Source organism: Solanum dulcamara, chromosome 11 (assembly GCF_947179165.1).
Source record: "Solanum dulcamara chromosome 11, daSolDulc1.2, whole genome shotgun sequence".
Classification (NCBI taxonomy): Eukaryota; Viridiplantae; Streptophyta; class Magnoliopsida; order Solanales; family Solanaceae; genus Solanum; species Solanum dulcamara.
The window spans coordinates 54,814,123-54,937,440 of record NC_077247.1 but is presented as its reverse complement, the minus strand read 5'-3'; the positions used below and the strand labels follow the sequence as shown (position 1 = coordinate 54,937,440).

Below are 123,318 nucleotides of genomic sequence, written 5' to 3'. Positions count from 1 at the left end.
CCTTCTTCTCTTGTATTATCATGGGGTCTCTTCGTAACGACGGCAGTGTTGAGGAGGTTAAAGTAGACATAGAAAATGTTGAAGAAGAAATGAAGAGAAAATTGGAAAAAAGTACTTCAGTTGGAAAATCTGGGGAGGAAATTCCGCCCTTAGATGTTAAAGATTATGAAGAACTCGGATTAATAATCGATTTAGGGGAATTAGAAGAACCTTTTTATGAAAATGCTGGCATTGATTTTAATGCTATGTTTTCTGACTTTTTCCCTGAAGATGAAGAGAAGTTGATGGAAATTACTCCTTATAATGAGAAGGAAATTATTGATCCTCAAGTTGTGATGCCTTCAAATGTTCCATCACTCATGGAATTAGAAAAGTTGATGGAAATTCCTCCTCCAGATGGTGAGGGATCATCATTGACTACTACAGCTTATTGGGATTTTGAGTTCATGGAGTGGATTTGGTCACCTTGCGGTTATGATGAGTACCTTAACTATTATTATCAAGGATAGATAAAATCCCCCCAGCTTGTGTATGTGTGTTTTTATTTCTTTTTATTAGTCTCACATCATCGCTGGGCAATTAGGACGTTCTTGATATTGTTATATGGTTTTGGACAATCTTACTTTCATAAGTTGGGTGCAAAGTCCATTTTTTTTATTTTTGTCTACCGATTTTGTTTTTCTCTTTTCTGTGTGTGATGTACAATTTAAACGTTTCTTTATCTGAGACTTTACCATGCCAAAAGAATTGTGCAGTTACTTAATTAATGTTATGTGCATCTACAATGTCAAAAAATTGTGTAGTTATTTAAAAGCGTTGCTGAATTAATTTTTTTTGCATCAATGTGAAAAAAATTGTATAGTTAATTAAAAGAATTGTTTAATTAACTTTTATGCATCAATAGTGCCAAAAAGAATTGTGTATAGTTACTTTAAAATGGTGCTTAATTAACGTTTATGCACCAATATTGTGATTTTTTTTTGTGTAATTACATAAAAGAGGTGATTTAATTAACTTTTGTGCATCAATATGGTAAAAAAAACTGGTGAAGTTACTTAAAAGTGGCCCTAAATTAACTCTTGTGCACCAACAGTGCCAAAACAATTGTGTAGTTACTTAAAAGCGATGCTTAATTAACTTATGCGCACAAACAACATCAGAAAAATGTCATGCCCCGGGGTACCCTAGACGTGGCCGGCACTCAGAAATCATTACTGGCTCCCAAGCAAATCACTTTACCTGATTACACATCCGTTCATTCATTCAATCAGCGGAAGACTTAAAATAAAGAGTTAATTAAGTGGCAATTCCAATCAACAATCTAGCTCGAGGAAGAAAGGCCATGGGACAACAAATCAAGCTACAATCTATGTCATTAAATAGTCTGACAAGAACAATTCAAGAAAATAAAATACTCAATTGATTCATCACTATCTAGTCTATGAAGCCTCTATCACTACTATCTAATTGGTGCCAATGACAGGTTCATGGCTACTTCAAATCAGAATGAAAAGACTAAACTCAACGCAAGAATAACATAAGTGGTATCCTCCGATTGTAGGGGAGGACTCACCAATAAGCTGAGTGTGAACAGATCCTCAACAATGCACCTATTGATGATCTCTTAAACATGTCTCTGCCTCATGAAATGATGCAGGTCTAAATGGACGTCAGTACGTGATATGTACGAGTATGTAATATGGTAGAATGAAACATACATCAAGGTAGAATAATATAAGTCCAAATATCTCAAATCAGAAAGATAAGAAAGACTCAATCAAGGTGTCATAAGTCTAAAGTAAGAATGCAGTTTAGACAGAGACCAATCATATACAATCCAATCCAATCATGTACAATTCGATCCAATCCAATCATATACAATTCGATCCAATCCAATCATATACAATCCGATTCAATCAATTCATATACAATTCGATCCAATCCAATCATATACAATTCGATCCAATCCAATCATATACAATCCGATTCAATCCGATCACATACCATCCAATCCAATCCAATCATATACTCAACGAATAAAGTCAAAGGACTCAACTCAATAAACACGTGAATTAGAATTTAGAAATGTTTTACAAATCGACTCAATCATCTATAATAGTATTCAATCAACTTAATAATAAACTCAAAGGGCTCAACTCAACAAATATGCAAATTAGAATTTAGCAATGTTTTGCAATTCGACTCAATCATTTACAATCTCAATCAAGCCAATCATATCATGCACAATCCACTTAATTTGGGAGTTTCTCTAACCGACAACCATCACCTATGAGCCAGTGATGTACAACAAGCTGACGTTGTTGCCACGTCCGTCCATACTTTGCCAGGGTATGGACGAATCAATCAATCATGGATCCAATAATCAATCAAGTCCTATCATGTCAGGACAATGAAATAAGAAACATCCGATTTTAATGGTTCAATCCTTTCCTACGTTGGCTACGTAATTTATGAGATTCGAGTAGGGGATATACTCTTACCTAATTCGGTGCTCAATACTCCTCCCAAGACTCAATATGCTCATATCTATCAGGTGAGTAAAATACTCAAAATACTCATTTAGTCATTTTTGGACTTAGTTCAAATCAACTCATTTAGTTTTATTGGACTCTTTTCAAAACTCAATCAATCTGGTCTCATTGGACCTTCTTTCAAAACTCAATTAATTTTAATAATCACTTTATTTAATTAGGCAATCCTTTCAAGACTTATTTATGACTCATCAGGACTCCAAATCAACAATCGTTAGTGTTTTCATTTAAGACATGCTTTCAACTCAATCATGCAGTAGATATTAAATGTATTTAAAATATAATTTTCACTCCTCAAGTCAAATTCAAAATAGACGTTTTATTGTAAAAATACTCAAATCGTTTATACTCAAAATACTCATGCTCAAACTCTTTCTAAATCAAAGATGAAAATAACTATTCTTTAAACTCAAAATAGTGCATAAATAATTTATGCAAAAACGTTCACAAATCATTACTAAAACTCCTTCTCAAATAATCATTTATACTCAAAGTGCTCACAAGACTCCAATCAAATCAAATTATGCAAACCATAACATGTAGTCACATTAGACTCCAATTCATTACATCTCAAAACATCATCATCAACATTACATCTTCATCAACCATTTCACTTTTTTAAAGATGAACATCATTTACATCATCATCAAACATCTTGCTCTAAAATCCTCATTTAACTCTATGTTCAATTTCATCAAACTCATTAAAACATGCATCACCTCACTTTGAAAGCGATATTTTAGTTATACATGAAAAACCATCAATCTCAACCTCAAGACAAATTATGACAAAAATGAAATCTCATTTTGGGTTCATGTGAATGAATACATGAATCCATACTCTCAACAAAACTCAACTCAAGAACATCATTAATACATATGAATTTATATACAAAACTCAATAGAAATTATAGATAACTCAAGAACTCAACTCATGGAACCTCAAACTCAACTCAACTCAAATCAATGAAGATGTAGGGCACGTGGATGAACTCAGTCCAATGTTATGAGTAGCCTTACATACCTGGAATGAAGATTATCTCACCAAAAATCAAAAACATGGCTTGAAGATCTTGAATCTTTGCTCTTCTTCTCCTTTCTACTCTCTTTTCTCAAATCTCCTAAGGTGAAGGAGAGGAAAACTCTTTGGATATTATGAGGGAACTGATTTTTTTGGTCCCAAAACGGCTAGGGTTAAGCTTTGGGAAAGGTGGGGAAAAGACCAAAAAGTCCCTCCCAAAAATATGAAAACTGGCAGAATTTGAACAAAGTTGGAACAGGTTCGCGTTGCGGACTTGTTCCCCCATAGTTCAATTTTTGCCGAAATTTCAAGTTGAAGCAAAAACTGGCGGACTTGGCGCTGACCCTTCTGGTTAAGAGAACCTAACTTTTTACCTCGAACTCCAAAAATTGCAATCTTGGTGGCGTTGGAAAGAAGACTCAAAGACCTTTAATTTGATAGGTCATGGGACATCCAATTCGTTATATTTTTGGAGATATGATCGTTTGAAGTTGACCCTTCTACGGTCTCATACGAAAACTTAGTCAATATAAATTCTTTGAGCTTGACTTGATTTTAGAGATCCCTTATGACCCTAAACCACATCTAATACTCTTCAAATACTTAGGAATTGATCCTAACTCATATATACAATTAAAAGTCATTTAGTTCGAGTCTATACACATATGAAGAATGATTCAAGTCTTGGCGGAAAAGATTTGGGGTGTTACAAAAAAATGTGCAATTGCTTAATCGCAGTGCTTACTTAACTTTTGTGCACCAACAGTATTAAAAGAATGTTGTTATTTAAAATTGGTGTTTAAAAAATTATCTTTTCACTATTGCCTTTTGATAATGCTCAAACTATTATACTAGAGAATGTAAAGTAGCTAAGAACTTCATTAAATAAAAGGTAAATATATATGAAAAGAAGTCTCGACAATTTTCTTGAATTTTGAATAATCTACTTATTTTTGAACTAAGAAAATAATTCCAACAATTCCGTCAACCATGGACCGTTGTATTTTCCGTGCTACCGATTCAATCGATTTTTCAGCCGGTTAATTTCTAACGATGAATTGTGGCACTAATCCTACGTCTCAAGTTGCTTGTTCCAAACCTCGTCGAGTAAATTGCAACTCTAAAAGGGTTATGAAGATATAGTGGCAAAAAAAAGAAAGTAAGGCATGAATAATAGAGAACATCACTGAGATTAGGGGTGTTACGTTTGTGCAACAATCGTGTCAAAAAAGTTAATGTAGGTATTTAAAAGCAGTATTTAATTAATTTTTGTGCACCAATAATATCAAATAAAATTGATTTGCCACTTGATCAAGTTGAAAGGAGCCTTTAGAGGTTCTGTGCAAATCAAAATAGGACTATATAACTTGATTTTGATCGATAGGCTACTTGATTGCACTCTCGGTAGCAGTGCTTCAAGTTGGAGAATTGTTTGTGTTTCTTTCTTCTGCAAATTGAATCGATTTTTCAGCTGATTAATTTTTGACAATGAATTGTGACATTAATCCTGCGTCGCAAATTGTTTGTCCTAAATCTCGTCGAGTAAATTGCAACTCTAAATGGATTATGACGATTGAGAGGTAACAAAAAATGTAAGGCATGAATAGAGAAGATCAATGTGATTAGGGGTGTTTAATTAACGGTTGTGCAACAATCGTGTCAAAAAATTATGTAGCTATTTAAAAACAGTGTTTAATTAATTTTTGTGCACTAATAATATCAAAAAAATTATGTAGTTATTTAAAAGTGCTGCTTAATTAATTTTTGTGCACCAATAGAGTCGAAAAAATTGTGTATTTACTAAAAGGTGGTGCTTAATTAACTTGTGTGCACCAACAGTGCCAAAAAAATTGTGTAGTTACTTAAAAGTGGTGCTTAATTAACGTTTGTGCACCAACAATGTGATTTTTTTTTTGCATATTTACTTAAAAGTTGTGCTTAATTAACTTTTGTGCACCAATAGTCTCAAATAAAATTTATTTAATCAGTGCTTTGTTAACTTTTGTGCACCAACGGTGTCAAAAAAATTATGCAATTATTTAAAAGTGGTGCTTAATTAACTTTTGTGCACCACCAATATCAAAAAATGACCTTTTTATCCTTTTTCTACCTTTTCTCCTCACGTGGGTTATGAGTTTCAATACTGATAACGTGATATTCCGATTAAAATATTCGCACCTTCACTAATTTTATAAAGAACTCGTTATCTCCTAATTCTTCTCCCACTAATACGGTCTATTGAGTAATTGTCCATCAAAACTTATATAAATAAAAAGAAACCACCTAGTATGCATCCAACCAACCAAGCGGACAAACAAGCAACCAGCTCGTATTTGGGGTTACATGTTTAAATACTATGTGTTGTTTTCCGTTTCCGACGTAAATGGCCTTTTCATCCTTTTTGAAATTTTTTTTGAATACTTTTTCTTTCTCTAACAAATAAACTATCCAATATATGTAAGATTTAAAACACATATACACCGATATTTTAAAATAAAATAAACTTACACTATTGATATATAACCGTGATTTTTGAATCAACTTGTTCGCATCTTGACTAATTTTACGGAGCACCTTCTATCTTCCCTCTAGATGTTCTTGTTATACTAATTATGGGCAGAAAGATGTGGAGCATCTTTTCCACAAAGGAAATATCTGGAGACTATTGCATGTTGTTTAGAATCAATCAGGGGCAGAATAGCTTCAGACATCAAATTATAACTAGGCTGACCAAAGGAAAGAATCCAGTGCAGAAACTTATCTATGCAAATTTGGAGGTCCAGGTGCAAAAACAGATTTGAAGATGTCAATATGAATCCTACACATATGCAAGCTCTTATGATATCTCATAAATCCCTTTATGCAATGGGAACTGTTTTGCAAAATCATGGATTATGCCAAGGATCACATTGAGCATATTCCAATTAGATGGCCCTGCCCTAGAGCTGGTGTGTTGAAGTTAAATTCAGATGAATGTGCTAAGGAAATCCTGATCAAAGTGGAGGAGGAGGTGTCATCAGAGATGAGAATGGCTTCATGAAAGTGGCTTATATTACGGAAAATCTTTTCTTATCAACACCATAACATGACTGAATCTTTAGCTCTTGAGATTGGTTTAGAATGGTGTGTAACTAATGGAGTCAGATAGTTAGAAGTGGAACTGGATTCAAAATTGTTAGTAGAATGGATTATCAACTCAAGTGAGCCAGGCTCACCCTGGAAAACATGGAGCTCTCTAAGGAGAATAAAGAATCTACTAGATCAGGTGGAAAGATGGAATGTTTCTCATTGTTTTAGGGAAGGCAACAAGGGTGCTGAACCGGGGAATGCAATTCACTGGATCTATGACTTGAGACAATTACCCAGGGAAATTAGAGGAGCTTTGAACATGGATAATGAACTATTCCTCTTTTTTGGGAAAAAGTATCTTAAGAACTCATTTTACATTGATAGAAACATGTAAGGGAACTAGACTTTTGATGTACCTTGATGGTCCCTCTTGTATGTAGACATTTAGCATCTCTAGATGCCAACTTTAATTTTGTGAGCTTACTAGAAATCCTACTTGCTTCATGGTATGGAGAATGTTCCATACTAAGTAGGTATATGGAGGCTATAATAAAAATCTGTTAAATTTTTTTTTTTAAAAAAATGTGGGGTAAAGTTTAACACAAATTAAGGTTTCTCTAAAACTTGCTCTTACGCTGATAACTATTTTTATCCAACTAGTTGGTATATAGATCCTTTTACTTCCCTCGAAGTGATTTTAAGTCTACCTCCATTTGATCACCTTTCAATCATTATATCTACAGAGGATGCATTTGGTGGTCTATGTAAGACATGGGTCACATCATCTAGGCAACCTTCTAATATGTTGTCCTCTATTCTATGCTACTTGCAACCATGTCAAATGTATCCTTTTTGGGAAGGATTAGCACGAGTTTATGTTCCAGTGAGTACACTCTTGCTCTTATTTTGCAGAAAGAAAACTTCTGCAATTTTGATCATAGTTATGGACAGTTCTCGGCACTCTTTATCAAGCTAAATGAGGACAAGTGTTTCCTAAACTAGAGTCAAGAGCTAAAGATGATACATCTACTAGAATAAATTACATAATTCAAAAAATAAGTATCAAGAAACAACTGGAACCTCATTAAATACAAACACAGGGCAATACATTCCGACCGTGGAGCAACTCCCATAAATGGAAAATATTTAACACAGTGATGAATTTCTATACTAATTCAAAGAAAAGTCGAAACTCGTGACACACCTTTTCTAGTAGTCCCTCTATCTCATTTGTGGCATTCAGCAACTCCAGGGTGGTCTGTAGACGGGTTTTATGTTTGTAAGAGATGACATCATAGGCAGTCTGCACACAAAAGAAACAGGTTACATCTAATAATAATGTTTCACCAATCAAGATAGTCCTTCTAGAAGCAATTCAACATCACTTAATGCAATTGAGAATTTGAGATAGATAACAGTGACATTCCTGGCACAAGCACTATTAGCCTCTAATATTATGTACACATCACATTCCTGATCTCCTAAAACCTATTAGGTCAATCAGATGACCAATATTAACTGGCCCTCATTTCGCCATCCAATTAAGTCTCCGTCCCAAGAAAGATTATTTCATTTTTACTTATAGGTTCACCATCTGCTTACTATTAATGGGAACTTTCTACCTCTCACTTTTTGTTGATTTTAAAGTTATCTGCTTCACAAGTTACATTAGATTTATTTAGATTATAAATCTAATAGTTACCTTTATATCCACTTCTGGACAAACTTCTCTTGACAACTATACCCTTACACTGTGTACCCATCAAACTAAGACTAAGAAAATGAGAAGGAGACACTTGACTAATATTATGAGGAATTTTTAGTTTGTTAGTTTCATACATCTCTGCCATAAGTATTATGTTGGTAAGAATTTGATACTTGTTTTGATCTGTAAACATTAGGAATTTCATTAATGAATAGTACTAAGATGCTACTTCACATTTACAGAAGGGTTCCAAAATTCACATCAGACTTCACTAATTCAGCAGAAGACAAAAGCTAACAGCTGTCCTCCAGTTTTACAGATGGCAAGCCCTTTATCAGGCAGGCCTGAAACATCTTCAGCTTACTATCAGCATCAACTGAGCTATCTACTTTATAGAAAAATAATTAAATGAAAACTTAAGCTCATTCCTTCACATGTAAGATATTTTGAATCCAATTTCTACATATTATTTATGTCTTGACCCTTTCAGAAGAATCCATTTAATGATGAAGACGATGAAGTAGGTTATCCAATTGAGTCATACCTTTAACTTTTGAGTAATGCTCAATGGCATCATCAACCAGCTTGTCAAAACTTGGTATGTAACCATGAAGGAAGGCCTTCTGAAAGCCCAATTCTGGGGTAATCCATTGCAATAACTCCATTACAAAAAGATGCTAATTTCCTTGCAATGCCTACAGTTAAGGATAGTTGTTACAAATTCTTTTATAAGAAGACAACTTGTCAGAGACTCTAAATGCTTTTGCAAGCCACAAATCTTCAACAAAAAAAGTGCATGTATCCCTATAACCATGAAAAAATAGACAACAGTTTTTGGATGCGTTTCTGGAAGCCAACTTTTGGAGAAGATTCCAAGCCCTCGAGAATTAACCTAATAAGGCTTAGCCAAGGAGCATCGAAAAATTATACAATGTAAATCATACCAATATTATGGCTATAACATCCAAATTTCAACAACTTGTACACTAAAATAGACTCTTCTCCCTTTGCCTTAGTGTAAGTAAGGGAAAAGCACTAATACTCAAAGCATCCTTAAGGGACCAAGTCATCTTTCTCAAACTATCCCCTTTGTCACTTGCAAGAAATTTAATGTGTATGATTTATAAGAATGTCTACATGACTGATAATATGTAGTATATATTGTAGCTTATAATCTTATGAACCCAACATTTCACCTTCCAATATGAGTACGCAACTGTCTCATAATCAAATAGAAGGTTGACAGTTAAATAAGGAAACTAAATCCCTTCACTGCAGAGCCAATACAAAATTCTCGCATTAGCTCCATCCATTTTTGTTTCTATTTATTAAATTTTATGAGCTATTAAAATCATCTCTCATTTTGAAAAGGAAAAGTAGGAAGAAGCCATAACTTGCTACACTACAAAGTACAGAACAAGCTAACAACATTGACGATTTAGCAAGGAAAATTAGGCAATGAGACATCAACACGTTTCCAACAACATTAGAAAAAAGGAAATAAGAGCATAAGCTTTACCTCCACCATCTTTAATCCAGTATGTGGCACCTAGTGCAAATATAGAAACAGCAATGATTAAAAACATAAAAGATCAATAAGAAACACATTACTTTCACGGGGGGTTATCAAGCCCATTTGGGAGCATTCCTCCATTATAATAGACGACAAATGTAAAATATGTATGCAAGTTTCAACTGTCACCGCTTCCAAACACTATAACAATCTTTACGAAGACGACATAACAAGCTTACAGTAGAAGGTACATTCGCAAAGATGACGTAGATAAAACAATTTTAACTAGACAAATGCTTATTTATGAGAATATACGTATCAAATGTCCTTTGACCTTTTTAGGAACCGAATGATGACGTACATAAATCTCCAACTTACTTTACGAGAATATATGTACCAAATGTGCTTTCACCTTTTTAGGAACTGAATGATGACGTACATAAATATCCAACTTACTTTGCGAGAATATATCCAACTTACTTTACGAGAATGTACAAGTGACAAATGTCTATCTTACTTCAGACTGGATAGCTATTAATTCTGCTTGTCAATCATCATTTGGTTCCTGAAAAGGTGAAAGGACATTTGGTACATATATTCTTGTAAAATAAGTTGGAGATTTATGTACGTCATCATTTCGTTACTGAAAAGGTGAAAGGACATTTGGTACATATATTCTCGCAAAGTAAGCATTTATCTGGTTAAAATTGTTTTATGTAGGTCATATCTTTGCGAATGTACCTTCTACCATAAGCTTGTTTTGTCGTCTTCATAAAGATTGTTATAGCTTTTGGAAGCGTTGACAGTTGAGACTTGTATATATATTTTACCTTTGTCGTCTACTCTAATGGAGGAATGTTTCCAAATGGGCGTGATATCCCACGTGGAAGTAACATGTTTCTTACTGATCTTTTATGTTTTTTTTAATCTCCAACTGCACGCTTGATATACTTAAAATCTCCAACTGCACGCTTGATATACTTAAAATCTCCAACTGCACGCTTGTTAAATCCGCCAATGGATTATATGAGGTGGTGTGTTCAGTATGGATGAAAGCATTTCCCTCCAAAAATGTTTTCCTTACTGTTTACTTATCCTAAAATTTGGAAAATATTTTCTCTGCACATGATTTTCCACCAGAAGAGTGGAAATGACTTCACTCACTTATTGGCATAAGTAATTTTCATTTACAAAATATCCTAAATCTTACTCCACGTCATTTACTTCAACTAACGGTTTCTTTTCTATCAACCTTTAATATTCAAATATATGTTGAAACCCTATTTTCATACCTTATCCTATTCATCTTGCAAAATTACCAATGCCGGCTGGTGTATCGCACTTTCCATGGACAATTGACTTATGACATGATTATCAGGAAGATAATTTCAAAAAAACATATAGCACATGACTTATTAATACCTATAACCAAACAAAGATAAAATAATCATGTATTTTCTCCCAGGATTACTAACCGTATCCTTCCTACCAAACGACCCTTAACATTACCCGTATTTCCAGTCTATTGAGCAAGCACCATTTTATTATACTCGAGTCCCTTTGCAGTTTGCAGCATAGACCAATACCACAGATGAAGAAAACATGAGCATAAATTATTTATATGGAATAAAAATCTAAACTTTGAAGCTAAAAGTCCATCTTTATATTAACAATAATAAACCTGGAAATTTCACCTGATTCTCCATTTCAGAGCCCTCTGACTTCTCACTGAAATTGCCCCTCTGTTTTCCCCCAAAAAAACTCTTAACACTGAAAAAGGGAGAGGAATTTAATGCACATAGGATCTGATGAGTGGCTTTTTCTAGAAATCAAATCAACACAAAGTATTTGGGATTGTACAACTTTGACGAGAAAATTTTAGAGATCAGAATTCAGACTCTGGTTTATTTTCAGGCCACGTTGATTAGTGACCAAATTGAGAATTTTTACAAGTGATTGGTCGCTCGTCAAGTTGGCGGAGGAATCTAAGCTTGGGATTAGTTTGACAAGAGAAGCAGAGAACTAAAAAGATATGGGACTGTAGGGTTGTACTCATAAAATTGTAATTGCCTTTCTACCTAAAAAAAAATACTCACATTTAATATATAATCAGAATGAGACAAATGCATGTTTTTCATTTTCTTTTGAATTTAAATATCATAATTAATTTGAAATCCTTTAAAAAAAAATATTATCAACACAAAAAAATTATAATAACTACACCTCAATTCCAAATAAAATAGATCAATTGTATTAATCATCAATTTTAAGTAGAACAAATGAATTACTGTTATTCTAAATTATATATATATATATAATGTTTATTTATTAAATTAATATTTTTTTCATTGTTTAATAGGAGAATAACACTATAACTTATATGAAAGTTGATTCCTACTGTTATAGTTATTTATTAATGAAGATTAACAAAAATCCCAACTAGGAGCTTATTCCTGGGGAATTAGGTTTAAAGGATAATTTTTTATGTTTCCTTCTCCTTTTCCATCACCACCGGCCACAGTCAAGAGTCATGGGCCGTTGTTTTTCCCGTGCTGCCGATTAGATCGGTTATTCGGCCGATTAATTTTTGATTTTAACGATGAATTATGGCACTAATCTTACGTCTCAAATTGCTTGTCCCAAACGTCATCGAGTAAATTGCAACCCTAAATGTGTTATGAAGCTTCTATTCAGGTGATTTCGCTTTCTCGCTGTCAATTTTTTTTTTTTTGAAAAACTGTTAAATGGTTAACGTTGTGTATTTTTTTTGGAGAAACAGTAATCAACTTGAGGCCTTAGATTCAAAAGAGCCAAAGCAGAGGTACGTACTACTTCTTCATACTTCTTTATTCGTTGATTGATTGCAATAATTGTCAAGGTGGAAATTAACATTTTCAATCAACAGGATATAAAAAACCTACGCCGTAGGCATTCAGCCATTTGTTCTCATTACCTTAAATGTTTATAACTATCTTCTTGATACCAAACTTCATCAATGTAGAACTACCAGAAACTTGTGTATAGATCACCTGTTTGCTTACCAACTGTCTCACTTACCTTGTCTGTCCTTTTTACACCGATCCTGACGGTGTTTTTTTTCCATACCACTGCTTCAAATGTACGCTTCTGTTAAATAATACAATTTTAAAGAGATTTAGCTTATATCCAATGACGGTGTAATGAATTGAACTGATGGTGTAAATTTCTCTTTAAAATATAATCCTCTTTCTGAAATTGATTATGTGGTCTAACAGGATGGTACAGCTGCAATGCGAGCAATGAATCCATTGATTCATGATGTGTGTGCTCCGCAAATTATGGAAAGCAATTAACCTGTTTATCATCATCACCAATTATATTAGTGCATCTACTTCAGCTTCACCTAATTCGCCATCATCGAGCTGTAAAGGAAAGTCATGTGCAAGGGCAAGATTACTGGGGCAAAAAAACTCAAGCACCAGCTAGAGTTGAAGGCTTTGATTGCCAAAACTCTCATCTGGTTGCTATGGCTTGAATCTTCCTTAATGAACTGTAAATAACAGAAACTTCACCAGCTGAATAATCATTTGACTATAAAACATGTTCAATAAGGAAGAAAATTTTACTAGAAAAGAAAAAAAGAAGAAAAATTTTGGACATTAATTAGCAATAGAGGGAAGCTTTCGAATTTTCTTGTATATTTATTATGCCTATCTTAAGAAATTTGATCAATTTTTCTTATTGCCTTCTGTAAATGCACTCGAGTCGGTAGTTTTCACAATTTTTGATAATTTGAAAAATATTAATGTTGTACAGAGTGGATTGTTCTCCACCCATTTGTGATGGATTTCCGTATTTATTTATATTTATCTCTGCTGAGATCTCTAAATCCTAAGACATTAACGTCTTCGCAGCACTGGATGTCTTGGCTAAGTTACATTTACCCAATTAACATCTACGTTTCTCTTCGTGATTTAGGTTCCTTCCCCAAATCAACGAAAAGAGAGACAAACTTTAAAAGACTCGATCATCGATCATTTCCTTAATTAAATTGCTTTCATAAACTTCCCTTGAAAGTTTCCTGTTTCATTTTGAAAAAACTCTTGTAATTAATGTTCAAACAGTCACAATTACAACTTCATTATTTACAACACACATAAATACTCTAAACTAACACTGGCATTATATTGCCACACCATCAGATTATCTTCTTTGTAGTATTCATAGAAGAAAAACCATAAAGACTGACGCCATGCCAATAGAGAAACACCAAACCGAACTACTTACGAGTTCATTCACAAATACAAACAAACCGTTATCTCTTAGCTTGTATGTAAAGACTGAAACAAAACCGACACATACTTTTAGTATTCTGCTAGAACCTTCATTGACACATGTAACTGCAAAAACTCAAAACCTAAAATAGCTAGCAAACCACCAAATAAGCTTTCACATTGCAAAGTACATCGAGGTGCACAAAGTGATCGGTATTATTTGGAGATTTCTCTACCTTTTCTTCCCTTCGGTTTACAGATTTAAATACTATGTGCTGTTTTTCCTTCTGGTATGGTCTTCTTATCCTCTTTTGAAAAAGGAGAAATTGAGTCCTATTTTTTCCTATAAAAATTAAACAACCCAATATATTTAATTAGGATTTAAACTTGCGTATATACACACACCAATATTGTAATATAAAATAACTTTCACTATTGATAACTGTGATGTTTGGGTTAGCTTGCATCTTTTGGACATTTACTATATATCTCACTAGCACATGTACTAATGGAATCTATCTACCAATAATCTCCAATTTTAATTTGTATGAGAGAAAAAACAAACACCTTCTTAAGAGAAATCATAGTAGTTCAGTTGATTGATTACCTGAATAATTTTCACTTTGTTAATGAAGGTTCGATTCCCCACTTTGTAATCCCCTCTTCCGTTTTCCCTTCCCCTACACCTTTTGTGTGTGTGATTACATGCTGAGTCATGCATGAAGGCATATAATCCAAAAATGATAACGTTGCTTCCCTCACTATATATTTACTCACTTCCCAACTCAATCGAAGCACAAAATAATCTTCTCTTTTTCGTCCTTTAATTAATTTCCTTTGCTTTCATTCTCTATTTTTTCTTCTTCTTCTTCTCTATTATTATGGAGTCTCTTCGTAACGATGTGAAAATAGCTGAGGAGGAAATGAAGAATAAATTGGAAAATGGAAAGTCAGAGGAGGTAATCCCACCTCTAGACGTTCAGGATTACAATGACTTGGGGTTTATAATTAAATTAGAAGAATTAGTAGAAAATAGTTACGAAAATAATGTTAATATTGATTTCAATATTATGTTTTCTGATTTTTTTGGTGGAGATGAAGAGAGATTGCTGGAAATGAGTCCTCCTTATTTTTATGATGAGAAGGAAATATTTGATCCTCCAGTGGTGCTGCCTATAATTGAACCATCCTTTATGAAATCTGAGAAATGGATGGAAATTGATCCACCAGAAGAGATCAAATTAGGTGGTGGGGAACCATCATTGATCTGTCGCGATACCAAAAATTGGGATTATGAATTGATGAAATGGATTTGGTCTCCCAATAACTATGAAGAGTTCCTACGTTTTTATAATCAAGGATAAAATTCACTACTCTCTGTCTAAGTGTATGTGTATGTATATGTGTTTTTTTATTTTTGTCTACGTACCTACCTGTTTGTTTTTTTAAAATTACTCTGTGTGTTGTACTACTGTATTAAATTAATACACTACACAAGTACTGTACCTTTAATCTGTAAATTTTGGGGTTTGGTTTTGTCATTTTTGTAGTAATTAATGAAAACCAATAAGCTTTCTCTTCCTATTACTCCTGAAAAAGGACAAATGAAAAGCTAGTATAAGAAATCGATCGATCTAGAGGCAACAAAAAATTAAGTAAGCCATAGAGAAAGTTCATGAGATTAGGAACTTATAAAAAATTACTATGTAGTTATTTAAAAAGTGGTGATTAATTATCTTTTGTGCATCAATAATGTAAAAGGAACTATCAAACTGAGTCAATAAAATGTGAAATTCGAAATTTTGAAAACAAGGAGATTGAAGCAAGGTTTGAAATTATTCAATTATAAAGTGAAAGATGTCTCTCACAATGGGTAGAATTTATGCATTTATATGACTCTTCTATTTGATAGTACAAGGAATTGGAGAAGGTTGATTGAGAGGGAAAAGTGGTTTTCCTTGTATGTACACTATTTTTGTTTATGTCAGAGATGTCCAAAATTATAAAATATTGAAAACTTTTGAGTAATAAGTAAGATGGATGGATTTAAATTGAAAGCAAGTGAAATAATTGGTTGCATAGATATATATAGATATAGAGAATCTTTTCTCTTCATATATAAGGTGATATTAGGATATATTTTTTTAATAGATTGTTCCAAATCCGCATATGAGAATAAGAAAAACATGGAAAACTCAAGTTAAAATCCTATAAGAACTATTGACCTAATTCATCTACCACTCGACCTTAAGTAACTAAAGTTGGAAGGATTCATTCAATTTCATGAATAAAGTTTGAAGCCTTTTTCACTCACTTCCGTTTTAGAAGTCAGATTGGATTTCCAATTGGTGCTCACGTGTCCGCTGAACAGTTCCGAAGTAGCAAGACGAGCCACAGGAGCAGGAGTGGAGAGAAAGCGAAAGAGGAAAGGTGTTTCTAAAGGAGGGAGAGGACTCTATTGTGGCATTAAGTAATGAAGTACCGGAGGAAATCAAGACGCACCCATTTTGTCATTACAGTCTTTTTTTTTGTGGAAAGGGGTAGAAAAGTATCTCTTTTAGCCTTTAAGTAATGAACATTGTACCTAGATTGTAATGCTATTGATCACTACTCAAGTTATAGGCTAAAAAAAAGTTGAGTAATTGTGTAATTTTTTATATATAATTGTGCATATTAGTTAAACTCAAGTAATTCTTTTCATTTTCTCAAGTACACATTTAGATGAGTGACATTTGTCAAATATAAATTTAAAGATCTAAATGAATCTCATTTAACAAACATCCTAATCATAGTTAAGAGTATAAAATTTTGGAAAACAACCTCTAAATTTGGATGAGATATCAATCTTCCTAAAAAATTTGATACTCTTTATCATTTTTAATTTTGTAAATTTTACATCAAAAAATCTGTGAACTGCCCTACCTCCCTCCCCCTAAACCCACCCACACACGCACAAAAAAAAGAAGTCCGAACAAAATATCCATAACCTTAACAAAAATTTAAAAATAATTAAATTGTGTGTATGTGAACAAATTTTTCTTTCTGTTTGTCACTTGAGACTTCATTATAATTTCACCTCCATTTTACTCATCTAATATGTTCTATAATTCATTTCTTATACTTAATTTAATTAATTTTAAAATTATGATACACGGTATATATGTGGACGAATTTAATATTTATTTATATATACGGAAAGAATAATTTGTGCACATATATATTACTGAATGTTTTTTCCGCAAAAAGTCTTAAATGAAATTATGAATTAGATTTTTATTTTATTTTATGAAAATCAAATTTAATTTGATGCTCTTTAATTTAGTTATAAATAGGAATGAAATTGCTTAGGCCGTAGAGTCATGAAACATTTTTAGTGAAGTAAATATTTAATTTGCAGCTTTTAAATTATAATAATACAAACGCTGTTGAGGTTTTGTTAAAGAAGCCTGGAGGAATTTAGTGATTTTTTAAATATAAATTTAGAGAATAAAATTAAGGAAAAAAAGGTCTGATATACCCCTTAATTTTGTCATTTAGGGCTGATATATTTCTTGTTATGAAAGTGACTCACATATACCCCTACTGTTACATAAATGGCTCACATATACCCCCACCGTTACAAAAATTGCTATAAAAAATTAGGGAAAATGGGAGGAGGAAAACAGAATCACTTTGAGAGCTGCACATCAAGTATTCCCTCCATTTCAATTGTTTGTCCGTTTTCCTTTTTGGTCCATTATAAAAATTAATATCTTTTTTCTTTTATTATCAACTAGTTAATTTCAACTTTTCATATGTCATATTTAATATCATAATATTAAAGAGTATTTTGATACATTGACATAATATCTTTAATTTAAGACCATAAGATAGAGTTTTTGACTAAAAACATCACTTAACTATGAGACAAACTTAAGGTACATCCCTGTGCTATAAAAGTGAACAAAAAATATCCTTTATCTATGTCAAAAACTGCAATATTCATCCATCCGTTAGTTTCTTGGCAAAAGCTAACGGCTATGGTCATTTTTCTTTCACAAGATTTAATAATGTTCTTTACTTTTTAAAATTTTATGACAAATTAAAATAGGACAAATAAATTGAAAAGAGGAAATAATTAACCAACAAGTAGTCTTATGACCAGCATAGAGTATTCTAATTAATGTAATATATGTACCACATTTTTGGTGGATGAATCCGGCCTCTTTTATTACCTATAGAAAGGGAAGCCTAGCAATATTTTGGGCCCGCCTGATACTTTACGTTAACTTAGGAGGAGGCAACAAAAGGAACAACAGAACTTTTTAAGTCTATTCATCTATTTTTAGCAGGTCCACACATGTCAACACCATGAACCCATCGCCATTATGGACCTTATGGCTAGCAAAGAGGATTAGCATTATCCTAGAGTGTTAAAATGAGAGAAAATTCCAAAAATAGTGATAGTGTGAGGCTTAATTATCAAATATAGCGATAGTTCGAATACTTACCAAATGTAGTGAGAGCTTCTGAAATTTGGCTATGTGAGACTAAACGAATTTAGAAAAAATTTCAGAAACTTTTGCTATATTTAGTATTATTTTTTCTAATAACTCACAGTATATTTGGTAAATATAGTGTATAAGTTTGACTGGTTAGGCAATTATATTATTCCTTTAAAAAATGGAATAGTAAGATATGAAGCTCTATTTGATTGAAATTTTTATGACTTCATCGGTTAAATTTGAGATTTTGTTCTTCAATAAAAAAAAAAGGTTTGGACATGATCCTTTAAACTCCACTTCCTTCAATTGTGGCCAGAATTATTTTTTGAGATACTTCCATATATACTGAAAGAGTTGTCTTATAATAATGCCAAATGCATTTGGTACGTTACATCGATCAATCATGAGCTATATATGCATATAGAACATACGACAAAAATGATAAGGGATTTATAGCATAACAAATTTTTACAATAATTGATTATAGCAGATTACTTGTGATTTTTATAGATTACCAATTATCAGTAAAGTATCATGATTTCTCTTTACGTATGCATGATTTTATGCTATCAGTGAAAAGATAATGTACGGACGTTGTCAGTTTTACCCAATCAATCCACTATACCTCGTCAGGATCGGCTTCATAATGAATCTTCTCTATCCATTTCGAGTTATCATAATTGCACATTGAATAGTTATTTTATTTCAATAAGGAAAAAGGATGAGCACACGATTTCCACACCAAAAAAGTTAGTAGTAATTGGTTCTTAGCATTGAGAATGCAGATATTGATGATACGCACCAGAAATCATGTCTCAAAAGGCAAATTAGTAAAGAAACAAATGACTATTACTATTATTAGTTCTCATAAATTCAACTGGAATCCAAAAGCATTCAGTGAATAGAAAGAAGAAGCAAAATAAAGGAAAACGGAAAATGCCAACAGTTTCTCCAGGGAAAAAATGGAGATAAACTTAGTAGCCTTCAGGCTTGTAGGCAATGAAACTGATGCACTGCACTTGACGAACGTTGTCAAATCCGATGATACGGATCCAGGCCTGTGGGTAAGCCTTCTTTGCCTCCTGGACCTCATTCAACACCTGGGTGGCGTCAGTGCACCCAAACATGGGCAACTTCCACATGGTCCAGTACCTACCGTCATAGTATCCAGGTGAACTGTGGTTCTCACGGTACACAAATCCGCGCTGCACATCAGATATCCCACAACATATTAACATAACATATTCATCTTAATAATAATAATTGTAAATTCTAAAAAAAGAGAGATGTTGACCTCAGTCTCGAATTCCAAGCAACGAACCCATCCATTTTTCAAAAGGTACTCAATTTCCCTGAGCAATTGCTCCTCGGCCAAGTCAGGAAGGTATGAGAATGTCTCGTACTTCTTCTTGTTAATTGGTGGCCACACCTATACACATACATATATATATCCCACATAAATAATTAATTTTAATTCGAGTAGTATATATATACTCGTAGCTACACTATACAAACTTGCATGCATCGGACTCTTCCACCATTGCTAGCAATGGAGGTTATGTCAAGGTTTTGCTTTCTTGAAACAGGGAAAGAGGCAGCGGACTTGAGGCCAGTGAAGGGGGCAACCATGCTGGCTTGTGCAGCATTGGCGCGAGTGGCAACAGCTGCTGAGGACATAACTGAAGAAGCCATTGCTGAAATAATTGGTTAGCTCAAAGCTACTGCTAATGCTTTCCCTTGAACTTTAATTTCAAGAGGCTCTGTAGCAACCCCTCTATATATAGTGATAAGGCTCCACATCTTTTTCCCATCTGACGGACAAAAAGAGGTAGCAAACCTCATCTTAGAGGAATGGTAACCATTGGATTATGTGGTTTTTGGCATTATAAAATGGATGGCCGCATGAATTTTAACCCCTAACGTTACACTCACTCGTCCTATCTCAAAATTTCCGTACTAACAAATGGGATATATGTTTTTCTTAAAAAAAAATATTACCAACAATATTTTGCTGATTTTCTTTTTAACAAGTTTTCATTTTTAAAAGTAATATCAGAACTTTAGAGTTTGTTTGGTGTGGGTGAAAATATTCCAACTTCCTTGCATTTTTTCTAGGAAAACAAGTTTCATAAAATAAAAAAAATAACTTCCCATCTATAATGATTGTCCAACACATCCCACCCCCACTCCCAACCATCTCTACCACCTTCGCCCTCATTCAAGTAGCAGTGTTGGCATAGATTGTTAGGGGAAGGAAGCACCACAACTAAAATTTAATGGGATAATAAATAATGAAAATAAATTAGACACGAGAATTTTATGTGGAAATCTTTCAAACAGATAGAGGGAAAAAATCACAGATAGAAGGATTTTACGATGATAATATGAGAGTACACTGCTCTCAAATACAAGGAAAAAACAACAATAAACATTTCTCTCTTATAAAAAGAATAATTCACTAAAGAGGACACCCAAGACTACAATATTTATCATGGTGTATAACTCTCTTTGTGTTCTTACTCTTTTGGATTGTATTTTTGTGGGATGATCTAAATGAGGGCAAGAGACCATCTATTTATAGGAAATTGAAAACATATAAAATATGCGTTTTCATGTAAATACGCATTTTTTGTCAAAAGTTGCTCAAGAAGGCAATAACTTTTGAAATGCGTAAAATACGCGTTTTCTTCCTGGACGGTGCATATGCACCTCCCCTTTTGACTTTTTTGCATTTTCCCACTTGAAGATTTAATTGATAATCAATTAAATTTTCACACCATCCTTTCTACCTAATTACTGCAATGTTTCATTTCTGTTAGGCCAATAGAAGATCGACATCATATAAACTTGTTACTGTTGATCGGCTTCGTAAATATATTTGCTAGGTTGTCATTAGTGTGAATTTTCTAAATATCAACACTGTCTTCTTCCACTTTCTCACGAACAAAGTGATACTAAACTCGTATGTGTTTTATCCTTGAATGAAATGCCGGATTCTTTGCAAGATACAAAGTGCTATGACTGTCACAAAACAGAGCAACCTTCTCTTGTTTGTGCCTGAGCTCCTCTAGTAACATTTGCATCCATATTGCCTCTTTTCTAGTTTGTGTAGCTGCTACATGTTTTTCTTTCATCATAGATGTAGCCACGATAGACGGCAATTTTGAAACCCAGCTTACAGCTTCTCCAGCAAGAGTAAACATATAACCTGTGGTGGACTTGCTTTTATCAAGATCGCCTACATAATCTGGACCAACATAAACTTTAACAGTAAAGTCTGATCCTACATAACACATTGCAACATCTGAGGTACCCTTAATATATCTCAGAATCCTCTTAACAGTATTCCAATGCTCTCTACCAGGATTAGCTATGTATCGACTAATCACTCCCACTGCTTGTGCAATGCCAGATCTTGTATATACCATGGCGAACATTAAACTTCCCACTGTTGATGCATACGGTACTCGAGACATCTCCATCCTCTCTATTTCATTGCTAGAACTCATACTTGAGGATAACTTGAAATTAATAGGAAGTGGGGTAGAAATTGACTTACAGTCTTGCATCTTAAAGCGTCGCAAGATTTTCTTCAAGTAGTTCACTTGAGAAAGCCAAATCTTCCTATTATTTCTGCCTCGGTGAATTTGCATTCCTAGAATCTTATTTGCTGGTCCCAAGTTTTTCATTCCAAACTCCCTAACCAACTGTGCCTTTAAATTTGTAAGACGGTCTTTGTTGAGGCATGCTACCAACATGTTATCAACATATAACAGCAAAATAATAAAATTGTCATCACCAAATCTCTTGTAATAAACACAAGGATCTGAACTATGTCTTTTGTATCCAAGGCTTATAATGAAAGAATCAATCTCTTATAGCAACACCTCGACACCTGTTTGAGACCGTATAGAGATTTATTCAACCTACAAACCAAGTTCTCTTTTCCCTGTTTTTCAAAACCTTTTGGTTAGAGCATGTAAATTTCTTCTTCAAGCTCTCTATGAAGAAATGCAGTTTTGACATCTAACTGCTCCAAGTACAAGTCAAATGTAACACACATTGTCAGGACCACTCGAATTGATGTGAGTCGAACCACCAAAAAAAATATCTCATTGAAGTCTATACCTTCTTTCTAAGCGAATCCTTTTACCACCAATCTTACACGATACTTTTCCACTTGATCATTACCATTGCGTTTGATCTTGTAGACCCATTTGTTTCCAATGCCTTCTTTTCTTGTGGTAATTGAACAAGATCTCATGTTTTATTTTTATGAAGAGCTTCAATTTCTTCTCGCATTACTGTCATCCACAGATATGATTCTTCACCTTTCATAGCCTCGTGAAAGTTAAAGGCTTTTCATCCTCTGTTAATAGACAATATGCAACATTACCATCTATAGAATAATCTGAGTGTCAAGATGGTTCTCTTCTCTCCCTAGTTGACCATTAAACTTGTGGAGTTTCGATCTCAGCTTGCTCTTATTCTTTTATTTCTTCAATTTCAACTAAAGTAGTCTCTGATTTTTCTTTCGAAGTGCTACCTTCTTTTGCTTGTATCTTGTTTTCAACAAATACAACATCCCTGCTGATTACCACCTTTTGGGCTGTGGGATCCCACAAGCGACCACCTTTCGGGCTGTGGGATCCCACAAGCGATACTCCTTGACTTCATCAGCATACCCTAAGAAAATGCATTCCCTAAATTTCTGATCCAACTTCGATTTTTCTTAGGTGTTGTATATAACATAAGTAGGACTTACAAATATATGTAAGCAAGAATAATCAGCTAGTTTTTCTATCCACATCTCCATTGGCGTTTTCAGATCAATTGTGGTTGATGGTGACCAATTGATCATATAATAGGCGATTTTGACTGCTTTTGCCCAGAATAATTTTTTTAATCTTGCAGTTGCCAACATAGCTCTTGTCCATTCCAATAAGGTTCTGTTCATCCTCTCTGCTACTCCATTTTATTGTGGAGTATATGTCACTGTGAACTGTCTTTCGATACCTTCTTATTTACAAAAGTTATTAAATTTATCACCAGTGTATTCTCCTCCATTATCTGTCCTCAAACACTTGATCTTTTTCTCAGATTCAAGTTCCATCGACGCTTTGAACTCTTTGAAAATCGAAAAAACATTTGTCTTTATCTTGATTGGATACACCCAACTTCTCCTGGAGTAATTGTCGATAAATGACACGAAATATTTCACTCCTCCTAGGGACTCCACTGGTGCTTTCCAAACATCAGAGGGGACCAGATCTAATATTTCCTTGCTTTTAGCATAGGAAGTGCTAAACTTCAGTCTATGTTGCTTACTGGTAGCACAATGCTCACAAAAGAGTATTGAAACCTTTTTGAGCACTAGAAGAAGCTTTTGCTCAACAAGAATCTTTAAACCTCATTTCGACATATGGCCAAGTTTACGATGCCACATCATCGTTGATTCTTCAAATGAACTTGGTGACGCGATTGATGCTTCTCCTTCTTGGTATGTTTCACCTTTAAGCACATATAGATTTGCAGCAAGTTTTTCCGCTTTCATCACTATAAGAGCTCATTTTGATATTTGCACGATTCCACCATGAGTCTTATACGAACATCCATTATCATCTAATAATCCCAAAAGATAATAGATTCTTCCTCAAGTTTTTTACATGTCGTACCTCCTGGATGATGTATACTGTGCCATCATATATCTTTATTTTGATGGACCCAATACCAATAAAATCCAAAGCATGATCGTCTCCCATGAACACAGATTTTCCTGAGATAGGTTTATATTGATGGAACCATTCTCTCCAGAAAGTCATGTGCCATGTTGCTCCTGTGTCCATGATCCATACATCAGTGAAATATTTTCTGCCTTCATTATTTGATATTGCTTCACTATATAAAATATCACCATCATCTGAGGTACTTGCAACATTTCCTTGAGCATTTGATGACTCAGGGTGTTCACTCTTCTTCATGAACCAACAATCTTTCTTAATATGCCCTTTCTTGCCATAGTTGTGACACTTGATATTCTTCTTACTTCTTGATTTAGATCTACCATGATTGTGACTCCCACTGGGGCCACGTTCCGTTAGTCTTCCTCTCACCATCGTTAAAGCTTCAGCTTGCTGTGAACTTGCTTGTTTGTCTTCCTTATTTTTGCGTCGATTTTCTTCTTCTAAGATAGCAGCTGCAACTTCATCGAAAACTAGATTGTCTGTGTTGTTCGTCAGGTTGATGATGAGTTGATCATACAAACCAGGAAGACTTTGAAGTAGAAGCTTCACACTTTCAGTCCATTTTATTTTCCAGTCCATTGTTGTAAGTTACGAAAATAGAGTGTTCATAGTATTGATGTGTTCAGTAACTGACATGAATTATGCCATTCAAAGAGTATACAATCTTCTTTTTAAGAAGATTTTATTATGAAAAGACTTGGCCTCGTACAATCCCATAAGAGTATCTCATATTTCCTTCGTCGTCCGTTTTTCAATCATACTAGACAACACTTGATCAGCTAGTACCAAGTGTAGATCAGTAACTGCGTTGTTGTCTATGTCGTTCTACTTGCTGTCATTAGTAAAGTATGTGGGCCTGCCTTCAATTGCAGCTAAGCAATTATCTTTTCTCAATACCGCTTTTATTTTCATTTTCCACAATGAGAAATTAATCCTATTGAGTTTTTCAACGTCAAACTTTGTTGTACTCGACATTGTTATTTGCTTCACACCCTTCTAGATTGTTTCTGAATATTTTTGCGAACAATCGTGACAAACTGTACCGTCACTGAAATTTACTATTCATGTGAATAGTACTTTTCACTGAATTTTACTATTCATAAAAATTTACTATTCACAGATAATACATTTGCATAAAACAGACAGAATAACTGAGGGTTTTGATACCACTGTTAGGGGGAGGAAGCACTACAACTAAAGTTTGATGTGATAAGAAATAATAAAAATAAATTGGACACGAGAATTTTATGTGAAAATCTCTCAAACGGATGGAGGAAAAAAACACGGGATAGAAGGATCTTACTATGATAATATGGGAGTACACTGCTCTCAAATATAAGGAAAAAACAATAATTAACACTTCTCTCTTGTAAAAGGAACAACTCACTAAAGAGGACACTCAAGACTACAATATTTATCTTGGTGTATAACTCTATTTGCGTTCTTACTCTTTTGGATTGTATTTTTTGTGGGATAATCTAAATGAGAGCAATTGACCCTCTATTTATAGGAAACTAGAAACGCGTAAAATTCGTGTATTGCACCTTTCTTTTTTACTACGCGTTCAAAACGCGTTTTGTTCTCTTTTTTACTATGCGTTCAAAACGCGTTTTGTAGTATTTGGCTATCTTCCATTTTTTTTTGTTGGGGGGGGGGGGGGAGGGGGAGGTAATAATTAGCAATTTTAATGAAGCCACAAGAAGGGGTGCCACGTGGCGGATTGTAAGTAGTCTTATTTCATCCGTAAAGGGGTAGCAATTTTGGGGCACTCTTTTATTTGTTTTCTTGTCCTTGTGCATTTATATTGGCTGGTACTTGTAGCCGTTTTGCCAGCATTTGAAGACCATTCAGATTTTTTTGTTTGCATGCAAATCATTTTCTTTTTTTGTCCATTCACTTCCATATCTGCCCATTTTCTTTTATTTTTCTTATTCAAATTTTGATGATTTAAAGTTCAAAAATTAAATCATCCTTTCATTGTACATAACTTGGTTGCAACTTGGAAATCTTCTTATCACCATTGTCCTTTGTGGAATATAAGTTAACGTCTCCTATTTTCAAGAATTTATAGCCAAATCTTTTCTCTATATGACAAGGTTTTCTTATTATTTCAATAATTAAAAAAAGAGGCAATTTCAGCTAACTAAATTTCTTATATTTTATTCCATTCCCTCGATCATATCTTTTCTTACTGGGAAAACTTTTATGTTTTGTATATGACCTTTATTTGCCAAAAAAAAAAAATTATTTGTATGCATTTATATGACATTAAAATTAACCTCTCCAAATTAATGTATATAATATTCGGTAAGGTATATTCCCTGGAGATATATAATGCAGTATTTTGAATTTCTTTTATTAAATCTCTTGTCAGAATGACAAAACTGCAATATCTTTCTCTTTTTAGACTAGAGGCACCTTATATTTGTCGAAGTGATGACATTATAAATATCTTGTTGAATGCACAAATATGTAATTTGGGGGGTGTTGAAAAGATATTTTTCTTCCGGTGTGAAGCTTGTGATCTACCTAAACTTATTCATTGTAATTAGGGGTGTTCATGGTTTGGTTTGAGTCGGTTATTGATTAAAATCATAACCAAACCAATTTAATCGGTTTTTAAATGTCTAAAACCATAACCAAACCAAGTAAAATAATAACCACCAGTTTGGTTATTGTCGGTTTGGTTCGGTTTGGTTTGGTTATTCGGTTTATGACTAGCCAGGACAATTCAAATATTCTCTTTCTACATTCTTCAAATTTCTTATTAATCTCTTTTTTCCTCACGATACACAAGGGCGGACATTGCTGCATATTGAGGGAAAGACATGCTGATGACAAATCAGGTGGACCAAACTTGCAATGCAGTTTAGATTTAAAAGAACAAATCAAACAGAGGTTCCAAAATACAAACAACTTTGTCAATTAAAATGAAAAAATTATATATTTAAACTAAACTAACTAGAGAATCCATAATATAATCAAAAGTTGGGCTTGGATTGTTGGACTTGGACATATGATGCTTAGTGCTTACGACTTATTAGAATTTAGAGTTGGGCTTGGATTGTTAGACTTGGACATATTCTTTTAAGACATAGGCCTTAAAAATAAGTAGATCAAAATTAAATTAATAATAAAAAGGAATAAAATATCTTTAATTATTTATGAAAAACTAATATTATACATATAAATAATTATAAATTTTATGTATATAATTATCGGTTTGGTTCGGTTATTTATTCGGTTATTTTTTACTATAACCGTAACCAAACCAAATATTATCGGTTTTTCAAATTTAAAACCAAACCAAACTAAATATCGGTTTTTTTATTCGGTTTGGTTAAATTTTCGGTTTGATTTTGGTTTTAACCAAAACTGTGAACACCCCTAGTGACAATTTTGGGCGGATTATAATGGATTAAGACAATAATTGGGTCTAGACCCAATTCAATCTAAATCAGTTTTGGTCAAAATGAGTTAGATAATGGGTTATATAACGGGTCAAGATCCAATTCAACTCAATTTTTACTAAGCTCAATTGTTTTATTTGTCCTTTTAAACTATTTTAGTATCTAATAATTTTTTTTTCTTTATTATGACTATATATAACATATCAAATTGAAGAAAAAAATTAAAATATTTTAACAAGATTTCTCATAAGCCAATTCAGATTACATATCAACCCAATTTTTAATAAATTGACCTAATGAATGGACGCGTTAATAACCAATCCAAATTTAGACGGATTGAATTGAATTGAACAGGTTGAATTTGATTTTGGCACCGTAACCAATAGCTGCACTAATTTACATCTGTGTTCATTAATGTTGACTTCTCAAATGTAAGGCATCAAAAGGAAGAAATTAGCACTATCTGATGAAATATATATATTTTAGAATCAATTGCAAATCATCCGCTAGAATTTGTAACAATTTAAACAATCTCACTACATTAATAATTATGTAGAAAATATCACGGTTAGACTTCACTATAATAGTGTTCTATATAGTACTCCTAATACTTAACACTTTTCTGTAAAACCAAACATCTTTAAAATGAATCAATATTTTTTATAAAATTGTATTTTGTATAGAAATTAAGTTTAGGATATATTAAAAATTCACCTCGTAAACGAATTTGACGTAATTACTACGTCAATAATAATACGACCTAATAATTATATAGTATTATAATTATAAAGACCTATTTATTTGTCATAATGCAATTACAGAGTAATTATATTTCAGTTCTTTAGTTGCATAATGTTCAATTACACAGTTAGATTTTTTAAATTTTAAAAACAAAAGCTGATTATAAAAGCTAGACGTAATGTTTACAAATGTGTCAATATTTGAAATATTACTAGATTTATCTATCCCTAGTATTCTAGCTACATATATTATTTAATAATTATATAATTCACATTTAATATTATAAAAAAACATTATATAATTTGTTAATAGTAGAAGGGGACAGAGAGATTGTGTTGGGAGATTTGGAACATACAGGGAGACTTCACAATTTTGGGTGTTGCAGGAGAATTGCGGTCGAAGAGGTAGGGTGTTGTGCGTAGGATGCGCTGGGGGAGAGCGACCGGACCTAACGAGATTCTTGGGGAATTTTGGAAGAGCCCGAGCTCGGTAGGTTTGGAGTGGCTGACTAGGTTATTTAATATCATCTTTAAGACGGCAACGATGCCTGAAGAATGGAGGTCGAGCGTAATGATCCCTCAATACAAAAATAAGGGGGATATCTAGAGCTGCAACAACTATAGAGGTATCAAGCTTCTAAGCCATATTATGAAAGTGTGGGAAAGAGTGGTGGAGATGAGGGTTAGGAGAGGCGTGTCTATTTCAGAGAACCTGTTCGGATTTATGCCGGGATGCTCAACTACAGAAGCCATCCATCTTATGAGGAGACTGGTGGAGCAGTATAGGGAGAGGAAGAGAGACTTGCATATGGTATTCATCGATCTAGAAAAGGCTTACGATAAAGTTCCATGAGAGATACTATGAAGATGTTTGGAGGCTAAAGGTGTACCTGTGGTGTATATTAGGGTGATCAAGGACATGTATGAGGAAGCCAAAACCAGGGTAAGGACAGTAGGAGGGGACTTAGAGCACTTTTCAGTTGTAAAAAAGTAGAATTCGTATTTCTATAGTTTTCCTTTTCCGAGCTGGATTAGGAGTAGGTTTTGCCGTTTTGCAAGTATTATAAATAGGTATATTGATTAGCATAGTTGCGGAAGAAGAATTTCAATGTTTGAAGCCCTATCTGAGGGGCATAAGGGATTCAGATATGATTTTTCATCTGTCTTCAATCCCTTGCCTCTCAGATATGATTTCACTCAATGAATTAAACATTCTATTGCTACAACAAAGTAACAGGTATGATCGACATCTTTCTTTCTCTTCTTGTTTAATTTGATCATCCTATGCTATAATATATATGTTAGTACCTTGTTTCTTGTAATTTAAAGTTATTGGAAATCTCTTCTTTGATATGTTATGAACAAATAAATAATGCAATCTCTCTTTAATCGTATTTACAATCCTGATTAGTAATCGACAAGGGTGATAAGTAGCAAATATGTGTGTCAATATAGCATGAGGCAGACGGCATTAGGGTGGTGGCGGAATTCGGAATTGCCGTTGCAGCATTAAGGTACCTATTATTTATCAAATCTTGACAACTTCTTGATTTCTTGTTGATTTAAACACTTCTCTTTACCTTAATGCTGCAACGGCAATTCCGAATTCCGCCACCACCCTAATGCCGTCTGCCTCATGCTATATTGACACACATATTTGCAAGAAAGATTAGTGAAAAAGTAGAACTCTAATTTAAAAAGTTGGAGCAGAAAATCAAAAATTGTTTAGGATGGATTCGATATTTTGTAATTTTGGTAAAGATTTTCTAGTTTTCCAATTCCTAGTTGGAGTAGGTTTTACTAGTATATATTATAAATAGCCCATATAGGTGTGGAGAAAGGAATTAAAAAGGCAATTTCAATGTTTTGAATCCATATCTGAGGGGCATAGGAATTGAGATTACATACATGAAGAACATTTCTCTCCAATTCCTATCCTCCTCAGATCTGATTTCACTCACTGAATTCATCTCATACAACAAACCAACAGGTATATTGATCTCGACACCTTCTTTCTCTTCTTAATTCTTTCATCTAAGTTAATGCAAATTTCTTCTCATTAGATTTTACTATATACTTATATATTTTTGCTTCAGGGTGAAAATTAAAGAAGAAAGGGTATGATTATTTTTCTACAATATATCCCAGAAATCTTGGGAATTTCTTGAGTTTCTTCTTCTTTTTTTTCTTCTTGATTTTAAACCCCACATATTTGTTGTTGTATGTACAAAAGATATGTTGTTGTACGTACAAAAGATATGCAAGAATATATGAGAAACTTTATTAAATCAAATTCTGCCACGTCTGTCATCTCTCTTTATTACCGCTATCTCGTCTTTTTATCTTCAATTTTGCGGCATCAAATTAGCATGTTGGATTTTTCCTCTATATATATTCTTGAACTGGACTTCATGGGGAAAAGAAGAAAGGATTTTCACACATGCTAGTATTGCTTCCACAAATTTAATAGATCAAATCTTGACAGGTTCTTGAGTTTCTTTAAACCCTTCTTTTTCTTGCACATAAGGATTAAAAGGATATGATAAAAAGATATAATAGTACGTATGTTACCTTGGTGCTGCAAAGGCAATTCCGAATTTGTTAAATCAGATGGTGATCATAAGCATTCATCCAAACAAACAATTCACTGTGTGTACGTGTGCCATCCGAGTTTTCCCAAAATCTAACACTAGGAAAAGTTCGTGAATTATCTAATCTACTGACTCATTGATCAGAATTGAGATGGGAGCAACTGTGCCGAACCTCTCCTTTGGTTCCAGTAAGAGCACCAAAATTGGACATTTTACCCATGGCATGAGCAAACTGTGTCCTAAATATACTCCCATCATCAAAAGCGTAATCTGTCACTGCTGCAGCAGTCTTTTCATTAGCCATCAACTGTTGATCAGCAAACAGCAGCCCTCTTCCTCTCATCAAAGTATTGTAGTAGTGATTATCTACTGAAGTTTCAATTGATATAGCAGACTCGCTCAGACCCCTAGCTCTATGTTCATTGAACATAAAGTTGATGGTGTTGCTGTCGTCTGGACACTTCCGCTTCAGCTCTTCAAGAAAGTCGGCAGGAATTGTTGGATCAGGTAAACCTGTCCCATTCTCAGTTCTATCAGCTAGCAGAACAGATGCATCACAACCCTGAAAATCAATAGAATAGATAATTCATTGTCTGGGATCTCTACCTTATCGAAAAAAAGAAAAACCATTCTTTGTATTACCAAAGGAAATCCGGGAAAAGGAGTGTGGGGATGCATACACAGATGGATATAATTACAGGTAAATATACATAGAAAAGTTCTCCGAAATCAACAAGCAGAGACAGAAGTGATGCTCTGCTGAAACTAGCGAGAATAACAATATATGTGTTTTTATCTGTGTCCCCAAACTCAAAACTGAGAAAACTGGATCCAGCTAAAACCTTCATCTGAATCAAACAAAAAACACAAGGCACAAAGACACATGAAAACATATGAAGAATCACAAGTGCATGATTATCAAGATCACACTGCTAATTATAAAATCCAGTGTATGCATCACGAACCGATGCCATATATGAAGTAATACAAAATCCACAAAAGTATTGTCAATACGCATCTACATGGACAAAACCACAGATAAATCAACATAGAGCAAATATTTTGAACTCATTAACAACACACTTATGTAAGACGTAAGCAGGGAGGATGACAAAAACTGATCCAATTGGAGCAGTTAAGGACCTTGAGTACACAGGGCACTAAAAGTTCACATAATGCAACATAACAAAAGTGACTATGCTAATTATTAAAGAAATGACTACAATGCTATAAGAGAATAATAATAGTGACAGAAGAATGGAAGTACTTGGAACTATTTTGAGTTCATAGAGGGTACATGCACTAATGATTGTCGAAACCAAAAAAGCTAAGAACTGCATAACTAACAAAAGATCAAAAGACACAAAAGAGATCAAGGATATATGGAGAAATGAGTGTTGTTTCACAAGGAGCTCATATCTCTAATTTGAGGTAGTTGGGTGTAGATTGAGGTGGATTAGGTGGACTTTTTATGGAAAAATTCAAGGTTGAAGATGAACAATTGAAGTTGCACACAAAACTTATCTTTGTATTTCACTGTATCGCACTTGTATCCCATAAAATATAAGTGTGATACACTGGAATACAGTGACAATAGTTATATGTATCTTCAATGACAGACACCTATGTTGTATGTATGTTTAGCTATGGGTCTTCTTCCGCTTCTTCTTCTTTGTATCTTCACTGTATTTTGTTGTATGAGTATATGAGAAAGAATATAGTTTGTTGAGCGAGCACATACAACCTAACATGATTGTATGCATGGATATCGTGAATTTAATTGAACGCATACAACATATTATGGCTGCATTCATCAAAACTGTATGTGTTGATTACAACCATTAGAGTGAATTCACTCTATTTCATTGTATGAGAGAAAGAATATGTACAGTCTGGTGAGCTAGAGCATACAATCACGATCACGAATGAATACAATCTGATAGCATTAATTGTGATTGTATTCATGTAAGCGAACAAATACATGCTATTAACGAAGATATACAACTACTAACTTGAACATCACTTCAAGTTTGTCAATAACCTCATACAACAATGAAATTCAACTTTGGTGACATCACTTATTATAAGCTAAGTTTGAAAATGAATCATTCTTTCTAGTATTAGGATGTATAATTTTTTTTTATAAAAAAAGTTAGAATAATAACAAAGCTTAGTGAAATGGAAAAATAAGCAAGAAAGAAACATTACATGAAAGCAAATTAAGTAAAGGTTAAAAAATGAGAAGTAAAGAAATATAAGATAAATAATGTAAAGAAAGTAAAATATTTGGGGGGGGGGGGGGAAATAAAAGATAGATGAAAAGGAATATAAATTAAAAAGTACCGAATAGTCAGCTTTGTTTATTTATGGATAAATTGTGGCGAAAATTACGCGGATAAGTAAACATATACTAGTTAATTGGCTAATATAACTATAGTTTGAATTAATTATGGCTCATGACAAATATCTTGATGTAATTATAGTTTGAGTTTGGTATAATTCGCGCAATTATACAGTTGAGTTTTGTATAATTCGCGCGATTTATACAAATGTTGTGCACGAATCGAATTGTATAGCGAAATATACAAATACTACAAATTGTATAGCGAATTGTACAAACGGTGCGCATGAATTGTATAGTGAAATATACAAACGTTATAAAAAAAACTGCGAATTGTATAGCGAATTATACAAACGTATACAAATAATGCCCGAATTATACAAACTCTGCTATAACTATAGCTACGAATTGTAATTAGCAAACTATAGCTATGGAGCATAACTAAGGTATTTTTAAATGGCTATATACGGAAATTCTCCTAAATTATATTAAATATATTCCCTATATTTTAAATCTCTATGTTAATTAATATTTGCGGAAGAAATAATTTGTAAAAAAGTAAAATTCGTATTCCTAGTTGGAGTAGGAATAGAAATCCGAAATAGTTTAGGATTTAGTATTTTTATAATTTTCCTTTTCCTAGTTGGATTAGGAGTCGGTTTTGCAAGTATTATAAATAGGTAGGTATATTGATTATTAGCATAGCGGTAGAGGAAAGAAGGAAGAATAATTTCAATGTTTGAAGCCCTATCTGAGGGGCATAAGGGATTCAGATATGATTTCATCTGTCTTCAATCCCTTGCCTCTCAGATATGATTTCACTCACTGAATTAAACATTCTATTCATGTCATAATGTACTCTGCTACAACAGGTATGATCGATATTTTCTTTCTCTTCTTGTTTAATTTGATCATCCTATATATAACATATATGTAGTACGTAGTTTCTTGTAATTTGGAAATCTCTTCTTTGATACGTTATGAAGAAATAAATAATGCAATCTCTCTTTAGTCGTGTTTATAATGCTAATGTTTATGCATCACTTATCTTGAAGATTTTAAGCTTCCCCTTTTTCTTCAATTTGCGGCATCAACTTAGTTTGCACAAACCGATATAGATTTTCCTTCGCTTCAGGGAAAAGAAAGGACCGTGATTATTTTTCAACAATATAATCGACAAGGGTGATAAGTAATCCATCAAGAAATTTAACAGATCAAATCTTGACAAGTTCTTGATTTCTTCTTGATTTAAACACTATCTTTATTGCGGAAAGATGATACCTTAATGCTGCAAAGGCAATTCCGAATTCCGCCACCACCATATTGCCGTCTGCCTCATGCTATATTGACACACATATTTGTACGTACAAAAGATGCACGAATGAGAAACTTTGTTAAATCAGATAATGATTGTAGCTAGATCATAAGCCATCCAAAACAAACAATTCACTGTGTGTGTGCCATCCAAGATTCCCCTAAATCTAACACTAGGAGAAATCATGAAGAATTAACTAGTCTCCACTCATTGATCAGAATTGAGACGGGAGCAACTGTGCCGAACTTCTCCTTTGGATCCAGTAAGAACACCAATATTTGACATTTTAGCCATGGCGTGAGCGAACTCTGTCCTAAATACAGTCCCATCGTCAAAAGAGTAATCTGTCACTGCTGCTGCAGTCTTTTCATTAGCCATCAACTGTTGATCAGCAAACAGCAACCCTCTTCCTCTCATCAAAGTCTTGTAGTAGTGATTATCAAATGAAGCCGCAATTGATATAGCAGACTCACTCAGACCCCTAGCTGTATGTTCATTGAACATATTGCTGATGGTGTTGTTGTCGTCTGGACACTTCCGCTTCAACTCTTCAAGAAAGTCAGCAGGAATTGTTGGATCAGGTAAACCTGTCCCCGTGAAATTACTGAGCCTAGGCCGAATGAATTCACAACCAATCCTCCCAATGTTATGTCCTCCTTCAAATGATGAACAAAAAATAAGAGAATTTCAGAATATGTATCTTCCAAAAAAGATGCAGTGAATGAAGATTCAAGTAGTGGGATTAGAAAGATTACCAAGGAGGGCCACTGTTTCCCTCTCATCAAATCCTCTGAGCGAAAATAGCCTAAGAGTTTCACTGATATTCCCATTTGGCCGTGGAATTTCAGCTATGGCTTCATCAAAGAATGACTCCTTACTGTCCCTTCTCCCCGTAAGCACAGGAAAATATGGTCCACCAGCCTAAAATGTAGGAAATCAGCATGTGAGAGGGAAGGCGAGATATTAAAGATATAATATGCGCAGTATATGAATATTCCCATATTTTCAGAACTCTGCTGTTAACATATGATACCCATTGGAAAATGCAAAATGTTCTGTAATGTAAATATGCACTACAAGATCTTTTAACTGAACTATTTTAAGAAAGGTACATATGCTAGTGCATGAGTTACATCTATTTCACTATAGCTAGCCAGATTCTTTGCTCTTAATTACTTCTTGAACAAGGAACACTGAGATAGATCCATGTAGAATAGAAAGTACTAAGAGCAAGAAAAAAGAAATCAGCAAAGGAACTTAAGATGCTGGACTATAAGAAACAAAGGATATGGCCAAATTCATACCAAAACTATGCCGTCTCTTGTTGCTAGAACAAGGATATCAGAACAAGAGACAATCCCAGGGCATGCCTCCTCAATTTCATCCTTTATCGTGTCAATGAAGTTGAAGCCTTTCAGCGTCATGTTCGGGATGGCCTCACGTTCAACAGTCCCATTCTCATTTCTATCAGCTAGCAGAACAGATGCATCACAACCCTAAAAATCAATAGAATAGATAATTCATTGTCTAGAAACTCTACCTTATCGAAAAAAGAAAAACCACTCCATGTCTAATATCATTTCTGACTTCCTAATGACTCTAAAAGGTCACCTCTGCCTTTTCAGAAGTAATCACATTCCATCCTTTTTCTATTACCAAAGGAAATCTGCGAAAAGGAATATGGATGCATACACAGATGGATATAATTACAGGTAAATACACATAAAAAAATCAACAAGCAGAGACAGAAGTGTTGCTCTGCTGAAACTAGCGAGAATAACAATACATGTGTTTATCTGTGTCCCCAAACTCCAACTGAGAAAACTGGATCAGCTAAAACCTCCATCTGAATCAAAAAAAAGAACACAAGGCACAAAGACACATGACAACATATGAAGAACCACAAATGCAGGATGTTCATGATTACACTGCTAATTATAAAGAAGAAAACATCCACAAGAACGTCAAAGAAATGCAAGTGCATCATGCATGCATCACGAACCGATGCCAAATATGAAGTAAAACAAAATCCACAAAAGTATTGTCAATAAACATCTACATGGACAAACCACAGATAAATCAACATCGAGCAAATATTCTGAACTCATTAAGAACACACTTCTGTAAGACGTAAGTAGAGAGGGATGATAGGAACTGGTCCAATTGGAGCATTAAAGGACCCCTGGCACAAAAAGAATAAGGCAAGCCACAGAAAATTCACACAATGAAGCATCCCAAACATCAAAGTCTTATTAAAGAAATGTCTACAGTGATATAAGAGAAAATGAATTCATATCCGATACATGCATGAAACGTGAACAGAGGAATAATAGTGACAGAAGGCTGGAAGTACTTGGAGCTATTTTGTGTTCACCAGGGTTACATGAATAAGAGATTGTAGAACCAAAAAAAGGCTAAGAACTGCACACAATAACAGAAGGAAAGACACAAAAAGAGATCAATACTTGTTGTTTTCTTGATAGTAAAGAAAATCAATCAACAATTATCAAAGTGACACCACAGCATGTGCAAGGGAACCCTTACAACATCATATACATTAGACTTGCTTCCAAAATTTTGACATTAAACAGTAAAGAATACAGCATAAAACACCAATCCCCTTTCTCTGCTTCATTAAAGGTCCTAGATGCTTTTCTTAACCTTCATAGGACTCTAAGTTCATGCTTACCCTAATACCCAAAAGAGAAGAAAAAGGAAACCTAAAGGCTCAGTGACCTAATCAAGATTAATAAAATTTTCAAAAAGAAACGAGTGTACATAGGTGTGCGCATAAATCATGATGTATTCATAGAGTGATGAAATAAATGAGATTAGTACAAAAATCCCAATTGCATGAAGCGTACTGATATGCATGATTTACAGCTACAGATCCCCTAAACCCCCATTAATAACTCATGAATATGCACATATCAAGAATCACAATCTGTAAGAAATGACAAAACAAGAGAAATATAGTATTTAGTACTATGATTTAACGCTAGCCAAATCACTTAATTTGGTTGAAAATTCCAACAATCAAGTAAAAAAAGGGCAAGACTTTAGTGTTCATGTCTCAAAATTTATGTTTAAGGTCCGTTTTGACATGAGATATAAAATGATGATATGAAATCAAATTGATACGAAATTGAAGTTTTGTTTAGACATACAATTTAATTTTTTAAGTTGTATTTTTTTGAGAGATTTAAGAATCTTTATAGCGAGACGAATTTAAAATTTAAATATAATTTTTTTATAAATAATAATTTAATTTAATTAATTAATAAAAACTCTAATTAGTCGCACATTTTATCAAATAATAATTTACAATCATAATGTCACAACATACTTCAAATTTTCAATATAAAGTAATCTATTAATTCGAAAATCACTTCAAGTTTGTCTATACCCTCATACAACAATGAAATTCAACTTTAATAACATTACTTATTATAAGTCAAATACGTAAATAAATCATTCTTACTATATTAGGATGTATAGTTTTTATTTTTAAAAAATAAGTCAACTTCGTAAATCAATCATTCTTACTATATTAGGATGTATAGTTTTTATTTTCTTAAAAAAATAGAATAAAGTAAATAGCTAAGTTAAAGGTAAAAAAAAAAAAAACAAGAAAGAAACAAAATGTGAGAAATTACATGAAAGCAAATGAATTAAAGGTTAAAAAATGAGAAGTAAAGAAATGTAAGATAAATTATGTAAAGAAAGTAAAATATTTAGGGGGGCGAGGGGAGGGGGGGGAGATAGAAATAAAAGATAAATGAAAAGGAATATAAATTAAAAAAGTACCGAATAGTCAATTTTGTTTATTTATGGATAAATTATATTAAATATTTTCCCTATATTTTAAATCTCTATGTTAATTAATATTTGCGGAAGAAATAATTTGTAAAAAAGTAGAATTCGTATTTCTATAGTTTTCCTTTTCCGAGCTGGATTAGGAGTAGGTTTTGCCGTTTTGCAAGTATTATAAATAGGTATATTGATTAGCATAGTTGCGGAAGAATAATTTCAATGTTTGAAGCCCTATCTGAGGGGCATAAGGGATTCAGATATGATTTTTCATCTGTCTTCAATCCCTTGCCTCTCAGATATGATTTCACTCAATGAATTAAACATTCTATTGCTACAACAAAGTAACAGGTATGATCGACATCTTTCTTTCTCTTCTTGTTTAATTTGATCATCCTATGCTATAATATATATGTTAGTACCTTGTTTCTTGTAATTTAAAGTTATTGGAAATCTCTTCTTTGATATGTTATGAACAAATAAATAATGCAATCTCTCTTTAATCGTATTTACAATCCTGATTAGTAATCGACAAGGGTGATAAGTAGCAAATATGTGTGTCAATATAGCATGAGGCAGACGGCATTAGGGTGGTGGCGGAATTCGGAATTGCCGTTGCAGCATTAAGGTACCTATTATTTATCAAATCTTGACAACTTCTTGATTTCTTGTTGATTTAAACACTTCTCTTTACCTTAATGCTGCAACGGCAATTCCGAATTCCGCCACCACCCTAATGCCGTCTGCCTCATGCTATATTGACACACATATTTGCAAGAAAGATTAGTGAAAAAGTAGAACTCTAATTTAAAAAGTTGGAGCAGAAAATCAAAAATTGTTTAGGATGGATTCGATATTTTGTAATTTTGGTAAAGATTTTCTAGTTTTCCAATTCCTAGTTGGAGTAGGTTTTACTAGTATATATTATAAATAGCCCATATAGGTGTGGAGAAAGGAATTAAAAAGGCAATTTCAATGTTTTGAATCCATATCTGAGGGGCATAGGAATTGAGATTACATACATGAAGAACATTTCTCTCCAATTCCTATCCTCCTCAGATCTGATTTCACTCACTGAATTCATCTCATACAACAAACCAACAGGTATATTGATCTCGACACCTTCTTTCTCTTCTTAATTCTTTCATCTAAGTTAATGCAAATTTCTTCTCATTAGATTTTACTATATACTTATATATTTTTGCTTCAGGGTGAAAATTAAAGAAGAAAGGGTATGATTATTTTTCTACAATATATCCCAGAAATCTTGGGAATTTCTTGAGTTTCTTCTTCTTTTTTTTCTTCTTGATTTTAAACCCCACATATTTGTTGTTGTATGTACAAAAGATATGTTGTTGTACGTACAAAAGATATGCAAGAATATATGAGAAACTTTATTAAATCAAATTCTGCCACGTCTGTCATCTCTCTTTATTACCGCTATCTCGTCTTTTTATCTTCAATTTTGCGGCATCAAATTAGCATGTTGGATTTTTCCTCTATATATATTCTTGAACTGGACTTCATGGGGAAAAGAAGAAAGGATTTTCACACATGCTAGTATTGCTTCCACAAATTTAATAGATCAAATCTTGACAGGTTCTTGAGTTTCTTTAAACCCTTCTTTTTCTTGCACATAAGGATTAAAAGGATATGATAAAAAGATATAATAGTACGTATGTTACCTTGGTGCTGCAAAGGCAATTCCGAATTTGTTAAATCAGATGGTGATCATAAGCATTCATCCAAACAAACAATTCACTGTGTGTACGTGTGCCATCCGAGTTTTCCCAAAATCTAACACTAGGAAAAGTTCGTGAATTATCTAATCTACTGACTCATTGATCAGAATTGAGATGGGAGCAACTGTGCCGAACCTCTCCTTTGGTTCCAGTAAGAGCACCAAAATTGGACATTTTACCCATGGCATGAGCAAACTGTGTCCTAAATATACTCCCATCATCAAAAGCGTAATCTGTCACTGCTGCAGCAGTCTTTTCATTAGCCATCAACTGTTGATCAGCAAACAGCAGCCCTCTTCCTCTCATCAAAGTATTGTAGTAGTGATTATCTACTGAAGTTTCAATTGATATAGCAGACTCGCTCAGACCCCTAGCTCTATGTTCATTGAACATAAAGTTGATGGTGTTGCTGTCGTCTGGACACTTCCGCTTCAGCTCTTCAAGAAAGTCGGCAGGAATTGTTGGATCAGGTAAACCTGTCCCATTCTCAGTTCTATCAGCTAGCAGAACAGATGCATCACAACCCTGAAAATCAATAGAATAGATAATTCATTGTCTGGGATCTCTACCTTATCGAAAAAAAGAAAAACCATTCTTTGTATTACCAAAGGAAATCCGGGAAAAGGAGTGTGGGGATGCATACACAGATGGATATAATTACAGGTAAATATACATAGAAAAGTTCTCCGAAATCAACAAGCAGAGACAGAAGTGATGCTCTGCTGAAACTAGCGAGAATAACAATATATGTGTTTTTATCTGTGTCCCCAAACTCAAAACTGAGAAAACTGGATCCAGCTAAAACCTTCATCTGAATCAAACAAAAAACACAAGGCACAAAGACACATGAAAACATATGAAGAATCACAAGTGCATGATTATCAAGATCACACTGCTAATTATAAAATCCAGTGTATGCATCACGAACCGATGCCATATATGAAGTAATACAAAATCCACAAAAGTATTGTCAATACGCATCTACATGGACAAAACCACAGATAAATCAACATAGAGCAAATATTTTGAACTCATTAACAACACACTTATGTAAGACGTAAGCAGGGAGGATGACAAAAACTGATCCAATTGGAGCAGTTAAGGACCTTGAGTACACAGGGCACTAAAAGTTCACATAATGCAACATAACAAAAGTGACTATGCTAATTATTAAAGAAATGACTACAATGCTATAAGAGAATAATAATAGTGACAGAAGAATGGAAGTACTTGGAACTATTTTGAGTTCATAGAGGGTACATGCACTAATGATTGTCGAAACCAAAAAAGCTAAGAACTGCATAACTAACAAAAGATCAAAAGACACAAAAGAGATCAAGGATATATGGAGAAATGAGTGTTGTTTCACAAGGAGCTCATATCTCTAATTTGAGGTAGTTGGGTGTAGATTGAGGTGGATTAGGTGGACTTTTTATGGAAAAATTCAAGGTTGAAGATGAACAATTGAAGTTGCACACAAAACTTATCTTTGTATTTCACTGTATCGCACTTGTATCCCATAAAATATAAGTGTGATACACTGGAATACAGTGACAATAGTTATATGTATCTTCAATGACAGACACCTATGTTGTATGTATGTTTAGCTATGGGTCTTCTTCCGCTTCTTCTTCTTTGTATCTTCACTGTATTTTGTTGTATGAGTATATGAGAAAGAATATAGTTTGTTGAGCGAGCACATACAACCTAACATGATTGTATGCATGGATATCGTGAATTTAATTGAACGCATACAACATATTATGGCTGCATTCATCAAAACTGTATGTGTTGATTACAACCATTAGAGTGAATTCACTCTATTTCATTGTATGAGAGAAAGAATATGTACAGTCTGGTGAGCTAGAGCATACAATCACGATCACGAATGAATACAATCTGATAGCATTAATTGTGATTGTATTCATGTAAGCGAACAAATACATGCTATTAACGAAGATATACAACTACTAACTTGAACATCACTTCAAGTTTGTCAATAACCTCATACAACAATGAAATTCAACTTTGGTGACATCACTTATTATAAGCTAAGTTTGAAAATGAATCATTCTTTCTAGTATTAGGATGTATAATTTTTTTTTATAAAAAAAGTTAGAATAATAACAAAGCTTAGTGAAATGGAAAAATAAGCAAGAAAGAAACATTACATGAAAGCAAATTAAGTAAAGGTTAAAAAATGAGAAGTAAAGAAATATAAGATAAATAATGTAAAGAAAGTAAAATATTTGGGGGGGGGGGGGGAAATAAAAGATAGATGAAAAGGAATATAAATTAAAAAGTACCGAATAGTCAGCTTTGTTTATTTATGGATAAATTGTGGCGAAAATTACGCGGATAAGTAAACATATACTAGTTAATTGGCTAATATAACTATAGTTTGAATTAATTATGGCTCATGACAAATATCTTGATGTAATTATAGTTTGAGTTTGGTATAATTCGCGCAATTATACAGTTGAGTTTTGTATAATTCGCGCGATTTATACAAATGTTGTGCACGAATCGAATTGTATAGCGAAATATACAAATACTACAAATTGTATAGCGAATTGTACAAACGGTGCGCATGAATTGTATAGTGAAATATACAAACGTTATAAAAAAAACTGCGAATTGTATAGCGAATTATACAAACGTATACAAATAATGCCCGAATTATACAAACTCTGCTATAACTATAGCTACGAATTGTAATTAGCAAACTATAGCTATGGAGCATAACTAAGGTATTTTTAAATGGCTATATACGGAAATTCTCCTAAATTATATTAAATATATTCCCTATATTTTAAATCTCTATGTTAATTAATATTTGCGGAAGAAATAATTTGTAAAAAAGTAAAATTCGTATTCCTAGTTGGAGTAGGAATAGAAATCCGAAATAGTTTAGGATTTAGTATTTTTATAATTTTCCTTTTCCTAGTTGGATTAGGAGTCGGTTTTGCAAGTATTATAAATAGGTAGGTATATTGATTATTAGCATAGCGGTAGAGGAAAGAAGGAAGAATAATTTCAATGTTTGAAGCCCTATCTGAGGGGCATAAGGGATTCAGATATGATTTCATCTGTCTTCAATCCCTTGCCTCTCAGATATGATTTCACTCACTGAATTAAACATTCTATTCATGTCATAATGTACTCTGCTACAACAGGTATGATCGATATTTTCTTTCTCTTCTTGTTTAATTTGATCATCCTATATATAACATATATGTAGTACGTAGTTTCTTGTAATTTGGAAATCTCTTCTTTGATACGTTATGAAGAAATAAATAATGCAATCTCTCTTTAGTCGTGTTTATAATGCTAATGTTTATGCATCACTTATCTTGAAGATTTTAAGCTTCCCCTTTTTCTTCAATTTGCGGCATCAACTTAGTTTGCACAAACCGATATAGATTTTCCTTCGCTTCAGGGAAAAGAAAGGACCGTGATTATTTTTCAACAATATAATCGACAAGGGTGATAAGTAATCCATCAAGAAATTTAACAGATCAAATCTTGACAAGTTCTTGATTTCTTCTTGATTTAAACACTATCTTTATTGCGGAAAGATGATACCTTAATGCTGCAAAGGCAATTCCGAATTCCGCCACCACCATATTGCCGTCTGCCTCATGCTATATTGACACACATATTTGTACGTACAAAAGATGCACGAATGAGAAACTTTGTTAAATCAGATAATGATTGTAGCTAGATCATAAGCCATCCAAAACAAACAATTCACTGTGTGTGTGCCATCCAAGATTCCCCTAAATCTAACACTAGGAGAAATCATGAAGAATTAACTAGTCTCCACTCATTGATCAGAATTGAGACGGGAGCAACTGTGCCGAACTTCTCCTTTGGATCCAGTAAGAACACCAATATTTGACATTTTAGCCATGGCGTGAGCGAACTCTGTCCTAAATACAGTCCCATCGTCAAAAGAGTAATCTGTCACTGCTGCTGCAGTCTTTTCATTAGCCATCAACTGTTGATCAGCAAACAGCAACCCTCTTCCTCTCATCAAAGTCTTGTAGTAGTGATTATCAAATGAAGCCGCAATTGATATAGCAGACTCACTCAGACCCCTAGCTGTATGTTCATTGAACATATTGCTGATGGTGTTGTTGTCGTCTGGACACTTCCGCTTCAACTCTTCAAGAAAGTCAGCAGGAATTGTTGGATCAGGTAAACCTGTCCCCGTGAAATTACTGAGCCTAGGCCGAATGAATTCACAACCAATCCTCCCAATGTTATGTCCTCCTTCAAATGATGAACAAAAAATAAGAGAATTTCAGAATATGTATCTTCCAAAAAAGATGCAGTGAATGAAGATTCAAGTAGTGGGATTAGAAAGATTACCAAGGAGGGCCACTGTTTCCCTCTCATCAAATCCTCTGAGCGAAAATAGCCTAAGAGTTTCACTGATATTCCCATTTGGCCGTGGAATTTCAGCTATGGCTTCATCAAAGAATGACTCCTTACTGTCCCTTCTCCCCGTAAGCACAGGAAAATATGGTCCACCAGCCTAAAATGTAGGAAATCAGCATGTGAGAGGGAAGGCGAGATATTAAAGATATAATATGCGCAGTATATGAATATTCCCATATTTTCAGAACTCTGCTGTTAACATATGATACCCATTGGAAAATGCAAAATGTTCTGTAATGTAAATATGCACTACAAGATCTTTTAACTGAACTATTTTAAGAAAGGTACATATGCTAGCGCATGAGTTACATCTATTTCACTATAGCTAGCCAGATTCTTTGCTCTTAATTACTTCTTGAACAAGGAACACTGAGATAGATCCATGTAGAATAGAAAGTACTAAGAGCAAGAAAAAAGAAATCAGCAAAGGAACTTAAGATGCTGGACTATAAGAAACAAAGGATATGGCCAAATTCATACCAAAACTATGCCGTCTCTTGTTGCTAGAACAAGGATATCAGAACAAGAGACAATCCCAGGGCATGCCTCCTCAATTTCATCCTTTATCGTGTCAATGAAGTTGAAGCCTTTCAGCGTCATGTTCGGGATGGCCTCACGTTCAACAGTCCCATTCTCATTTCTATCAGCTAGCAGAACAGATGCATCACAACCCTAAAAATCAATAGAATAGATAATTCATTGTCTAGAAACTCTACCTTATCGAAAAAAGAAAAACCACTCCATGTCTAATATCATTTCTGACTTCCTAATGACTCTAAAAGGTCACCTCTGCCTTTTCAGAAGTAATCACATTCCATCCTTTTTCTATTACCAAAGGAAATCTGCGAAAAGGAATATGGATGCATACACAGATGGATATAATTACAGGTAAATACACATAAAAAAATCAACAAGCAGAGACAGAAGTGATGCTCTGCTGAAACTAGCGAGAATAACAATACATGTGTTTATCTGTGTCCCCAAACTCCAACTGAGAAAACTGGATCAGCTAAAACCTCCATCTGAATCAAAAAAAAGAACACAAGGCACAAAGACACATGACAACATATGAAGAACCACAAATGCAGGATGTTCATGATTACACTGCTAATTATAAAGAAGAAAACATCCACAAGAACGTCAAAGAAATGCAAGTGCATCATGCATGCATCACGAACCGATGCCAAATATGAAGTAAAACAAAATCCACAAAAGTATTGTCAATAAACATCTACATGGACAAACCACAGATAAATCAACATCGAGCAAATATTCTGAACTCATTAAGAACACACTTCTGTAAGACGTAAGTAGAGAGGGATGATAGGAACTGGTCCAATTGGAGCATTAAAGGACCCCTGGCACAAAAAGAATAAGGCAAGCCACAGAAAATTCACACAATGAAGCATCCCAAACATCAAAGTCTTATTAAAGAAATGTCTACAGTGATATAAGAGAAAATGAATTCATATCCGATACATGCATGAAACGTGAACAGAGGAATAATAGTGACAGAAGGCTGGAAGTACTTGGAGCTATTTTGTGTTCACCAGGGTTACATGAATAAGAGATTGTAGAACCAGAAAAAGGCTAAGAACTGCACACAATAACAGAAGGAAAGACACAAAAAGAGATCAATACTTGTTGTTTTCTTGATAGTAAAGAAAATCAATCAACAATTATCAAAGTGACACCACAGCATGTGCAAGGGAACCCTTACAACATCATATACATTAGACTTGCTTCCAAAATTTTGACATTAAACAGTAAAGAATACAGCATAAAACACCAATCCCCTTTCTCTGTTTCATTAAAGGTCCAAGATGCTTTTCTTAACCTTCATAGGACTCTAAGTTCATGCTTACCCTAATACCCAAAAGAGAAGAAAAAGGAAACCTAAAGGCTCAGTGACCTAATCAAGATTAATAAAATTTTCAAAAAGAAACGAGTGTACATAGGTGTGCGCATAAATCATGATGTATTCATAGAGTGATGAAATAAATGAGATTAGTACAAAAATCCCAATTGCATGAAGCGTACTGATATGCATGATTTACAGCTACAGATCCCCTAAACCCCCATTAATAACTCATGAATATGCACATATCAAGAATCACAATCTGTAAGAAATGACAAAACAAGAGAAATATAGAATACGAACAGAACAAGACCCAGAAATTGAGAAAGAACCAACAGAAGACTAAGAAAATGAATAGATTTTCATTAAGGATGGAGATAATGGAGATTACCCCAATGAAACAATCATGGAACATAAGGCGTAATAGTTGTGCTGGGGCATTGTGTTGCAGCTGGACAATTGTCTTCATCCTCGACCACACAATGCCCTCAAGATCCTCACATTTCTCATCATAATAATCATAACTGAGGGGAAAAAGAGATCCAGAGGCACTTCTGGGAAGTACATTCTCTGCTTGCACCGCCATGGTAGTGACAAGGCAGACAACCAAGAATGAGAAAACCACCATTAAAGCCCAGTTCTTGCTAAACATTTCGAATTTGTAAGAAATGGGTTAAGAGAAAGTAGAGATTGGGGAAGTGTTGCTGTGGACTGACACCTGACTCGCCTTCTAATCTAACACCACTATATATACACACACCTAGCGCCAGAATTCGAAACAGAAAATGGGGTATTAATTTTTTTTCTTTTCTATTTTCTTTTTGGAGGCAAGATTTTGGATACCTCAAGAGTGAGTTCCCGAACTGAGACATTGAGATATGAGAATTGAGAGCAAAAATGATCTGATGTGGAGAGGAATTATAAGGAACCAACTGAAAAATGGTGGAAGGGATTAGGAGGAATTGGGGAAACTTGTATACGAAATGAAGACGACTGAAAATTATAGAGATAGTCCCTTATCTTTCATAGTAAGTATAAAATAGTCCTTTAACTAATTTTAATTCTTTAAATTTGTAAAAAAATAATATTTGGACGTTCAGTTCTTCGGTTTGGTTTTGCTAAAGTTCGATTCGATTTTTCAATGTTCGGTATTGAAAAAGTGGGCATCATATTTCAAACCAAACTAGATTGGTTCGATTGGGTTTTTTCAACTTCGATTCAATTGATTTCGGTGTTTTTAAAACGATTTTTCGGTACAATTAACTATGACTATTCTATATATGGCTTACTCATTAGTCAAAAGAAGAGATTTGTTGAGTTCCAGGTGTGGCATCTATATTTTTTAGGTGAAGTTTATCGGGTACTTAATAAAAGTACAAAATTGGTAAACTATTTTGATTATGTCTTTGTTCCAAATTAATTATATAGGTAATCTATATCTTTTTCATTTCATTAAGATAATTTCAATATTTCATGGAGTAATTTGAAATATACAAAGACTAAAAATACAAGTACTAAAACTCAAAAATAAAAAAAAACTAGTCTTTTGTAGTGAAAGTAAGAAATTTTCAATGGGTGAAGAGAGCAATAGAGAGTAAAGAGTGACGAGGGAGTGAAGCCTGAAGGCAGAGGGGCCGTGGGGTGAGCAGTGAGCCCTAAATTTAACAAATTTTAGGGCTCTAAAATTTGGGACAAAATTTGAAATGGGTCATTGGGTTGGGTAAAAATTAAAATGTTTTTCGTCAAAATATATAAGTAATATAATTTAAAATATTATTTTAAATTTATTTAATAAAACTTCGATTCTTTGGTGCACCGTGGTTTCGTGACCCTTACATCGAACTGAAGAATCGAAGTTGTAGAAAAAAAAAACATCAAGCCAAAAAATTGAAAAACCGACACCGAAAAATTAAATTAATTCTGTTCAATTTAATTTTTTAATTTTTCGATATTTATGTCCATCCCTAATTTATAGTGTAGTGATTTTTGCGATTTTAATAATATTCAAAAATAATATCTACACCCATTTCGAAAGAAGTTTTTGCACTTGTTGATGACTATATATGTTAACACACTGAAAAAATGAAATATAAAATTCTTCTTCTTCTTAAAATCAGATAGAATTTTTTAATTTTTTTCTCCTCTTTTCTTGTATCGTTTTTTTAAAAATAAAAAGTAAGTGTCATGTGATTTATTCAATTTGCTGGATTGATTGAAGTTTTACAATTTCGATTGTTAGTATTTCAGACTAGTGTTTTATTTTATTCTAAAAAAGAATTAATTTAAATTTTAAATAATTGTGAGAGAATAAAATTCTTTAAGAGAATATAATTTTTTGTAGGCTTAAAACTTTATTTTTCTATTATTTTTATTATCTTTGTTTCTATTTATATTTTGATTGCAGGATAACGAAGTATACATAAAATGGCAAGCTCAGTGATGTGGACAAGTAAATTTTACATTTCCTGCCCCTTTTAAAGGGGAAAAAAATTCCTTTTGGTTTCCTATCCGAGTATAGTATTTGTATTGAAGTCTGATTAATTCAAATTTATTTCGGATAGAATTTCATACAGGGAATAGTGCTTCTTATCAAAAAAAAATTATGTTCAGAATTCAAATTCGAGGTATCTAGTTAAAGAATGAACAATTTCATCTACCGTATCACATTTTTAATGGTCCTATTAAAGGAAGTTATTAGGCTACAAAAAATAACCTTCCACAAATAAATTATATATAGTTCCACCAATTCTTCAGATGCATGTAAAAAAAAAATTAATAAAGTATTTACTTAAATTTAGATATTTGATATTTTTATATAAAAAAGTTAAAACGAATTAAAAGATGGAGAATTACGAGCTTGTGAAAACTATCATGCTTGGAATTTAGAGCGAGAAGTGATAATAATTATAATAATAATATTATTATTATTATTATTATTATTATTATTTAAAAAGGAGGTATGAAGATTGAAAACCAAAAAGGGGGAAGGATATTTTCTTTAATTTTTCAGCAATTAAAATAAATATTTTACAGGTACATAATATTTTCGGAGAAATTTAAAGACTACTTATTTGTTTTTCTTAAAAAATATTCCTCTCTTCCCCAAACAGATTCCGAAAATTAGAAAATCCAATTTCTACATTTTCTCTGTGAAAGAAGAACCCTAATTTCATCGATTCACCGCCAACACACCATTTTTCTCGATCGATCGGTCCGATTTCTCTTCCGTTACAGGTATGCTTATGATCGATGTTATTTAGCTTAATTCATTACTATTATTTTTCCGTTAGTGTGTTAGCTGATTGTAGATAACTGAACAGGAGATTGACGATGGAATCATCTTCTTCTGTTATAACCCCAGAAGATGTAATGGGGACACTCATGAACGATGGAACAATTGATTCCATGAGGTTGAAAATCATTACTCAGCTCAAAGCTAATGTATGTTTTGCTCTCTCTCCCCAATTTACCAACTTTTCATTCAAACATATGTTTTCCTACAATTTTTTATCTAAGATTTTAAGTTGGTGACTGCCGAGTACTAAGAAACCCCCAACACTTTTGTAACATGATTGCAGAATTAGTAAAAGGCATAACACATAAACAAACACTCAAACTTAGCCTCTCCTGACAATTCAACACTTCATCTTTGGCTATGCACATCTAGAAACCTCCAAAATTTATGATCAGCAGCAGTGTCCACGATATACGGTGGGGACACGTTGGAGTATTTAGTTACCAATTGAGACCAAGTTGAGATGTTTAGATGGGCACACTCACTAGCAATTCAATAAATCACTCATCATATAGAATAACGATCGACAAGTCCAGACTAAAAGTTGGAGTGGTTACGTGCCATTTGAGGTTAAATTTGAGTGTTTGTTTATGTATTATGCCTTAGTAAAAATATGTAAAATTTGAGTGTCTGTTTATGTAGTATGCCTTATTAAAAATATGTATATCGAAAAAAAGATTGTTCTCTCTCTCTCTTTAAGCTCTCAGACACTTACGTGAGGATAGACACAATTCCCTGAACATGCATCAGCCCCTTGTTGTTATTACACTGATAATCCTTTTTTTTGGGGGGTCACGTAGGAAGAACTCAAAAATACCACCATAAAGATGGTCGAGCAAAGCAGGGTTCTGAACACCCCTGGTGCAGAAAAGCAGACCAAAAGGGAGCTCTTTGATGCATTGCGACAAGAACTTGAGTATGTTATGAATCATCACTTGTAAATCCTAAATATATTTGTTATACCAGCAAAAAGAATGCCTGAATATATTTGTCACGACCTAAATCCAGGACATGACCGGCACCTAGCGAGTTATCTCCCCAGCAAACCTGAAGACCCATTCAACCCGTAAAATGCAGAGTCTTTCCTATTTCTTGGGTTATCCGTACACCTGTATCAGCTGGGGACTCAATTTCCCAACACAACAATTAAAAATATAGTGTCTAAGCCAAAATATCAAGTAACAGTTGAACTAACTAAAGCCCAAGACTAATGAAGTGAGTCTTTACATATTCTTTTAAAAAAATTAAATAAAAATAAAAATATTGACACTTTAAATTACTTTTTAAAAATATTGTCCGTACACAAATTGTTTCTCTAATATTGGCAAAAGCGGTTCTCAAATGATTTGGTCAAATACAAACTACTACTCTCACAAAGTATGTCTTGTAAAACTCTTTTTCAAAAAAAGTCCTTTCAATGTAAGTAGACTTTGAAAGCTGGACCAAGAGGGTTCTGAATTAGTTATTTACAACAATAAGAGACTCGTTATGTAGGCTGTAGGGGAGTCAAATAATTTGAAAATAGGAATTTTTAGACTACATGAAACAAGGAGAGTTACTTAATAAGATTTTTTTTCTAAATAGGAGATACCATACTGTGCAAGCAAGGAAGAATACTCTATAGTATTAACCTTAACAAATCAAAAGAATATACAACATTCTAACACTGAATTGTTGCAGTAATTCTCGACTTTCTCTAGGGCCTTGAAGTGAGTTTGTCAACCTAAATTGGAAAGTCAAGTGAAGCATGTTGAAAGAATCCAAGTTCTCCTGCCTAGTTTAGATAAAGCACCCACATTATTCTATTAGGTAATAATCGATTTATTTTTGTCTTATTTCTATCTTGTAGTACTATCGGTCTAAGGAGAGGAATGGAAGTAGTCGTCTTGCTTGTTTTCTGTGGATCCTCTTATGTCTCGACTTTGCTTGATTCTTATGCCAAGGGCAAACCGTCTCTTGTGCTACGGTCTAATATATGTGTTGACATAGCAAGCTTTCATGTATTGAAGAGTTGTTAGAGTTGGTTGAAATATTGTTAGAGGTAGTTAATTGGTTGTTATAAAGTAGTTAGGATTCAGTTACAAAGTAGTTAGTATAGTTGGTATGAGTAGAAAATACTATACTTGTACAATTTCAGAAATACATGTATATATACATATCTCAAAATAATGAAAGGCTACAATTCATTCTCCAGAAGATATTTTCTCTCTCTATACACATTCTCTCTTCCTTCTCTCTTTTCTCTTCTCCCTTCAGTCGTCTTCTTCTTCCTCTTCTCTGTACATTCTCTTCCTCTCTTCTTCACTTCTTCTTCAGACGTCTTCAGGTTAAACTCCACTGCTGGAGTTATCATGGTATCAGAGCCTTCATGGACCATAAGGTAGAAGAAGCCCAGTCGCGAGAAACTAGAAGAAGAGATCAACTAGCGATCTAAAGTTCAAGCTTTCAGTCAAGGTGTATAAAACTTAAGCTACATCAGATTCCATGGAAATCGGAGGTGCGAACCTAAACGGAGCACATGCAACAGCTGGTCCAACCAGCTATGAAGTTCCGAATATAGGTCACAATCATCCCCTTTATCTCCATCCGAACGACACCCCAGGTAGCTCCCTAATCTCTTTACAGCTTACCGGCTCCGAGAACTATGCTATCTGGAGTAGATCTATGAGGATCGGACTCCTAGGGAAAGGTAAATTAGGTTTCGTAGATGGAAGATTTCCTAAGGATCAGTTTGTCCCTGAGATGTTTGATATGTGGGAAAAATGTAATGCTGTAGTCCTATCTTGGATAATGAATGCGGTTGCACCCAGCTTATTGTGTAGTATTGTTTATGTTGGTGATGCACACAAGGTATGGAGTGATTTAAAAGAAAGATTTGACAAAATTAACGGTGCACATGTCTTCCAACTGCACAAGGACATTCATAGTTTCACTCAAGGAACTATGACTGTTACAGAGTACTACACTCATCTAAGAGGACTGTGGAATGAATTTGACTCCATCATGCCATGCCCAGGGTGCTCGTGTGCTGAATTAAAAAGATTCCAAGAACACTTTGAATACCAGAGGTTGCTTGAGTTCCTTATGGGACTAAATGAGTCGTATTCAGCTGCAAGAGGTCAGATATTGATGCAAACTCCCCTACCTAATCTAAACAAGGCCTATTCTCTGATAGTAGATCATGAAAGCCAAAGAAACCTAGCAAGTACAGGTCATGAAAGTGTTAATTCTGGAACAGTTGAATACACTGCTCTATTCAGTAAAAAAGGAGGAAATGGCTCTAATCAAGGAGGCAGTTTTGGCCATCAACCAGGAGGTGATGGCACTCCAGGAAGGGGACACTATAACGACCAAAACAAGCCACAAAAATTCCAGAAGTCAATTATTATATGTGAGGTATGTGGTTACAGGGGACACTCCAAGGAATAATGCTTTAAAGTGAAAGGCTATCCGGTTGGGTGGAAATCAAAGAAGAAGAGGGAACAGTTTAACTCCAGTTCATATGCCAATCAAGCTGAAGTTAATCAATGTGGAAATTCACAGGTTGACACATCTACACCTAAAGCTTTCTTCACACAAGACCAGTATCATCAGATATTACAAATGCTGGCCAAAGGAGGTGAAAATGGAGGAGAACACTCAGCTAAAGCAGCTACAGCAGGTAGTACTATATCTGCTTTAGTATCTAAATATGTAGACAAAAGTTGGATAGTTGACACTGGAGCAACAAATCATATGACCTCTAAGACTGAACTTCTAACTGAATTTCACACTGTACCACCATCTGAGAGAAGACAAGTAATGCTACCCACTGGAAATACAGTTTCAGTTTCACATGTTGGTAGTACTCATATTCTTGGGAATCAATCTATTAGCAATGTTCTATTTGTTCCTGACTTCAAATGTAATCTCCTTTCTGTGTCACAACTCACCAAAGAGCTCAAATGTATGGCAGCCTTCTTCCCTGACTTCTGTGTTTTCCAGGACCTCTTCAGTGGTCAGGTCAAGGGGATTGGTAAAGAGGATCAAGGACTCTACATTCTGAAGGAAGGCATTCTAAAGGCAGAAGTCAATGGTTGTGCAAATCAGCTTCAAGATATAGCTCCTGCAAACTCCACAAGTAGTAATGTCATTCCAGCTGAAAAGGCTACTCTGTGGCATCTAAGGCTAGGTCATATACCTGTAGATATAATAAAGAAATCATCTAGTATTGAGGTTCTAGATAATGAACATTCTACTTGTACAGTTTGTCCACTTGCTAAGCAGACTAAGCTTCCTTTCCCTGTAAGCTCTCATGTGTCAAATGCTGTATTTGAACTTGTTCACTGTGACATTTGGGGTCCCTACAGGGTATCCACTCATGATGGAAAGAAATATTTTGTAACTGTAGTTGATGATTACTCCAGGTTTACTTGGATTTTTCTTATAGCCTCTAAGTCTGACACAATTGTGGTGTTAAGAACTTTTTTCACACAGGTTCAAAACTTATTCTCCACAACTGTGAAGACCCTGAGAACTGATAATGGCTGTGAGTTCCTCAGTGCTGCATTCCAGAACATGCTGCCTACACTTGGCATTCTTCATCAAACCTCTTGTGTCTATACCCCTCAACAAAATGGAGTTGCTGAGAGGAAGCATAGGACTATCCTGGAGATGGCCAGAGCACTCAGGTTCCAGTCTTCTGTACCCTTAAAATTCTGGGGTGAGTGTGTCACTACTGCAGTCTACCTCCTCAATAGAATCCCCTCAAAACTCCTTCAGTACAAAACTCCATTTGAAATGCTTCATCAGCATTCTCCTTCCTTAGCTCACATTAAGGTATTTGGTTGTCTTTGTTATGCCACAGCCCCTCATGCTCTTGACAAATTCTCTCCTAGAGCTATACCAGCTGTCCTAATGGGGTACTCCTCATCAAAAAAGGGGTATATCCTATATGATCTCCACTCTCAATCTTTTTTTGTGAATAGACATGCAGTGTTCAAAGAAGACATTTTTCCTTTCAAGGATGTCCAAGTTTCCTCTAATCCACTTTTTCCAGTACTTACACTTCTAGACTCCTCACAGCCACACTCAGATCCCATTCCCCAATCTTTAACTCCAACAGTACCTCCTGAGCTACACTCTCAGCCTCCCCCACCTTCTGTTCCTCCCAGAAAGTCCTCTAGACCCAGTAAGCCACCATCTTGGCTTCAAGACTTTATCACTTCTTCCACAGGCAATTCTTGCTCCTACCCTATTGCAGCCCATATATCCTATTCCTATATATCTCCCTCCTACAGCTCTTGCCTAGCTGCTTACTCAGCCATCACTGAACCCAACTCCTTTAAAACTGCCTCACTTGATCCTCAGTGGGTTCAAGCCATGCAGGAGGAAATTGATGCTTTGGAGTCTAATCACACCTGGTCCCTAGTTGATTTGCCACCTGACAAGAGACCAATTGGCTGTAAGTGGGTGTACAAAGTCAAGTATAAATCCACAGGTGAAGTTGAGAGGCTGAAAGCAAGGCTGGTGGCCAAGGGGTTCAACCAACAAGAAGGTCTAGACTACACTGAAACTTTCAGTCCAGTTGCCAAGATGGTCACTGTCAGGGCTATTGTGGCCCTTGCTGCTTCTAGGGGGTGGCTTATTCACCAAATGGATGTCCACAATGCCTTTCTCAATGGGGACCTGCTAGAGGAGGTGTACATGACTGTTCCTGATGGGTTTGCTAGACAGGGGGAGTCCAATACTAAGGTCTGCAAACTCCACAAGTCCTTATATGGACTCAAACAAGCCTCCAGACAGTGGAACTTGAAGCTGACTGAAGCCTTACTGAAGCTGGGATTCCATCAAAGCCACTATGACTACTCCCTATTCACCAGGCAAGTTGATGGTGATATACTTATTGTGCTAGTCTATGTGGATGACTTACTAGTTACAGGTAGCAACACTGGACTAGTAGAGGACACAAAAAGAGGCCTACAAAAGCAATTCAAAATGAAAGACTTAGGTGAGTTGAAGTTCTTTCTAGGCATTGAATGTGCTAGATCCAGTCAAGGAATTCACATGTCTCAGAGAAAGTATGCACTGGAACTGATTGCTGAATGTGGGCTAGGAGGAGCTAAACCTGCAGGAACACCATTAGAACAGAATAAGAAGCTTACATCAGTGAGATATGATGAACACATTTCACCTGAAGGCAGAGTGGATGACCAGCTACTGAAGAAGCCTGAAATGTACCAAAGACTTGTGGGAAGACTCCTGTACCTCACCATGACCAGGCCAGATATAGCCTTCCCAGTTCAGGTGCTGAGCCAATACATGCACAATCCCAAGCAGTCACATATGGAATCAACATTGAGAGTGGTCAGGTATCTCAAGGAAGCACCTGGCCTTGGGCTACTAATGTCTTCTAAATGCACAGATACACTGACTGCCTACTGTGATTCAGATTGGGGTGCTTGTCTGAAAACAAGAAGATCTGTCACTGGATACCTAGTGAAGTTTGGAGGATCACTAATCTCTTGGAAATCTAAGAAACAAGAGACAGTTTCCAGAAGCTCAGCAGAAGCTGAGTTTAGAAGCATGGCCAACTGTGCAGCTGAGATCACATGGTTGGTAAGCCTGTTTAAAGAACTGGGAGTACAAATTGAATTACCTGTTAACATGTTCTGTGACAGCAAAGCTGCTATTCAGATTTCTGCAAATCCAATATTTCATGAAAGAACCAAGCATATTGATATAGATTGTCACTTTGTAAGGGAAAGAATATGCCAAGGAATGCTGAAAACTAATTTCGTACACACAAAGGACCAACTAGCTGATATACTTACCAAAAGTCTGGGAAAGTCTCAACATCAACATTTACTGAATCAGCTTGGGATGATGAATCTCTTCAAACCATGAGCTTGAGGAGGAGTGTTGACATAGCAAGCTTTCATGTATTGAAGAGTTGTTAGAGTTGGTTGAAATATTGTTAGAGGTAGTTAATTGGTTGTTATAAAGTAGTTAGGATTCAGTTACAAAGTAGTTAGTATAGTTGGTATGAGTAGAAAATACTATACTTGTACAATTTCAGAAATACATGTATATATACATATCTCAAAATAATGAAAGGCTACAATTCATTCTCCAGAAGATATTTTCTCTCTCTATACACATTCTCTCTTCCTTCTCTCTTTTCTCTTCTCCCTTCAGTCGTCTTCTTCTTCCTCTTCTCTGTACATTCTCTTCCTCTCTTCTTCACTTCTTCTTCAGACGTCTTCAGGTTAAACTCCACTGCTGGAGTTATCAATATGTTTCAAGGAGCGGATTCTCTTGCAGTGGATACAGGGCATGCCCCTGAGCCTATGACGCTACGAAAAAGAAAGTCATTGCATAAGTAATGAATGAGCAAATTTCTTTTTAGAAGCATCCATATAGCTGTTGTGTCCGCCCCCTTCTTAGTCAATGGTCCTGTCTTTTGGCTTCCACTCCAGTTGACCTCTCTTAACATACGGTTTGATGACTTATCAATACCACTGTTGATTCTCTTGACTTTCAGTACATTTCCTCACATAAAAACTTGGTGTTTTGACTGGCGTGCATAATCTTCTCAGAATATTGAATTGAGCGGATTTTCTTGCAGTGGATACAGGGCATGCCCCTGAGCCTATGACGCTACGAAAAAGAAAGTCATTGCATAAGTAATGAATGAGCAAATTTCTTTTTAGAAGCGTCTATATAGCTGTTGTGTCCGCCCCCTTCTTAGTCAATGGTCCTGTCTTTTGGCTTCCACTCCAGTTGACCTCTCTTAACATACGGTTTGATGACTTATCAATACCACTGATGATTCTCTTGACTTTCAGTACATTTCCTCACATAAAAACTTGGTGTTTTGACTGGCGTGCATAATCTTCTCAGAATACTGAATTGAGCGGATTCTCTTGCAGTGGATACAGGGCATGCCCCTGAGCCTATGACGCTACGAAAAAGAAAGTCATTGCATAAGTAATGAATGAGCAAATTTCTTTTTAGAAGCATCCATATAGCTGTTGTGTCCGCCCCTTCTTAGTCAATGGTCCTGTCTTTTGGCTTCCACTCCAGTTGACCTCTCTTAACATACGGTTTGATGACTTATCAATACCACTGATGATTCTCTTTACTTTCAGTACATTTCCTCACATAAAAACTTGGTGTTTTGACTGGTGTGCATAATCTTCTCAGAATACTGAATTGAAATACATTGGGGGATTTTTTTATTTTTCTTGATTATACTTGTAAATGTGGTCCATATGGTAAATTTGGTATTCTATTTTGCTTACACTATTTTGGTTGAGATAATCCTCAAGTGCAGAGTATTGAAACTTTATTGACCCAAATAGAGCATTTATGATATTGAGGATTCACTCACCCGACCTCAACTAGCTTGAGATTGAGACAGTTATTATAATACACCATTTTAGTTGAAGGTCAGACATATCTCCGATACATGTAATTATGGATTTGTGCTGCATTAATATATAGGAAGAGTAAAAAGGTATTTCAAGGAAGTCCCTTGACCTTGTGTTACATCTCAGCAAGTGTTTGATTAGCATGGAGGTTTTTAAACAAAGGCATTTAGCACCTTGATATTAGACATCTGTTGTTGGAGATGCCGATGCTTTTATCATTAGAGCTTGCAAATTCTGTTATCTTAATCAACGTTGTTCATTTGTAGAGTAGTTGGTAGAAAACTGAATCTTGTCCAATATCCAAGTTGTCACATTTAATCTGCTCCTATATTTTTATCAGGAATTGGAGATGCTCATTGCTCCTGCACACCCTGCTTAGGATGCGATGATGCTGAAAATTCCACGTGCTTGCCACTGTTCATAATTCATTCTAGAATTATTCCCACGAAATCTCGCCTACATCATCTCATTTAAGAATTGACAAATTTTCCGCTGCATAAATTCAGAGTGTCAATGCCTTTTCCTATTTTAAACGCTTCAGACCTTGCTGGCTGAACAAGTAGATGGTGTCTGTACTCAATTTGGTTTGAGTCAATTCTAATATTAGGAGGCAAAGAATAAGTGCTCACCTTATGAAATTGTTTTTTTATTTGGTTGCCATTATTTGGTTTTTATTCTCTGCTTGCCCATTTTTTCCTGTAGGACTTCAGTGCTTGAGAAAGCCTCTAAATCGGTGTGGGAGCTTATTTTGGATAACAATGGGATAGGGAAGGAAATAAGTGAAACTGTTGAACAAGTATTCTGTCGGTTAAGTGGAAGAGAAGCACCATTATTTGTGTCGGATTTTGGACCTCAACCAGAGAAAGGGAAAGAGAAAAAGTGTGGACAGAAAGAGGAAAGCAGTGAAACTGGGAAAGATAATTCTGAATCTGCAGCAAAGAAGAGAAAGATGAACACAGAAGAGGAGTTTGATGAAGCTGTCTGCAAATCTAGTGACAAATCACCCTCACCAGATGATTATAGTAAAATGCTGCCACCAAGTGTGAGAAGTCAAAACACTTCCTGAATCAACTCCATTGTGTCTTATCCAGCTTTTAGTGAGGGTATTCTTTTCTCCCTGCCCTCTTTTTTGTTCGTAGATAGAATCTTTTTTTCCTTTACTGGATCAACATGTTTAATACTAAAAAGTTACTATTTATCTCTAGGTGTTAGCTTCTTGAAATCTATGTAGCTGTATCAGTTACTCCCGAGCTTCCAGAATATGAGCATTGCTTTATTTATGTCTCGTCCCAATTTAAAGTAGAATAAGTCTTACATTTGTATTGAATTAATCTCTCTTGTTTCTTTCCTACAGAATTTTATGATATAATTTGGAGTATAGCTTTGAATTCTTATAAATTGAAAAGGAAAAGTTAGACATGTATCTTCAAAACTCTTATCACATCAAATTATTTAGTCAATGAATCTAATTCTAAAACTTTCTTATTTAGTTGTCATTCTTTTGTGAAGTAGGGTTGAATAGATGGGTTTAATTTTACATGTCTATAATTAGAAATTGTTGTTTTTATATGTATATTAAATTAATGGAAAGTTATTATTATTTCAACAACTTGTTCACCGTGGACATTGAGAATAGATATCTGATTGAAATTCGTGAATACATAATTTATGAACTTAAATTTGTGCACACTACTTGACTTTGTTTAGGAATCGGTTGATAATGTTTGTTTATATTAAAAGTTAGGCGGCTTGGACAACAACCCATTGTTTAGCTCATCCTGATTCTACCATCTTAGCCTTAAGTAACCTTGGGAAGGGTCGGCAATGACCCATTTATTGATTTAGCCTATTTTGACCCGTCCAAATTTAGCTTCAAAGTCCATCTTTCACTCCCAGTCCAAACATATTTAGATGAGTAATGAAAATGTACTTCCTAAAAGATCCGATATCTAACAAAGGGGGATTAGGCATAGATGTTTTTTGGCTAAAAACAAGGCTTTTGTTGATAGCAATGTAGAAGTTACATAGTAGAGGCTGAAACAAGTAGTAGAGCACAAGCAAGGGAAAATAAAAGTCGGAGCAGCAAGAGAGCATCGTCTTCAGCAGAGGCCAAGATGTTGCTGTGTTTTGCCATAGCATCAGCCACATTATTGCACTCTCTTGGAATGTGACTAATGTGTTGTATCTGCAGCTCAGCCATTAGCAACCTGCAAGTGGATAACACAATGTAAGTATTTAGGTGTGGGTCTAGTAAGCAAGCAGGTGAAGGAGACTTCGTGAGAATCTGTTTCGATTACAAGTTTTTGCAGTAGCAAGTTGCAGTCCAAACACTAGTGCATATTGTTCAATATATATTACCGTAGTGTGATATGGTGATTGCATGTATCCAACAACCCTATGTCCAGTATATGATCGCGAATTACACCAGCAGACCCACCTGTGTGTTGGCGCTCTGCTTTTTGGTTTTTGTGTGGGAGGAAAATAAAAAGTTAAGACAGTAAAATTCATAAGAGGAAAGCAGCCAAGTTGGATTGTTTTTTATACATTCATTTTCACTGTCAATCCTATCCATGTTGAATGAAAATCTGCCCAAAGTGGCCCAGTGGTTTGGGCTTGGGATTTTCATGTTGGAGGTCTCAAGTTTGAAATCCCTTGTCAGTGAAAGCAAGGGTCTTGTCTTTTGGATCGAGCTCATCGCACCGGATTTGCCTAGTGTGGATTACCTCTCCTATGTGGTTTGTGAGCTCTAGCATTGGAGCGGGGGTTTTTTACCCCGTGTGCATTCAAAGGATGACGGCAGCGGATTTCTCTGTCATAAAAAAAAATGTTAGAATGAAAATCTAAATTTCTATCCTTCTCTTAGTTTTTCCTTCCTTCCACCGTGGGATTTGCAACATTGAGTGCATGCATTGTCTCTTTCTATGATCTTGACTAATTCTTTCCTCGTGAGTTAACTTTTGAGATTGAATCAGTCCTAAAAGAACATTTTTCGGGGGCATTTGTCCAAATGGCCGGACACAGCAGGAAAAAAAAAGGGAAAATGTATATTTTCCCTACAATGCCTAAAACTATTATAAATATTAAATTAAATGTGATTTCTCATTTGGAAGACTTGCAAACCATGGTGAATTAATTGTTGAGAGACATAAAGTAAAAATTGTTTTCTCATCTTACTTTACTTAAAATACCCAACTCCCTCTCAACTCTCAAGCAAGCATCACAGAATTGACATTATTTTCCTTCTAATCGATTGAATTCTTCAAATACTTGTTTCACTTTTTATATTTATTTCTTTTTATCTTTCTTAATACTATGATAATTTTCTCTCTTTTAATCTATCTATGTTAAACTTACGAATATGCTTTCATCAAATTAAGTTATGTTTAGTACTCCCTTTCAATTTGCTTGTTTGATTTGAACTTAGTTTAAAAAAATAAAATTACTTTTGAATCTCGTAATTTTAAATTAAAAATATATTGAATACACTAAAATATTTTTTAATGTTGTAATTTTAAATATGTTACGTGAAAAGTTAGAATTAAAGAGTTAGTAAAAAGGAAAAAAATGTTAATCTTTTTAAATGAACTAAAAAACTAAAACAGACAAAAAGAAGTCAGATGAACAAATTAAAATAGAGGAATACTATTTGTTAGAATTATAATTTGCTGGTTTTAGCAGAATTTTTTCATGCGTATTTTTTTTTATTATAAGTAAATAAAGTAGGAAAATAAAATTACAAAGTGTGAAATTAAACTTTCACTAACGAGATAAAGTCACGAGCGCTTAGAGGTATGAAATTAAGCAAATCTTATTATCGGAAGAAGCTTGATAGTGATCCATCGCCTTGACTTGAATCTCCACCACATATCAATTGAGCTATTAAGATTTGGAGAAACTACTATATTAGACACATATTCAAACAATATATACTAATTCTACATATATTTTCAAATAATTACGTATCTTATTACTAATTAAGATATTTCTACCATATATTGAGGACAATATACCTAGATACGTGTATTTTTACTATCAGATATGCTAAAAATAGAAAGAGAGACGAACAAGATATTCATGTATTCCAGATACATATGAATCACACTAGATACATGTATATGTATGTTTCTAGGATTTCAAATACAAAAAAAAAAGGCAAGCGAAATAAGAGAAATGCGAGGAAAGTGAGAAATATTTGTCTATTTATCCTAAACACATACAAATTTACTTAAATATAGTATATTTATACATATTGACTAAAATTTGAAAAGATTTATAATATCATAAAGTAGTGACATTTCCGCAAGTTTCCTTTTAAGACATATATTAAATGGATCTCTTTAAAGGGTACATTCACATATGGAAAACTTTATATAAATATACTATATTAAAAAAATATTTATTATTTATAATAATAATATTTTTTTATTAGACACTTATAATATATATATAGTATAGTTTTAATATAATTTTAATATATATTCGTGAGAATAATTTATAAAACTCATATAATACAAGTTTATTCATGGATAATATATTTATCAGATACTTTAATACACTTATAATACAATGTGTCAATTTTTTACCAAACAAGTATAATATATTTTAAAACACTTATAATATAATTATATTGCATGCATAATTCACTTTTAATACATGACAGATATATCATAATATTGCTATAGATAGTAATAAATAAAAAATATTACTAAAATTAATAATTATTTATTAAAAAATATAATAATTTTTCCTATATATTCCTCTTACGGGATAAACATGAATAGCTCGATTCCTAGTAAACCGATGGCCCACGGGTTTAGTGAGTCTCGTTCCCTGGTCCCGCCCACAGACCAAAACCCAAAACCGCAAATTTTATCTACCGGTTTTCTACCCCTAAGCGGTTTTCCCGTAAACCGGGAGCGCTTTAACCTGGGGACACTAAAATTGGGTGCTTGTGGGCCCGCATTTCTCCAGGATATGTGGCGATTCGACCGCACTCTGACTTATTCACGTGCCATTCACGCGCTTCATCCTTCCAATATTTTTTGTTTTCACTTGCATGGCACCAAAGCCCAATGCTCCCTATCTCATCCCCACCTGTCTATCCCTTTTCAGAATCTCCATTTGCCCATTTCAAGCTTCTCTGTTCCAATTCACTGCTCCTATAAAGCAAAGGCAACTGCTTTTGGACAATTTGTAGAAAGATAGATCCACATTTTAGACTACTTAAACTATAAACTGTAGTGATTGGGTTGTGAAAGGCACGTAACTAGAACGAGAGTGGGTAATGATATTGCAACTGTATTATTTTAACACTATATGATGACTTAATAGATGGATTTCCTTCGTGTTTTTTTTTTTTTTAATATACAATAAGGTGGCTGTGCATCCCCCCTATTCCAAGAATGTGGAAAACTGGTTTTCAATATACTGCTATTCTTCCTTTTTGAGACAAACCACTGCGCCTCTAGTAATCCCACATTACATAAGTGTCATGATCCTTAACTTATAAATATATAATCTCTATACTAATAGTTACCCAAAATTATTGAGAAAATGCGTATGAGTTGCAATGGTTGTAGAGTTCTTCGAAAAGGCTGCAGCGAAAGTTGTAGCATCAGGCCTTGTCTTCAATGGATCAAAAACCCCGAGTCTCAGTCTAACGCCACTGTTTTCCTCGCTAAGTTTTACGGCCGTGCTGGCCTCATGAATCTAATTAACGCCGGCCCTAATCACCTTCGTCCTGGTAATTAAAACTCAATTTCATTCTATTCTTCAACTCCATGCATAGGTTATACATACAATTTTTTGTTGATTAATTTTATGTATTTGCAGCAATATTTAGGTCGTTGCTTTATGAGGCTTGTGGAAGAATAGTAAACCCGATTTATGGATCGGTGGGGTTGTTGTGGTCAGGCAATTGGCAGCTTTGTCAAAATGCTGTGGAGGCAGTACTCAAAGGAACTCCAATTACTCCCATAGCCTCTGAAATTGCTGTAAACAACAACGGTCCTCCTTTGAAATTGCCTCACGATATTAGGCATATAAGCAAAGATGAAAACTCTACCAAGTCCAGCGATCTTCACCGGGTCAGAACCCGATGTCGATTCAAGCGCTCAGGTGCCAAGACAAGATCGAACCCGGTTTGTTCCGGGTCGGGTGATGAGAAAGTTAACGGGTCTACGAGCCATGAGTCTTCGTTGAGTCACCAGTCTGAAGAAGCGGCGGTGGCTCCGAATGTGGAATGCGAAAGCCGGGAAATGGCGGAAGTAGAAGATTCAGCTATGGCCGAGCCTGCTAAAGTCGAATTGGAACTGACTTTAGGTTTTTCGTCGTTTGGAACTGTTGACGGTAAACCGAAGGAAACTAAACGGAATAAACCTGTTCAGTTGCTGGACGCCGCCGGAGAATGTAAAATAGAGCTTTGCCTTCATTGATTAGTGCTACTAGTTCATTTTTACCTCTGTTTACTTTTTTGCCCTCTACATCAGTACAAATACCAAGTCAATATAGTAGCAGCAGAAGAAACTTTTTCTAATTACATGTTTATCCTTAATTAGGTAAATTGTCCCGCTTCAGCTCACATCTTAATCAATCAATTTGTTATCTACTTTTTGACAGAAGCGTATAGTTTGATGTAACAACTGTGTTCGATTAGATGATGTTTTAGGAACAAGGAAAAATTTAAACTTTAATAATAAATTTAGGTACATTAACTTATAATTACTCTTAATTAATAGTTTATCATTATGTTCAAGTGGAAGTAACTAGTAAGTGTGGAGGGGTGTAAAACATTTCCCTTTCTAGGTACCTCTTTGACAACTTTTATAATTTCTTCAAATTTAGATTGAAGATTATGAAATGGTATCTCGAAAATATGTTTATTTCGACAATTCTATATTTTACCTATTATTTTCTTAAAGATAAATTTATAGATACCATACAACTATGAATTATTTTTGTTTTTTGTTTTTTGTGCTAAAAACACTTAATTATGTTTTATAACACTATATTTTATATATATTGGGTTGGAATGAGCACCCTATTCCAACAAGAAGAATAGGTTTTGTCTAAACTTCGTTTACACAAATTAAATAGCAGGATGTGAACTGTCTATGATGTGCAATTTTTACCGTATATTTCCCTTGTGCGGACATGTCCGATTTTGATGTCATTATTTAATTTGGGGCTGTTTTCGAAAAAAAATAATAACGTTTAACCATTTTGGGTAATTGCAAATATACGATGTCTAAAGTTATTTTTTACAAAATCTAGCTTCAAACACAATATTTAAAATTTATATGATTGAAGTTTAGTCATTTTTGTTTGATTTCAATCTTTTTTATCAAAAATTTATGTGCATATAAATAACTAAACTTCAACCAAAGATGATCAAAGTCAGAAAAAATAACTGAAATTGAACCATTTTCACACTTAGGGTAACTTTGAATATGTATATATTTTTTGAACTGTGATTTTTGTCAAGTTGAACTTTTATGTATTGTCCGAAAAGGGATACATGCAATATTTTAAAAAGGCAATACAAAATGTCTCATGAAATATTAGGTTTCTTGCATATATGAATCATTGACGAAAAAAATAAAAATCAACTAAATGACTGAATGTATATACAAGTATATAAACAATGTTTTCACACTGCTATACATGATAATCAAATGAAGACAGAAAATTAATAGTAATTTAATGGGATAATGTATTTACCAAAACAAATATACAATTATTTTTTTTTGAATTTTGTACATGAAAGTGTGTTAATTGGAGTTGGTAGGAGCTTCTATACGGTGAAAAAATTAATTGGAGGCTACATGGCCATTTTCAATGATTTTAAGAACGGTGGTCGGTCAAATATACCCTGTACTATTGGAAATAATTTAAATATATTTTTCGTTATATTTTTGGGTTAAATATATCCCTTATGTTATATTTTCGGTTCAAATATACCCCTCTTATTATACTTTGGTACAAATTCGCCCTTAATTTTAACGGAACAATACTTGAAAAACTCAAAATTAAATAATTCATTCCCGATTTTAAATATCTGATTTTTTTAAGAATAAATAAAATTTTCAAGTACTAATTTGATTTTTTTTCTTCTGAGAAATGACAATAAAAAATACATTGCATAATTTTAAATATTAATACATGAAATTTTTAAATACTAATTTGAGTCTTTTTTTCTTACAAAATGATAAGACAGAAAATATTATATTTTAAAAAAACGACTCAAATTAGTATCACGAATATCAACTTGACTCGAACAAACCAAACCATGCTCATTTTTCAGTTTAAGGATATCTTCAGCAATCTCAACTCCCACAAATATGAAATAAGGATTAGCCAAAAAGTTATTTAGGATTTGTGGGATTTCATCCAAGTAAAACAACTGGATGATCAAACAAGTGTTGTCGATGCAGAGTTGAAGTGTGGCTAATATTAATTTGAGTTTTTTTTTTCTAAATGCAATATTTTATGTCTTATTATTTTATAAGAAAAAAGACTCAAATTAGTATTTAGAAATTTCATGTATTAGTACTTAAAATTATGTAATGTATTTTATATTGTTATTTTTACGAAGAAAAACAAATTAAATTAGTACTTGAAAATTTTATTTATTCTTCAAAAAATCAGGGGAATGAATTATTTAATTTTGAGTTTTTTAAATGTTATTTCGTTAAAATTAAGGACGAATTTGTACCAAAGTATGATGAGAGAGCTATATTTGAACCGAGAATATAATAGGAGGGGATATATTTAGCCCGAAAGTATAACGAGGGATATTCGGGCTAAATATACCCCTTCAGTTGTACTTTCGGTTCAAATATACCCCTCTCATTATGCTTTGGTAGAAATTTACCTTTAATTTTAACGGAATAACACTTGAAAAGCTTAAAATTAAATAATTCATTCCCAATTTTAAATATCTGATATTTTTAGGAATAAATAAAAATTTTAACTATTAATTTGGGTTTTTTTTCTTAGAAATGACAATACAAAATGCATTGCATAATTGTAAGTACTAATACATGAAATTTCTAAATACTATTTTGAGTCTTTTTTCTTACAAAATAATAAAACAGAAAATGCTGCAAAATTATTTTACAACATTTTCTGTCTTATCATTTTGTAAGGAAAAAAATCAAAATTAGTACTTATAAATTTCATATATTAGTATTGTATTGTCATTTCTAAGAAAACAAAACTCAAATTAGTACTTGAAAATTTTAGTTATTTCTAAAAAAATCAGATATTTAAAATTGAGAATGCGTTATTTAATTTTGAACTTTTCAAATGTTCTTCCGTTAAAATTAAGAGTGAAATTGTATCAAAGTATAATAAGAGGGGTGTATTTGAACCGAAAGTATAACAGGAGGGTATATTTAGCCCAAAAGTATAACGAGAGGTATATTTAAACTATTTCCAATAGTATAGAGGTATATTTGACCCTTTTCCGTAAATTTAAACCATTTCCAATAGTACAAGTATATTTGATACTTTTATTATAGTCTAAATTTATTTGCTCAAGTTTATTATATCAGTGATTGTTGGGAGTTTTGCCAGGAATTTTAGATTTTTTGTGTTGCAATTTATTTATTTTTTAAAATAAATAAATATAAATGAATTAAACTTTGAACTAAAATGTATTACACATACATTAAAGTTGAATTAGAAGAGAAAATGAAATCTGTAGTTAATTGGAAAAAAAAATCAGTAATCTGTACACCACAAAAATGAATTAAACTTTGAACTAAAATGTGTATTACACATACATTAAAGTTGAATTAGAAGAGAATTAGAGACGGATGGAACCTATAGCTAATGAAAAAAGTCTTCAGTGATTTGTACACCACAAAAATGAATTAAATAGAGAGATAATGACGCCCTTTTCCTTTTTTTCAAATAAAAAAGTGTATATAATGTCTTATTTAATTAAAGTATTGTTAGTAATTATTAAAAATGATAATAAAATAAAAATATATTTAAAAATGGTAAATAATTTTTAAAACACATTCAATTAAATAATTTTTTAAAATTTGAATTAGGTTCAATTTGAATAAATATTTTACCTTAACGATTCAATTTGTATAGTTTTTCCTTGAGAAAATAGGGCCATTTTGAGTTAAAATAGTGACCGGTCACTTCCTTTAATTTTCCCTGAAATAGTTACCAAATGTCCGGATTGGCTTCTCAGAAGTCAGAAGCCCAATAACTACCGGATCCCAAGTCCAAAATTCGTTTGCTGAAACAAAGTAATACGGGAAAATCCCTATCCCCGTTTCATTTTATTTTATATGACATTATTTTTTTAATTCACTTAAAAAAAATATCATATTAATAATTTAATTTTAAAATCTTTTTTGCCTATTAAATAATTTTTAACCACATGAATATATATAATTTTAGATCATAAATTTTAAAAACTATTTCTCCTTCTTAAATATAATATCAAATCAAATGGTGTCCTATAAAATATGGGATGGAGGGATTAATTGTTTTCGCTTTAGCTTTCCAACGAGTCTCTCGCCGACCCTACTTACCGGTCCATCGGAGAATGGTAAACATCTGACTTTTTATCACCGTTGCTTCCTTTTCTAAATGCATATCTTTCACATTTTTGTCGATTAATGTGTTTATACAAAATCTATTAGCTCAATGAACTAGTAAGTGGCATACAAACAAGTACTCTTATGTTAGTTAGCATTATCATACTCATTCAGTAAATATAATTTCTCGACACCTGAAAGATTGAGAAGAGAATATTTTGGGAAATTTTGTGATTGTTGTATTCCATTCCATTCTGTGTATATATATATATTTGGTTTTGTTCAGAAATAACTAATAAAAGGAAATCAGCTATGCACTTGTCCCATTGTTATTTGCTGGTGGTGTTACTAACTAATATTCTATCATGAGGAAGCTTCTAAGATTTTCCTTTTCTCCAGCTGTGATCCCTAGATCGATGGGTCCAGATTGATTTTCCTTTCTGTGTGATTAAGGGCCGAGGATGCTCCAAGTTAGCAAGAGACAAGACTGAGATACACTTAGTCTTATACGATGTGTCATTTGCATGGAAAACTCCTTACCTTCTTCCCATTGTCTTCTTCATTTTATTTTTGCTTTTGACTTACAATCTTCTTCTTGTTGTTATTGCGGTGAGCTAAAATAGATGAGGGCTTTACTTCAATAATACCGTAAATAGATAAGTCGAGTATAATGGGTGAGACGTACTGATTAGGCTGAAATATAGTACGTTGAACTGCCTTAAGCTTGACCTTAATTTAACTGATAACAATTAGATGTCCCTGAATTTGTTTGGAGTACAATGGACAATGCCTGAGATTGTGGAAGGGTGATACATAGGACGGCATTGGGAGAAGAAGAAGATGTGGAAAGTGAAAGGGTATACACAATCTACATAATGTGCTTGACAACAACTGTGTATCAGCTATGGGTTGAAAGAAATCAGAGATTATTTCAGACGAAAAGCACTCCCCAAAAGGTGGTCATAAGGAAGATAATACATGAGGTTTTCTTCAGAGGATCCTTGATTCCTCGACTGGCCAAAAGTCTTGTAGTGCTTAATTTTATCCTTAGCCTTTAGTTATAGTTTTTTTGCTTTATTAGAAATGATGTAATAGTGGTTAGCTTGCTAGTTGTATGGTTGCCTTGCTATGCCAGTAAAACTTTTGAACTTTCTACAGATCAATTTTGGTAATGGTTTGTATGGTTTTAACTGCCTTTCTGGGATACAATCATGTCTCGAAAAACTTCTCTATAGGGTTCTGCTATTTGGCAAAAGCTATTTAAGTACTACTCTATAGAGTTAAATTAAGCGTTTTTGCTGGGCCAAATTATGTTGAAAAAATTTCAGTGTTGGTAGGTGTTTTTCAGATATCAGGTAATCCTGGTCTGGTAAGAAAAGTGTTGTATGAAGTGTCAACCCTGTTTCATCGGAATCCGCATAAAGACAAACCTCCCTTGAGTTTTCCCATGGCTCATGGAACTCAAGCCCCCCCCCCCCCCACCTCCGATCCTGTCATGGAGAATATGCTTCCTCCAAGAAATTCAGTGCGGTCTCAATGAAGCACTAATCTAAGTAGTTTGGCACTTGGGGCATGGGTTGCAGGATATGGGAACCAGCCCTCTGGAATGGGGGACAGGGATTTTGATTATGTTCCTCCCTCTCATGCTAATGAAGCTCCAACTGACTTCACGATGAAAATTCTGTGTTCTATTGCAAAGATTGGTAGTGTTATTGGCAAGGGCGGCTTCAATGTAAAGCAACTGCTGCAGGAAACAGGGGCAAGGATTCACGTTGAGGATGTTTCACCCGAATCTGATGAAAGAGTTATTTGAGTCTCCCCTTTCAAGGTAATATTTACTGTTGTGGAACTCTTAATATAACCATATTAATATATGTCAGTGAGATTTTTCTTTATCCTTCTTCCAGGCTCTTTGGGATCCTGGGTCACAAACTATTGATGCCATTCTTCAGCTTCAGCATGAAACAAGTGAAATCTCTGATAAAGGAATAATCACTACTAGCCTTTGTCTTCCCTCTAGTAAGGTGGGCTGCATTCTTGGACAAGGAGCTCAAGTTATTGATGAGACGACGAGGATTACCCAAGCGGATATTCATATTCATGTTTTTTCCAAAGACAACAAGCCTAAATGTGCATCAGCAGATGAGGAGCTTGTACATGTGATTCACTTACCGTAAGTATTTAGTCTTGGTCATGCCCCCCCCCCCCCCCCCCCCTAATTTTTGATCTTATAGTGTCTCTGAGTGTAATTATTTCAAATATTAAGTTAGAAGTTTGTCTCAATAGTAATTGAAGGTCTACTAACTCAGATTTGTGGAAGCTTTGGTGTTGCAAAAGTTGTCTTGGTAGATATTTCATCTAGACTTAGATCAGGATTCCTCCATGATGCTAATGGCAATATGGAGTCTGCGCCAGTTAGGTCACTCCCTAGGTTTGGTCCTTTATAAGTCATCCCCAACTGGAGATCCACCGCCTTCAGGTGTGATGAGAGCTGACAGTTCTAGAGGATATGAACTTAAGGTATTATATTTCAGCCTACAAATGTTGTTCCAAGCAGTTCATGCTATTTCTTATCTTTGATTGAGTTAGAATAATTTGCCGGGATAGAAAAAATCAGGCAAAAAACCAATTATTGTAACACCGTTACAGTGCATATGCACTATAGATGGGTGAAGGGTTGGAGGTGGTACCAGGCATCACTTTTATATGTGAAAACGAGTGTGTTGTTACTGTACAGGAGACCTTCCCATGTACACAAGTCCTTAACTATTTTTATGTCACGTTACTGACCTAGATAATTCAATTGGGCATATGACATTCTAATTCCTTTGTCTTTTATGTGACTAAACAAGTGTAAAGTTGTACTTCTAGGTGGTGTTCGTGATTATAAAAAAGTCTTGCATTATATGAATGCTTTCTGGCATTTGCAAAAAGAGACACATTCTGGCAGGACTCAAGGTTCATATTCGTTGGCAACCTTTATCTGCATTGAAGGTAGGAAGCATAATTGAATACTCAAGGTTCATATGCATTGGACTCTTTGTTTTCTAGAGTCAATTTGATAAATTTCATTACTAAGTTAGATTAGATATTTAAATTCAATTCTTCATGAAATGTACTCTAAGCTGCAATATTACTCACGTCTAAATAGGGAAAGTGAACATGCCGCCTTGTTATCAAAAACAATACTAGTATTAAACTAGCTTTCGACAGCTGTGGCTCCCTCAATTTTCTCTAACTAGCTGGGCTCAGCCCATGGGCTATGTACTGGTTGATCTCCTGGGCCCAAAAGATTTTGGACAGGCTCAATATTGTTTCTTAGACTTTTTTAGATGTGAAACTTACATAAATATACTATATTAAAAAAATATTTACAATTCATAGTAATAATATTTTTTTTACTAAACACTTATAATACATTTAAAATACAGTTTTAATATATATTACTGAGAATAATTTATAAAATTCATATAATAAAAGTTTTATTCATGGATAATATATTTCACACTTTAATACACTTATAATGCATTGTGTCAATTTCTTACCAAACATGCATAATATATTTTCAAACACTTATAATACATTTATATTCCATGCATAATTAACTTTTAATACATGACAAATATATCATAATATTGCTATGTATTGCTATAAATGGTAATAAATAAAAAATATCGCTAAAATCAGTAATTATTTATTAAAAAATGTTCACTCAGATAATTTTTCCTTATTGGAATTCATTTTGCAAGTATTATGTCAGACTCCTTTTGTTATTTGTTTTGGATATCTAGGCTATCTAGAGTTTCCTGCATTCCCGTTGTTTTATTTCCTTGTTTCATCCTGCTGCTATGATAAATGATTCTAATACTTTGTGGTGCACTATAGTACCTTTTTGCATAGTTAAATTTTGATGGAATTACTTATAATATTACAATGAATTTGTTAAATTGTGCCAAAGTTAGTGGTTCCATGTTAAGGCAGCTTATTCAACACCTTTAAATGTGGTCTGAGCAGGGTAGGATGTAAGCATACCTTATTCCTATCTTTGTGGAGTATAGAGACTGTTTTTGATAGACCCTCGACTCAAAAGAGAAAATTTTAAAGCAAGAACAATATGATAGTAAAATAGCAAGATACATAACTAATGTATCTCTGCTGGAAATTGAACATGAAACCTTATAGTGTTCAACCCACTTAATTGACTACTAGGTCACTCTTGGGTGCTCATAGATACTCCTTTAGACTCAAAACATTTCCAAAGGACCTCCCCAGAAACTCTAACATAAGTCTTTTCCAGGTCAATGAACACGATATGTAAATCTCTAGTCTTGTCTATGTATTGCTCCAACAATCTCCAACTCCTTGAAATTATATAAAAGAAATATTATGAGCTCGGACATGCACTTGTATCACGGATTTAACTTTACACTTAAAACATTTAAATTCATTCGCACAAATCAATGTATTTTAAGTCAGTTACCTGCTTTGTTTTCCTGAATACCAATTCCACCTTGACAGGATCGTGTAAATTATAATTCTTAAAACTCCCATTGTATCATTATGTATATAAGTCAAACCCTTGTTTTTCTAGGTTCCCCATAGTTATCCCAGACGTACCTAAATATAATGTATTGGGACCTCGTTGAAAACAGAATTAAGTGGGTGCACAAATTGACTTAAGCTTTGTCGACCAGTACATGATTTCTGCCCCTTTTTTAAGAGTCATGACTTCCTTTTTTGTGTGTTTGACATACTTTTTTGAGTGGTTTTCCCAAACTTGTATATAACAAGTACAGTGAAACAGCAAGAACCTGTTATTGCGTTTTACACATGATCGATCTCTCATAGTTAAGTAAAAGAGCTGTTTTCTCTCGCCTCGTCTCCTGTCTTGTTGTATCAATTATCATAGTGTAGGCCAAACCAAAACAAAATGGTCTTAATAGCCTTATTATTATTATGCCAGCATTATTTCGATAAAATTCACGATAAATGGCCATAATAAAGTGTTTGCTCTTCACAATTTATCATATGCTCCACCCATATATTAGTGCTCTTACCCACTTGTCCACTCGATCTAATCTCCAGAGAGATAAATTGGGTGGGTATCTCTATTTAGGAGAAGGTTGAATTAGCATCTATTCCCCCCCCAAAAAAACTAGTCTACGTGATTAGCGGTAGCATAATCACGAAAATTGAATTATTGAATCGAATCGAGATTTATTGTAGTATTGAAGTTTGATTTGGATTTAAGTTATGTCTATTTTTAATTATCGATTATCAAATTATCAAAATAGAATTTTAGAAATACTATATTAAATATCGGACGCCCACTCCGTCTGTCTTTTGTTTGTGGTAACAATGGTCAGGTCACATGTTTATTTACCATGTGTGAATACTAATAATGACAACTTGTATTATTATTCTAAAAAACCTAAGTATTCTGTGTAAGCATATTATGGTTAATTGATCTAACCAAATTCACCCAGAACACAAGTTTGAAAACTTTGGCTATTATTTACTTTTAAAGTTTGTGGGTATGAATTGTTTACCATATATATGGATAACATTAGTGAGTGATTTTGATTGACTTGTAACGTCAAATTCATAATGTCAGGACTTGAGAGTGGAGATCTAACCTCTATGAGCGGTCATTTAGGGGCCTTAGATGGTGATCCGGGTTGTTTCCCTCTCGACGATGAAGCTTAATCCACATCATCTCACTAGCCGACCTTGACCCCTGTTATTTTGAGGTCATATCTAGTATTTAGAGTTTGCCTCGATTTGGTATCGCTCTTGCGGTCCACACCGAAACAATGTTTTACCCCTAGATGTCCAGTCAACTGTTGCACCTCAACGCATTACGGGGAGAACCAGCTAGCTCTGAGTTCAAGTGGCATTTAACCCCTAACCACGACTCATCCTGTGTGATTTCTCTAAAAGCTAACATGGTAAATATTGGACAAATATGAACATATCTTGTCAAAATATATTTTCTTCAAATACGTAATTATCAAATTATTGTAGCAAAATTTACTATATCAAAATTTGATTTATCATATCGGACCGAATTTTAAAAGTTTGGAATTTACTTTCAATTACCAATTGTTGATTATCAAATCGAATATCAAATGCGCACCCCCATATGTGATTGCATATCCCGTATGTTAAGATCTTCTTGTCATTTCATGGCATTCGTTTCTTTTGCATCTCCACAGAAACTATCACTAATCTTGGATGGTATAGTACTCACAGTTCATTTATCCAAAACAATAGTTCTAAGTTTGTCCCTTATGTTCGTTAGGCATGAATCAGTTACTATTTCTATTAGAGTCTATTCACCATTGGTGCTTGACACCTACATCAGATAATCACGTCTTTGCTAGGAAGCGTGATGGTTATTAAAGTTGGCATTCGAAGAGATGCAATTATGAAACAATGAGGGTTGTTTGGTAGCTGATTTAAAAATGAGTTATTCAGGTATTAAATTGTGTATAAGTAATGCCACGTTTGATAGTTAATTAGAAAATAAGTTATTCATATATAAAATTAATACGGTATTTGATTTGCAATTTAGAAACTTGCATAACTAATACGTATATAGGTTATGAGAGAATTTATATATTATTTTATGCATGAAGATATAAGTTAAAATAACTTATACCTGAGTAATTAAATCATGTATGATTAATGATTAGATAAAATAATATATAAATTTTCGCATAAGTAATCTCTTCAATTGTTGATACACATAACTCTAACAAGGTATCAATCGACCCCTTCACACTATAACATCCTTGTGTTAAGATAATGGTTTCATGGCCGGCAATCTGAAAGGATATCCTAGATGTGATGGTTCAAATCTGGTATAATGTACCTTGTGAATAAGAAAGACACCATGAAAAAACCTCAACTTCAAGTATCCTTGTGTCAGAATATCTTTCTATTTTCGTTTGTGGCTATCGACACGATAAGGGGTCGGTGGTAGCTGGTTAGAGTTAAGTAGGTATCATAAGTAATTTAAAGATTAGTCATGAAAGAATTTATTTATTATGTTACGTAAGTATTAGTTATTTCATTTTTTTATTTTGCATAAAATAATAAAGAGAATTTGAGATTTCTCACTTGTAAATATAACTATATTAGTTATGTGAGTTTTTAAATTACAAGCAAAATAGTATTGTATGAAGTGTTTTGAATTTTAAACATTGCAAAAAAATGCTATCAAATATGATATTATTACTTATGCAAAACTTAATACACAATTAACTTAGCTCATAAACACTATCAAACGACCCCAAATGAAAAAAAAAAGGGCGGGGGTAAATAAATCACGATTTGGCGTTTAACTTATTCTTTGAGTGGAATTGGATCGATGATAGGTATCTATTCTCTAGAGTTTTATCTTACGACTCTTTAAATTTCTGTCTTTATTGATAGATTAGACGCTAATTAATAGGTTAGGTTGTAGTGTTGTACCAAAAATCCTATTTTAGAGGCTTTATATTTTGGTGTCTGACACGCCTTCCAATAGAGAGAATCATTCAATTGTATTAGTCAACTGGTTTATGAGTGCCTTAGGATTGAGTACTGACTGAAGAATTTTTTACTTTTTGAATTAATTTTTTTATTTGAAAATCATTGTTTGATTAAAAAAAATTCATACAATTTTCATTTTTATAAATTTTTCTTTTTCAAATTTACACCTAAAGTTTTTAGGTAAGATTTTATAAAAATTTCATATACATTTAAGTAATAAATATTTATTGTAAAAAGTGAAAACTTCAAAGAAAGTGGTTTTTATTTATTTTTGGCTTTCATGACAAACGCCCACTTAATCTCAACTAAGTTTTTTACCGATTGTTTAGTGTGATGGATAAAAAAAAATAGTCACACGATAATTTTGTAATATCTCTTTATTTCTTGTTTGGTTACAAAGTATGGAATAACTTATCTCAGAATTAATCAATAGTATTGTGATAAGTTATTCCTTTCTCTTGGTAAAATAACAATATCAGAATAACTTATCCTTACATAAAATAATTAAATGACAAAAATATCCCTGAAAGCTATTTCATTATCACTTTTCATATCTTTCTACCACATTTATAAAGTCCGCTGAAATTTTTTGTTGCTCATCGGATTTGATAAATTTCAAATAAATCAATAATTATTCAACTGCTTGCGTCCTTTTTGACAATCAAAAGAATTTCTAGAACTTTGTTTCTCGTTGTAATTCGTAAAAAAAATTATTTTTAGAATGAGAAATACTATCTAATTACCAAATTTCAATCTAGTTTATGCTATTATATTGGTGCATTTTTTGCTCCAATGTTAATTCATTTATTTTTGTTTATATTTTTGCTTATGACAGTGAAGAAGAGAGCTTCCCACTAGCCTCAGATTGTTCCCGTTTTATTCTTATGGATTGAAAACTTATAAATAATTGAGATTTCTTTGATTTTGTTTTCAAGCATGAATAATTAAAGCTCTTCAAAAAATATACAAAAAGCTAAATAAGGTGGATGGTAGTTTTGTAAAAAAATAACTAATTTTTAGAAAGTATCCAATGCTTATTTGTTTTAATACAACAAATCAAACAAGCAATAAAAATTAATTTCAGCATAATTAATTTCATAATAATTAATACAACAACAACAACAACGACCAAGTGAAATCCCACAACGTGGGGTCTGAGGAGGGCAAAGTGTACACAGACCTGACTCCTATTAAGATAGGACGGCTGTTTTCGAAAGACCCTCTGCTCAGTAAAATCAAAAAAAAAATAAAAAAAAAAAAGAAAAAAAAAAGAAGAAGAAAAAAAGAAGAGAAGAGAAGAGAAGAAACAACCCCTTAGAGAATAAACATGAGGTCAATGTCAAGGGTCTTCCTCACGTATTGCATGGGGATTTTCGTTTTGATGAAATCAATTAGCAGTTTGACTTATTCCTAGTGACTGGCATGGTTTGTCTGACGTCCAAACGTCAAGCAGTTATTTACAAATATCAGTGGCACGTATTGGCTCAATAAACTTCATTAATTTATCTCTTTGATTATGTAATCATTAAGTTAAAATTTTTTATTTCGATATGAGATTCACCTAAAATGTCAGTCTTTCTTTTGAGAGCTCCATTATAACATATTTCATGAAACACAAAGATTTAAATAGCCAGTTTTGTTTATTTTAGACTGAGGTGTAATTGTTATTATCGTTGTGTACTCAATTAAATTATTTTTTAAAACTATGCCAAAAAGCAGGAGACTATATCGTCAAACCACGGAAGGATGTCCGATACTAATTTATCATTGACTTCTATATCGAACTAAACCAATTTCAGTGCGATTTATTTATATCTGTACTTTTTGTTTTTGGACTAATTATTTCAATGAAATGAAAAGCTAATAAAACCTGCCTCCAATACTGGTTGTAGTATTGCATTTAGAAGTTACAGAAACACAGTAGTTGACATCTTGTCATACATACAAGTACATACTATCTAAACTTACCATGATTGCATTTTAAAGAGTTTTTCTTTTATTTCTTTTGATTTTATATAGGTCGTCCAGTCAACAGTACTATAACTAGAAAGTGGTACTTTCTAGTTGTGTGGCGCAACTTTTGGGTGTGCGGTAATTAGGTGTGTCAAAATAAAATTCAATCAGTCCAATTCAATCTAATTCATTTAATGGAAAATGGTCAAAAATATCTTTGAACTATAGAAAAATGTTTAAAAATATTCTATATCCATCTTTTGTCTAAAAATACTCTTATGCTCATTTTTTTGTTCTAAAAATATCCTTTCATTCACCTTTTTGACTAACTTTAATCTTTGAAACTAACAATCTTTTTTTATTTTTTAAAAGTATTTTTCATGTGTCACCTCCACTAATTCTTTTCATAATTTATCTTAAGCCAAAAAACAATATATCTCTTCAAGACCCCAATTTTTTAAAAAAATAAATCTAACAGTTTTTTTTATTGCTATAGCTTTTTCTTCTTATTTTTTTATAAAGTTTATTGTGGGATCACGAACAGGGATATTGTTTTGATTGAATAAATTACGGGGAAAAATATTTTTTAAAATAATTTTTTTACTTGCTCTAATTTTTTTTTTATGGTCATCAAGCTTGTATATTTTTTTGGTTTGGATAAATTATGAATTATTTTTTGAAAAATATATTTAAAAAATCTTTTATTCATATGTATTATTACAAGATAGTTTTACAATAACTATCTAAAAACTATCTTGTAATAGAAAAAAAATTATTTATTTATTTTTAACTATCTTGTAATAACTAATTTAGCTTAAAATATTTTTTTTACTATCTTGTAATAACTAAAAAATAATTTAGTTATATGTATAAATAAAATTTTTTAGTTATTTTATTTATACGTATTGTAAAAAAATCATTATTATTAAACAGTAACGAAAAATCAAACCAAGAACTAAAAAGAATCTATCTTTTTTTTTCTGGTTGACAGAAAAAAAATCCTAGTCTTGTTTATCAATATGGCTTTTTAAAAAAAAAATTGGAGGGGGGAGGGGGTCTTGAAGAGGTATATTATTTTTGACTTAGATAAATTATGAAAACAGTTTAGTGGTGGTGGATTTTTATTTCATTCAATAAGAAAATGACACATGATAAATACTTGTAAAAAATAAAAAATAAAAAGATAGTTGTTAGTTTCAAGGGTTAAAGTTAGCCAAAAGGGTGGATGGAAGGGTATTTTTAGACCAAAAAGATGAGTAAAATTGTATTTTAAAATCAAAAGATGGATGAAGGGTATTTTAAAACCTTTTTTCTATAATTTAGGGGTATTTTTGGCCCTTTTTCGTTCATTTAAATTTGGATTGGTTATGTCCTGCCAATTTATTAGCTCAACCCATTTCAACCCATAAAAAATGGATTGATATGTAACCCGAATTGGCTCATGAGAAATCTTGTTAAAATATTTTTAAAAAACTTTTTTTTCAATTTGATATGTTATATATAGCCATAAGAAAGAAAAAAATAATTTTTTTAGGTACTAAATTAGTTTAAAAGAACGAATAAAACAATTAAACTTAGTAAAAATTGGGTTGGGTTGAGACTTGATCCGTTATATAACTCATTACTTAATTCATTTTGACCCAAACTAATTTGGATTGGGTTGGGTGTTGACCCGATTGTTGTCTTAACCATTATGACCCGTCCAAACATGACCCGACCTGTCCAAACTTGACTCAAGCCGCCCAATTGCCATGCCTACGCATAATGGTCAATGACGATTGATGTGGATTGAGCATCATGAGGTCCGGGGTTCAAGTTTCAGCAGAGAAAAAAATATTAGGTGATTTCTTCTCATCTGTTCAATCTTTGATGGACAAAGTTAGTTACGTGATACTTGTTATTTGTGCAAGGTGACAGATATCCATGTAACTTGTCGGACAAAATTAGTTACATGATACTTAATACTTGTTGCTTAAGGTGCAATTAAATTTGCACGACATCATGGTTATAAGAAAGAAGTTGTGTGGTGCAACGTAATTAATTTGAAAATATCAATCTCAAGGGATTAATATTCAAATGAAAATTCAATTAGATAGTCGGAATCTTGTAGTAACCTCATCATCCTTTTTAAGCACAGCCAATATAAATGTGATCATATTAAAGGGCAGTCCGGTGCACTAAAGCTCGCAGGATCTGGAGAAGGGTAGGACCACAAGGGTCTATTGTACCTAGCTTTACTTTGATCATGATCACATGGCAGCAACTTTACCAGTTACTCCAACACTCCCTTCATCCATGTGATCACATTAAAGAAGGTAAATCTTGATTGACCAATTTCCATTGCCACTACTAATAATAAGATCATTTTTTTCATATCGCACTTATTGCCGCCATGTGAGTTCAGAAAAGTATGCACATTAACTAGATTCAGTGGATTGTGGTGCGATTTTCCACTCATTAATTATCTTAATACGCTTTATAAGAGTAGGCTTGTTAGTTTCAAATAGTCAATGCTCTTCCCTACTGTTAGAACACATCTTAATGTACAAAATAATTTTAAAAAATACATCTGTTAACATACATAACTTTTTATTTATTTATTTTACTCTGTTTAGAGGGGATATTGGGGTCTAAAAGTAAAGGTAAAATAATTTGTAGAAATTATTACAAACTCCCTCTTAATTTATATATAATTTATATATTAAAACTGTCAGACAAAGTAACACTCCCTTCACTCATTATGGGTGCTCCCTAGGCTTTGGTGTTGGGTGTTTGCCCTAACTTACGATAATTGAGTTTTTTTTTCTCTAAAAGAAAAACACAAAATTTCTGTATTTGGCTAGATTATTTTTTTTAAGAAAAAGTTTATGATTCTATAAATAGAGATTTATTCCTCCTTACCTGAAACCATTCACAATATAGTCCTAGAGACTTTGAAGTTGTTGTGTAGAGGGAAAACAGTGAGCCACAAGTGTTACGTTACTACTTGTGTGAACCTCTTTGTATTCAGAGTGAATTGTGTGAGGTTATTTTTTTCGATAATTTGTACTCTCGTATTTATATAATGAATTGTGGATATAGGTCGATTGATCGAACCACATTAAATATTTGTGTCTCTTTTGATATATTTCTCGTTTCTCTTCTTACTCATGGTCTATTGAGATTTTCTTTGCTAGCTTCCACATTACACCTGATTATTTCGGCCACTAACAAGTGGTATCAGAGCGAGGTTAAAAACGAGTGTTGATCTTGACTGGTTCAGTTCTTACCGTAACCTTTTTGACAGCAATGACGATTTTTGTTGGAGAAAGTTTTTAGAGATGTTCTCTGTGTCGAGACATAGATTTGATGGAAGAGATTTTGAAGATGGAGATGCAACCTGTTGAAGATTATGTGAAGAAAATGGAACAAATTTATTTTTTCAGAAATTCAGGTCAAGGGGGAGAGTTGTTGGATATTTGCCCCGACTTTCCTAGTATGTTCCATTTTCACAAAAGAAAAACACAAAGTCTCCATATTTGGCTAATTTTTTTTATAGAAAAATGTTTATGACTCTATAAATAGAGGTTCATTTCTTCTTACATTGTAGCATTCACAATTTAGTCCTAGAGACTTTGAGAGTTGTTGTGTAGGGGGAGAAATGGTGAGACATAAGTCTTACGTTAACACTTGTGTGAACCTCTTTGTATTTCGAGTGAACTGTGTGAGGTTATTTCTCTCGATATTTTGTACTCTCATATTTATATAGTGAATTGCTCATTGTCTCTTGTGGATGTAGGTCGATTGACCGAACCACGTTAAATATTTGTGTCTCTTTTAGTATATTTCTCGTTTCTCTTCTTACTTATGGTCTATCAAAAAAAATATTGCTAGCTTTCACATTACACTTGATTATTTTTTGTCTCCAACACTTGACCACTTTAAAAGGGCACTTCGTCCTTGTGAAGGAGTGGGATCTCACTTATTAATAGAGAGATAAAAGACAAATAAAAAGACGAGAGGTCAGAATCATGTAAATCAGTCCGAGATAAATTTAAAATGAATTCAATTAAATTCATTTATTTCAGATCGAACTATGCATACATATGTCGAAAATCCGGTTATAAGTAGTATATTCCGCCACACTTGACTTTAAATTTATGCAGAAAATTGGAAGATAATTAGAGTATTTCAAGTCACGATCTTTTTTCAAAAGGAAAGATTTTCTTTAGAAGGAAGCATGTTATAATGGAGAAAAAATATTCATCATAATTATTATTATCCCCCCCCCCCCCCAAAAAAAAAAGAAAAAATAATTTAAGTAGGACTATTAAAAAAATAATTAAAGTTATGGGAGCAAGGCTTGGTGGAGGGGGAAGGTGGTTAAAGTGAAGATGATGGGTGGAGCACAAATCTTAATTAAAATTAAGCATGAGTTGAAACATATTTAATCAAGGGAATTATGATTAAAGGACCTCGTTTGACTCCAAAGAAGCTGTCTAATCATGGGATTAGGGATGAGAATTAGATTTAACTACTACTAATAATTAATTTAATTTGAAGAGTCAAAACAATTGAGTCTTTGTGGCTCAGTAGATATATAAAAAATATAATTGTCTTTTGTGATCTTCTCCATCCATCTCTTTCCCTAAAAAAGAACTAAAAATCAAAGAACTTTGGAATGATAAGATTATGGAAATGTAGCAATGACAGGCTTATTTTGCTGCTTTCGTCTTGAATACTTATTTGATTCCATTCTAAGCTTAATAGACATAATTACATTTTCATTGGATTTTCTGCTTGAAAAACAGGCACTGGAATTTTTTTTCGACAAATTCTCAGTTCAAGTCATAAAACATAACAACAATCAGCAAAATAAAAATAATAATACAGTAATAAAAGAATTATATAAAAAAATATAGTGGAGAAAAAAAATCAAAGAAGAAAAAGGAAGTGGTTATTGTTGTAGCCATCAACTTAAAGGCACACTCGTGCAAGGAAATGAATAAAATAAGTGGTGAAGTTTTATCTTCTAATCATTATCATACGATAAAAATATGTTTTATTAAATATGAGTGCGTTACTCCCATTTTATTATTATTATAAAATGAAAAAGGGTCTTTTACTTTCTGACCTATATTAATATTTGTCTGGCCTAAACAATCCATTCCAATGCATATATATTGACCTGCAGCCTCAAATTTTTTATTTATGTTTTGCTTATTTTAGCTTACTTCAAACGGAATTCAAAATATTCAAAGTGGGATTCTTTATTTAGAAAATTAGGCGGATAAACAAGTATATACTAATTAATTAGCTAATATAGCTATAGTTTAAATTAATTAGTTAATATAACTATAACAAACATCTAGCTGTAATTATAGTTTGAGTTTTGTATAATTCGCGCAATTTATACAAACGTTGTGCCCGAATCGAATTGTATAGCGAAATACACAAACACTATAAATTGTTTAACGAATTATACAAATATTGTGCATGAACTGTATAGTGAAATATACAAACTTTATAGAAAAGCTGCGAATTGTATAGCGAATTATACAAACATATACAACTACGGCGCGAATTATACAAACGTTGCTATAACTATAGTTACGAATTGTAATTAACAAACTATAGTTATGAAACATAATTAAGATATTTTTTAGTGACTATATGCGAAAATTCCCCTTGTTTATATTTTCAGAGTACCATTTCCTTTTACTTGGAGAAGTGGAGAATCGGAGACACTTTTTTAGTACTAAGGGTGTATTTGGTACCGAGTATAATATTTTTTAGAAAAATAAGGTTTGTTTCTGATACATAAGTATAAAATAATATTTTAAAAATATTTGTATATTATCTAGCTAGACAAATATTATGAAAAATGGAAAGGGGGTAGGAGTGTGGGGTGGTAGGGATAAAGACTATGGAAATGGAAGTAAAGATAAAGTGTGTAAAAGGGTGAGAGGAGTAAGACACATTTAATATGGAATGATTGCAAAATTTATTTTCAAAGTTATTTTCCTTGAAAGAACTTATTTTTCTAAAAACAATATTCGAATGGTGTGGGCAGATAATGTGGGTAAGGGGTTCATTTGCACTTTGCCCCTAGCTCTTTTGTTCCGACTTTTAATTATTACCTCTCATAATACATTTTTCTACGAAGTATAAGTTTATTGTTTATCCCACACAAATTATGACCCGAACATGATTGCAAATTCTAAGAAATTTATGACTCACTGAGCATAGTTCCATTGCTAAAAAGGAATATTAAAAACTAATCTAATTGAAAAGTAAAAAATAAAAATGTACTGATTCATTGGAAGAGCAAAATGTGCAGTTTTATAGATGATGTGGAGTCTTACAAAGCTTTCTGGTTTTTCGATCCTGGGAGCTTTTTGTTTTAAAAATAAATTTAAGAAATTCACGATTTACTATACATAGTTCGATTGCCAAAAAAAATATATTAAAAAATACTTAATCTATTTTAAAAGTAAAAGTTAAAAATATAGTGATTCATTTAAAGAGCAAAATGGGTAATTTTATACTAGATGATTAGGAGTATTACAAAGCTTTTTGGTTTTTCAACGTAGGACCATTTGTTTTTTTAAAAAAATAAATCCAAGTTGGTTTTTAATTTTCAACTTGAAAAGTGAGCACTATGTTAAACCAGTTGAGTTGGGGAAAAACCGAAAAAGAAAGAATCATAATATTATCAATCTTAAAAATGTTATGAGGACATCAAAGGAAAGAGGAAAAACTTTTTAACAATAATAAACTAATTTTGTGTTGTGATCACTTAATTAAATATATTTCTGGGTGCTTATCTAAAAAAAGACCCTCATCAGCTTAATCATATCTTCCTTTGTCTGGACTTCTTATTCTAATCATTAATCTCCAAAGCCCTCTTTTTCTGAGCCCACTCAATGTATTGATAATTAATCAACATCAAAAGCTACAGTCACAATATCTCTTCCCTTCTTTTTATTCACTTATCTTTTGTTAAAAATAGTAGCAAGCACAACATGATCACTCCATCTATTTATATATACCACAAGTAGCCTACTAAAGTTCCCAAAAAGACAAAATAAAAAAATACAATAACAATTACGCTTCAATTCTAAATAAACTAAGATCAATAATTACGCTTCAATTCTAAATAAATTGAGATCAATCATATATATAAATTATTATCGACTCTGTCAGTTCATTTAAACTTATCTCAATCCAATATTACAAAATAAAGCTACTCATATCATTACATCGCATCCTCCTCAAAAACTCTTCTTAAGCAAAAAGAAAAAAATATTTTGGAAAAAAAGAGGAAAAACTAATCCTCTAAAGACCAAAAATTAATTTCTCTAAGTAGTCAAAGGTGTCAACTTGACTTGAACCCCATATTTGGGCTTAATTGTGAGGACAATTACAGGTGCATGACGATAATTCTCCGAAATGGTGAATCGAAATTTAGATATTAACATTGCTAATATAATCTTAGCTTCCATTAGGGCAAATGATTGGCCAACACAATTCCGGGGACCCGCGGCGAACGGAAGGAAATTTCGTCCGGCAGCAAAGGACTTAGAGGCAAAACGATCAGGCCTAAATTCATTAGCATCTTTTCCCCAAATTTCTTCACTGTGATGTATGGCAAGTACTGGAATCCATATTGATAAACCTTTAGGAATATTAAGATCACCTAATTTGAAATCCTCAAATGCCATTCTTGGAAGTACAGTAGCTGGTGGATATAGTCGTAATGACTCGTTGATTATCATGCTCAACTGCAAAACATAAAAATTATTTATAATGTCATTATATAGAAGTAAAATATTTTTTTAAATATAACGTACCATGTTGGTAAGGACTACAAATTTAAATAGCCAAATACACCTTATGAGTATTTAAATCATTCTAATTTTCAGTGAATGGACTTTAATAAAATTTGTCCCCAATGCCATCAAAGCTGTCAGTAGAATCTAAAGAGTGGAGTTTATTGACAAGACAGGTTTTAAGTAGACAGATGGACACTCAAAGAATGATACTATAGTTTTATTTTTTAGTAATTCCCTAATTAAATGACAAATTAATAAATAAAGAATAAAAAGAAATGTCAAAATGTGGAACCTTGAAATCCCTTGTAGAAAATTACTAGCTGTATTTATCTTTTATTTATAAATGACTAAAATTTCACAAATTAGCTACTCTGGTACCCAAAAAAAAGTCTCATTCCGTGTGGCGAAAAATGCATATTAAAATTAAAATTAGTAGTCTCACTTACCAAAGTAAGCTTTGGAAGGTGTTCAACAGTAGGTGAATCTCCTTTGCAAACTTGGTTGACTTCTTCACGAACTTTATCTTGCCAAGAGGGATTACTTGCTAACAACATAACAGTCCATGTTAACAAAAGGGCAGTAGTCTCATGTCCTGCAAAGAAAAAAGTCTTGCATTCATCCATAATAAGCTGCAAATTCAAGCTAAATCCATTGCTTGATCTTTTCTTTTGCATCTCATTTAGTAACATTCCTAACAAATCATTCCCATACGAACTGCTTCGACCAATTTCTACACGATCTTTTCGATTTTGTATTATTTCCATCAGTAGCCTCTCCACTTCCATTTTTAATGCTTTTATGTCTCTGTTATATTTACTTGGGAAAAACCTGTACAAAGAAAAAAAATAACAAAATTGAGTTAATATGAGTCTAAACTCAAAAATTATGGATTCAGAATTAATATTTTTTGAAAGTTTAATAATGTCAAGTTGAATATACAGTCCAATCCGCCAATGCATATATCACATTGATGAGATTACTCGGAAGCAGAGTCATAAGACCAGTCAATTCCGAGTATCGAAAATGAATTTTTGTTTTTTTCTTAATCATTTAAGTAACATTTTCAAATGTTTTAATCTTAAAAAGAAACATAGATTCTGAAAAGGAGATGAAAAAAAGGGCATTTTCTATTAAATAAAGAATCTAAATTTTACTCTTGATGGAGAAGATTTTTAGTTGGGCACTAAATAAATTTACCTGCTCCCGGGAAAGCACAAGTGCCGACTAGCTTGCGCGCACTTCTTCTGTAGAAGTGTTAATAAATGGAATATTTGTTTTCCCTTCTCATAGCTACTGTCAAACTCTGTTCTCGAAATTATTTCTGCAGTGAGCCGAGTCATGTACCCTCCAATCTCGAACTCCATCTGGCCTGATTTAACCGCATTCCCTAGTGATTGGAGCATCCCATTAGTGCATTCCACCATGTATCCCGCATAACTCTGCTTATATAAATATAAATTACTTTTATCTGATATGAGTTTATAATTTTTATATATATATATATATATATATTTTGACAGTGTAAGTTTTTTTTATCTCGTACCTTCAATTTGTCTCCGATGAAAGCGGGAGCAACAATGTGGCGTTGATGGTACCAATCGTCGCCGTTGGCCATCAAAAGTCCGCGGCCAATGAAATGTTTGGAACCTTGTTGTTGCAGCCATGATTTTCCAGAAACAGTGCTGTATTTTGACAAAAGCTCTTTGATTAACTCTGCTTCTGATAAGCACATTCTAGGCTCTGTCCCGTTCCAGAAAATGAATCGTTTCCCTGTTAATCAATCAGTTCAAACAAAGAATTAATTACTCTTAACAAACATGCAATTGGTTTAAAATGACTTCCTCTGTTCCAATTTATAAAATTAAATGGTTACTAAATACAGAACAGTGTTGTTCTTTCAAAGACTTACTAAAAATAAAAGAGTGAGGATTTATTTACCATAAATCTTAGACCAGGCGACATAATGGGGCAAAAGGCGAGCGACGATGTCATGGTGAATAGAATCCATGTCATTTGAGGTTGATTTGGAGACAAGAGAAGCCATATCCAAGATGTTTCCAACAAGAAATCGAGGTTTAGGACCACGCACACCTTGTTTTTCCATGATTTTCATGATACGTCTGGGAATCAGATAGTAACATAAGACAGTTTCATAAGCAATTTTCAGTGACATCAAAATGATACATATCACAAGTATTACTACCACCATAGCCATATTGGGTGCGTGAGTGGGTTGGTTACTTTAGTATAAGGAGTACCACTCTTGCTCCAAAGGAGAGGAAAAAATATACAACTCACAAAGATTTGTGTGCTTGATGTCTTTGGAATATTTTGACGGCTATTTATAGAATGGAAAAAAAATGGGTCAATCATTACTTCCTATGGGCTATTGTGGGAAAAAATTAAAGTTGATACAATCTTTTTTTTTTTTTGGTTACGAAATCTAACTCTCAAATTGCACTACTTGACTACCGTGGATGGGTAAGATAAGGTCTAGCACCCCTTAATTATTCTCATTCCTATTAAGAATGTTTTAAATTTAATAAAATATCATTTGACACACTCTGATATAATTAAGTTTAAGATTCGTATTGACTCTTTCAAGTAAAAAACCCTTATTCATATCCAGGTAAATACTTATCCAATATTAACATCAAATCATATTAATTAATCATGGTAAGTATTAATATATTGAGCTAATTAAGAATAAAAATGATGAAGTGATAGCTATGTATGTAAAAGACAAATAGTACTATAATATGGTCATTAATTTAGTGCGAGCATGGGAGTCTGATCACCACGCCTGTATTGTAAATATGCAGTTAGGAATAATCCAGCCAAAGTAATAGAAATTAGACCTAACGCGATTCCAGTAAAAAATTTTCCTTCTATTTTTCTGATTATGTGTGTCCTGATAACTATAATTTGATGCGTGATATACTGTGGAGTATTAAAAGTACTCTATTTAGAAAAATCTTTATTTACTTATCTTTATATACTTATCTTTAATGGTCATTTATTTACCGTAGATGATTGTTATTCGTTGTATTATATTGTATTGTTAGTTTAAATACAAATTTTATTTTGATTATTATTTAAACTGTATCGCATCGCATCGCATCGTTAGATAACGATGAAAAGACTCATTTTGTATAACGATCGATTTGGTGTGATTGCTTCGTTATATTAATATTTTCTTCTTATTTTATCTTTATTTATTAATTCTTTTTTATCATATATTCTACCTTTTCATAGTAGCTTTATCCCGTAACTTACTTTTTTTTTATAGATTTGTCATTCAAATTGTGGATGTGGACATTATGTAACAACGGACAATGATACAATTTATCTAATTATTATATTTATTAAAACAATACCGTATGATACAATACAATACAATATTAACCCAATCAAAGTGTAAGAAAATCTTTTAATTACGGTGCTGTAATATTTAGGACTTGGAATAGAAAAATAAAAAGAGCGACGGCTCCAAATGTAGAACGTGGCCTCTTGTGTTTCGCGAAGGGTCAAATGGAAGTCTTATTCTGGCTCGGCAACGCAAAATTCAGCAAGACAACTAATTAACTAATTAATTAATTAATGAGATTCTCTGAATTTTTTTTTAAAAACTTAAACTACTTTGTCAGTTTATGTGAGCCTTCCGAAAAGGGAAAGCAAAAAAAGAAAGAGCAAAACAAGATTTTTCTTTATCTAGTTTAGGCATAGAAAGGAGGTGTTATATTACTAATATTATAGTGGGTATAAGGGAGAGATAGAGGCAGGCAAGTCCTGTGGATATATCATTAGAGAGCTCATGACTTTACTGAGGTAGCTTATTAAGAATATGACTTTAAATAAGAAAGATATAGAAATTGATAATTAGGCAGAAGATTTATTTTGGTTAAGTATTGTCTAGTTCTCTTTTCAGTATTGTTATTATTACTTTCCTTTTTTTCTTATTCTTTGCTTTTAGTTTAATTTGTTATTTCATTCGTTTCGATTATCGTATTATTTTATTACAGTTATATTCTCTTTTTATTGGTTTCAACATGACTTTTTTGTTATTGCATTATCTTTTTTTTAAAAAAAAAATGCTTTTCTTGTGTCAATAGGTCTATTAAAATCAGTCTCTCTATCTTCACAACATAGAGATAAGAGTGTGTACATATCACCCTCCCTTGAACCTTTCTCATGAAATTACACTGAGTATATTGTTATTGTTATTTTTAAGTTCTATCTATGTTTACAAGGTGTTTTAGAAAATCAGGTAAATTGACCTAGAATTTAACTGTTCACATTGAGCGTGATATGATAACTTGAAATAAATGATGACAACTTAGTACGTATAACCAATTAAATTTAATAGACTTTGTAAAAATTCTTTATAATATCAATTATAAATTAAATTATTGCCGAAAAAAATTATAACTAGAACGGAGCTACGAAATAATTAAAGATATGGTAATCAAATTATATTAAATGCTTGAGTAATGCCCATATTTTGAAATTTTGAAATATAGTATTTTAACTTAACCGTTATGTTGATTACAAAAGTTAAGAAGGAAAATCAACTTACGCACAAGTTTTTGTAAAACTAAATATTGTAACATTTGTTCTTTATCATTTTGATGTTTGATCCGTAGGCATTTACCACTATGATATTAGTACTCCCACTATTTCATATAAACTGAATTTTTAAGGAATTTTTTATTGTTTAAAATAATTAAATTGGTCAAAGTTTAAGATAGATGTTTGGAACTTTTTTCATATTTGTCTTTTCATTTATTACAATTTTATATTTTTTAGAAGATAAATTACACTAGTTGCAAAGTTATATTTATGATTTTACAAAGAATAATAGTGAAAAGTATGATTCAAATTATGTCATTGAATATTTTTTTTAATATATATACATTGCTTCGTAAATTCACTTAGTATTGATGGAGGGAATATTAGTTAACTCAATTTTTTTAGAGGAAAAAAACCGTATTCCAAATTGATTCTCGGGAAAACAAAAAAATATTCAGTACACCTAAGAACGAGAAAAATTAACTCCAAACCCGTGTTTGTACTGAACAATGTTTATTTTTAATCATAAATAAGTGATAACTGTTTATTTTTAATAATAAATAAGTGATAAATTGAGGTAAAAATTAACTACTCCCTCTATTTCATATTAACTGAATTTCTAGAGTGTTTTTTTATTGTTCAAAATATTTAAATTGTTCAAAGTTCAAGAGAAATGTTTGAAACTTTTTCCATGTTTACTTTTTTCATTAATGGAGTTTTGTAATTTTCTAGGAGTAAATTACACTACTTACAAAGTTATACTCCAATTAGAAGTACTTGTATTTATAATTTCACGTTTAATCATCTTTATGATGCTGATTAAACAAAAGAGTAATAGAGAAAAATACGGTTCATATTTTATAGTTAAATATTTTTCTTAATATGTGTGCATTACCTTAAAAATTTAATTAATATGAAAATAAGGCAGTATATGAGACAAAACTTATATAAAAAGCATGTGTTTATTTATTTATTACTTTGATGCATGCACTGAATGTTAATGGTAAGTACTAAGTAGTACGTAGTATATTATATATATATATATATAGCTAAAACAACTAAATAATACGTACTACTTTTCTTGGAATTATAATGTCAAGAACAGGCCATCCACCAACAGGAGGAGATTATTGGAATTTTTAAAGTATAGAAGATTAAAAAGAACAGTGGAGAATTTTAAATTGAGAAATTAATAAGTTAACAGAAAAAACGTACGATGTCTTCCCAAATTATAAATTGATCTATTAGGTTGTTTACTTCTTCTTTTTTTTGCAATATCTTTCACTAATATTGAATATGTTTCTAAAAATTGTTAAGTCCTTTAACGTATCTAAGTGATGCATACAGACGTCTATTTCTAGGAATCAGTTGTTGATTAGTGCTAAATTTTAGGAATATTAACTCATAATGCCATTGATTTTCTATTTTTATTACGCTTGATATAATATATAAATATTTGTTGAAATCTCTAAGGTGAAAAGAGGATCACTAAGATGTATATTTACGTTTTTTCCCCTTTCTTTTTCTTTTTTTCTATTCGATGTTTAAAAACAAAATAAATTATTTTCTGTTAATTGAAAGAGTTATTTAACGTATTGGCTAATAGAAGAAAATGAAAAAAAGGAACAAAGATAGGAAGATATGGCCTAAAAAACTCCACCCGCACTGAAGTGAGTGAATGGTGATGTCGTTTGATATGGAAACACTCTTTCGAGCTGTTTTCGGTTTTTTTTAATTTAATAAAAGAAGTTGAATGCTCATAATATATTTTATATATCAAGTTATATAGGAAACAAAGGAAATTTTTAAATCAAACTTAACAGTGTCAAATAAATGGTTTGAATTAAATTTAGATCGGTCAAAATGGATTAACTAAATAAACAAGCGAGTTGTTGACGTGATCAAAAGTTATTTGAGCTACTGTGAGTCAAATGTAAATCATAACTCAACCAACTCAATTTTAATAGATCTTGATTGCTTTACTCGTTCTTTTATAAATGTTTAATGTCTAAGAAAATTATTATTTTTCTTTAATATGGCTATATATAGTATATCAAATAAAAAAAAATTAAAATTTTTGATAAACTGAAATGAATTGAGTTGAAGTGGGTCAACAACCACCCAAACATAAATGGATTGACGGATTATATTTTGATAAAACTACCTAATTACACAAATATTTCTACTATATTTACCAATTTTCCTTATAGTTTAAAATAATTACATATTATTTCACTAATTAATAATTTCATACCAATTTTCAAGTCAGATACACGTATATAAATTTATTTTTGCTACCAAAGACACTTTAAAATACATATACATACGGAGAGAGGCGAGCGAGAGATGTGTGTTTTGGTTGCCCTTATGTTTTCATGAGTTAATTTTACTATTTCTAATTGAAGTATTCTTTAATTATTACAAAAAAACAAATATCTAAACCTACTTTGAGTCTTTGGTTTCTTTCTCATTTTAGTGCTAAGAAATTGTATTTTAATTCGTGGGCAATGATTTCCCATATTAATACCTCGTCCTCTAAAGTGAATTTTGGAAGGTTCTCAAATATCCTTTCATTGTCCCTTTAGTGCATTCTCTATTTTTATTAAAAACAAATTGCTTTGTTGATTGAGTAAATATTCATTCTTTAAGCTAAGTGCTCTGAAGATTTGTCCCATCCCATAATTTTGGCTGGAATTCTTCTTCTCCGTTGAATTTGAAAGAATTTGGCAGCTGTTTTTACAAGCCAAATTTAACCTGTAATGCCTACTTTTTGTGTTTGTACCTACCAAGGTAGGTACAAATTTGTTCTTGGTTTCTACTTACACTAGTGTTCACTAATTGTGCATCTTCCGCATTGTCTGAACATTTCGACTTTCAAAATTTACAAGCAGGTCAATTTCACACGATTATTTTAAAATGCCGCATACAATAAAAATAAATAATTATATATATCTTATATATAATTTTTTTTAATATATTAATGTGACTTTATTCGCATATCCAATATAACATCCAACACATCGTTAAAGCTTCAATAAGCTTTTGGTGGAAAGAGAAATGCCCTTTGACTTTAATAGGCGTCTAAGATTTGACTGTTATTAATTAAAGATATCTTCTTGGTCAGTGTTCATGATACTTTTGGTTTGAGGGACATTCTTTTTTTAGTTTATCACCATTTTGCAACTTGCCCTTAAAATAATTTTATTTTTCCACTAGTATAGGATTCTAATTTAATTTGAAATAAAATAATTTGAACATAGATTCAGATCGAATCAGATCTCATGCAGTGTCTATTATGACATATTCGTCATCATAACCCCCACAATTATTCATTTTGATACCAATAAGAAAGAAAAAATAATTAACCACTGGCTTCCAAATGTTACTTGTTAACAGGTCAAAACAAAAAAGAATATGAAGAGAGAGAAGAAACTGTAGCCCTGTTAAATAGACCTCAGATTTAGCCTACACTTCAAAAATTAATTAGTTTAAACGGAGAAAGAGTGTCTAAGTTATATAAGGAGTCCGTGATCTTGAATCATTCTCATCAAAATCCTATAATCTTCTGCTATTTTTTCGCTGGATTAATATTTCCATTTATTTTTCTATAACGTTGTGCATTATGGTTGAATTATATATGTATAATTTCGATTTGACATCTATAGTCTAATTAGTTATGATCAAACTTCATACTAATTGTTCTGAACGAGATAATTCTATCAATTCGTCTAGCCTGTTTCATTGCATGACATTTCAAATACAATTAAATTAAGCAGGCTTTAAGAGTTGATCCGACTTTATATGTGGTCTTTATTTCATACATTAACATAACAAACTTGGATGAATGATTACTAGTAAGAATAATGCAGATGTCCATGTTCAGCATGGGGGTCAAGGAAGTTACGATTTTTTTATAATCTCATTATAATGACCAGGGGTGGATGTGCAAAGAAGAAGGTTAAAGATTCATGTGGATTTTTTCAACCAAACTCTCTCTATATATATTAAGAAATTTACTAAATATTTGATGATAGAGCACATATATTGTACTATATATAAGTAACTTGAGATTATTATTGAAATCTATGCATAAATTCTAGATCTTGAATCCCGTAAGAATTTATGGCTTATTTGTTCAAAAGAGCAATTATTCGATATTTCCAACACGGTGAAAGCGAGAGAACTTCTTTAACTTTCTAACAAACTTTTGAATAAAAATTGAAAAATACCTTAATTTCATGCAGAAAATCCCTCTGTTCCTATTTACTTGTTAAATATTTTCTAATTTGATTTCTCTTTTTACTTGTTAATTTTGACAAATCAAGAAAGTATAATTTTTTTAATTCCTATTATACCCTCAATTTATTAACATTGAGTTAATGTCTTTAAAAAATATAGTTAAAAAACTATCAGTTACTCCAAGACCCTCCTTCAAAAACTACCAGTTACTCCAAGGCTCCCTTCAGAAACTACATTATTATGCTAATAAAATCTGGAAAGATTAGATTGAAGAATAAAATGAATTAAAATATATATTTATGGATAACCGAGAGCCGAAAGGTTCACGGAAAATTTAGACCATCTACTCTTAGACTTTAATTAGTTCTTTAAACCATGCAAAACACATTGATGCGTCTCTCTAAACTGATCATAAGAATCCATCTACGTACACAGCTAGCAAAAGGGTCAAAATTTATTTAGATATGTTCACACTTTATAAGTAATTAGCTCATGCAATATTTCTGAATATGTTCCAAATATGCACAAATTGTGGTGGAATAGATTGTCGAAACTACTCCTAATCCACTTCTAGTTAAAAGTCTCAAGTTCAAGCTGTGACGATGAAAAACTTTTTGATAAAAAACGATTTGCTTTTTTTGGTATCTATACTTTATGGTAAATGAGTTTTTGATTCTAAAATAATTAAAGGCAAAAAAAATGCTAGTCAGTATCCAAAGTAAAGAGAAGAGAGAGAATGGATTTTATTATTTTTACTTTATATGGTACTGAGCAACGGGTCAAGTTGCATAATGTGAAATTTAATGCTATGTGGTCATGAAGTATTAAATTTGAGTTGTGAAAATAATCTCTTAAAAAAATATAAAATAAAACTGCATACAATAAATTATTATGTCAACTTTTCTCTGCATCCCATGCATAGCTAAAACTTAATGCACTTTAACTACTTTTTTTTATGACACAAGAGTAAAAGTAAAAGAAGAGTTAACTTTAGTGATAAAAAGAATATAGATATAGAAATGTATGAAGGATACTCAAGATTTTTTGGGGTAAAAAGTTAAGATGGTGAAAAGATGTCATCAAAGACGGAAAGAGGGATTGAAAACGAGAGAAAGGAGTCGTTAAGATGTTTCTCAATGTTATGATACACAATTTCAAAAGCATATAAAAAGGGTAGTAAGAACATGGTAGATTTATCGAAAAGATCAAAAGATGGATGGACTATCTATTAAATAAAAATATTTGAATTATCTCTACTAATAATGTAGAAAAATTCTCATAATATATGAGTTCAATTTAGCCTACTATTTAATATTTCCTTACCTTTTTTCCGAGGTCTTTTTTAATTTATTTTTTTACCTTAGGTGCGTATACCTTTTTGTTCTTTTAGTAACTTGAATTCATAAACTCTAAGTTAAAAGTAAGAAGGTGCTTACCAGCTGAATCTACCCCCTCTTATCTTCAAGTTATTAACAAAAATAATTTCTTCCACTTTTACTTGTCCAGTATTAAAAAAAAAAAACATTATTACTTGCTACCTTTAACCTATTAAAAAAAGATGTTTTTTTTTTCATATTTTACCTTCAAAATTAATTTTTATTCTTCAAAATTAACTATTTACTTAAAGGGCTTGCACCGAAGTGAAAAAAAAAAAAGTCCGAAGGGTTAATTTAGACCAAATTCTTCAAAAGCTACTCAGCGCGGGGAGGGGATATTGTGAACTTTGATAGCAAATGTGTTGGGCCTGTAATAGGCTTGGGTCAATCCATCACGGCTTTCGAAAAGGGAAAATTATGCAAATAATTAAATATATACTAATTAATTAACTAATATGATTATAGTTTGAATTTATTACAGCTCGCAGCTTAATTTTAGTTGTAGTTACCTCGCCTCTCTCCGCTCTTCCTCTCTCTCACCTCTCTCCTGTTTTATGCATATACAAATACAAATTATATATATATATATATATATATATATATAATTATATGACAAATATACTAATACAATTAGCCTCTTCCCACTCTGTACCCTCTCTCACTCTCCTCTCTCCTCCCTCTCCCAATTACGCTTGCCTGATATACAAATACATATATATATATATATATATCAGTTACATATATATAATTATTTGACATATATACATATACAAATCGACAGATATACATATACAATTCGCCTCTCTCCACTCTTTTCCCTCTCTCGCTCGCCTCTCCCCTCCCTCTAACATGTAGCTACAAATCGTAATTAGCAAACTATAGCTATATATCTTCTACCAAATTAACCACAATTTTAAAAGTTATTAACGTTTTGCTGCTCTTTTGACAGAAGAAAAAAAAGATGAATAAAATAATCCTCACCTAAAATACAGAACAACTCAAATAATTGATATAGGATTTCAACACATTATGCTGAAATTCGAAAATCTCCTCAAAGTGAAAATTGAGCTGCTGGACTTTGAAACTCTTAAATATGAAATTCTAGCGATGACCTTACCCATGGGTGAAATAATAATTTTATTCACATTATTTCACCTTTGGTACTTCTTTTGAACTCTAGTGAAATAATCTATGCACATTATCACACAAATGACTACTTTCTTATTACATTTAAAATAGATAAAATACATAAACGTGTCCTGTATCTTGATTTTATTTGACATTTATGTCCTTTCACTTTGGATGTCATAAGTAGTCACTTAAATTTGCATAGACTTGAAAAGATAGATACACGCGTCTTACATGACAATTGGCGTCCTACGTGTATTTTGTCACAAAGAATGTGTGCGTAAACTTGTTCAACTTTATGGCATAATACATAAATATGTTATTTAACTTGGCCTTAACTAGAATCTATATCCTCAAACTTTGGGTGTGTGCACAAATAGGCACTTTAACTTGTATAAAGTTGAACAAGTAGACACATGTGTCCAGCGTGGTGTCATACTTGGAAATTTGTGTCATACATGACGTCATACATGTATTATGCTAAATAGGATAGATGTGTCAAATTAAGTGCTTACTTGTGTGTCAATTGAAGTCAAATTAAAATGCACATTAATAGCAAAATTTATTTAGATGACTTATAATAAAATTATCTTTTTATTTATTAATTTTTAAGGAATGTGTCAAGTCAAACATGTATGGTGAAAGTAGTATGGTATATTAATGGTAAGACGAGTATATATATCTTTTAGGGATCGTTTGGTAGAGTGTATAAGAATAATGCTAAATAGAGTGTATTAGTGATGCATGCATTATTGCTTGTGCATTGTTTGGTTTGGTGTATCAAAAGTAGCATGCATTGCATAAAAAAAAATTATTTACAAAGATATCCTCCACAAATATGGTGGAAAAGATGTAAAAAAAATTTTTAGAGGCAATTGGGTCTTTAACTATGCTATTGCGTGCATTAAATTCCCTTGCATTACTATTACCGTGAATGTCTATGTATTAGTAATATACTCGTCAATACAAATAGAGTGTATTAGTATGCAAGCATTAGTTACACATAGGTTAAAAAAGTGTACCAAATAAAGTACTACTAATACACAAAACTAATGCACACATTAATTCTTCTAATACACTATACCAATCGAAAGTGTTTTTCCACATTATGAACATATATTATATTCAGAAACACCATGCTTCATAAAAATATCATCGGAATAACATCATATATAACGCGAAAACTTAATTTAGCAACTAATTAAGCAGCTTCTAGTTGTTCTTTCATAAATAGATCGATTCATCAATTAAAACAGTACAATGCACTTTTACCTGCACCTGGCCTAGCTACTTGTTAATTACCCGGCCAATCACCACTTTTGGGAGTATTGGTTTAATGGAAATCAAGTAGAGCTACGTCGTGGTCGTGCCACCACGTAACTCGTATTTATTACGTTCTCTTATATATAATAAAAACGTACCTATTAATTATAGTTCGTATTTATTACGTACTGCACTATGCTAGTACATGGTAGCGCAAGGAGGAAACAATGGTCAATTAGCTGCCAGCTAATACATTCGCCCCTACTATTGCGATGCATCTTTGACGATAGATTCAACTGAAATCATTGAAGTTAAAATTGATTTAACTATATAGTGCTAGCTTGCATGAACAATAATTTACTGGTATAAAAGACTAATTAATTTTGAGAATGCAGAAGGCCACGACTTTCAATAAATTAAACAGTTATCTTTCTATTTTCGTGTATAGGATTCATCATTTATAACTGTTGATCTATAAAGGAGGGGTAGAGTACATGATGTAAATTCGTAGTAGCTGAGAAAAATAAATAATTATACAACTTATCCGAACGTACAGTAATTAATACCCCTAACAACTAAAAGCAAATGGTATATGTGTTGCAGACATTTGACCAACTACCATTTTCCAGCTGTCGAGAAAGAAGAAAACTGATGACGATCCACATCTCAGGTTCAGTCGATGAGCACATTAAACTATTCATCCATGTGGTTGAGAACTCACACATTTAATTTCTAATGAAGTTTAATTAACAAAGAACTTGCTCAATTTTAACAACACCCCTAATATCCTTTTTTTTATTATTTTTTTTTTGAATCTAGAGCTTGGGAATCAAAAGGTGTAGGGTAAAATTGTTAGAGCTTCACAATCTCTGGGATGAACACTGGGTACCTATCAATGCAATCATCCCATGGTCCATCAGTTGGTGTCTTGATTGTGCGGTTACACTTCCAAACTGCACTGTTACACTTGAATCCACTTCCAAATGCTATTTGCCATATTCTGTCACCTTTTCTCATCCTTCCTTTCGCCTCGATGTAACTCATCTCATACCAGAGTGAAGACGATGATGTGTTACCTGTTCAAACATAATAGAATTAAATAATTAAATATATCGCTCAAAATCTAACAGATTAAACAAACGTTTTAATGAGGAGGTAGTCACACAGTTGTGTTCATTGGCCAGTGAGAAAAGATGCACAGGAAGTAGAGTTACAGTTGTAGATTTGATACAATCCAGTAACTTTAGCCCACATACTATATTTGTGTTTAAAAATCTACATCCATCATAAATTTAGTAAGTTGTCATCATAAATTTAGTAAGTTGTCTTTTTTAGTATCTAGAACCAATATACTCATGACATACTTGTGAAGGTACGTGTTGAAACATAATATAATAAAGTAAATAGTTAAATGTGTGGTTACCAAATTTGTGGAGAGTCATTCTTGAAGCCTCAACATGTTCAGCAGATAACTGTAGATTCTTCTGAAGCTCATCAATAACAGCTCTTCCACCAGCATGGATGCAAAAATGTTCAAATGCTTGTTTGAAATCAGGAATATAAGCTTTCCATTTGGGATTGAAAATCTTCCTTCCAATAAGAGTGAACAAGAAAAGAAGTTGCTCAGAGGCTGGAAGAACCAAAGGACCAATAGTGGTAATATTGGATTTCAAAGCTTCCCCTGCTATAACCATAAGATCTTTGGAAAGATTAATACCAACTTTTCCTTGTGGATCTTCTTGTTGAAACACACATTTAAATGCCTTATCATCAGCACCTTTATGTGTTCTCACTACATGCATTAATCTGTACTTTGCTCTTCTACTGTCTTTTCTCTTGTTAGACAAAAGTATAGCAGCACCACCCATTCTAAACAAACAATTTGGAAGTAACATTGCTCTCTCTGAGCCTTGGTAATAATTAGGAGTAATAATTTCAGTACTTACAACTAAAGCACAAGAATTTGGTAGCACTTGAAGAAGGTCCCTAGCCAAATCAATTGAAATTAAACCAGCACTACATCCCATACCAGAAAGATTGTAACTTTTTATGTTACTTCTCAACTTGTACTTGTTGACAACCATAGCAGATAAAGATGGAGTTGGAGAAAACAAGCTGCAGTTAACGATCAGAATATCGATATCTTTAGGCTTAAGCCCTGTTTTCTTCATCAAGTCATCAATAGCAGAAAATATGACAACTTCAGCTTCATTTCTAGCAGTTTCCATTGTTGGTGTTGGTGGGATGTAATGAATTGCTGGAGGTAAACATGTTTCTTCACCAAGACCTGACCTTTCAAGAATTCGCATTTGGAATTCTACACTTTTGGGATTGTCTTTCAAGATTAAACGTGAATGTTCCATGAAAGTTGAAAAGGGTACTCTGCAGGTAACAGGGGCCTTGTAACATGAGAAATCTACTAAGTAAATGGATCTTGGTTTTGACATGAAGTAAACCGTTCCTATGAAAATGATGAGGAAAGAAGAGCAAAGGATTTGGAGGATATCAAACTGGAGTGAATTCCAAATACTTTGAATTTCTTCAGGGCCTAATTTTAGTACCTGAATAATCAGACCAGCCATTATGGGAACAATCAAGAAAGTAAGAAAATTATTAACAAGGTATTGATAACCAAGTTTCACATATTTCAGCTTAACAGAGTTGGACAAATTTGGGATTGGTTCTGCCATTTTCACAAATAAAAAAATTGAAGTCGAGGGGAAAGAAAGGAGGGAAATTGTTTGATTGTATCTAAGACAAAAGAAAAGGGAAGATTGGTGAGAATTTAAAGAGTAAAATGAGAGGGGCAAAGAAATTAAATGAATGGAGGGGCAGATGAGAGGAATTAATGAACAAATATCATGTCACACAACTTCCTCTTAGCTGGAATTTTTTCATTTGTCTTCTGATTTATCAACATTCAATGGGTCCTTTTTTTTTTCCTTCTAAAGAAATAATATTCGTCATTTTCGTAATATATTGTTAAAATTGGTAAAACTACACATTATGGACCAAAAGTTTACTCTATCGCGTGTAATTGATTAAAGAAAGGTTTGTGTTTCAAGTTTCAACTGCTACTAGAGTATTTGATCGATATATCATCTTTAAGAATGAAAATTAATCAAACTTATTTGGTACTGAGGATAAAAAATTACATTTGGATATGATGATGAACTTTACACGTTATGTTTGATTTTGAGAGTAGAATAATTATTGATTTTGAGAGTAGAATATTTGTTTGAATTAGTGTAGTGTCAATTAAGTTCAAGGAGATAACATGTACGTAGTTTAGACAAGTACTCTTATGATCAAAGACTATAGAGTGTCTCTTTGGAAGAGTGTGCAAGAATCTTAAAAGACTGGATAAAATAAATGGAAAAAATAGTAATTAATTATTATACGAACCTCTGAACACCTAGCTTTAATGACTCAATTTTTATCATATATATTGATCAGTCATTCTTTAAGAGTAGTACTCCATCGATATTTTGAAGCAGCAAATAGAAGGGAGATGTGCTTGTGATTATTTTTAAGTGAAAACAATCCAAGACCACAGGACTAGTGGAGGTTTGGATTGCCTTATTTTTAGTGATTTTTGGCTTTAAAGTTTTTGTTTTTTTTTGGAAATTGGCTTTAAGTAACTCAAGAAAGAAGATTAAAAATAATAATAATGCATGGATAATTTGGCCGGGAGTAGTTTTACTTTTTTAATATATAATATATTCTATTAATGGAAAGATAAGGCTCCAGGCTGAAGGAATGAAGCACAATCATATTCATAATCTTGTATTTCAAGGTTAGATGCTCTAACTTCAACCTTTTTCTTTTTTGGACTTTTTTATAAAATAAAATACTCGTGTCTCCGGTAGACTAAAAGTTGTAGAGGTGTCGAATAGGTGAGTTAGACTGAATTTGAATTGATCTATAGTGAGCTAAGTTAATTAATGAACATGTTATTAATTTGCCCAAAAGATACGTAACTGAATGGGCTACTAACCCGTCCAAAAGATATTTAACTGAAATGTGCTAAAAGCGGGTCATAACCCAAACTCAATTTTAGTTTTTTCGTTGTTTTTTGGAAAAACTAAGCTCATGCCCCATAAAAGCAAAATAATTACAAATAAATATCCCTTTTCAATTCATACCCCTCAAAGCATGAGATTCGCGAGCAAGATACCATCACAGTATCAATATACTGACATGGTATCATTGAAGCTACTTCAGTCTTTAATGATACCACCACAATATATCTATATAGTGTCATAGTATCATTGATGTCTATTTCAATCCTTCAGTTACATCTCCATGAAACTATCATATACTGGCATGGTATCATTAAAGATCGTTTTATATAATCAGTAACACTCCTCAAATCATGTACGATACCATCGCAGTATGTGAATATCAATGATGCCATCACATAATATCATAAATAATAGCACGGTATATACGTGATAGTATGATAAAGGTTTTCCTAAGTCATTCCAAATTACATGAATGACACTACCACAATATATTAGTATATTATAATGATATTGAAAATCTTTAATGAGACACTTTTAAATTCATCAATGATACCATAAAAATATATTGATACATTATCGGTATCATATAGGATTGAACTTTTTTTTTAAGAAATAATAATAAAATTATTAAGAGAAAATTATTAAAATCACAATCTTATTTATTAAACTAAATAGTAAATATACTCTTTGTGATACGTCGTCGGTAAGTTGATATCATATCGGTATCATATAGAACTAAGTTTAATCCTCTGTGATACTCCATCGGTATATGATACCCTATTAGCATCATGTAGGGTGGATGCTGATGTCAGCATGACGTCAGCACACAAATTTAAAAATAATTAAAGGGGTACAGGGGTAATTAGTTTGGCCGAAGAGGTATATAAAGAAATTATTTAGGGAAGGGGTATGGAGTGGTAAATTATTTGTTTAAAGGGTCCATTTTGTGTTGTTTTCCCTTGTTCTTTTATGTATTTTTTAGTACCTAACTATTTTTTTTCTCTTTACTTTGTTTATTTTATATCAACCCAAAATTTTATAGATTGAATTAATAAATAAGCGGGTTAATAACCAACCCAAACTTAAACGGGTCATATTTTTTGTGCTAATTTTGTTACCCCTTGCTATAAGCGAAAACATTAAAAAAAATACAAGAATGAATATGTCGATGCTTTCCACAAATTGATGGCCCATATATAGCATTAACTCTCTAATTATCAACTTATTCAATAGCTTTAGAAATTCCAGACATGCACCACCATACATGATCTGGTATGTTTTTTACGTACTGTATTTTTATTTTTTTATTTTATTTTTCACTGTTGAATAGGTAATCCTTAAAGATTAGAAAATTTATAGTTAAAAAAATCTTGCTGATTTTCTGAATACGGTCCAAAAAATAGAACAAAAGGATTGAGAAAAATATATACTTAGTTTGTTGAATTTTCAGTATTTTGGAGGACAAAGTGTTAAGTTACTTTCCTATTAAAAATTGATATTAAAAGCATTTTACCCCTCAAATAAGACCAAGATATGTGTCAAGGTTTTGATATTGACATATTACGTTAATTATAGATTGAAGCAAAATGTAGACAGTTGGGGTAGTTGTAAGTTGGGGTTGTGGCCACTACTTTCCAATATTAAAGTTTCCACAGCTAGCCATTAATCTAGTGAGCTAACAATATAATATCGACCTTTTTTTTTGTTGCAAAAATGCAATGATTTGTTACAATTAATTGTTGTTGGAGCATATAGTTCCCATGGTACAAAAATAAAACTTAGATGCTTGGTAATATATATATTAATTGTTATTATTTCTTTTAAACTTTGTTTTGCTTTTATTAGTAATTACTTTCTCCGTTTAAAAAAAAAGATCTAATTTGACTTAACATGGAGTTTAAAAAAATAAAGAAGATTTTTTATCTTGTGGTCCTAAATTAAAATTATGTCAAATATATCAAAATATCTTTTAATCTTGTGATCTTAAATATGCCACATGAAAAATTAAAATTAAAATTTTATAAAAAGAAAGATCATTTTTTTTAAAACAGAATAAAAAGAAAGGAGGTCATTTTATTTTTTTTAAAGAGAGGGAGTAGTACTTTTGTGGTGGATATCATGAATCTATTTTGGACGTCATTTGAGTAATTATTTGGTTTAAAAGTAGCTCCTCATTACTTAATGCACCATCTATAAAGTATTTTTTAGGTCAAATATTAGTGGCGCATATGCTTATGTGACACGTGTATGTATCAGATAAAGAAGTTACAAGGAAAATAAGTACTTAGTTAACATTATTGAAAGATATAATTGAGCAATTTCATTACTTTAATTTGCTCTTCAAAATTTAGCCAAATAAATTACCTAAACTCTAATAAAGTGCTGATCGGACGTTTCTTTTTGTTCCTTCCTTTTCCGGTACAACTCTATGCTTCAATTATTTAGATAAGTACTATATATCAAATCCATCTCAATTCTTACATCGATAAAATGAGTCAACTATGAATATGTAAAAACACAAATCCACCTTGTTACTCCGAGGATTAATATCTTAAAAGGTCATTTAATTTTTGAAATTTATTTAGCAAAGTCATTGAACTTTATTGAGAAAATAGCCAAATAATCCTCCAATTTATTTCCGAATTTTTAGCTACACACTTATACTTTACAGGGATTCGTCCTATCATCTCCTAAACCTTTTAAAAGTGAAATATATACCCCTTACATACTCACACCCAAGTTTATATTAGGCAGTGATTTACACTCGCCCTGCCAGCCACACAATATTACCTTTTATATATATAAAAAAATAAATAATTTTTTTTATTCTTTTTCTTTTATATTTATATTTTCTCTTTTTCTCCTTCCTTTTCCATTCCTCTTTCTTTCTGTTTTTTGTGAAGCTTTTGCAAATCAAAGAGGAGGATACCATCCATGGCTACAACATTCTCTTCTACCTTCATCGTTATTTGGCTATTTTCTCAACTTTATTTTATATCAAAAATATCACTTAACTTAGACCTTTGTATCAATAAAATCACTTTAATTAAATTTATCATTAAAACAAATTTGACATGATAAAATAAATTATTTCTTATGTCATTTTCATGATAAAAATAATAAACAAATGACTCAAAAATTACAACTTTATTATAAAAAAATAGAAAATTCAAGATAAAAGATAAATTTATGTATAACATTGTTCATTTTTATACATCATCAATAAAATATTTTCTCAAAACCAACTTAATTAATGTTTGACATATATATTATATGGAAATGGGTCAAAAATGTCATTAAATTATTTGAAATGAATAAAAAATGTCTTCCGTTTATAGTTTGGTCCAAAAATGTCCTTACCATCAATACTTTGGTCCAGAAATATCCTTATTGTTATTTAATGGATTAAAAATGCCCTTTTTCAAATAAGTATATTGTTTATTTTCTTTTTGAACACATTTTTTCTAATAATATTTCTTGTTAGCAAATTTTTATTCTCCTTCAATTAGAAAAAAATTGAAAAAACAAAAATAATTCTTATTTTATTATAATTATTTTTTATCGTTATTTGAATAAAAATTAATGATGATATATTATCCGTCAAAATTTAGAGTACATGAAATTATTCTATTTAATTGATAAAATGAGATTAAAAAGAAAAAAATAATTTCTTACATTTTTATTACTTAAAGTGGTTTAAAAAGAAAGAGAATAAGAATAGAGTTCCTTAAAAGTAATATTTTTATAAGGAACAAGATTTGTTTGGTTTTTGAAAAACAATATATTTTTTCGGAAAATAGGATTTTTGACCCATTTTGTAATAATAGAGTTATTTTTGGACCAGACTATCAATATCAATGACATTTCTAGACTAAAATATTGACGACAAAAATATTTTTGAACTAAATTATAATGGGAGAATTTTTTTGTTGATTTCAAATAATTTACGTAGATTATAACATGCTTCTTCAACTCGTGAAATTTAGTTCTCTTCCGAAATAATAGACTTGATTAATTCTCTGGTCATGACGGACTGCTTGGAAGGCTTATATCATACTTTTGACTTTACAGGCACCATTTAACTAAATTTATATTATTGACGGAAGCAGAAGTTGTATCCCTGTTTTGATTTCGTCCAACTGTTTGCTTCTGGTTGAGCTTTTAATTTCTCGTTTCCAATTGCAGTTTGCATACAATCTAATTGGATTGTCTATTATAATATATGTCAGATATTAATTAACCCGATTATGAAATAATATTTTATTGATAATATGTAAAAATGAATGCGTCATATATGAATTTATATTTTATTCTGAGTTTTATATTATTTTAAAATGAAGTAATAATTTTGAACCATTTATTGTTTATTATTTTAATTATGAACATAGTACAAAAATAATTTATTTTGTCATGATGTCAAAAAAATTTAATGATAAATTTAGTTCAGCAATTTAATTGATACAAAATAAAATTTAATTATTTTGCTAGATAAATTTTTAAAGTTGAGTAACTTTTTGAGATATTAACTCTTACTTCGATCTACTCTCTTACTTGTCAATTTTTGACTTGACACACCTATTAAGAAAACAATGATTGATAGAGTGAGTTTACCATTTTATCCTTATTGATTGATAGAGTTTTAAATATTTACTTATTATATTTTTCAAAGATATTAACTCAATGTTAATAAATTGAGGGTATAATAGGAAGAAAAAATTTGTCCTTTCTTGATTTGTCAAAATTGACAAATAAATAGGAACGGAGGGAGTACTAAATTATTTTTAAAAAGATAAAACTAAACATGAATTTGAAATTAACCGCAAAGAATCATAAGAAAATTTTGTTAGCGAAACCCCCCCACCTCCCAAACCTTCCTCAGCTATTTTTTTTTATTTCTTTCTACATTGTTTGGTTAAATTTATAAACGTATATACAGATTTGAACCACTGAATCAAAATAAAGAATTAGAGAAAAAATTGTATAGAGATGACTAATTAAGTGGCCATTTAATGACCATGTTGAATTTCCTAGTCCTAATGACTCTATATGGTCGCACAATAGTTTTTCTGATGTGATATATATATTCCTATTTCTGTATTTGTTCTGATAAAGCTTCAAATTGCAAAGATTGGACCATATAAAGCTGGCCATATGACTAGATAATATTCACTGACAACGATATATTTCTACTTAAAACACTTATCATTTATCAATACCAAAATGATAATATTTTTTTTTTGATAATATGGTTTTTGGATTAAAATAATTACTTGCTTAAAAAGCTAATTACGAAGTTGAAACTTAAATAAATTCACAAAAGAAAAAAAATGTCTTCCATTGTTATACTAGTAATTATTATGACCAACAACTTTCGTACAAGTGGTAAATAGTTCTGTGCTGTGAATAAGTTATGAACAAGTCCACCAACTCTCTACCATTGACTTGTGGAATATTTATGATGCATAATTTGTCTCAGCGCTGAGAAGCTAATTACTGAATAGCAATGGTGGTGGTGGAGTGTTAAATATTTTTTTATTTTTAATTAGAAGTTTTGAATTTGAGTTTTTTGGATATAAAGTCATCTTTGTTAGGGAGTGTTTTATTTTCAACGTGAAACTTTTCGATGCGAATTCAGATTTAGTCGGGCTCCAATGTTGGTACCAAATACCGAAAGAAAAATCCAAAAAAAGCTAATTACTGATCACTCTCGTTACAAATTATCTGCAGTCATGATTCTCTTTTACATGTCTCTTAAAAAATATTTTCTTTGTTCACTTTTACTAGTTCATTTTAAATTTTGCATGCTCTTTAAGAAATAATTGTCAATATGAAGATTTAACCATATTGTCCATATTAATTGATGTTATAAGTATTAGGTCTATAGAAAATTTATGTCTTTTTCTTGATATGTTAAAAATAACAAATAAAAGTGAAAATTTATTTTTGAAATAGTGAAAAAGTAAAACTGAACGGAGGGATAACTATCTTACCCTTATTTATGTCTTAAGATATAATTTATCTTCATTGAATATTTACTTTAGTTATATGTGTCATCACCTCATAATTAAAGTGTTTATAGTCTTCAAAATAATTACTGTAAAAGGTAAATAGAAAAAAAGAATAATTAATTTTATTTTATACTTTTAAAATAACAAATTATTTAAGATAGCTATTTTTAAAAACCACAACAGATGATTGAAACGAATGAAAGTTATAATATTTAGGTTGGTACAAATTGAATTAATTACAATATATGTTTCTTCTTTTTTTTTTACTTGCGTGCGTATATATCTGTTGTGAAACTTGAATGCGCTAGTTACTGATCGCCAACCCTAATCAATTATTCCCATCAATATTCAAGTCAGAATTATTAAATTCCTTATCCTTATAATTAATTCATCAACTTTCTTCTCCCTTTTATTCAAGAATAAACACAAGTTGCTAAAAAAAATCCGTGTTTTTTTGTCGTTGCTAATTTTTTTCTTCAGAATTTTGTTTTATCAGCTTCTAGAAGATATGCATATTGGTCTAATTGTTAGGTTTCCAGAAAATATTGAGCAATCTTCTCAAATTGTCTCTTTCACTTTAAACTAACGAAACCTCAAGATAGGAAGATAAAGGCCAAAAAAAAAGAGTTTAAGTTATACTAGCACAACAATAAAAGTTTTACATTCATTGGTAGGTTAGGCAAAAATATTTATAGATAAGCCTTCTTAAAATATAAAATTTGTTCATAAAAATAAATAAGTTAAATACTTATTATAATAAGTAAAGATAATCTCTCTGATGAAGTTACAAAAAAAGGTGCATATAACTTAAAGAGAAAAAGTTACTATTACTACTATTAATAATATAAAGAGATAAGTGTCAAAAACACACCTAAATTATTGGGAGTGTGAGTTTTATACCTAAATTATTATTTTTCAATTTGAGAAACACATTTAGGTGGTGTGTGTAATATACTCTCTTTACTCTCTCTATTTTTTGAATTTTTTTTGCCACATGGCTAAAATATTCTATATTGATAAAAATTAAATAAACTATTAATATTAGTTAAAATTTAAAACTAAAGTATTTCTATCCCCAACAAAAGAAATTATTTTTTAAAAAAATGAAATTATTTTTTTAAAATGAAATTATTTTTTAAAAAAGGTTTTTTTTTAAAGTTATTTTTCTCATTCATGTGTATATATCTAACACAAAACGAGAAAAAAAATTGAAAGCGGAAGATTAGGTGTGGTGGGGTAGAGTTTTAAAAAAATATATATATAAAAATAATATCTAAATTATTATTTGAAGGGGGAGGGGGAAGATGAAGTAAGAATTTTTTTAAAAAAACTTTTATAAAAGAAATTTAGAAAATAAAGATAATTTAAAACAAGTTTGGATCTTTTAATTGATGGGGTGGGGTGCTTATGCGGAGATCCTATGTGGCGTAAATTAATACACATTGGATGTCACATTTCATCCCGTCAAATGGAGGGGTAGAAGTGAGCCAATAGTATGACGGAAAAAGGTATTTTTGAGCCAGAATATAGTATAAAGGTATATGTGTTCTATTTAGAATAGTTGAAGGATAATTTTGGCCCTTTTCCGTAAAAAAAAATGTGAAAATAATGACTCTGTTACAAATATTTATGATAAATTTATAACGAAATGTTAGACAGATTTTATTAATCGATCACAAAATATTTAACGTGATAAAGGTTAAATCCTTCACAATTTAGATTTGGTGTGCTGAAAGGTGCATATCCACTTGAACATCACTTAATTAGTTGCGTAAATTAATTACAATAGTACTAGGTCGATTACTCATTAAACATTCTTGCCCAAGAAAGTGTATATATATGTGGAGAACATATTTGATTAGACGAAACCTGATAATCCATGATTAAATTATAGCCCTTAATTAATTTCTTGCTTAAGGAGTTAAACTTTTTCTTGTGGTTTTTAACTATTACATACTGTCACGTGTCCAATCTTAAGGGTACTAGTCAAATTTGAGAGCTACGTTAATTAAAATTAGTCATGACTTTATCGACTATATATATATACGTAAAAACCTCACTGAAAATTAAGTCCATTTTGTCAGTATAAAGAGACCATGGGTTAATTAGGAGTCTCTATCAACCATGCATGATTAGAATTTGAACCATCAATACTAATTACTACCCCGTATTCACCATTTAATTTAGCTACCCATACCGGGACCAATTCTAGTTACTACTATACTCTACTAGAAAAGTATAAAGCTAAATAATTATTCTCTATAAAAGAAAAAAGAAATTATATTGATAACATTAGGTATATTAGGTATGTGTTGTTGTTGTATACGTAGGGTGTGTTCGATAGGAAGGAATATTTATCATGGAAATTGAGTAGGTTATTTATTTATTTATTTGCATTTGATATATAAGCAAAACACATTATTCTAAAAATATTTGTATATAATCTAGATAAATACTATGAGAAATAGGAGTGAGGATGGAGGTTATTCTAAAACACCATGGTGATTGGTGTGTAGGGGTGAAGATAAGTGTTGGAGGGTGATCAGAAGAGCACAATCAATGTGGAATATTACTTCTAAAACTTTATTATTTTTTTTAAAAAAAAAATTGTGTTTTAAAAAAAATATTTTTCAAAATTTTTGATTAGGTGAACATAAAAAAATCTAAAACACTTTCTCGTGACCAAACATACCTTTAATTATAGTAACAAGAAAAAGTAGAATTATTTAACTAAAGGAGTTCACATAATTAATTAATTTTGTCATTACGCTGAAATATTTTATTTGATCTTTTCTTTTTTGTGTTCCTCTACTTTGAGAAACCTTTTTAGAAAGTTGAAGCCAAATCGTACTATCTTCTACAACACCGCAAATATATTTTATTAATCCAAAAAGTTAAAATTTCATATCGGTTGCCATTTTAAAGTGTAAATAACTTTATCCCATTTCCTAATTCTTGCTTGGATGTCATCTTTATTTTCCTTTCAATTCTAGCCAAAATCAACTACTAAATACCAACTTCTTGAAATAGTCTATACCAAAAGCCTATCACTATATTGTTTCTCTTTTTTTACTATATAAACGTTTGATATTCAAAATTCATTAACTTGCCTAATTTATATTCATGTAAGTAGGTCTACTGTACGAGATTTAATTTACATACTTTCTAATGAAAGATGTTTTATTCTCTGAACTCAAACTCAAAACATTAATAAAGGATGGATAGATTTCAATTTTCATGCGTCTCGTCACATAACACTCCTTGGATGTAGTCATTTTCCTCACTTCCACATACGCAACTTTAGTTACGACTATCAAGTTTTCTGCTACTTGTTAGTTCCAATCAACGTTTAGCATGTACACTTGGACGACAACAAATACTCAAATGTTGTGGTCCGGCAATAAAGGCCTAAAGAAAGAAAGAAAAAAAGCAACTAAACTATCCAGTAGAAGCAACTATTTAATGGCAGTAATAGCATATATCGGCACATAAATACTGCTATGTATATATATATATATATATATATACACGATAACATATATATACATAAAAGAAAATGAATGAATTACAAACAAATTTTGCTGGCCAATAAATGCATGCATGTTGCTGCTATATGCATGCCTACCAAACAGGGTGACTCAAATTTAACACACAACGTCGTTGTTGCCTTGCCCCAACTTTTGGGGTGGAACATACAATCAATGATCAGCATGAGGATATTTTTAATGTATAGTAGTATATGTATAGGTTAAAATATGTATAAATTGCATAAAAGAGTAATTAATATTGCACTCACGTTAAAAACAGTACTTCCTCTGATCCATAGTAATAATATTTGGGGTGGGAAGAAGCTAAGTAATATAAAGAGTAAAAAGTGTACAATGAAGCATTCGAAAGTGATTATTTACAATTCTGAATCCGTCTCTATCTTCGTCGCTCCTGCTTAGAAAAAGACGGGGTGGGGCGTAGAGCTGCAAGATTTGACATGTCAAGGCCAATTAGGTTGCAAGTAATACACATCAAATTAAGAATAAAAAGTGGAGTTACTGGAGTTGAATCCAACTCCCAACCACTTAACGTGATCGTCATTGTTTATTTATTAGTATATATCCCTTTCTGTACAACACAAATATGTGATCACTTTCAATAATTCTGCTAATAGCTAGTCATATTTATTGCCCCTACCCCCACCACCATCCCACGGGGTTCATTTGGTATCTAAAACAAGTCAACCCTTTCGGCAAGTCTACATAAATTGACAACTATTAGTAAATGCTACTATGGAATTTCATACTTTGGTTTGGTTGTATTTTTATTTATTTTTTAAAAAAAGGTACAAATGAGTTAAAACAAGATCCAAACAACTTCTACAGCGTTTTCTTTGCTACATCAAACAACCCCAGACCCCACAATCATGTCAAAATATAAGTTTCACTTTGCACGTTTCCATACAAAATATACCCAAAATAAATTTAAAAATAGAAGAAATAATGAATGTGCAGACAATCTTCCCAACTGAAAGGTTTGAATAAGACGAAAAGCTGAAGTCAGTTTCCTCTTTAAGCCCCCTAAGTTTTCAACTTGTTTCTAAAAGTACAGCTGGGAACATTGATTAGGTACTCATTTGATAATGGCTGTTTTGAATGAAATAAAACCGAAAATGACCTAAACCAAACTGGACTACACATGTTCACATATACAGCTACAACGACTACAGAAATAAACCAACTGAATCCCTCTCTCAAAGAGAGAGAGAGAAAGTGACAAAAATATCACTTGCTGGTGATTGTAATCATTTCACCAAAAACGCAAAGGGTGAATGTAATTTAGCCGGTGCAAAGTGAGAGGGATAAACCAAACATCGTTAAGTTCCAAATTCTTCAAAGCAGTATATCTCTATTATGTCGTATTATATATATCAATGTGAACCCATAGCACAAGACTCAATTGGTCATAGAAATCAAAGAGTAAACAAATTTTCCTAGAGATTGAAAGCTTTGGAAAGAGCAAATGAGAGAGTTTAGGCAATTCCCGTCAAGAAGGGGGGAAAAGAATTACGAACTTGATATCCATCATTCTAGCTATTTTATTTGTTCTTATGTCTAGGCTCCACAAATATTGAAGGAAAGACGAGCTTATCTATAGGCATATGATCAATGCATTCGGAAAGTTTAACTTGGTTAAGGGGTATTCATTTACTAATTTCTTTCTACTACCGAGTGTCTGATCACCTTGAAAGTAGAACATTCATCACCAATCATAATGTAGAAAACATGGTTAACCACGTCACAAACAAGAGAACTACGTATTGGATATCCAGCCTTCTTATGATATGTAGATAACATGCAAACCTACACAAAGGTGGTGCAATCAGAGAGAGAAGTTGAACAGGGGTAGGGGTCAAAGAAATAAAGGTAACTCAAAGAACAATGAAATTTAAGATTAGACCAATCAAAATCCACATGAAATGGGCTAAAATGGGAGAGTCCTCTCCTAATAGTTCTACTAAGCTCAGCCATACAACGTAAATCAGAAGTGTTACAAGGACTTGAAAGTATATGCATCTTTTCCTATTTGGAAATGAAACTAAAAAATTTCATTTACCAATTCTCTGGCAAGACGAAATATGATCCCTTCCAAAAATGTACTCCAAGAATATCACCAAAAGTACTAAACATTTTTCTTTTCTCCAACTGTTTGACCGGAAAGCTTAAAAAGCTTCCATTGTTTCATGTTTGTGTACATAAAAATAAAAAAGAACTGAGAGAAGCAGAGGAGCATCATTACTGCCTCGAAGAGGAAGGGGTACCTCCTTGGTGGAGTTACCATCAAGTAAACAATATGCAGAAGAAGAGAGCAGGCGATCACAAAATATTTTAAAGTTGTAGAAGGAGAGCGAGTCTCCTTTGTGTCTTCTCTTTGACCAGGTGCATTGTACAGGAGGACAAAGAGACCATTTAAAGCAATGTATGGAATAATCAATTCATCACGCCTTAGAAGAGGGAACATGGAAAGCAAGGCAAAATATGTTAGCCAGCGAAAAATGAGAGGCTCATCAATTGCCAAGAAGCTTGCTGGAAGAAGAGGCAGCAGAATAGATTTCTCATGAACTGTAATTCAGCACAAAAGCATCAATTAGAGCTATACTGAGATGAGAGACACACATCACATAAGTAGAGATGCATGGCCAGATGAGGGAATCAAATCGGAATTTTGTACCTTGAAATGAGAAGAAGTAGAATGATAAGGCACTGCTGAGCAGTCCAAACAGGAAGTTTCTTCTGCTCGGTGCCAATATTAGCAGCAGCATTGAGGGCAGACATGTGGAAACAGTTGAAACAAGACTAAGAATCCTTAGTGTTTGAGTACTGAACCTTCTCTTCCACTTCACAATGACTGAAGTGGTACACCAGAAGTTAGCCACATAATCCTCGTATATGCCCCTCTCAAAAGGAGCTAGGCGGGAAAGAACCTGCATTAAGCATCAAAAGAAACTGAGTTAATAATCTCGCATATTGTGATGGAAATCTTTGCCAAACAAAATGAACAAAGACTCAATCCCCAACCAGGTCATCCATTTCCATTTAGAAGAGAAGACATAAATATAAAAGGGGTGGGGGCTAAGGTAAAGGGTTTCTGACACATCTAGAAAAAATAATATAATCAGGTTACAACTTTCGTGCCATTGTGATTATGAGGGTGAATTAGCACTTTTAACAATCTCTCGAACTATGTTTAAAAACTAAAAAGGTATAGCTCAAAACTCCTGAAGTTTAAATTATTTAATGGTCATAGTAAAAATTGGGGAACCAAAGGATGCCGCCTAGAAATCAAAAAAGTAGGATGAAAAACATGAAAGGCCAGAGTTCAAAAACCACCCAAGGCAAAATGGCTAGTGATTTCTTTCAACCTGCCTAAGCCTTGATGGAGAGTTCCCCGATACCTGTGTTGGTAGGAGGTAGCAAGTACTCAGTGGAACAGTCAAGGTGTGCACAAGCTAAGCATGTACCACCGTTGTCAAGAAATAAATGAATTGGTAAACGACTTCAATTGTATATTCACTTGACCTTTGAGACTTCTATGCATTTGATTTTGATATGACCTAACAGGTTAGCACCTAAGTGGGTCGAGAGGATATGGAATGGGATAACTACCGAGTTACAACAGAGACATTGTTTGCTCTTAGTAATAACAGCAGTTATGTCTCAATTTACACTTTTAGTTCTTTACTCTTTCCATGTGTTATCCACCAAATCCTCCCAGAGGACCTCAAGAACTACACCCAGACACAAAGAAACTCCCTAACTAGGTGAACTTTCATGAGAAATCCAAAACAAAGTAGGAAGAAACAATCAGCAGGATTTCTCATTCCATAGACAAGGGAAACCTCAATTCCGTAGTCCCAGAATATGATCATCTTACCAGTGTACGCATTCACCCAAACCATCTCCCATCATCCATGCAGAAGCCTGACTTCTTATTGGAATTTCCCTCCTGTACCTCACTACTAATAGGTTGGTGCTCATATATCTAATATAAGAAAGCCCACTATATGCTCTTGCAGTCATTCTCATTCTTCTATAGAACTAGTAAATGAGAACACATGTCTTCAAGTATACTTACCTTCATCACTAACTCATTCTTCCTAATTCATTTATTAGATACGACTAGAAATCAATTGTTCTGATTTATATGAAAATCCCTCCATGAAATTACCCCTCCATGCATAAGTCATTCTCATCCCAACCCTTCTGGGTAGTATGGTAACTTCCGTAATTGCCACTCTAGTGCCACTGTGAGAAACTAACATCACTTTTTATAAAACCAAAAAGGACATTTAGCACAATATAAACTGTTAAAATATCTTATGTATGTCGTTAAGAAACTCTAATGTAACCAATAGGAAATATCCTAAACTGTCCTTCACCTATGCACAAGATTTACAAATGCAATATGCAATATCAAGAAAATAAGGTAGAACCGTTCTTTAACAGGCAAATGTATGGCATTTTATCTCTATCTGGCAAGGATATGCCTAAGGAAAGAGGCGTGACAACCATAAGTTTTAAAATTTATAGATTAGTACGATGACATACTATCTGAATAAGTAAAACAATACTAAAAAAATTAAGAATGAGTAAATGCACATCATTGCTAAAAAAATCTTTGTTAAATTTTGTTTCTATTATAACTGAGAAATCCCAAAGGGCACATGGCGCACAGTTCGAAACTCGATGCATAGTGACCCTGATCCTCTACCCTTCTCCACTTATACCAAACTTTTGTTTGTGGCGGAGTTTGAATCTGTGACGTACGCTTAATCCACACATTACATGTTGCGCTCTCACCACTAGACCAAAACCATAGGGGCAAAAAATATTTGTTAGATTATAAGAAATCAATTAAATGTGTTAAAATTGTCAATCTTAGAAAGAAAAGTCCAATTTCAAATAAACCTAGAAACTAATATTGGCATTCCGGCTTTCTTTTGCATTCCCCGTTTTTAACATAAAGCAAATGTTTATGATATGATTATTAGATAGTCACATGTAAAATAATCACACTTAATGTCATGTAATGTTAATATCTGACGTCATAAACATAAAGCAAATGTTTATGATATGATTATTAGATAGTCACACATTACATGTTGCGCTCTCACCACTAGACCAAAACCATAGGGGCAAAAAATGTTTGTTAGATTATAAGAAATCAATTAAATGGTGTTAAAATTATCAATCTTAGAAAGAAAAGTCCAATTTCAAATAAACCTAGAAACTAATATTGGCATTCCGACTTTCGTTTGCATTCCCCGTTTTTAACATAAAGCAAATGTTTATGATATGATTATTAGATAGTCACGTGTAAAATAATCATACTTAATGTCATGTAATGTTAATATCTGACGTCATATATATAGCTATATACGTTGTACAATGTGCCTATAAAAATATGTCGCAAGACATTAGAAATCATGTGTTCTCTCAATTCTTTTTTCATTTCGTTTATTTCTCAAAAAGAGTTTAACATAAGTATATCATCTGTTTTCCTTAAATCTTTAGCAAAATTGAGGCTCAAAAGGCATCCTACTTGCTTAGGCATTTGAACAAAACAAAAACAGCACAATGTAGCTTAATTTATCTCAAGCAATTTCAGCTCGCCCTTCACCAAGACAAGCCTTGGCACGAGTCCTGAAACAGTATTTTGAAAAACATATATAACGATGGTAAGTCCTCCAACTATTAGCTGAGGAGATTTTAGGATATTGGATGTCATCTCTCAAACCAATGGAACCAGTAACTTAAAGCACATAAATCATGATTCAATGTACTTGCAATTTAAAGCAACATTCTTTTACCTCGAAAGGTGCTTCCAAAGAATAAAGATATGGCCACCAAAGAACAGTGAATGTTCCTAACACCGCCAAGCCCAATTTCAAGACCTCAAGAAAAGGATTATGGCGCCTTAAGCATTTTCCAAAGAGATAGCCAAAAAATGCAGGTGCAAAATAGGCACTCATCTGCATAAATCAAGATCTGTAAGTAAAACTTGATAATACAACGGAGCAAGCGACAAAACACCAATAACTTTAAAGAGTAACTCCCAGTAAATCTAGTAGATAGTCAAGCACAATAACAAAAAATTGGCATAAGTTTATCATACATCAAGTTACTCAAGTAAGATATCATAACCTCAGCATCAACTGAAAATCACGTAGCTAAATATTAATCCAGGTAATTATTGTTCCCCTCATTTGATTTTATATGATAATATTTGATTAGGCGTAGAGTTTAAAAGAAAGACTTACAAATAAGCCAAATATGCACAACATACCAAGTTACCAACAATACCTTCAGAATCTTCTAGTCTTAAATATGATATGACATTACTATAAGAAAGTGTCAATTGAGGGTAAAATGGAAATATTAGAACTAGACATTTTCAATTTTTTTTGAGACGGTAAGACATTTTCAATTATAAAAAAGTACCAATCTTTTTGAAATGAATTAAAAATGAAAAGAGTGCCATATAGTGTGTGTATATATATATATGTGTGTGAAGGGGATACTACCTTCCCCTAATTTCATTTGACACTATTGGACAAGTTTAGTGATTAAGCACCTATTATGACTTGCATGATTTATCACATAGGAGTGGATCATCAATTCTTAGTCAAAACTTATTTGATCCTTGTTTCAGCAAACTAGAGAGCCATTCAAGATTTCAAATTTGTCACATATGCTAACAAACACCTAGAAGAAAAATATTATGAACTAATAAAGCACATAAATATATTCACATCATGATAATGTATTGAAATAGAAGAAACATAAAAGACATAGCAGATGTAGTATGAAAAAATAGAACCTAAAAGCTTTGTGAATCATGTTTAGGCTACATTTATATGGATCTGAATTTAGTCCTTCTAGAAATTGATCTCATAAAACAAATTACATTATATACTCTTACTTACCAAATTGGCTTACCCTTGTTAAAAATAGACTGGCCGACTCCCTGCCTTTTTTAATTCAAAGAGGGAGAGGCAAGCACAAACAGCAGAGAAAGGGAAAGCTCCTACTCAAGCCATCTTGAGGATATATAAAACAAGCTTGCCTATTAATTAAGCAGCAGATGCACCTTGTTTCTCAAAGTCAACTTTCTCCCCTTTTACTAGTAGTTGAGTGCTCATTGTTGTGTATGGTCAACCAAAGATCAAGTGGTAAGTTTAGCTCAGGAGTTGGAGGAGAAGTTTCGGGCGATGGGGACTTGGAGGAGTAGCAAGTAGCATATCGACCATGACAGCATCTTGCATTATGGAAGCAACTACAGAGATACTAGGGGTTTCGAAGAGCTACTTTGTCGGACACAAAGGGGACTGATGGTGGAATAGAGAGGTCCAAGGTAAAGTTGAAGCCAAGAAAACAAAGACGGGGGAGGAGAAGAGGACAAATAGGGAGTGGTATAAGAAGGCAAAAAGGAGGCAAAGTTAGTGGTTACAATGGCTCAGACTGCAGCTTTGGATGTTTGTATGAAGAACTTGGGGACAAAGGCAGGGACAAGAAGCTGTACAGGCTAGCCAAGGTGAGTGAGAGGAAGGCCCATGACCTAGACCAAGCAAAGTGCATCAAAGATGAGGAAGGCAAAGTGTTGGTGGAAGAGGCACATACTAGGCAAAAAGGGCTTTGGTCCAACACATCTACTACACTCTTGCATGCATGTCTAGTAGAACCTTAGATCTTTGCACTTTTTTTCCCTTTCTGTAGGCTGCTTTGGTCATTGATTATTTCTTATGTAGGCATAAACTCCACTTCCTCCCTTTAGAAATTCTTTCCTTTTCATCTCTACAGAATGACTCTACTTCCTCTCTTTAGAAATTATATCCTTTTCATCTCTTGAATTTGGCTTCAGTTTTTCTTAGGACATTAGGAATACCACCAAATACAAATTAGCATAGACATTCAGTCACCAATCAGAAATCAAGCTTACTGATTGCCACGAAATACTATGTTTGTGACAAAAATATTATTGTATATCTTAGTTTTTCCACCATTAAATGAAAAGTTAACTTGCACAATCACAATTTGGTATTTGTATATCCAAGCACAAATATGTATAAATTACATGTTCAAATTTGCTTTATTAGTTGGGATATAATACACATAAAAAGAATGGTACCTGTTTATGGTTAAGAGCAAGAGTGAACAAGATCGAACCAACAATGTCGCTATCAGATAGGATTGCAGAAACCGCAGCAACAGTAAGCCCCAAACTAATACAATTGTACTGTCATCAAAGAAATCGAATCAAAGACCAAAGCACTCAAACCAATGAAAAAACACTTCAAATCCAACAGGCAAATCCCAGACCAGGAGAGATATAGTACCTGAAAATGACCATGATCAATCAAGATGAGACACGGATTCAACAAAATCATGGCAAAGTGCCACAGCCTACCACTTTTCGACCCCTCATGACTACCGGAGTAATATACAATAATAAAATAAATAACAGCAGGAAAAAATATTAGGACATCGGACAATAATACTGTCCACCGCATCAACAATTTTCTGCATCAAACAACCAACACAGATCAAATTCATTTATCATCTCATCTTCCAGTAGTTAGTCCCAAAATATCAAAACTTTGAAATCGATCTCCCACATCATACCCAATATAAGACTCGTAGCCGTGGGAAGTGTAGAGTTCAACTGACTGTGGATCAAAATATCTGAGGAAAAGGCCATGAATATAGCTCTGATAAGCTGTAAGAGGAGGGTAATCTAGACCCCAGTATTTCAGATCATTGACAGTGCTATTTCGGTACCATTCTTTAACAGGGAGATTAAGAGTGATCTCCATCCAATGCCGCTGAGCTTCGTAATCCCCATACTTAGGCGGAGTTCCGGCGCCTGAATAGGGGTGGACTGATACTGCAATTCGCACCAAAATAGCAAACAGAGTGATGCAAATGAAGGAAGATGTAGTGCCCCTTTGAGTCAGAAAAGACCAGATGTTGAATTCGGAACCGTCGCGTGTTGGCTTCGTTGCCCTCTTCGTCTTCTTCTCCATTTCACTCACAGAAATTTCACCGGAGACAAAAATGGGAACTCGAAACTCAATTCCGGTGGACGCGGAGTCGCAATCAGTTCACGGCGGAGGGGAATTCAATTAACCCGAAAAGGAATTAGGGCTGCTCCTATGGCTGAATTTGGGGTTAAAAGAAGTCTAAATTAAAAACTGCTTAAAAAAAATAGATGCAGATCAAAAAAAAAAATTTGACTTATAAGCTATTTAAAATAAGTTTATTTAAATAAATTCAACTATTTATTAGGGATTTATTTTAAGCACATGACTTTAAATTGGCCAGTCAAACACTCAAAAAAAATTAAAAATAAATTATAAGTCAATTCAAACGGCCTCATAATATTTTATTAGAAGTTTAGTTTAATATATTGCAAAATTAATATAGAATTTAATAATTTTAAAAATTACTTTACTTTTAAAATAAATACGTAGAAGTTACAAAGGGTTGGCTTTTTCATCTTAGTGCTTTTAATTTATGCATTATTAGTTTTGTTTTATATTTTATTTTCTCATAATATAATATAGATTTTCACATATTATTTGTGGAAAAAATAATATTTTAATTAATATTATATTTTATGTGAAGATTAAATTTCTACCAACCAAACAATCTTTGACATTGCCTTGTATTTTATAAAAGGGCACTCCATATTAGGGTTGTTCAAAAATAAATTAAAATTGATAATTTAAATTTTAAAAATGCTATTAATTATTTGGATTTTTAGTTTAATAACTTAGTAAAGGTTTAGATTTAATTTTTATTGGGAAATTATTTGATTTTGTAATAGTTTAGATTTTTTTTAAAATTGATTAATCGATAATTTAATAATAGTTGAGGATAAATCTCAAAGATTTATTATAATTTACTTTTCAGATTACTATTCTGCAAAATTAGTTGGTTCCTTTTGGTAAAAATGATCCATATAAGTCATTGTATTAGGAAAATTTAGTTAGCTTATACGAGATATTTAGTAAAACAAAAACTTAGAGCAACCTGCTAGAACACTATGTAGTCCAAAAGCATTAGTTATTCAAAAAAAATAAGAAGAATGAGAATGAAAGACCTCAATCTCAAAATGTAAGTCCAATGTTTGTTTGTGTGTTTCATCCTTTTTTCTCATTTCAGATAATTTGAAGATCTTGCTTAAAATTATTTATCAAATTTTATACTTATTTTTTTCTACTTACAATTAATTTTGCTAACATGATGTTTTGTTAGTACTTATTCTAAACTGATAGATTTCAGTATAATGAAACTTGATTTTCATATGCAAATTACTTGATACCCATTTAGATTTTTCAAGAGTATTATATTAATTTGTTGTTTGTCTGTAAGTCTTTTTCAGTGAAAAAAATAAATCAAATTGATGACAGTCAATAATTGATATATTAACGTTTTAAAAATGATTTAGTATGTCTAGAAATCGATAACTGATGAATCAATCTTTTAACCTTCAACACCTATCTGACTTATACAACTCTACTACTTTTCATATGATTTTTAATTTTTTACTTATTAAACACTTTACATAAATAAAAAATTTTAATAAATCATCAATATTCGGCTTGAAATGTTAGTCATTATCTACGAGTTATCTACGAGTTATCCTCTGAATAACTTTATATAACTACAATTTTATTCCTATATTTTAAAGGTACATACTTGACCATCCTTGAATTTAATTGTATTTCGAGTCAATTGTCATCTCTAATTCATATGCTTATATCTTGTAAGTTTTTTTTATATATTTAATTTTATTCATTGATTAAATAATTATATATATATATATATATATATATATATATATATATGTATGTAAATTGAGATTTGAAATTGATCTTTGACTATTCAATTTTATTTTACAAGAACTCGTGATACTTATTAATGTTTACGCAAAGAAAAAATTAATTTTTATTTTAATAGTCCGCATGGTGGACAAGAGAAGAGATTAATATATCTCCATGT

At 32.6% G+C, this 123,318-nt stretch overlaps 9 protein-coding genes and 1 long non-coding RNA gene across 14 annotated transcripts; 2 read left to right on the top strand and 8 right to left on the bottom strand.

The window, feature by feature from the left end:
* Positions 1-7,609: 7,609 nt before the first annotated feature.
* LOC129875084 (uncharacterized) lies at positions 7,610-11,918 on the bottom strand. 4 transcript variants are annotated; one of them, XR_008763068.1, is made up of 4 exons: positions 11,554-11,918; positions 9,866-11,417; positions 8,891-9,041; positions 7,610-7,944 (listed from the first exon to the last, which is right to left on the bottom strand). It is a non-coding gene; the product is annotated as an uncharacterized LOC129875084 (long non-coding RNA). The 4 variants fall into 4 exon arrangements; XR_008763069.1 differs by having other exon boundaries at positions 7,616-7,944; positions 9,866-10,978; XR_008763070.1 differs by having other exon boundaries at positions 7,618-7,944; positions 9,866-10,853.
* A 7,505-nt stretch (positions 11,919-19,423) lies between these two features.
* Positions 19,424-20,353, bottom strand: LOC129873275 (ribulose bisphosphate carboxylase small subunit, chloroplastic 3). The gene is made up of 3 exons (XM_055948335.1): positions 20,112-20,353; positions 19,891-20,025; positions 19,424-19,801 (listed from the first exon to the last, which is right to left on the bottom strand). The coding sequence occupies exons 1-3, from the start codon at positions 20,286-20,288 to the stop codon at positions 19,571-19,573; spliced, it is 543 nt and encodes a 180-aa protein (XP_055804310.1). The 5' UTR covers positions 20,289-20,353; the 3' UTR covers positions 19,424-19,570.
* Positions 20,354-31,214: 10,861 nt separating this feature from the next.
* LOC129872723 (peroxidase 49-like) lies at positions 31,215-34,744 on the bottom strand. The gene is made up of 4 exons (XM_055947642.1): positions 34,704-34,744; positions 32,096-32,099; positions 31,762-31,929; positions 31,215-31,643 (listed from the first exon to the last, which is right to left on the bottom strand). The coding sequence occupies exons 1-4, from the start codon at positions 34,742-34,744 to the stop codon at positions 31,215-31,217; spliced, it is 642 nt and encodes a 213-aa protein (XP_055803617.1).
* Positions 34,745-34,796: 52 nt separating this feature from the next.
* Positions 34,797-43,915, bottom strand: LOC129872722 (putative Peroxidase 48). The gene is made up of 9 exons (XM_055947641.1): positions 43,875-43,915; positions 41,267-41,270; positions 40,933-41,100; positions 40,425-40,814; positions 39,242-39,300; positions 36,349-36,403; positions 36,042-36,233; positions 35,493-35,658; positions 34,797-35,393 (listed from the first exon to the last, which is right to left on the bottom strand). The coding sequence occupies exons 1-9, from the start codon at positions 43,913-43,915 to the stop codon at positions 34,945-34,947; spliced, it is 1,524 nt and encodes a 507-aa protein (XP_055803616.1). The 3' UTR covers positions 34,797-34,944.
* Positions 43,916-43,967: 52 nt separating this feature from the next.
* Positions 43,968-47,538, bottom strand: LOC129875217 (putative Peroxidase 48). The gene is made up of 4 exons (XM_055950662.1): positions 46,982-47,538; positions 45,213-45,404; positions 44,664-44,829; positions 43,968-44,564 (listed from the first exon to the last, which is right to left on the bottom strand). The coding sequence occupies exons 1-4, from the start codon at positions 47,240-47,242 to the stop codon at positions 44,116-44,118; spliced, it is 1,068 nt and encodes a 355-aa protein (XP_055806637.1). The 5' UTR covers positions 47,243-47,538; the 3' UTR covers positions 43,968-44,115.
* A 2,125-nt stretch (positions 47,539-49,663) lies between these two features.
* LOC129873344 (uncharacterized) lies at positions 49,664-59,576 on the top strand. Of its 2 annotated transcripts, XM_055948423.1 has the most exons (5): positions 49,664-49,824; positions 49,911-50,031; positions 50,686-50,801; positions 58,999-59,399; positions 59,502-59,576. In XM_055948423.1, exons 2-4 carry the CDS (start codon positions 49,921-49,923, stop codon positions 59,360-59,362), a joined length of 591 nt encoding a protein of 196 aa, XP_055804398.1. In that variant the 5' UTR covers positions 49,664-49,824; positions 49,911-49,920; the 3' UTR covers positions 59,363-59,399; positions 59,502-59,576. The 2 variants fall into 2 exon arrangements, with proteins under 2 accessions (XP_055804398.1, XP_055804397.1); XM_055948422.1 differs by having other exon boundaries at positions 58,999-59,576.
* Positions 59,577-63,728: 4,152 nt separating this feature from the next.
* Positions 63,729-64,989, top strand: LOC129873600 (LOB domain-containing protein 40). The gene is made up of 2 exons (XM_055948726.1): positions 63,729-64,039; positions 64,129-64,989. The coding sequence occupies exons 1-2, from the start codon at positions 63,850-63,852 to the stop codon at positions 64,728-64,730; spliced, it is 792 nt and encodes a 263-aa protein (XP_055804701.1). The 5' UTR covers positions 63,729-63,849; the 3' UTR covers positions 64,731-64,989.
* Positions 64,990-85,485: 20,496 nt separating this feature from the next.
* LOC129873961 (cytokinin hydroxylase-like) lies at positions 85,486-88,454 on the bottom strand. The gene is made up of 5 exons (XM_055949161.1): positions 88,097-88,454; positions 87,702-87,928; positions 87,356-87,597; positions 86,605-86,986; positions 85,486-86,107 (listed from the first exon to the last, which is right to left on the bottom strand). Exons 1-5 carry the CDS (start codon positions 88,371-88,373, stop codon positions 85,685-85,687), a joined length of 1,551 nt encoding a protein of 516 aa, XP_055805136.1. The 5' UTR covers positions 88,374-88,454; the 3' UTR covers positions 85,486-85,684.
* Positions 88,455-99,244: 10,790 nt separating this feature from the next.
* On the bottom strand, positions 99,245-101,505 carry LOC129873501 (3-ketoacyl-CoA synthase 6). Its single transcript, XM_055948611.1, has 2 exons — positions 100,157-101,505; positions 99,245-99,809 (listed from the first exon to the last, which is right to left on the bottom strand). Exons 1-2 carry the CDS (start codon positions 101,421-101,423, stop codon positions 99,586-99,588), a joined length of 1,491 nt encoding a protein of 496 aa, XP_055804586.1. The 5' UTR covers positions 101,424-101,505; the 3' UTR covers positions 99,245-99,585.
* Positions 101,506-114,244: 12,739 nt separating this feature from the next.
* Positions 114,245-121,464, bottom strand: LOC129874615 (probable dolichyl pyrophosphate Man9GlcNAc2 alpha-1,3-glucosyltransferase). The gene is made up of 6 exons (XM_055949925.1): positions 120,937-121,464; positions 120,651-120,834; positions 120,443-120,550; positions 118,125-118,286; positions 114,986-115,238; positions 114,245-114,876 (listed from the first exon to the last, which is right to left on the bottom strand). The coding sequence occupies exons 1-6, from the start codon at positions 121,335-121,337 to the stop codon at positions 114,437-114,439; spliced, it is 1,548 nt and encodes a 515-aa protein (XP_055805900.1). The 5' UTR covers positions 121,338-121,464; the 3' UTR covers positions 114,245-114,436.
* Positions 121,465-123,318: the final 1,854 nt, after the last annotated feature.

Bases quoted from the DNA above. Each gene is read 5' to 3' on its own strand.
- LOC129875217 (XM_055950662.1), bottom strand. From the start codon at position 47,242: ATGTTTAGCAAGAACTGGGCTTTAATGGTGGTTTTCTCATTCTTGGTT. The intron at 44,830-45,212 runs GTATGAATTTGG...CCTACATTTTAG, and splicing joins CAAGAGACGGCATAGTTTTG to GCTGGTGGACCATATTTTCC. The intron at 44,565-44,663 runs GTAATCTTTCTA...CATCATTTGAAG, and splicing joins GGAAACAGTGGCCCTCCTTG to GAGGACATAACATTGGGAGG.
- LOC129874615 (XM_055949925.1), bottom strand. From the start codon at position 121,337: ATGGAGAAGAAGACGAAGAGGGCAACGAAGCCAACACGCGACGGTTCC. The intron at 118,287-120,442 runs GTACCATTCTTT...TGATTTATGCAG, and splicing joins TTGCTCTTAACCATAAACAG to ATGAGTGCCTATTTTGCACC. The intron at 114,877-114,985 runs GTACAAAATTCC...GCTGAATTACAG, and splicing joins CTACTTCTTCTCATTTCAAG to TTCATGAGAAATCTATTCTG.
- LOC129872722 (XM_055947641.1), bottom strand. From the start codon at position 43,915: ATGGTGGTGGCGGAATTCGGAATTGCCTTTGCAGCATTAAG. The intron at 36,404-39,241 runs GTAAAGAGAAGT...TCCTTTTCGCAG, and splicing joins ATTGCCGTTGCAGCATTAAG to ATTTCCTTTGGTAATAGAAA. The intron at 35,394-35,492 runs GTAATCTTTCTA...CATCATTTGAAG, and splicing joins GGAAACAGTGGCCCTCCTTG to GAGGACATAACATTGGGAGG.
- LOC129872723 (XM_055947642.1), bottom strand. From the start codon at position 34,744: ATGGTGGTGGCGGAATTCGGAATTGCCTTTGCAGCATTAAG. The intron at 31,644-31,761 runs GTATGCATCCCC...ATTGATTTTCAG, and splicing joins CTGTAATTATATCCATCTGT to GGTTGTGATGCATCTGTTCT.
- LOC129873344 (XM_055948423.1), top strand. From the start codon at position 49,921: ATGGAATCATCTTCTTCTGTTATAACCCCAGAAGATGTAATGGGGACA. The intron at 50,032-50,685 runs GTATGTTTTGCT...GGGGTCACGTAG, and splicing joins TTACTCAGCTCAAAGCTAAT to GAAGAACTCAAAAATACCAC. The intron at 50,802-58,998 runs GTATGTTATGAA...TTTTTCCTGTAG, and splicing joins GCATTGCGACAAGAACTTGA to GACTTCAGTGCTTGAGAAAG.
- LOC129873275 (XM_055948335.1), bottom strand. From the start codon at position 20,288: ATGGCTTCTTCAGTTATGTCCTCAGCAGCTGTTGCCACTCGCGCCAAT. The intron at 20,026-20,111 runs GTTTGTATAGTG...GTATGTGTATAG, and splicing joins GAAGAGTCCGATGCATGCAA to GTGTGGCCACCAATTAACAA. The intron at 19,802-19,890 runs GTCAACATCTCT...TCTGATGTGCAG, and splicing joins GCTTGGAATTCGAGACTGAG to CGCGGATTTGTGTACCGTGA.
- LOC129873501 (XM_055948611.1), bottom strand. From the start codon at position 101,423: ATGGCAGAACCAATCCCAAATTTGTCCAACTCTGTTAAGCTGAAATAT. The intron at 99,810-100,156 runs GTAACCACACAT...ATGTTTGAACAG, and splicing joins AATGACTCTCCACAAATTTG to GTAACACATCATCGTCTTCA.
- LOC129873961 (XM_055949161.1), bottom strand. From the start codon at position 88,373: ATGGCTATGGTGGTAGTAATACTTGTGATATGTATCATTTTGATGTCA. The intron at 87,929-88,096 runs GTAAATAAATCC...ATTGATTAACAG, and splicing joins CGCCTGGTCTAAGATTTATG to GGAAACGATTCATTTTCTGG. The intron at 87,598-87,701 runs GTACGAGATAAA...TTATATAAGCAG, and splicing joins TCATCGGAGACAAATTGAAG to AGTTATGCGGGATACATGGT.
- LOC129873600 (XM_055948726.1), top strand. From the start codon at position 63,850: ATGCGTATGAGTTGCAATGGTTGTAGAGTTCTTCGAAAAGGCTGCAGC. The intron at 64,040-64,128 runs GTAATTAAAACT...ATGTATTTGCAG, and splicing joins CCCTAATCACCTTCGTCCTG to CAATATTTAGGTCGTTGCTT.